The sequence below is a fragment of the Melanerpes formicivorus genome, unplaced genomic scaffold, assembly GCF_026170545.1.
Source record: "Melanerpes formicivorus ecotype bairdi unplaced genomic scaffold, bMelFor1.0.p_v2 SCAF_61, whole genome shotgun sequence".
In the NCBI taxonomy this organism is placed as follows: domain Eukaryota; kingdom Metazoa; phylum Chordata; class Aves; order Piciformes; family Picidae; genus Melanerpes; species Melanerpes formicivorus.
This window is the reverse complement of record NW_027142413.1, coordinates 1458153-1583230: the sequence shown is the minus strand read 5'-3', so window position 1 is coordinate 1583230 and position 125078 is coordinate 1458153. Positions and strand designations below refer to the sequence as shown.

At 41.9% G+C, this 125078-nt stretch overlaps 1 protein-coding gene across 1 annotated transcript; it reads right to left on the bottom strand.

The window, feature by feature from the left end:
- Positions 1-18826: 18826 nt before the first annotated feature.
- On the bottom strand, positions 18827-110513 carry ANKH (ANKH inorganic pyrophosphate transport regulator). Its single transcript, XM_068161981.1, has 12 exons — positions 109894-110513; positions 54311-54527; positions 45357-45475; positions 44195-44278; positions 40737-40907; positions 39977-40111; positions 36236-36328; positions 30576-30671; positions 23146-23275; positions 22038-22161; positions 21363-21462; positions 18827-19212 (listed from the first exon to the last, which is right to left on the bottom strand). Exons 1-12 carry the CDS (start codon positions 109987-109989, stop codon positions 19096-19098), a joined length of 1482 nt encoding a protein of 493 aa, XP_068018082.1. The 5' UTR covers positions 109990-110513; the 3' UTR covers positions 18827-19095.
- Between the last annotated feature and the right edge of the window lie 14565 nt (positions 110514-125078).

Below are 125078 nucleotides of genomic sequence, written 5' to 3'. Positions count from 1 at the left end.
CTGGCTTATTGAAAAAAAAACACCTGTCATACAAATATTATGAAGGAAATGACATGCAAAACTTCTGGCACATAGAACTTCTGGTTTTGTTCTGTTTTGTTCTACTTAAAATTTAACCTTTCTGCCATGATGAAAGGTAATTACACAACGACAGCGTGTATTCACTATGTTCTAGACTGTGGTTTAGACATGTCTGAATGAGGTCTGCCATGTACTCTCTTCTGCTTATCATGTTGGTGTTGCCTTTTAAAACTAGTTAGATGTGTTACTGAGAGTTTCTGGGAGCTGCAGGGCAAGAAAAACAAACCAATTCTTTCAGCAGTATTTTGTTGCCTGTTTTCTCTCTAGCTTTATCATTTTGAGGTTTTACTTTTGAAACTTTTGTTCAAGTTAGTTATTTCTTGAAAGCTGAAAAGCATAGTGACCTGCATAAAACAAATAATTATTGGCTTGGTGCTTGCATGTGGATAGCAAAAAAACCAAACCAAAGCACCAAAACAAACAAAACCCACCAAATCCCCGCAAAACCCAACCAAACCAACACCCCCATACCCCCCCCAAAAAAAACACAACAAACCCCAAAACAAGCAAAAAAATCTCCACAGTCCTGACTACCATTATCCAAGTAATACTGAAGGGGAAAGAAAAGTAAATTAGCAAAGGCCTCTGATAGAAAAGTTGTACTTGTTTGAATAGCTGAAATTGAAATTTTGATGGCTTGTGATTGCAATATATTCTTGAGATTAAAATTGAACACCTCACTGAAAAAGATGTCTTTGTCATAGGTTTAGAGTGGTGGCTCTGAATGTATGACAGAAGTCTCTAAAGCAGATGGCATTTTAGAGGCTGAGTTTGCAGCCATTTATAGGTAAACGATTGATATAACTGGTTGAACTTGGGCAGGGCTGAGCACACGGTAGGTGTACAACTTGCTCATGTATTGCTCCTGCAGAAATGGAGTAGCAAACATTGGTAAAACCAGTGTTACTTTGTATTTTCCATGTGGTTTTTTTTGGAGGTAAGCAATGAGTCTGTATGTGGTGTGCAGCATATAGATTTAACTTACATTATAAAATTGACAGCTGACAGTTTTTAAGCTAGAGTAACACAATGGATAAATACTGCTTTTCTCTTAGGTCCCCACTCTCAATCTACTGAATAAACTGAGAGTCAATACATTAAATGAAGTGGAAGTGAGGGATGGAAAAGAAGTGGGATAGAAGTCAACTCATAGACATGCCCCTGTGTCTGTGAGTTTTACATGTGAATAAATTTATAATATCTCCTTTACTTGGGTGTACTAAAGGAAGCAGGTGCTTTACTCAACCCATGGCATACTTTGTTAGGTTCAGTCCAGGTTCTTAATATGGTAATATGTAATCTCCTAGGAGTTAGTAGAAAGAAGAAGTAGTGAAGAAAGTTTTCTTTTTATCCTTATTTTTGTATCATTGTTACTTCTCCCTCCTGTATGATTTTTGGAGGAGGCATGAGTTCATTGTGTTCTTCAGAACCATTTTAGCATACTTTCAGGTATTAAATAGAACCAGCGTGCTTTCTTAGTGTTTGATTGGGGCTGATGGCTTTCTACAAAGCATGTAAGTGTGTACGCTTCACTAAAATCAGTTGCGGTCCACAAAACACTTGTACTTTGCCTTTTTTTGGTCTCCTAATAAGAAAGACGTTATGGAGTTAATGGATGCTTGCCACCAGCTTCTTTTTTGTTGGTGGAAATGTACAGCAGAAATTGTGTGTGTGGAGGTCAGGTGATCTTGCTGGGCTGGGAGAAGGGGAACAAAATGGCATTGTGTCATCTGGGAGTAGTTGGCTGTGGGTAGAGAGATGTGCTGAGCTGGTGCTGGAGTAGGCAAGGTGGCAAAGCTTAGGCTGGGTATGGCTCTGAGAAGCTTGTACTGGAACAGGCCTGATGGTGCCCTGTGGGAACTGACCCTGAGACCTGGCTGTCTGGGGAGATGTAGATTGAAGATCAAGTCAGTACCAACAAAATCTTTTTTCAGGGCTGTTGAGTGAGTGTTGTGGCATGCTGAGGCAGGAGTGCCACATCATATGTGACCACCACTCAATGACTCCAGGAGATTGCTGGCACAGTTTGCCCCTTTTTGGAGTTGTGGGTATTGTGGTGGTGTTTGGGTTTTTTTTCTTTGTGTGTATGTGGTTTTGGTTTATTGCTTTTTTCCTCTAGACTTGCCCACTAGCTCTTTGAGGTGGTATGTATTCCCTGCAGACAGCTGCCCCAGGGACTCTTAATAGGTAGCCTCTGCACAGTGTTAAACTTTGAGCAAAAAATTAAACTCCTCTCACCTATTTAGAATCCAGTAATTTGTGGCTTGTTGTGATGGGACTTGGTCTTTAAATCTGTTGTGCAGCCACACATCTTTTAACTAGGAAAAAAACCAGCCACGCAAACAAACAAAACCACTAAATAAATGTATATATATATTTATAAAGCTGCAATTCTTATGAATCTGGTATCGCCCTTTTCAAACAGGCTTGTGCAGTCACAGAGCGTTCACTGGAATCCCCGGTACTGACTCTTGGTGCTCAGGAGGCTTTGCAGAGGGACCTGCCGATTTCCCTCCACGGAGCTCCCGCCGGGCTTCAGGGCGAGTGCTGCCGGCAGGTGTCACTGCAGGCCTGGGGACAACCCGGGCAGGCGCCCTTACTCACCCTCTGCCACCTGGTGGCACTTGGGGACCTTCCGCCGCAAGTCCCAGAGCGGGGATCTGCTGACTTGCCTCTTTACCTTGGCACTCCAGCAAAAGCATTACGCCACAGCAATACCACTTATGCTTGGTTATATATAGTATGACCAAAATACTTTCCCTTCTGATCTGGTGATCTCAAAAGGTCACTGTTCAGCAGCATCATCTCACTGTTACAGACTCATGTTAGTTAAAAGCAATAGCACATAGGAAGAGGAAATACACTATGAAGATGTGTGGAACACTGTGAAGTGGTAAGAGGCTTGAGATTTTTTATTTCTTTAAGCGTTTAATCTTTCTGAAGATGATGTGGTTTAACCCCAGCTGGCAACGAAGCACCACGCAAACCTGGTGGGATAGTGAGTAGGATAATAAAAATGCAAAGAAGAAGAAACAAACAAACAAACCCAAAAATCACCTCATAGGTTGATACAAGAGTAGTTTAATAACTATAATAAAATTGTTATGATAACAGTATTGAAAAGGAATATAATGGAAAGAGAGAGAAATAAAACCTGAGAATAGACAAGTGCTGCACAATACAGTTGCTCATCACCTGCTGATCAATGCTCCAGCAGCAATCTGCACCTCCTGGCCAACTGCCCCCAGTTTGTATACTGAGTGTGACGTTATGTGGTATGGCTAGTTCAAGCCAGCTCTGATGGTCTTGGTCTCTCCCAGCTTCTTGCGCACCTGCTTGCTGGCAGATCATGGGAAGCTGAAAAATCCTTGACTTAGCCCAAGCCCTACTTAGCAACCACTAGACCAGCCATGTATTATCAGTCTTGTACTCGTACTAATTCTAAGCCACAACATTATACTATCTACTGGGAGGAAAACTAAGTCTTAGCCAAAACCAGAGCAGACTATCAAATAGTTAATCTGTTTATATCTTGAATAACAATCAGCTATTAAGCATTGACATTTGTAGCAAGTTCTCTCTTTGGTTTCTGAAGTATCTGGTTTTATTTATGTATTCCACTCAAACCTTCAGATGAGGTATTCATGCATTTGAGTCTTCACAGCCAGAGTAATTTCTGTAAGAATTAGAAGCTTAGCTGAAACATGCTGTGTGAATCCTGAGCAGTGTGTCTGGGATACCTTACTCTCTTTACACAAACATGAGGCTATAGTGTCAAGAATTATGTGTGTTGAGAAATGTTGAGGTTGGATTCTCATATTGTCTGTGATCCAATCATATAATCACAGAAAGGTTTGGGTTGGAAAGGACCTTAAAGATCATCTAGTTCCAACAACCCTGCCATGGGCAGGGGCACATTCCACTAGATCGAGTAGATTAAAGCAAACAATTTCAAAAACATGTAAACCTGTTAGTTTCCAATTACACTTGCAGGTGCACAAAACATACTCTATTTTTACTGTCCTTATTATAGAGGGGAAAAACCACTTGTTCTAGCCATAGATATTTTATAAAGGTTTAAAGTGCTTAGAAAAACAGAGCAAACATGATAATAATCTTCTACCAAGTGATCAGGCCCAGTCAGCATGGGCATATGAAAGGCAGGTCCTGTCTGACTAATCTGGGGTCCTTCTATGACAAGCTGACCTGCCTAGTGGATGAGGGAAGTGCCATGCACATTATCTACCTGGACTTTAGTAAAGCCTTTGACACTGTCTCCCACAGCATTCTCCTTCAGAAACTCAAGGCATAAGGCTTGGATAAGTGCACTCTGCACTGGATTAAAAACTGGCTGGATGGCCAGGCCTAAAGAGTGGTGGTGGAGTTAAGTCTGGCTGGTGTCCAGTTACTAGTGGTGTCCCCCAGGGTTCAGTACTGGGACCTTCTCTTTAATATCTTTATTGATGATCTAGATGAGTGCACCTTCAGTAAATTTGCAGATGACACCCAGCTGGGTGGCTGTGTTGATCTGCTAGAGGGTAGGGAGTCTTTGCAGTGGGACCTAGACAGATTAGACCAATGGGCCAAAGCTAACTGAAGTTTAACAAAGCCAAGTTCCACATCCTGCACCTGGATCACAACAACCCCATGGTAAGCTACAGACTTGGGGTGTGTGGTTGGAAAGCTGCAGCTCAGAGAGGGACCTGGGGGAATGGGTTTGACAGTCAATTAAATATGAGTCAGCAGTATGCCCAGGTGGCCAAGAAAGCCAATGGCATCCTGGCATGTGTTAGAAACATGGTGGCCAGCAGGAAAAGGCAGGTGATCTCACCCCCCTGTACTCAGCACTGGTGAGGCCACACATTGAGTTCTCTCTTCAGTTCTGGGCCTCTCACTCCAAGAAGGACATTGAGGTTCTGGAACATATCCAGAGAAGGGCAATGAGGCTGGTGAAGTGCTTGGACCCCATGGCTATGAGGAGTGTTTGAGGGAGCTGGGATTGTTCAGTCTGGAGAAGAGGAGGCTGAGGGGACACCTCATTGCACTCTACAACTACCTGAAGGGAGGTTGAAGCAAGGAAGGGGCCAGCCACCTTCTGACCTTCCACCTTCTGACCTTGATGTCAAGTGAGAGGACTAGAGGAAATGGTTTCAGACTGTGTCAGGGAAGGCCAGGCTGGATACTAGGAAATACTTCTGCACAGAGAAGGTTATCAAACACTGAAATGGTCTGCCCAGGGAAGTGGTGGAGTTGCCATGCCTGGAGATGTTTAAGCAACGTGTGGACCTGGTGCTTAGGGACGTGGTTTAAGATTGACTCTAAACTGGGCCGAGGGTTGGACTGCATGATTTGTGAGATCTCTTCCAACTGAGTAATTTTGCTGATTGTGTGATTCTATTACTGCCTATACTGTTTTGGAATTGCTGGGATGACAAAAATTATTTCCAGCTGAAAGAAAAGTATTCAGTGTAAAACACCCTACACACAGACTGATGGAGCACTTGCTGGACTGCCATTCTCTTTGTGTTTCTGAGTATTTTCTGTATCATAAGATTTTTAAGTCATCTTGCATGAAAAGCTAAGAGGAGAAATATATTGAACATGGAAGATGTACAGAGTTGGCCATAAACTGCAAACTTCAGCCATTTCACTCAGCCTCTTCCCAGAGTTTCCTTCTTTGAGTAGATTTTTAAATGGTGCAGGGTTGCTTTTGGTGTGTGTGGTTGGTTGGTTCTTTTTAAAGCATCATGTAACATTTTGGCTTCTGTTTTACAGCAGGAGATCTGTGGGTTTTCCTCAGAGACTGTTCTACAGAGCTGGAAGAGCTTTGTAGCAAACTGTACTGTGAGTCCATTGTCATTTTAGAAGATTGTATTGCTTCAGGAAGCCAGGAAGCAGGAGTTAACAGCAGTTTCTGTTCTCTCACCTGACTGTGCCTTCTGAATTTGTACCATTCTAGGAGGCAGAAGAACAACATTTCTTCTCCAAGGGTTTTGTTGAGCTGCTTGTCTAATAGGGTTGAAAAGAAAGAGGGAAGGGGATTTTAACAAGTAAACAAACATGAAACCATCCTAGGGAGATAACAGTTACGTTCCCTTGCATTAAATAGCACTTGCCTAATATTAGGCTTTGCTGTTTCCTGTTGTGTGCCTCAGATTCTCCTGTTCAGCCCCCCTAAGGCTGTTCCCAGAAAACACCTAACTGGAGCAGCACTGGACCCCTGCACCTCCTGCAGGTATTACCACAGGGGGCTGGCACACAGTACTTATGTACTAGCTTTTATTATCTAATATTAATGCTTCTTGTAGATTATCAAGTGGTTCCATGGTGTTCATTTACTGATGAGCCCACTGTAGAGCTCTCTTCATTCAGACATACTGGGTTTTGTCTCATCAAACCGTGGTGCAAACAAAGTTCTTTTAACTCAAAAAAACAAAAAAACCAACAAACTAATGCTTTTAAAAGGTAGTAGGCAATTGGAAACATTACTTTGAAAAAAAGTATTTAAGGTCGAGCAATGCTTAGGGCTGTTTAAGGCAAATCTGTGATGGCTTCCACAATCAACTGGTTTGCAAGACAACCTCATGAAAGGTCCATGTGTTACTATGTCCATCACCCCACCACATGAAAGCCCTCTTCTAATGTGTCTGCCTTCCCAGTGAAAGGACACAAAATAACAATATAGAAATTTCAAAGGCAATCATGGTGTGAAATTTCCTTTGAAGACCTAAGAGAGCAGGTATAAGAGCTGTGGTTGTGAAGGCACCTCGTTTGTGTTGCACCATGGGGTTGGGGGGCTTGCCACTGAAACACATGATTCTTCAAAGATGTGCTGAATTGGATGATACATGAGTTAACTACCCACTTGTGGAAGGGGGTGTTGGCATGAAGCAGTTCATTTTGGCTGTATGTTTGGGAGCACTAGCTCCAGTTGCTGGGAAAATGCTGCTCTGCTCATGAAAGACAGGAAGACGCTGCACCTTTTAACTGACCTAGAGGAAGGCGGCTTGCCTTTCACAGCTACAGAACAGCCTGTGTAGAGAGTTATTTACTGCTTGACTCTTTTTCTGGGAAATATCTTCCTCAGAAGCCACTCCTAGGCTTTGGTTTTCCTCCTTGTGGGTGTCTCTGCTGTGTTCCAGGGACTGTGGTGAGCATTTGGCAAGATCATCTGACCCCTCACTTGGAAGTGCTGTATCAGAGAAGCCTAGCTGAAAGATGACATCAGTGCTTCTGCTCTCTTTGTGTTGTACCTTGTTTGTTTCAGGACTTCTTTGCCTGTCTGTGGTAATGAACCTTTTCCTGTTCCTTGGTGCAGAGCACATCTACCCCCAGCAATATGTACACTATAAACATCTATTAGAACCACCTTCTCCTACCCCTTCCCTCCCCTCCCTCCCCACCTATTCCTCCCTTTTTTTACAATTATTAGACGCAAAAGCAAGAGCAGTGCCATTGAGAGCTTCTGTCTGTGATTGATCACCCTCTGGTTTGAGCTCTGTGTGTGCCCTTTGGGAAAATCAAATAGATTACATTTCAGTGTGCCTCATTGAAGGAAGAGCTAAATGTTCTTATTACTGATGGAAGAAGAGACAGGAGGATCTGCTGGTGTGAGGGAGGGAGAAGAGACTTTCAAGACTGCAAGCAAAGATGAATTAATAATACTATTTGCAGTCATACTGCCTGTCTTTTTACTTGCTTCCACCCTGTCCCTTTCTTGCTGAAGAAGAGAAAAACAAAGTCTATGTGGGCCATGAAAGAAAGCTTAGTTTGAGAAAGTCAAACTCTGCACACATGACTCTGTTTACGCTTTCTGGCCTGGCTCAATCTCCTCACAGTGAAGCAGCATGGCAGGAATCCTCCCATCTGCCTTCAGACAGGCTCTGGCCTTCCAAGCCATGGGGATGTTAGCTCACTTGCCTCTGCCACCATGAGCAGGCAGAGAGGACTACAGGGTGCAAAGGCAGTATCTTTTTATAAGCCTCCTGCCAGACCAGTGCCCTCAGCAGGAAGAGCTGGACAAGGCCAAGGCAGGCTCTTTGCAAGCAGCCATAGGAAGGCAGTGGTGGGTGCCAATAACTAACAAGCATGCACCTATGGGCAAATACGGGAGTTACTCTTTGCTGACAGAGACACCCTGTTTATATTGGCCTCACTTGGCAACCCCTGCTTTCAGGCAGGAGCATAACCAGAGACAACCAGAGATAAGCCAGTATTTTCTTCAGCCACGGCTGGAGTGCAGGAAGCAGGGAGCCATATGTGGCAAGGACCACAACCAGTTCAGGGGCTTCAAAGGCCCCCTGAACAACTCTGCACCAAGGGCCAGGAGAAACATAGCTGCTGTTCTCAGCCCTTTTACAGGGAAAACAGAACATGGGGTGGTCATTTTGTGGGCTGGGGCATCTGGACTTCTCATGAAAGCATCCTAAGGATCTCTGCTGTGGGCCAGTGTGAGGAGAGATGAAGCAACAGAGTTGGGGAGGCAGGGTGGGCAGTAGGGCTGTGTGTGTGTGTGTCAGGGACAGGTATGAGCAAACCTCTATCATACCTATCCGAAATTTTCTTAAAGAGAATGGCTACTCAAGTGTCAAATCAGGAGAATCACTTAAGGCTGTGATCAGTCTTGCTGGCATTCGGTGGCTCAGATTTGCTCATTTGGGAGTACACCAAGGGATATGTTGTTAAAAAATCAAACACTAAGTGCTTTTACTGAAGGAATATTTTCACAGGTTCATATGAGCCATTTTGGTGTCTTGCCAGATGGACAGATAAAGTCTGAGTTTGTCCTGGTCTGATGACAATAATGCTTTTCTTTTAAATACTAAATGTCTATTTAACAGGAATAATAAAAGTGGGTTGTTGGTTGTTGTTTTAGATTTGGTGCAGAAAAAGCATTCTGACCATGGTATTTCCATATCAACAATAGTTGGAGGCTTTGTAGAAATAAGGAGCTTGTCTTGCATCATTTCATGGTACCCTTGGATTTCATTACCTTCAAGTTAAGGCCTTGCAATTGGCAGCACCATGCTCATACTTCAAAAGCAATTTGTGTGTTGGATTATTTTCTCACCAGGAGCTGTATTTTGCTGTTCCAAGTGAGAAGAGTACTTTAGACCACGTCAGATTATCATAATTATAAAACAGAAGCAATCAAAACACACACAAAAAAAAATGGAATCATATGCAAACTGTTAGAACTTTACTTAAAGTACGTAGAGTATGAAAGCTATTAGATAATATTGCAGCACAGATTCCCCCCCACCCCGAGAAAGCATAGGTCAATTTTGTTTAACAATGCAAAAACATAGGTCTTTGTTAAATACATAAACAGCAATCAACTCTAATGCAAGATGTACTTTCAGAGTTTTGACCTTAGCAGTCATTTTAAAAAATCTACAAACTTTTTGCCTTCATTGGTTTATTTAGAGTTTAAAGGAAACTCATGTTTAAAGCAAAGCAAAATGGTCATTAAACCCGCCCCCCCCAACTGGTATCTTTAGCACATGTACAACTTCCAGAAAGCAACATTTATTTTGAGAGAAAACAACTGGAATTCTACAAGTATGACAGAAAAAGATGCATGAGGTAATATTTAATTTAAAATCTGGAATCCCTGTACTGTAGTTCCAAATGGTGCTCTGGCTCGACACCTACAGTCCTTGCAAAACTGACTTGCTTAAGTAGTTGGGGGTGGCTGTCAGGCACACTGCTTTGCATAAAGACAGCTTTCTCTGGAAAGAAAGAATAGGAAACTGATACTGAAGTATATTCTGAAAGAAATTAAAAACAAGTGATACCTCTTAGGTGAAATATACGTTTGCCTAGTTCTCAGCTTTACCTTCAAATTACAGAAACAAACGGAAAAAAATGAGGGTTTTTCTCTCCAGAAATGTATTTAGATAATTGACCTTACCCCAAATGCAACTGCAGCATGCCATAAGTATGGCCAACTACTACTCTAGCCTCTTCTAGTGTTGTAAGCCAGTGTTGTAACCCTGCTGAGAACAAAACAAGACATTGTCCTGCAGAATAATTGACAGAGGGCCAGGTTGGGAAATGACAAGGTCTTCAAACATCTTTACCTCTCCTTTCAGAGCAAGAGTCTTCATACTTTGGGCTACCCTTTTTTAGGATGCTGCTTCCAGACAGTACTCTGAGCTCACAGTTTAAAAGTATTTCCATGAAACTCAAACCAAGGCAGTTTTAGAGAATATAAAGGCACAATTAGAACAGGCAAATAAGAGTTCAGTATTTTTTATGCATTTCTCTGGTGCGGTTCCCTGCAGTATCCAAGTATCTTTTACCAGCATTAGGGAATTTTATCCTTGTAGCATTCCTCTGAGATTGAAGAACCTGCTATCCTTGTAGTATTACCCCACAGATGGTACAGTGGACCTCACATAAAGCAATCCTGCACCTCTGTTTAGAAACTGCATCTCTTCTGAGAGACTTTCTTTGGGCTACCTCTATACAATTTGATTCTCCTCCATGGTGATTTGCTCCTGTGGAGGCAAAATAGCTCTTGTCTTCTGCTCTGCCCTAGGTTTTGCTCAGCCTTTGCAGTTTATTTCTAGTGACCTTTGTGATTAGCCCTGTTCAAGTATGTAAAGACAGAGAGCAGGATGTGTAAGACTTGCTACTTCCTCCATTTTATGTCAGTTTGCTGTCTTTTGTGCTCCTAGCACTATAAAGATTGGCTTTACCAAGTAACTAGCATCCAGTAACACTTCCCAATAACCTTTAAAGGACAATGAACTTTTCATGAAAGAGGATAAATGAAGGGGTTATGGTTCTCTCTGCCCCAATATGATTCTTGCAGGGTAATGAGGTGCAGGGTGCTTGCAAAAGACACTTCAGCTGACTCGTTTGCAGCCATCTCTCCCCTCTCTCTCCACATACACACACTGACTCCTCCAACGCTCCCTTGCTCACATGTGGGCAGTCCCAGAGACTTTCTGTCTCATGTAGATGAAGCAAGGCTTTCTCAAAGCTTGAGAATGCTGCTAGGTTTTGCTGCCCAAGCACCATTAAACACATTTCAGTAATTCCACCAGAGTCAAGTCCTTGGTCTCCAGTTTGGACTTCTGTGGCTTGTGGTAGTAACATGCCCTGCCAGTGTAGCAGAACAAATAACACAAGCAGCACAGGGGGCTCCTACATTGCCTGCAAATGCAACTTCCAAGTCCACCAGCAACTGGAGGCATCTATTTCTCTCACCTGCTCTGAACAGGCAGCTTTTGAAGGGTCACTGATGCCAGCCCACACCCAACAATGAAGTAAGAGGCTATCAACCCCCATCTTTCTAAAAACGAAGCTCTGTGTGTCCTGCTTCAAGCCATTTTCTCTCTCAGCAGATGAGCTCTGGGGTCCTCTAGCCATGCCTGTGTCTCATATCACAAAACATCCACAAGCTCCTAACTTCAAGAAAGGTAGAGGCATCAACACCAAAAGATGATCTAAAATAATGGAGCAGTGAGAGCAATATTCTGAAAGATCAAAACCTGACGTGATCTAAGCCTGATTGCCTTTATGATGGTGTGGGAAGTTTCTGCCCAGTTTAAAAACACACGTTTGATGTGAAATCTTGTGCACTTGCTTTTTAAAAGCACACAAGACAGCACAGGTAGATTTTTATCAAGCCTGAAGTAAGTGGCATGGACTTTGAACTACATTTCTTAAAGAGTTAATACATTTATATTACAAAGCTTGTTACTGTTAGTAGTAAGGATGTGTCATTTATAAAGTGCCTTCAACTTTTTCTTGAGGTTTTGCTTTTGCAATTTTCTGGTGCTTGCACATGCTGCTTACAAAATCAGCTGAGCTAAGTAAACAGTAAATATTGCCTGTAGCCTTCCAATTGTTTCATTATAGCTTAGGAAGGATCTTTGTTTATCATAATGGGACACACAAGCAGAGTTACGTTAGTGATGCTCTGGAGGGCAAATTACTAAGTTGAGGAACGCATGTTAGTCCCAGGCTCTGCTGTTTTCTGTGTGTGTGTGTGTGTGTGTATATATATATATATGTACATAAATTATTTTCCACCCAGGCAGTATTCTCATTAAAAGTGAATGTAATTATTTCTTTCAGTTCTGCAAGTTGTTGTTGTTGTTTTTTCCTTTTTTTTAACTTTTCTGTTGCACTTCTGCCAGATTATGGATAAAGCTCTTGTTCCAGTTTTGCAACAGGTCCTTTCCTAAGAGGGGATTTGTATGCTCGTTTGTATATAGGCCAAGCTCTTCTATTATGTAAATACAAGCATTTACTATGTATTAGCTTGATTTTAAAAGGGACTTATCAGAAAGGGAAGCTTTTTTTAATGCTGAAAGGTATGCATGACGAGGGCTGGGAGGAAGCAGGTAATAAGTGGTACTGCTTGCTGCCTTCAGGCGTTTTTGCTTATAGAGTTAATTGAAAAAAATGCAGTACAGTACTCAAATATGTGATCTGCAGACACAATAGCTTGTTTTTGCTTTGCCCTCCTTGTGGGCTCCCAAAGGGTGGGAGGGTACTTTACAGCTGGCTCTGGAAGTTTTGTCACCAGTACAAGAATCTGTGCAGCTGTCAGATGTGTCAGATTTTTGCCCAAATGTTTACACTGAAGAGTCCTAATAGGCACTGTCTCTTCAATCCTGAACTGAAAGCCTAATAAAAGGCAAGCAGTCTCCTGTCTCTTAAGCTGATGGGACCCCTCCAGACTGCTGACTCAGAGGACTTAGGTCAGAAAGGGATTTCAGGACACACACACACTCCCCCATCCCCAAAGGAAGGCCACCTTAGACATTGGATCAGGCTGCTCAAGTACACTTGAATTTTAAACCTAATGACTTGTCCCTGTTAATGAGGCTGACTCATTAAATTGTGAAATACACAAAGTCCTGTGTTTCCCAGTGCTTCAAACTATTCTGCACTGCTGAAGTGCAGTGCTAACTTTGCTGGAAAAGTTTTGAATTGTGGTCTTATGGATCATTAGAAAATCAAAAAGTGGCTGGAGTTGAATTAATTCTTGTAATTCTTGATTTTAAATCTAGATATTCCCCAAGACCTTCTGATTTTTGACTCTCCTTTACAGCTAAGCAAATGAAGAGTAAAAAAACACTGTCAAGTGTTTGGTTGTAAGCTACTTTTTAATCGCAGCATTACTTGACATTCAGTCAGCATGATGATTACATTTTCCTTCTCAAAATGCCAACAGACAAAGTAAGCCTAGCAGGAGCCTTCAGAAGAAAATGGGGCAAGTCTAGAGATGCTGAATTAGGAATGACGGAAAATAACAATGAGGTAAAACTAATAAACTGATTTGAGCAGTGACAAGGCTTGGTAATACTAAGAAAAACTTTCCCTTCAGCATTACAAACAGAAAAGATCACCTGAAAACATAGCACAAATTATTCTGTTTTACTGAGACAGAGTGGACACTTTGGTTGCAAAATACCAGGACTGAAGCTCACTCTCTAACGATACAATTAACTTGCACAAGCTGCAGCCAAAATGCCCTTCTGTGCGAGTACATGCTACAAGCTGAGCTTCAAGCTTGATCTCTCTGCCCCTGTATTTTGTCTTTGGCCTTTTTGTTCAAAAAGTGCCAGTTACTCAGAAGTCTGGCAATGGTTTTGCTGAGGAGTGCATCTGTGCACTGACAAATGAACTTAGCTCTCCAAAGCAAACCTATGCAAACTGTGGAAAGCCAGAGGTGCCCCTGTGCCCTCCCACAGCTCTGCAGTGCTGCTGCAGGGTGGGACACACTTGGACTGAGTTTGCTGCTAGGCTGGCAGTTTTGCCTCGTTTCACAATGCTGTCAAGCTGCAGTTGAATACAGTGTGTTGCAGGGTACGGAATAAATCTGGAGCTCCTCTTCCTGCCAGGGCTTTGCCACAACCCCCCACAACTTGCTCTACACTGCACACCTACCCCTGCTTCCCCCCCACCCCTTCCCCCAGGGAGATTTTTCCTTTCAGAAAGTATGGTATTCTATGATTGAATTCTAGTAGAGAAGCAAAGATGAATGAGAGAAGGGAATCCAAACATTTTATCGTTAAGCTGGTGGTATTTGGGAATCCCAATTTGATACCAAAACGGTGAAAATTTTGTCTTAAGGATGTTTATGTGACCTTTCCCTGATGCAGGCCTGCCATCTACTCAGAAACAGCAAGCTATGTAATCCCCTGCCTCTGCATGGCTCAGTTGGTAGTGCACAAGACCCTTAATGGGAAGGTCGTGAGTTCAAGCCTGCAGTGGGCAGTGGTGTCCTCCCTACTCTAGTCAGGAGGTCTGTGGTGACAGGTTGGACTCGATGATCTTTGAGGTCCCTTCCAACCTTAGGAGTACTGAATACTTAGGAGTACTGAAAACTTGCATACTGGTTCATTTCTGCCTGAATCTCTTCTAAGATGTTTCATACTCCTCTCTCTGATGGCTCCTGCACTCAGAAAACAAAATACTTAGAAGTAGTGATTTATGGATGTGCTGCTCCTCACCCTTCAGTCCTTCTCCTCAAGCAAATGGCAGCAGCCATACATAGCTCTGGTATTTTCTGCCCTCTGAATCATTAATCTCCTGACCATATTTTTGTCTTTAGGATGGATATACAACAGCCACAAGCTTTTCAACATGTCTAGTCTCTGTAAGTCCAGTTTAGTGATCTAACTCTTGCTTTAGCTTACAGGTATAAGGTCTGAAGGGCTATTTTATTTGATTTTTAAATGCTTTAAATTCCATTTATAAAAAAATCTCCTAGTTCCACGTTAACATCATGTTTAGACCTGAATGTCCATTCCAATGAATTCTATAAAGGCTGTAATTAAAAACACCTGTGCAGTACTCTCATGTATGTACCCATATATACATATGTATGGCTTTCCAGCACACTAATGGCTGCTGCAGCTATGCTCAGGTAACACCCAGCTGTACTAAACTCTGTGTTGATTGTGCTGGCAGTGAGGCTGGGATGTGGAACTGCAAAATGCCCCGTTCTCATTGCCACCTTGCAATGCAATGCAACAATGCAAAATTATGCCCAGTGACCCTGGACTCCTGGGTCTGAAAGCATCCTTTCTCCTTCCTTTTGAAGCATGAGGCGCCATTCCCACAAAAGAAGCCACTCTCGCCTTCAAAAGGTTTCCATTCATGCGTCATGGCCTGCTCTGAATCAGCTGCATTCATAACTCACCCTCCTCCTTGGGCTGCTCCCTCTCTGGCTACAGATTAGGCAAAACACTGAGGAGGAACGAGATATAAATCTCTCCTCCTCAAAGGGAATTATTTAGCAGCAAAATGAGTAAAAAAAAAAAGGTTTCTCTGTTACTCACCCAATCCTCTCACTCAGGATCGCTCTATCTAACAAGAAGCAACTGAATGTCCTGCCTGGGATGTCTGTGCCAGGAACATGGGGAATGGGGGCTGCCCCATGCCTGGGAACCCACTGCTGCTCCCTGGCCTCAAGCACCAGCTGGGAAATGCAGAGATTTTTCCATCAAGTCCACTGCTTGTTAAGCATCAGAGGCTTGCTTAACACAGTGATGGGGGAAGAAAAAAGCCAATGCCTGCTGTTAATTCTGCAAAAGGAAAACTCAAAGAGAAGTTGACACAAATTTACATACAAATAATAAGATGAGGCACGTTAATCCACAACTTGTTGGTGTTCTGCTCTTATTTCCTGAAATTTAAGATATAGGATGCAGATCAACCTTATTCCTTTTTATTGTAACTTTGATTGTATAACACACCAATTCTCAAGACAGTCTGGAAATGCCAAGTATCCATATGAATTAGTTGAGATGACTGCATTTGGAGAGAGAAATTTCTGAAGCAGTAACACAAGAGAGACAGCTAAGCTATTTCACCATACCTCAGGAAAAAAGAGGTGCAGGGTGGGATGTGCACCATCACCTGCCTGATGAGTGACACTGGAACCAACAATGCTATGGCCAGGGCTTAAGCCAAGATCCGTTACCTGCTCCAAGGCCACAGCCCACCAGAATGGCTGCTTCACCAGTCCATTTGAGGAGTTGGTGGAGTGGGGTATCAAGTGGTCACTGAAGCTCCTAACATTACCCAGCACACTGCCTGCCCATGCAATGAGTACCTGCATCAGCACCGGGGCCTGGCTTGGATTCACTTGTTGCAGAAACGTCAGTGCAGGGCAATGTAAAGAAATACATGGCTTGCAGGAAGCATAAAGAAATACAATGCATCCTTCCTTACATCACTGCTTCATTTTTTTCCACAAACCCACTACTTCTGTGTTCATTTGGTATCTTGCAAAGTAAAGAGTTATAAAGTATTACACAATGAAAAATGTACCATCTTTTACAACACCATTAGTTTAGCTCTGTAGGACCAATAATTTCTTTAAAGTATCTGTGTATCTTCCATCTAAAGGAAAAACCCTTCAGAGTTTCATTTGTCTTCAACTTTTTACTTTTTGATTCAATTATTACTTTGAAACCTACACTGGTTATGCTCAAAATTCTTCAAAAATACTGCTATTTGAATTTTAGTCATGTGCCAAAAGAAGTATTACACAAAAACATTTTCTTGCTTTTTATCTACAGTTCCTGAAAAACTGCACCTTGTAGACTTGGATTCAAATGTATGGGAGGAACCAAAACTGCATGAACAGAGAAGACCTCCAACGGCCACTATGACCTGTGACAGTCTACATACACATTATATACATGACTGACTGAGAGCCTGTATTAATGTGTAGTCTACACATTGCACAAAGTTAATTTGTCTAAGGGTTTTGTTTGTTTGTTTGTTTAAATACTTTTTAAAACAAGGAGAACCTTGTGGTAGTACACAAAACATATGCTTACTGGATTTAATCTTGCCCTCCTAATGCCACTGCTCATTAACCATGAGCTGATTTTGCAAACCTGGCATTCCACACAGTAATTTCTACATTATTTTCTTATTGCATTTGTACATGTAACAAATTGGTACAAATGTTTACAACAAAATGTGAAGTTCCTTGATACAATGCCTGTGATGGCCATAACTGGTAACCAGCCGACTCTGTAGTACTTTAGAGACATTTTTAGCTGAACTTGGAAAAATAGGAAATGTATTGTAGTTTAAAATAAATGTACATAATATACAATATATATATTTATACACATGTGTATGCCTACATACACATACATTGATATGACATTTAAAGCAATGTTTAGTTTTGATCAGTTCTCTGGGTGTTGGGACTACCTGGCAAATAAATCTAGAAATACAATTTGTCCACAGTTAAATAAGAATTTCCACAACTTAGAAAAATATACTTTTACTGAATAAGGTTTAAATTAATTGATTTATGGAAAAAGCATGGAGGATAGTAGGTTCCAGACTGGCATAATTAAATCTGAAAGAACACAAGCTACTACAAACCAGTAATGCATGCTGCCCCACAGCCAAACACTGAAGACCACAAAAATATTTGCTGCTGCTGCTGCAGCCACTATTGGTGGCACCCACACTCTCCCTGGTTTGATCACCCATTTTAGATAAGCTTCAATTCCACCCAATACAAGTCACCCACTTGACCTCTTGTCCTGTTATTTAAGGCCCATTTCAACTATGACCATACAGTGCCTGCTGCCTTCTTCAAGTACATCACTCGCTGGCTGATGTGAGCAGCTCCCCACTTCCACGCGGCTTTTGCCTGGAGAGCTAACATATGATCAAGGTCTCTGATTTACAACTTGGAGGACCACCAGTACTTCACCATACAGATTCTGGATCTACTGCATAGGTAAATCTATCATAGCAAAACATAGATGTGTGTATCTGTGTTGTGTATCTGTATATATATGTATAAAAAAGTACATATATACAGATACACACGTGCGTGCGTGTGAGCATGTGTACGTTTCTATAGAAAAGATTTCCTGGCGCTATGTGTGGTAATGCGATACACCACGGTATCCTGGTATCCTGCATGCATTAGCTGATCCTTTCTTTAGAAAAATAGAGGCACCAGAAATCAGGAGAGAGTGCAAATCAACCATGAAAAATGAAAGTTAAATCAGCGGACAAGAACTTTGGTAAAGCTTGTTGATGCACCTATTTTTCAATTCAAATCCAGTCCAAGTCTACCAGCTGCCATCCCCCTTTTCACAAGGGCAAAGTGCATGGATTTTTTTCCTCCCAAAGAAAATTATGCATAAGGAAGGTGGGGCTTAAAGATTCAAGAACATTCTGAATTAAATGTTTACATTTTTTTAAAAGATTACTTTTTTCTGGTGGAATGAAAGCCATACAGAGTTCTTGTCCTGTATTTGATTTATTGTATGCATATATATATAAATATATATGTCTCTTTTTATGTACCTGTGTGTGTATATACACATTCACACATTATTAATCTAGAGGGGAACCCATTTTTCTCCACTTTGTATGTGAAGACTTACATGTTCCTCCCTGTCTTGTACCCTGTGCAGTATAAGCTCTTGTGATGAGGCCAAACAAAAAGTTGTGTTAGTTTATGTAGCAAAGTCATTTTCAAGCAAGTAAAATAAAGCTCCGTATTCCAAACTTCTTTTCCTTTACATTTCTCATAAAGAAAAGAAAGGAAAAGGAAAGAGGGGAGGGAATAGAATTATGGCAGTAGCACTGAGCCAGTGGCATGTGAGTGTGTGTAAGTGTGCACGTGCACGCAGGTGCGCACACACACACGTGCACAAAGAGCAGGGCTTTGGCTGACAAATGCAGATTGTCCAGAGAAAGTGGATGAGTAAGGAAGGAAGACTCTACAGTGATGCAATTGTATCTTTTATGTTTGCATGGAGTGAGAAAACAAATTCAATTGAGAAGAAAAGAAAAAAAAAAAGAAAGCAAAGACCTCTTTTTAGGTCCCTCATCAGCGAGAGCATACTCAGTATGCTAGAGAATTTATCTGAAACCTCTTAAATCAAGGCCTCTTTATTACAAAAATAAAAACAAACAAACAAAAGGTATGAGAGAAGACAAGATGCTGAAGTGTCACTCCAATCATCCCTGCAGAGAACAATTGCATCTCCTTTCTTATTCATTCTCTTCTCTCATTTCTACGATGTCTGTCATTTCTTCTGTGTGAGGCATGTCGGTCATTGCAGAGTCTTCACCTTCTGTAGCTGTTTCGTTCTCGTTCCGCTTCTTTTTCTGGATTGGAACAAGCATTCGGAAATCTATCAGTAAGCTGTGCACGAACACAGTCTTGCAAAATTTGGGCACTTGGAGAAGTGAGGTGGGAATCATTCTTCTTTTAGAGAGTGTTATTAAAATCTAGAATATTTGTAGTCTATTTGTAGTGTGGCACTAATAAGCTAGTTTAACTTAGAAGGTTTCTGTAACCTTCCTGGGGCTCAGCTTTCTCCTCTGTAATACAAATGCAACAACAGAGGAATTTCCTATGCTAAGCAATATCCAAAACTGGCTTCAGCATGACTGGAGGGAAGAGAGCATCTGGAATCTTTTACATCACAGACTATTATTTACAAAAAAAAAAAGGAAAGCAAACATAACATGAGAGAAGAAGAGAAGATAAGCTGCTCCAGCAGGGGAGACAGAGGTGGCAACCTACCTAATTTCTCAAATGTCAAACTTCAGGAATTTTACAAAATGTGAGCATTCTGTTTTTTCTTGGTATTGCTGATCCACCATGATCCCCCACCACATCAAGGCACCAAGGTCACACAATAAAAGTATTTTTGGCTAGCAGGGGCAGGAGGACATTCAAGAGTCCTATGATTCATCCAGGATGTCCTGGATTAGTAAAGCTAAGAAGCATTCAGCCCCACTACAAAACAAGTTGAAGCATCTGTTCCTTATTATCCATTTCTCAGCAGGCTGACTAGTTTTACAGAAAGCACTTGTACAGCTGACAAAAAGTCCCCCACAGGTATTAATGATTCAGCTGAGTTGGGCATCTCAGAGGTTTGAAATTTCAGAGACATCCACATACTTGATTTGCAGCTCTCAAACGTCACCCACTTATTACCACTATGGGTGAAAACAAGTTAAGGTATACAGGTACTGGTTGGCTCTGCCACTGCCACAATGGTTGTTGAGACAATGTTGCCATCTACATATAATTCTGGTACGGGAATAAATCAGATGGGCAGAGTTATTATTACTCCTACCTGCAAAAAAATTAAGCACCAGGTCCCTGGCCAGAAATACTGTAAGACCTACTACTGTAACAAACAAGCGATGAGGAGGTTAGTCCAAGCAGATATGTGTTGTGAAACCACAGGCCAAGAACAGCTTGTGCTTCTCAAGAAAAATATGACAGACTAATCATGTCAGAGATCAAGATTTCTGTTTCCTTATGAACCTTGCACACTTTGTTCTATTGCTGTGGCCTGCACTGTTAACCATATCAAAATTCAGTTCAGTGTGTTCCAATATATGGCTTTTAGGCATCCCATCTTCCATCTCTTTTTGTTAAACACAGAAGTGGCACTTTGTAACTAGTCTCATTCAAAAAGAACATACAGATCATATTTTTTGCTCCCATTCACAAAGTCTGTCTGTACTATCTAACCACATCTTTCCTGCTTGGAGTTGGACCTGGCGTCCTACGCAGTGCCTTGGACACATAACTAAAGGACTCAGCATGCAGGTACTGTGATACACCCAGTCACCCAGCCAATATTTATCCTGTGTTTGACTTAATTTAGTGGAATATTCTTTGAAATGCACGTCTCACATACCAGCAGGACTGTAGTGTGTCAAACATGTAAAAGTATGCCTATGAGAAGCCATTGGTTGTTTAAGTATTTGTAAATTCTTATCCTCTGCTGCTGCAGGAGTATAGTTTGGTTTAAGTCACTTCTGCAGAGGGCAAAATCAGGAAGTGACTGTACATTTTGTCCATTTTTGGCAGGGCTGGTTTCACAAAGAAATAGAAATTTACATGTAGATCTCTATATACATGTACATATAAATAAACTTGGGTGAATAGAGCTTATGTCTACATAAAGAAGCTATGTTGTACTGTAGCACCAGGTCTACAGTGCAAAACAGATGGTGGTAATGACACAACATCCATGTTCTGAGGAGCAAGAGGCTTAATTTAGACCAGTGTGTCCCATGGCCTGAATGCCTACTAGCAGGTGGAGGGCACCTTCTGGTTTTATTTCAACCCAAAGAATTCCAAAGTTGCACACTCTTGAGACTGCACAGAGAAGAAAATTCACTAAGTGGGAATGCTGGGGAGTTATATTTCAAAAGCGTACTCTTTGATTTGAACAAAAATCCATTGTATTTGTCAACGGCTTTCACCAGGTTCTACAGAGCCTAATTCTTACCTGTTTCTGATAGACATAACAGGCTGCTATTGCAACCATGGTAGATTCTCCTAGAAAACCAGCTAGAAGGGATCCTACTCCAAGAGTGGCTCCATGAACTCTGTGGGTGGCACAAAAAGAAGACAGTCATGGTTGTGCGAGAATGCATGATTTGTGATTACATTTTCACTGGCATATAGAACCAGTCTGTTGTTAGAAACATTTCCTTCAAAGACATAATATATTGGCAAAGACACTAACTGGTATTTTAAAGGACCTTTTTTGTTTGTTTCTTAATGGCTTCATGCCCAGTGAAAGAAACATATTCTGCATCAAATCATGGACTAGGAATTTAAAGCTCTGTACGGAATGTTGCAGAACAGAAAATGTAATTTACAAGCAAGATATTCTTCCACTAGTACATTTAATGAAATGGAAAGGAAACTAATTCCCCTGAGGACACATTTTTGCCTCTTTAGCATTTGTGTACTTTTTCAAAATCGTGCCTGCCTCTGGAACAACCACACTTGTACACTTGTCAATGTGCCTTTTCCAGATACATTATTCAGGCTTTTTATTAGGGTTAGTGTATTTGGGGAAATTGTTCTGAGCTATGCAAATTCAACCACAAAGTGGCAAGAAACAGAAATGCAGAGGACAGCAAACCTATCAGTTCTGTGGAGAATAATAATTTACCCCAAGTAAGGCAGCACAATGAGACTAGTGATGAGGACGATAATTCGCAGCACGGAGCTGGGTGCCAACACAAATGTCTTCTTCAGAGTCATCAGCCAACCAGTCAAGTGTGCTCTGACAGTCACTGTTCACAAACAGGGGAAGATGATGGGGAGAAAGGGAGGCAAGAGTATTAGTAAAAAGTCAGTCATCTCATAGGAAGCTTTTTCATGCAGAGCACTGTTCAAAAATAACCACGGCAAAGCTTGTTTCTGGTAATTTTGCACACTGGGAAACCCTACTATAAACAAAGATCTTGACTTCAAATTCCTTTAATATACTGATTAAACACCAAAAAAAGGGAAAAAAAAGAAGACCTTTATGGACAGTAAGCCTTCCTGCAAGCTACCAGTTTATTGGATTCCATTTCCTTCAGTAAAAAAACCCACCCAAACAATCCCCTTCTGTAAAGCGTAATCACATCAAGGAAAATGTTCCACCTTGCTCCTGTATGGTCTACACTGTAGCTGCTCAGTGCATGTACCTATTCTTGTATGTGTAGTTTATCTTTATTGCAAAACTGTCTTGCCACAGAAGCAGAAAACACTATATGATGTAGCATTTCATGATGGAAGTTATAAATGTTTTGAGTGAAAACATTTTGATTATTGCTGACAAACTTGTCTCTCTTTTGAATGGTGGCATTAAGTTCTATTCTATAAAAAGTTACTGAGTCTGGCAGCAACAGAGACTAACGGAGGTGATGACACCATGGAGGTGGTTCTAGATGCTACTCTAAATAGGTTATTTCAGAATTTCAGTCTTGGCACACAATTATTTCTACTGCCATCCACATGTGTGTGTTCTTGGTTAACTACAGCAGACAGAATTCAGGCGTGATTTTTGACAGTCAGAGATCTGCTTAATGACAGACTGCTCCTACTGTAACGTTTGTAACTTGTCTACTGATCTAAATAGTCTTGCTCTACACCACCTTCAGTAAAGTGTTGCTTATGCTAGGTGTGCATATAGCCACTTGTGTATATGCAGCCATGCCAGACTCTATGACCATGACTCACAGTTGGTTTGGTTTTGAGAATACAGATATTTAATTTTCTTATTTTTTTACCTGGAACTGGGAAGAAGGAGAAGATGCGCAATGGAACAACACACAGCTCTGCAAAAGCAAAGTCTACTCCAATTATGTCAACTAAAATCTTCTCTGACACATTTGGCGTCCAAAACATCACAAAACAGAGCTAGAAAGAACAAAATTAAGAAGTGGTTTTATTTCAGAAGGGAAGCACAACAAGGGGTACACCCTTTTGGTCTAAAACATTTGTTTAATGATGGGGCAGATTACTGATGGTAAATATACATACAGTGTAAGATAAATATCTTGCATTCAAATACAGAGTACACAGGTGTACATAAGAGGTATGTTAGCTTCAGAAGCAACTCCTGCTCTTTATGGTCCTCATACCAAGACTGATGCATATGGAAAGAGTTTTTATGGTGCAAACAAATGGCTGGCAAAGCTGTTCAGCATAGTCCTGCAGACATGGCACCCTCAGGCCACAAATCCATTAAGTCTTGATCTTTTTATTAAAAAATATGCTCTTTAGTCCATGCATGATAGGAAAACTTACACAGAAACCCTGCAATAAATGGGACAGCAGTAGTACATGCTGCATAATTTTTTGATCAATACCGAGGCAATGCTTCAGTTTGAGATGAGAGGACCGTTGGCAGCTGGCAGGTCCAGCTTTGTTTCAAGGCACAGTGCTGACAAGGAACAGTGCTGACAGTCCTTACAGGACTTTTCCTGTAATAAGGGGGATCTGACATCCTTTCAAGTATTTTGTTATTTAACAGTAAAGCAGATGTTTAGGAAGAGAGCTGACTTGGGACCTTAAATCCTTTGGCACTTCTCTTAGCAGTTAACAAACCAGTGTACCGGGTAAATCATGTACAGTGGCTTTACAATCTGATGGCTCTGTGAGATCACTGTAAGACTCTCTACAACCACTCTCTTTTAAGTCTAGTAAACAAAAAGAGAGGCAAAATTGCCCACTCCTCAATTATAATTTGTTGTTTTCATGAAAGCAAAGACCTTTGTGCTGCTTGTATTGTACAATGCCATTAGCATCCTACAGTGCAGTATAGTTACTGCTGCTACCAGATTCCACAAATTTATGCTAACAGCGGAGTCTGCCCACTGCTAGCAAAAGGCAAACAGAACAGCCTTTCCTTCTTCAACAGCAGTCTGAAAGATTGTTCTTTCTGGTTAGATAGGCAAGCAAGTAAGTGACCAAAAGCACTGTTCTCAATCCTCTTCTCTTTGAAGGTAAAGTGTGTTTCTGGCCTTAACATGAACACAATCAGTCTCCATCCAGCTCCTATGTGAGGCAGGTCAGTTTGCAAATTAAACATAATTATTTACACCCAGGTGGCATTGCAGTCACTCCCCCTCAGCCTCTGCAAACTGAAGCCCTTCCACTCTCCAGCCCCTGATCAGCAGAGTGTGCTCATAAATACTTTTAAAGAACACTTCTTAGTGGGTGGGAAACGATAGCAGTGGCTGTTAAGAGTAAAACATTGAGAAAGCGAGGCATGTCAACATAGTATTTCTGTCTCAGTGTGTTTCCATCTTTTGGGCTGCAATGTTGATAACTAGTTTCATTTTGTGAAGAGATTCCTCTCAGTCATCTTATAAGCAGACGACCTCCTTACTGCCGAGAGGGAACAAAGCCACAGGAAAAAGAATTAACCTTTTGCATCACGCAAGCCCTCTGCTATTTAACTTCTACAGCACTTGCAACTTAAGAAATTTCCCTTTATTGTAAGACAAACTCAAAACTCAGACTCTACTTCAGGAAAACAGTAACATTAAACATGCAAAGGAGGGAAGGTGTTGTGGCTACTGGTTTTATTACAAACAAGGAATATTGAAGATAGAATGTCTTAGCTTCTGGTAAATGGTGAAGGCTGATCAAAAAGGAAACTGCAGGAAATATTAACATAGAATGATGCAAGTAGTCCAGAGAAACAGCAAGCATGGCACATGCAATTAGAGATGGGACCTACTGAAGTAAGTGGTGCTAACTTCCACCAAGGAAGATTTTAGGAAACAGGAGACATGCCACAGGTAAATCTATCATTCTTTTAGATAAGCACTCTTTCCCCCTCCTCCTTAAGTCTTTCTACATGTCTGCAAGGTTAAAAATATAAGAAATAGGCTTGGGCAGCGTTACAGTTGTATCTTCATTCAGTCTAATCAAGAAGTAAAGACAAAATAGTAAAATCCTCCCCACAGGCTAGCAATATGTCTTCAGCTTCAGGCTGAAGATGCAGTTGTCTGCAATGGCTTTATACAGTAGCCAATATTACACCTGGAATTTGGGACTAAAGGATTTTGCTTGTGGAATTCTAGCAACAGAACTGATTTGATTTTCTGTTATCTTATGGTATGGGTGTAGAATAATATTAAAGGATATTTTTGTTGAAGCCTTTGATCATTTAACTGGATCTACAACTGATCAGTGGTGAGTGCTTTAAAAATACAAGAAAAAAAAGGACAATATAAACAGCTACTACTACTACAGAAACTGTAGTATCGATTATGGTGATATTATCTCTGTATAATCAACAGTAGCCTAAGCATTTCTGGAAGTGTTTTAATCATTTGAACTGATATGAAAAGTTGTGCTAATCTGAAATCTGAAAGACATCACTAAATATGTCAACAATTTACAGCACCATATGAAAATCAGTACAGCTATACTAGATCAGATCAGTCAGATTAGTACCATCTCCTTGTGTAAAGGTCACTGGGGGTTGCCTAAGAGAAAGGCACAAAGAGCAGGACAAGTGCAGAGTAAGAGATGCCCTTCCCTGGCTGCGTGTTTAGAGCTGATGGCAGTTATGGTTCAGGAGTTCAAGAACTGTGATGCACCTTCAGCCCATGCAGTATTACATTGTGCTTACAACATATTTAATATTAGTGATTTTATCTTATTTTTTTCCAATCCACTTGTGCGTTAAAGAAAGTCAAAACCCCTCTCACTTGTGGCTCAGGCACTCTCCATAAGTAGGTGTTCTGACTTTCATGCAGAACCTTGCTATTCTCAGCCAGCAAATTCCCTGTTTAGGCATTTTAAATGGTTACACATCAAAACCCAAAAGACTGTTCAGGAGATCATTTGGGATGCTGCACGATTCACAGAATCACAGAATGTTAAGGCCTGGAAAGGATCTCGAAATATCTAGTCCAATCCCCCTGCCAGAGCAGGATTCTATGTGTGAGTTTGGATGCTAGTGATTCTTGAATTACTTCTTGAAAACTAACAATCATTTAATAGGTCTTGCAACTCCTGGAAGCTATTTCCATTTATTCTGGTTGCTGACAAGGGATTACAGAGACCTGCTACATAATGCATTATAATAAATTATGTTAACAGAGGCCATTGCCATGCAGATAATAATCTGCAAGATGCCAGACCGATTTGCTTTTTGGCATTTGCAGAAAGATGCCTGTCTTTTGTGACATTGATAAATACAAGGCACAAAAGTGTGTTTCAGTGACCTATGAACAGCATTTTTAGACTTCAGTACAATCTCCAGGTAGAAGGAACACTGCCTGATGACAAAGACACAACATGGCTCTATGCTCCTCAGAAAGAAGCTATGAAATCCAAAATGGGTGGTTTTAAAACACAGATTAGACATAGACTAGCCTGAAGTAAGACTGGGATTTGACCAGGAGGAAGAACACTGTTAACCTCTTAAAGGTTCCTCTGATGAAATACTCCTATTTTTCTCCTGAAAAGCAACTCTCAGCAGATATGTCCTACCATTTGCTATACTGGCAGAAATATGGCTGTCCAAGAGAGGTGCTTCACCCTCAAAATATCGTTCTATATATTAAGGATTTAATCTTAACTAATTTAACACATGCCTTTTTCATGACCTCTCTATTCCCATTTGTGATATGTGGTACCCAGCAAGGGCAGAGAAAATCTACTTTACAGCTTAATAAACATCTCAGCTTTGAATTGTACCTCAGGTCTTCTGGAATATTATCAGTTATCACTTCTATTAAAAGTCATGAATGTAAGTCATATGATTTTGCCTTTTGAAGATGTAATAAATCAAAAAGCAGCCTGTCTTACATAGTCTGATCTCATTTGCCAAACATCTCCATGGCCTCCTCTTTCTCACATAAACATAATTATGGCTCCTTTCACAGCCTGTATCACACTTACAAGATGATCTGATCTTGCAGATATGATTGCAAGTCGAAATAATATCTCATTTTAACTTGCATCAGTGTGAAAAAATGAATTTGACTCTGTTCAACACCCTATTTGGCAAGATACTGGGGAAAAAAGTTGGATTTGTTAGTACTGTTCTTATGGCTACTCCACTTCACTTGAAAATTTAGTTGTCCAAATGACCCTGGATCTGTGTGCCATAAAAATGTCAGTTGCATTTGAAAGTCGTTTATCATAATGCTGAAGACTTGAATCACAAGGACATTCTCTCACAACTATTATCCCTCAGACGTGTGCAAATCACTACAGATTTCTGTGAACTCTGTGTTTTGCAGAGGGTGGTGCAAAGCTGAGAATAGTCAACATAAAATCCGTGAAGCAGCAGGGGGTGCACATGAAACCAGAAAACTCCCTAAGTTCACATCCTTTCCTCATATAATTTGTTTCCATACATCTCAGTCTCCTCCCACCTCCCCCACCTTTCCTTATCGTTTAGAGTAACACAGTGCAACATTGTTCAGAAACGAAGCTAGGTCCAGCAGCTGCACAATATATTCACTCTCTGACAGCATTAACATGATGCCGTATCTGCTTTCCCCTTAGGTGCTGTTGACAGTACTTTGGTGGTATTTTTCAGGCAGGGTTGGGTCACTAAACAGTTAAAGACAGTCCTTGTATCTCACCATTGAATTAAGCTGTTGTATTTCTCACAGAAAACAGGATATTGTACTGGGTACAGATTCACTTTTAAAAAGCTTGGCTAAATCAAAGCTGGCAGATTTCTAGGCTCTCTGAAAACTGTTAACTTCACAACTTAGTAATTTTCTTCTGAGTTTTCTGCAGCCCTCACTGCTTCCTATTGTGATTACAGAGTTTGAGCAGAAACAATTTTTGACCTTTCTTTTTCTCCTTGCTCCAGTCACTTATGCAGAATAGACTCTGTGCAAAACCTGAACAATCACAAAGGAGATGTTAGCCTCCACCTCACTGGGGCAAATAGAAATCCTTTTTCCAGGACAAAGGCTCAGTGCAGTACTATGGATGAGACAGGGACATCATGAGCATTTCATAAAGTCAGTCTTTGGTGGTCCAGCATCTTTCTGAGCAGGTAAGAATGCTTCCATTCATGTTTGAAATAATGTTTTACTGAAGCAGGAACTAAACTTGACCTTGCAAAGGTAAAAAGCTTCTTGAGCAACTGTCCACCAATATGTCATTTTCCAGTTGTTATTTTTGTGTCAGCAGACTGAAGATAAAAAAAGCAATGGGCTCTCTCTTTGGCATTAAATCTCTCATATTTCACCACACTCCCCGACAGTCCTTCCCCCTTTCCCAATTCCCAGAATGGCCCTGGTGGGCCATCTTCAGAATGTCTGCTACTAGTCATGAGCACTGAGATGGGCAAGTGGGATGGTTTCAGCACTGCATGAAGGTTAGTTATAAAACACAGGGAAGAACACTTAAATTAAGGACCTCAGAAACCACCACTTTGTTCTGAAAATGCTTCTTTCAGAGCTCATGACCTAAACCCCAGCACTGGCACCCCATTATTACAACGTGGATAGCTCTGATTTTCTCTGGTAGCAGCCCTCACTCAATACACAGCGGAAAACTGTGGCATCAGTTCCCCTCTCCAGCATCTCAATCACTTGATACTTTGCTAAAGGTCTTTTAAGTGAGAGTGGTGCCATGGTCTAGTCATGAGGTCTGTGGTTACAGGTTGGACTCGATGATCTTTGAGGTGTCTTCCAACCTGAGTGATTCTGTGATTTGGTTGCACCTCAGGGAGAAAAGGAGAGTCTCTGGTCATTGAATGAAGGGGTAGGAAAAAGTGGTCAGGCATTGGACTAGGGTGTCCAGGGAAGTGGTGGAGTCACCCTCCCTGGAGGTATTCAAGAAACATGTGGACATGTCACTTCAGGACATGGTTTAACAGCCATGGTGGCGCTAGGTTGATGGTTGTACTCACAGTTCTATAATAGCTTGAGCCACAACAATGTCTACTGAACTTGTATGCTGAAGCATTTGTAGACTCAAGCCCGCAAACCAAACCGAGTCTTTAGAACTTTGTGCTCTGTCTGTTGACAAAGCAATACTAAGAATCTGTGACCAGTAAGCAAAAATAGCAACAGGAAAAGCGATGAACCTCAACACTGTTTATAGTACTTCAGTGCAGACAAGTCTCTCATGATGAGCTTATGAAAGCAGTGCCCTTGAAAGTACTATGGAGACAGTTTGGAAAAAAACTCCTGTGAAGTTACCAAACAAAAGCTTTGCAGTAATTAAAAATTACAGAGGATGGTGATGGTAGTGAGGATTTCATGATCCATCTGAACTCAAGTAAGCTGACAAATGCCCAGAAGGGTTAAGAAAATTGTCAGTTCAGGGAAAACTTTGAGTCTGAAATTATTCTCAGAACAATTTATAATGGAAAGCTTTCCCCTTTGTGGGTCTCTAACAACACTGGTAGACCTCAAGTGAGGCACAGCACACAGGAAAAATCTCAGGGTGTGTGATGGTAGGTAACATGAGAGTCACAGAAAGTCTCCAGACAATGACCAACTCAGTGGCCAATCTCCTATGTGCTGTAGGAGATACAAGTTAGAGCAAAACCTAACAGTCCCTAAGCCATGCAAAGAAAATGTAAATCTTAAATCTAGTAAATGAATAGACAGAAGAGATGTCACCTTGGCTCATGCAATCCTGTCTTTGATAGTGGCCAGTTGTAGCTGGAAAAAGTATAGGAAAAAAAGAGTAGAAGTCTCCAGATTCAGCTACTGACAGATTGAGTTGCTGCATTTTCAACTATGAAATGAAACAGACGTATCACACTTTCTAAGATTAGGACAAGGGAGTGGGGATGGTTACAAACACTGCAAGCTCATGTACTGTAAGGCTTCCTTTGATGTAAATTAGTTTTCCTTCATGCATAGGCCATTTTTCATTTTCCTGATATGCTGGTTACCAGAAGTTTTATTCAATTAAAATAAATAAATAAATAAAAGGCAATCAGATCTCTGACAGCTCCTTGCACGTGGAGACTGACTTGAAACACAGTGAGAATTCAATAAGTCTAGCCCTTAAGGTGTCTAGCATGAGCTAATAAGAACTGATCTTCTTAGTACTCCAGTACTATGACCACACTCCCTACTCCAGATAAAAGCAACAGAGCTTCATAAGAAAAGGCAACTCACCTTTCTTAAACTGCTAGTGCTTTTAGCATTAGGTAGAGGAGATAATTCGCTGGTTGAAATGAAAGCCAGAGAGTTGGACAAAGGTTTCTTACCGTTAAAGACAAGGCCATGCAAACAAAAGTGAACTTCTTGATATGTGTTGCTGTGACGGTGCTGTTGGTGTTCACCAATTTATTGCTGGGGTTATTCTAGGGTAAGAGAAAGAGATAATGAACATTAGCTTGGCTCCAGACTACCGGGAGGCTGATGACATCAGGGTCACGCGTTGGCCCTGACTGTGCCTGTGCATATCTGTGTTTGCTTTTTTGCTTTTTAACCTAGAGTGTTTTGAGTATTTTGTACCACCACAGAATATTTTCTGCTTAAACTGACAGCAACTGTTTCTGTGGTCACTGAGGGCTGCATAATCTCTCTATGTTTCTAAGGAGTAAGCCCTATTTGACAAATTCAGCTTTGAAAAAGTGTTCTATCTCTTTCTAAGGAAACTCCACATATTTTTAATCTCAGTTTAAATTATTTAACACATTTTCACAGGGAAGAAAAAAAAATATTTAATTGCCTTTTACCACTTGGCAAGCACCAATGCAAGGACCCTTACTGATCCAATTAGATAAACAGGTAATATAAACAAAGCTCCTGGAACAGCTGGCTCCATTAATGCAGTTTAATGAACAGAACATAATTAGGACTATTAGATGTTGTACCTTTAACGTGGGCTCTGTACTCACACAGCAGCAAAGTTTTACTTAAAACAACAATAAAACCCCACTTCCAAATGAAGCAGAAGACTTGAAATTGCCCTCAGGGAACACATAAAACAAATTAAATGGTCTGTGGGAGGCTGGGGTATCAAAAGCAGAGCACCATTAGGAGCCCTATAGCAATAGGTTGTCGGGTCATCTACTGTATTTGCCCTATGGCTATTTGAGATACACAAGTATGTGCCCACACTGATAAAACCTGTACCATAGGGCGTAGAATGATATTTATTCATCTGCAATGTAACTCACCTAGGTATCTGTCACATGGTCAGCATCCTTTACTGAAGTTACTTGTAAGGGAAGTTATGCAAACACATCTTGGGAATGCCAATTCTGTGAAGGGCACACTATTTCACACACATTCAAGAAGCTGATGGAATTTCAGAGTTTTAAGCTTTTGTGGTGGTTGGTGCAATGACATTCACTTGGACAGCCCCAAGCTCCTGCCTAAATATCTGCTTCGAAGTTTGGGTGCATGAAGATGCATGTAGGCAACCCAGAGCCTAAAGCAAGAAGCTACTTCCACACCTACCCAATATTCGGAACAGGTTTTAAAAACTCTGTAAACATTTTTTGCACACATCTATTCTTACTTTTTGTGTTTCTGAAGAAATGCTGTGTTACTGTTAGCTTTTATATATGTTAGGCTAGGCCTTGCTTACATCGCTCACCAGTGTTTAAACAAACTCTGCTGCATGGCTCAACTAACAAGGCTAAAACTCAAGGAGGAAAGAAGGCACACTCAAATCCAAAGCCATTCAAAGGGGCTGTGAAGGGTCTCTTGTGTGTTCCTGCCTCACTGCTGTTAACTCTACCTTTGCTCTATTCTACCCTCTGCTCTGGCTCTTGACAACATACTCTTTATTCCTGTCTCTTCCGCACTGTTTAGTTCTTGGATCAAAACACTATGCGGATTATGGGGCAAAAAGAATATCCATTCCCATCCATCAATCAGCTGTTCACAAGTTACCTCACAGACGGTGTTGCTTGGAATAAGATGGCACAGTCCATTAAGAATAACAGCATTATCATCATATAAACCAGCAGAGCACAGAACTTGCATATGGCCACTAGGACTCCAAGGCCTTTCTGCATGGAACTGCTTTCCAGTAGGATGACCCCTAGTCCATACTGGTCGTTCTGCTGGACAGCAGCTCCGAGGAGAAAGACATTGGAGTCCCAGTGGATAGCAGGTTATCCGTGGGACAGCAATGTACCCTTGTGGCCAAGAAAGCCAACGGTATCCTGGGGTGCATTAAGAAGAGTGTGTCCAGCAGGTCTGCAGAGGTTCTCCCACCTCTACTCTGCCCTGGTGAGACCACATCTGCAATACTGTATTCAGTTTTGGGCTCCCCAATTCAAGAGAGACAGAGACCTGCTGCAGACAGACCAATGGAGAGCTATGAGGATGATTGTGGGACTTGAACATCTGTGAAGAGAGACTGAGAGAACTGGGACTGTTAATCTGGAGAAGAGAAGGCTGAGAGGGGATCTTATTAATGTCTTTATTTAGAATAAACCTTTATTTAGAATAAACCAAACCAGGTTGGAAGAGACCTTCAAGATCATCGTGTCCAACCCATCAACCAATCCAACCCACTTAAACAGCTAACCCATGGCACCAAGCACCCCATCAAGCCTCCTCCTGAACACCTCCAATGACAGCGACTCCACCACCTCCCCGGGCAGCCCATTCCAATGGGCAATCACTCTCTCTGTATAGAACTTCTTCCTAACATCCAACCTAAACCTCCCCTGGCGCAGCCTGAGACTGTGTCCTCTTGTTCTGGTACTGGCTGCCTGGGAGAAGAGACCAACATCCGCCTGTCTACAACCTCCCTTCAGGTAGTTGTAGAGAGTGATAAGGTCACCCCTGAGTCTCCTCTTCTCCAGGCTGAGCAACCCCAGCTCCCTCAGTCTTTCCTCATAGGGCTTGTGTTCCAAACCCCTCACCAACTTTGTTGCTCTTCTCTGGACTCGTTCCAGCAAGTCAACCTCCTTCCTAAACTGAGGGGCCCAGAACTGGACACAGGACTCGAGGTGTGGCCTAACCAGTGCAGTGTACAGGGGCAGAATGACCTCCCTGCTCCTGCTGGCCACACTGTTCTTGATGCAGGCCAGGATGCCATTGGCCCTCTTGGCTGCCTGGGCACACTGCAGGCTCATGTTCAGCCTACCATCAACCAGCACCCCCAGGTCCCTCTCTGCCTGGCTGCTCTCCAGCCACTCTGACCCCAGCCTGTAGCACTGCATGGGGTTGTTGTGGCCAATGTGCAGAACCCGGCACTTGGATGTGTTCAATCTCATGCCGTTGGACTCTGCCCATCTGTCCAGCCTGTCAAGGTCCCTCTGCAGAGCCTCTCTACCCTCCAGCAGATCAGATCAACTCCTGCCCCCAGCTTGGTGTCGTCAGCAAATTTACTGATGATGGACTCAATGCCCTCATCCAGATCATCAATAAAGATGTTAAAGAGCACAGGGCCCAGCACTGATCCTTGGGGCACACCACTGGTGCCTGATTGCCAGCTGGCTGTGGCACCATTCACCACCACTCTCTGGGCTTGGCCATCCAGCCAGTTCCTAACCCATGGCAGTGTGCTCCTGTCCAAGCCATGGGCTGACAGCTTGGCCAGCAGTTTGCTATGGGGGACGGTGTCAAAGGCCTTGCTGAGGTCCAGGTAGACTACATCCACAGTCACTAAATATCTGAGGGGTGGGTGTCAAGATGAAGGTGATAGTCCTTTTTTCATGGTGCCCAGTGATAAGACAGGGAACAATGGGTACAAGCTAGAACACAGAAGGCTCCATTTCAACACAATGAGACACTTCTTTACAGTGAAGGTGATGGAGCACTGGAACAGGCTGTCCAGAGAGGTTGTGGAGTCTCCTTCTCTTGAGACTTTCAAAATCCTGCTGGATGCATTCCAGCACGGCCTGCCCTAGGTGATCCTGCTGTGGCAAAGGGGTTGGACTTGATCTCTGGAGGTCCCTTCCAACCCACCATTCTGTGATTCTGTGATATGCCTGTTTTCTTGCAAGAAAATCAGCAGTAACCCTTAACCTGAGTTAGGGTAATTGCTAGTCCATGAAGTTGCTCTATACACAGTCTAATGAAAGACTGAAGCAGAACCCTGCATGTCTCTTACAAACGTGAGCAAAAGCAATGATTTGTCTGTGGAAAAAAAAGCATCTGACTTCTCCAGCAGAGCCACTGAATAGGGGCATACTATCTGGATGCCAAATTCCATCAGTCAGTTAAGGCAATGCAGTATGCTTCTGCTAGCCACCAGCACTCCCAGCTTTCTGAGTAACTGACAAAGCAAAATGGAAATGGAAGCTGTTTCACTATCTGAAAATCACAATGGAGGCTTTACAGAGTCTGTAAATAAAAAATGCTTCTATCCAAATTCTTCTGAGAAATCCTTAGCTTAAGGAAAGACACAGAGACATGCAAAAGGTGGGTGACCCAGGGTAAAACAATTCTCACAGCAATCTAAAAAAACCCAGTGTGTGTTTCTGGTTTGGTATTCATTGTCTAAAACATGCAGCTAACATCCCCATTATACACTTGTCCAGCAAATAGATAAACTGTACCTATCCTGTGCTTTATGCTAGCTTTTTCTTCCTCACATTTGTTCCACAAGAGCTCCATGAGAAGCTTTTAAACTGAAATAAACAGAGAAATCGTGGTCTAATCACGTCATCACTAAAATTGTCAGCACATTTTCCACCAGCTAAATGAGACTTGAATTTAGGAGTCTTAATTGCTATTAATTTTGCTTGGCAATACTGCATTTGATTGTAGCTCATCACAAATGAGGTTAGCAGCATCTGTGTTTCCTGTCCCAAACCATTTTTAATTTGCAGTTTACTGGTTTTGCATCTCCAGTTCTTTTTCAGCAGCGTGACCTCTGAGAAACCCCAGATGTTGTATTTTATCTGACAAGTCAGTTTAACTGCACACAGACATGTTAAGAAGTTATGGCCAACTGTATTTTTCTTTGTTTTGTCTTTACATTCCCTTTGAAAATATAGTGGATTATATTAAACAGGGCTTGCTTCAGTTAAGTACATCCAGAGCACCCAAACATTTTTTTTTCATCAGTATTTGGAACCAGAAAGTTCAGTTACTAATTGGTAAATAAAAGGCAAGAGAGGATTTGGCATTTGAATATGCGTGCCAAGGGACATGACTGTTCTTCATACAACACAGGAGCTAGTGAGTCCCAGTTCTAAAACTGATGAAAAAATGTTTAAATACAAATTACTTTCAGTTATATATTTACTCTGTGCTCAGTTCCAGGAGCAGCCCTTGCATTCTCATCTAATTACATGATTTTCCAGCCAAAATCTTAATCATCTTGGTTAGCTAAGTCAGTACCACTAAAATAATGCATGTTATTTGTATTACTAGCACTCTGTAAAAGGTATTAAGATAAGCAAATGAACCTAAACCCACTTGAGAGAGAATGCAGAATCTGGAACAGAGATGTGAGCTTGCTCATTGACTGCTGGACACTTCATGAGAAATCACTACATCATACTGAGAATTGGAGGTCTTTCCTTAATCCTTAAAAATACAGCACGTATCTAGTCAAAAGGTAGCTTACTGCCTTACAACACAGAGCCAAGGTTAAAATAATAAATCAGATAACAGCTTGAAGCTACCAGAATAAATTCATTTTAACTAGGATTTAAAGAAAACCTTATCAATGGAACAAGGAACAATGAGCATCTGAAGCAAAAGTAAAGAGAGGCAAGACAATGGATTATCACTAATACAGCCCTATTTAATCTTCAGTTGGTTTATTTTTTAAAGACTCTCTTATACATGATTATGAAACCATGAACTATCTTCCTATTTGTTTGATAGAAATTCCTCTGACATCATTGAAAGTCACGCCTAAATTAAAATGCTGTAATAGAGAGAAAGAGGAGGATGGGATGTGAAACCACATGGTATTTATTTCACCCTTAACATGAGCACTCACCTTGTCAAAAGCAGGGTATACTGCTCTTATTTCTGTCAGCCAGCCATATGGCATGTGTCCCACAGGATATGTAGCTGTCAGAATCGCCACTGCCTATGAAAAGAGACAGGGAAGCATGAACTTCAAACCTCCAAACAGAACGATTAAACTTTCACAGGGTGCCACTTCCCACCAGTATCACCACACTGGCATTGACGCAGTGAGAAACCAGGCTGGTGACTCTTTCTTTCAGGAAGAACTTCTGAGTGGCCATCATCTGGTTCAATGTTTTAAGCTTACAAAATCTTTCGTGCCATGAAGCTATACTACTAAGCTTTGTTGTTTCACCATCACTCTGATACCTTGGGATAATAATTACTTGACCTGGTGTGCCTCTCAGTCAGCCAAATACCTCTCTCCCACATTACTCTGGAGATGTTTTACCTAGATACCTGAGTATCAGAATGCCTTACAGCTTACAGTAGCTTTGACTTGTATTTAATGATTTTAATTTATGTACATTTTACTTTGGTTGTTTGCAAGTAAAACAGTTTTAAGTAAGACAGACTACAAAACAGTAGGCTTCAGTGGCTGACTGACTTTAGATATGAGTGGCAACTCTGAGGCAGGAGGTATTTATGAGCCCCTTTCCCCTCTTTGGTGGTCATCAATGAAAATCAAACAAAACCAATTCCAGATGACTATTTTTACCATGACAAATATCTCACTGCCTGCAACTTAAGACTAGGCCCTTTTACACTTTCACAAGTACAGTCCAAAAGGTACCTCAAAGGCATAAACTCTCCCTAATGCGTGAAAGTCGCAAGGAAAACTTCCTGGGACTGAATGAGCTTTCACTCCCTTCCCTTGGTGAGCGGATGTACATATATCTGAATATATACATCTCCTTGAGTAAGCCTTGCCCTTTTTTGGGTGAGTGATTCCCTTTGGGTACTCCTGAATGGGAGGTTTCCCATTTTTGAATGTGTGTACACATTTTGAATCCACTTTCTAAAAAGGAATATTTGAAACTTAAGAAGTAGTTGTGTGGTATTATCTTGCCTGACATCTGCATTTCTAAATAACTTCGGTCCATCAGAGTGTGAGCAACTTCTGATTGGAAGAAATCTGTATTTTTGGTAGCTACTGTTTTGAGGGAGACTCCTTGACAAGTGGTGGATGAAAAACTGGATAGGAGCCCACAATGTGTGTTTGCAGCCCAGCAGACCAATCGGCTCTTGGGCTGCAGGGCCTATTGTGACAGAAAATGGGTAATGGTTTTAAATTAAAAGAGGTAGATTTAGCCTAGATATAAGAAAGAAACAGTAAGGGTGTGAAACACTGGAACGGGTTGGGGTGCCCAGAGAGGTGATAGACGACCTATCCCTGAAAACATTCAAGGTCAGTTTGGATGGGAGTTTGAGCAATCTGACCTTTGAAGGTCCCTTCCAACCTGAAACATTCTATGACTATGATTTTGCTGATGTTTCTAATTTCTGAAGAAAATGTACTTCTTGTCTTTCAGGTAGGAAGGGTGTTTAGGTAGTTCTTGCAGCTGCTTGCAAATTTACTGTCACCTCACGTTTTCCTCAGAGCCGAAGTGTGCATCAGTACAGAGAACTGCCTCTTAATTCTAGAAATCCAAGTGTTTGCCTTTTGTCTGCTGTTTCAAAACTGTGACAATCTACCTAAATTCAGATTAATTTTACATCTAGCAACAGTAGCATTAACAAAAACCTTTTATAGCTACTTCTGACTCTGTCTTACTCCTAAATGTTCTCTTGGTTATCTGAGCTCATTTTCCCATTACATATGTAACTGCTGTCCTTGCTTGGTTAAAAGATTTATATAAACCATGTACAGAACATGTAGCAAGCTAAATTATACTCTATGCTGTTTAAAGAGGGGGAAAAGTAGTGCTGTCCACAAAGAGGGAGACAGTGGGATAGAATCCCTCCTGCTAATAAGAGTTTTAATAATGTTTAATGTACCTTGAAAAAGGAATTGGTTCAATGAAAACAAATAGGAATTTTATGACAATACCCTTTTTAACTGCAACCCCCTTCCCTATTACTGTATTTTCAGCAGAATTTCCATCTGTATGAAACTTAACTAGGTTAAATTAAATAAGAATTATAAAAGCTATTTTGTTTATTTTCACAAATGCCAAAAAGACTGTAACTGTTAAAGAAAACATTATCTCACTACCAAAGATAGTATGCTAGATTCCACTTAGATTAAATTATTGAAGCTTTTAGCAGTGATTTTTCTTTCAGTATTTTTCCTACATTGGTGGGATCTCAAAATATGTGCATATAAGCGTTTCTAAACACCTAGAATTTGTATTTCACAACTGAAAGCTCCATCAAAATCAACACCAAAGAAGCTACCTCAATCAACACAACTGCGCTGGCAGTCCAAACAAAAGCAGTGGGAATTGGCCAATTGTAGAATGGTAGGGGCTGGAAGGGCCCTCTGGAGATCAACAAGACTGATGCAAATGGACTTGCTGTGCTCATGAATGTGCTACAGTCTAACCCTTCAGAGGGACATCCTGCTCACAGTGGTAGTTTCTGGTATTATTGGACAGGAGGCCTATAAAACTCCTGTATAGAATGATCCTTGAGACACCGAAGTTATCCCTGTCTCCAGCACCTCCATTTTCAGAAGCACTTTTTTTTGGAAAACAGAGAAAGTTGAAACATGCCCATCACCATTAGTGTAAAAAGGCCAACAAACCACCAGCTATGATATGTATTGGGAATCATCCTAATAGCAACAAAACATAAATGGCCAGGCATGAAATGTGATGTATCTAAAATCAAGTCACCAAGAAATGCAAAATGATCTCTGCTAAGCTGGTCTAGCTCCCCTTGTTCTGAGCCTGCTATCAATGCATAGACAGATCCCTGATACACACATGTAAGAGCTTTATGTTTCCTAAATTCTCTCTCCACAGCTCTTTATTTGCAGTCACTGGCAACTCCCGAGGGAGTGAAATACACAGTGTCACTTATGACAAATTAGTCATGATGAGAAAACGTTCACTGGGTATCAGCTGTTTGAATTTTCCTATGTTTTTAGAGTATTAACAGCTTTGGTTTTCCTATAGAAAGAACATGTGAGATTTTCTAATGACTACATGGATTAAGACAACCTCCTGCTGGCAGCAGAAGTCCCCTAGACTTCTTGAGAGAATAGGTCAGCTCGTGGTGAGCATTGGTGAAGACTGCATTACAGTCAGAAGTCCAGGTCCCATCAGCCCCTCCAGACTACTGGTGTGATCTGAAATTTTCAAGAGAAACAGGGTTCATTTCATATCCCAAACCAGATTTTTTTAACATTCTTCCTGATGCTTTCACCCTATTCTGTGTGAGGCACTGACTGCTAATAGTAATTTCACTTGAGTTTCCACGGCCGCAGATACACACAACAGGAAAGAGCGGAGCGTGGGACTACTGACAACTGTCCTAAAATCTCTGGGATCTGAATGCTCCAAAGCCTGTGTGTCTACATGTAGAGCATGAAAACCTGAACATAGAACTGTTTAAGGAAAAAAAATTTACTGATCTTGTTGTGAGTGAGGTTTCACTAGGTTTGGCAGAATATGAGTCAAAGTAGCCTTCTTTTGGATGGATAGAGAGAGCACTAAACAGAAATGTACTTAAGACAACAGTTTTCTTGTCAGCACAGCTAAGAGAAACAAAGAAGTAACTCCATGTAAATGAGAATCTGCAGTAATGGAAGCACTGACTTTCCTACCTCTGTGGCTGCAGAGCTGCCACCTAGGTCCCGGGAGACAAAAAGGTTGACAATGGGCCTACTTATTCGCTGAGTTGCCAAAATCAACGCCAAAGGCCACCAGAAACTCAGCATCTTCCTTATTGTAGCCTCTCCCTGTAACACATGGGAAAAATTATTTTTTAAAAGTGTATTTGGAAAGAAAAAAAGCTTCAGAACTGAACCAAAAGAACTGAGAATTTTTTCTCTTCCCACCCATAGTCAGTTTGGTACATTCATTTAAATTGTTTTCAGTACATTCATTTAAATAGTTTTCAGAGCCTACAATATTTTTACTCATGTCAGTAATACTGATTCAGAAGATGCTATGTCATGGATCTCAACAAACAATGCATAAGGTATCTATCTGCCTAATTTGCTCTGGTTACCAGATGAAAACACGTGAAAACCAGTATGACATTTGAAGAAAAAGAGGAATTTTGAGAGCTTCTTCCTTGTTAAATAAGGTGTGCACTTAGTTCACGTTGTGCTGTCTTACAAATTAGTACAGAGCTCAGCACGGAAGAGTTTAGTAGACAGCACATCCATACCATGGGAAGCACTGTCTGTTGTGCACTATTGGTGGAATAGTTACTACCATGCCTCCTTAAGTGAAAATGTTTTTTTCCTGCAGAATGGGGAGAGAAGACCCTTCAAGCACAGTGGTTTAATACAGTATTATAACAGAAAAACCAAGTTCAAAATTATTGAGTTTTCAAAGGTGCAAAGCATTAAGACATACCCCCATTTCAGGCCCACTTCTATCAGGAATGACATCATGTATGTTCCTGTAGTATCCGAGGCATAGTGTGGTACATCGGACAAGTGCTCCCATGTATAAGGACAGGATTGGGATCAGGAGTGGCTCCCTGCACTCCAAGTGACTGTGAAGCAAAATGGCTACAAAAACAACCTGCAGGGCAAACAAATAAATAATTAGTAATTTGTCTATGTTCAGCTCTGGGACTCTGTACATAAAAAGGACATGGACCTGTTAGAGCAAGTCCAGAGGAGGAGTTGTTCAGCCTGGAGAAGAGAAAGCTCTAAGAGAGATGTTATAGCAGCCTTTCAGTATTTAGATGGGTCCTACAGAAAAAGTAGAAAGGAACTTTTTACAAGGGCATGTAGTGACAAGATAAGGGGTAATGGCTTTAAACTGAAAGGCAGTAGATTTAGATTAGATATAAGAAATTCTTCACTGTGAGGATGGTGAGGCATTGGAATGGTTGCCCAGACAAGTTGTAGATGCCTCTCCCTGGAAGAGTTCAAGACTAGGCTGAAAGGGGCTTTGAGCAGCCTAATCTAGAGGAAGTAGGCCATGCTCATGTCAGGGGTCTGGAACTAAATGATCTTTAAGGTCCCTTCCAACTCACACCATGCTATGATTCTTTAGGGTCAATGTATCTTCTGTCTGACTCCATGCTAGTACATCTGAACCAACAACTGGGTGTGACTGCAGTATCTACTTGTCTTTGAGCCTGTGGCATTTGGAACCCCCTTGTGTTCAGTCACAGAAATGAGAACAACGAGTTAACATCATACAAAAGCTCTATTAAACAGTAATTAAGGTATGGGCAGATGCCAAACTAGCAGACATAAATAGGAGACTTATCATTAAAGTCTGGCACGGTCTGCCAACAGGCATGTGGCTGTCACCCTTCCCAGGAGAATGTACTGTTCTGGTAATCACTGAGGTTGGAGAGAAGCTTCTAGGGTCAGCTTCTAAGCCCTCCTTTTTGTGGGGTGGGGATAGGGGAGAGGGGAAAGCAGCCATTAAAAAGCCAGATATTTTAAAGCATTCACTTATGCATTTAAGCAGGAAGTCTTATGTCATTCTAATTTTCTACTTTTTTGAGTGAAATGTCAGTATTTCATCATTCCCTCTTCAGCTGAATGCTGCAGTGATGTAAACGAAATGGAAAAATTCTGGGCTAATGAACAGCTCATATTTCAGTTTTGTAAGATTAAATACTCAATGCAGAAAATGCAGATGAATTAATTAATATGGTATTATCTTTCATTAAATACAGAGCTGATGGCATGCCTACTAAATTCCAAATGTCTCTGGGTGGGGGGCACAACTGAAAGGCCAACTGTGTTTGGTGCAGTGAACAGCAAAATCAAGGACAACATGGCCGGGACATGTTGCCATTCAAGTCAGTTACAAGAAATATAAAACACATTGTTCAGGGGCTGGTTTTCTCCTTCAGTGCTATCAATTTCTTGCTAGCTCAAGAAATACTTATGAAATGCCACACTGTGTCCTGGTTTCAACTCAGCTGGCAGCTGAACTCTAGCAGGTTCACCTTCCCAGCCACTGCTGCAATACTTCCCCCCAGCCCAAGTGGGCAGGGACAAAAAGGACCAGAGAAGCAGTCAAGAGAAGGAAGATTTACTGCTGTAGGGGTATCAAATAACACAATGCAAAACACCAGTGTATTTAGCAGCAGGGGAATAGACAAAACACGATAAACAGAACAGGAAACTTGACAAGCTATAGAACACACTCCAAATCCCCATAAATCCCTTTTGGCCCCTGCAGCCCTTTCCTTTTGCAGTGAGTATGAAGCCAGCATGGTGTTGAATAACAGACAGCCCTCCTATCTTTCACTCTGCCACTATGGGGCCAGTGGGAGGAAATGCTGAGGGGCAGGTTCACCCATCCCCTGTCCCCCCATCCATTCTAGTGGGGCCAACCAGCTAAAACCAATATGCTGTGAAAATGTTTATTAGGCAGGCCACACTGTTTATGGGAGTTTGTAAAACTGCTCTTTTGAACCCCATGGAATAATTGATTTCCTGTAAACAGCAGCAAAGTCAGTTACAAAGTCAGTTACGTGGAGAGTTCTGGGGTATGGAGAGCCACAAATGTCTGTCTTCCAGATTTGCACTTGCTCTGTGCATTATTTTGCTGAAACAAGATGACAGGTGTCATATTTTTCACAACCCTGGCACCCCACTCACCAGCCACTGTGGAAAGGGCACGTGCATCACAGCCAAAATGAAGATTTGTTTCTGTATTTAGCTGTATATAACCCGACATACATCTAGAGTCATGAAACTTTGTAGGTCACATCACACCAAGAGCAGATCCTGAGTGTTAAGATCATTTACTGTAATTAGTATTATCTTCAGGGATTTAGTCCAGTACTGTAGAGGGGCAGATCTGCCAAACATAGAATAGCAGCTGGCTGAATGGTTCAGTCTTGCTTATGGCTTCCTCCCTCATATTTAGGGGGAGGAAAATGCTGTAAAAATTTGAACTAAGTGCTGTTGACTTTGTATTTCCTTTGATGCTGTACTGTTATTATCCCCTTCCTTACCCAGTCATTACATCATGGGGCAATATAGCAACTGTTTTACAGGTGCTAAGACTCCATTTCATAGTATTTTTACATATGTTTTAAAAAGAAGGCTGTATATTGTTTCTCATGTGCTACAATACTGGCCATCAGCACTGTGTATGAATCTTGGTTTTTAAGTGTGTCTTGTATAAAGCACAGGACAGTTAACAACACTCTCACAAATTAAGTTCAAGCAGTATTTGGTCTTCTCTGCATCACCCAGGGGTTATCAGCACAGATCCCTTCTGTTACACTTCTGAGCCTTCATCTTTTGATCCACTAACAGTGCCATACTGGCACTCAGAAGATGACTGACACTACTGCATTTCACTGGATTAGACAGCATGTGCAAAATTAACAGGTGAATGGGAGAATCAAGCATTCACTTCTCCACCTACAAGGCCCACTGGGGATTTCTTAGTGCAATCATGTGAAGAGTGGGGGAGAATGCACAGGGAAAAGAAAGGTTTTTTTCAAAGTATTCTGTCAGCCTTAGGATTGGTAGCAGGCATGAGTCTTTTTGCCTGACCTTTATTTTTCCCAGAAGTACCCATGTGTATGTATATATATATATCTATATAATTTGTCTTACAACCATTCTGAAACAAATTCATGGAGATGCTGGAAGACATGGCCCCAGCCTCAACAATTCTGGTTCCCTTCTCTTGGTTTGTGAATGACCTGATGCAGTCAATTGAGACCAACCTATACTACAACTGTGAGCAATCAGCCTCCACATGGTGGGGAAACCACCAGATAACACACAATAACTTCCTCTGGTGTATTGCTCATGGTAGAGAGAGAAGACAGTCTCTGTGCATCTGGTCTGTAACACAATGGAAAGAGGGACCATTACCTGAGCTATGACGTCTGAGATGGAGGCACATCCCACAAGGAAACTGTACTTGTGTTTTAGCAAAATCCCAGCATGGGTCCATGCCTAAAAAAAGTCAGAGAAGAGTTTAAGAAGTGATTATGATATTTGTGAATGATTTTAGATCCCAGAATACTGTGTTCTGGTTTTCACATTATATAAAAACAACTTATAAAGCTCTTTTCCATCAGCAGTACCTGCTGTGAACCTGGGAAAATGTTAAGCCAGTAAAGCAGAGAAAGCACTGATGCATTTAGTTCCTCACTACCGAGGCTTACAGGCAAAACAGGAATAATTTTATAGACTGTATAGAAATTTCTGAGCAGATCTGGTAAGAAACCACCCCTTCTTCACAAAACAGCTGCTGTACAGGATGGGTTAAAATGTTTATTCTCATCACCAGCTGGATGCACCTCTCAAGTGTATTGTTCACAGACCCACCAAGTTACAGTGAGTTTGTCTGGAAAAGAGAACTTACTGATCCAACTTTTTTTATTGTCAACTACTGTTTCAAGCAAAGCAGTAGATAAAGTGGTGGAAGCATGCCATGAGGTCACCCTTTACACAGAAGTAGAGGCATTAAAAAGAGAGCTGCCACCTTCTTGTGTTGTGCGGGCCACAAGCAGCAAGCCTGGTGATATGGGAAGCAGTAGCCCACCCCACGTGTAGTGCTCTTGTCCAAGCATTTGAGATACACTGCTTACAAAAACTGATGGCAAGAAATATCTTTTCAACAGATCTGCTTTGAAAAAATACTGAGCTTCTTCCTTGTGAGCTCTGCAAGTGATCTGGGAATGTATAGCAAATCCAACTCTTCTACTACAGACTGGAATGAGAAGACGCAAAGTGACAACTGGTGTGACTCATCACAACATGGCCACACAACACACAGTAACTCTAGCAAGGCAGCTGAGATATTTTACATTTGTCATGATCTCTGGATGTTCAAAGTCCACCCAGATGTTTTTCTCCAGGTAGCAGGAGATGGTAAGCCCAGGTGTATTCACAGCTACTGCTTGCAACAGCCACACCTTCCTTCTGTACATCTGCAGTTTCCCATCAGGTAACAGATTTTGTGAACAAAGGTCACCAAAGGAAAAACCACACATTAATATTCAAATTCAGCTTTGAATCAGACACTCACCATGGCATCCATGAAAGGGAAGGCAGCAAGATAAAGAAAGGCCCTCCGAGTTTTACTTCCCACTGATTCATCCACATGGTGCAGCTTATTAATAATGTAATACCCCAAATCGCTATATGCTGTAGAGATACAATGGGAATGGATAATAAAGGTTACACATGGACTTTGGGTAAGATACTCAGAAGTACCTGAAAGACTGTGATGCCTAGGACCCAAGACATGCATCCACTCAGCAAACAGCTGCAGGGGCTTCAGGGTATTACAGCCTCACCAGCTGCTGTTTATGACTAAAGAGTGCTCTCCTGGCTCTTTTTCATGTAACTTTTGACTTGAGTGATCACAAACAGCTGGGTTGGGAGATGGGCAGTTTAAGTGCCACATCTATTTGCTAAAATAAAACACTGGTACTCAAGAAAATATACTGCTCTTTCATTAACTCAAGGCTCTTTGTTAGAAAAGCTGTTTTCACCAGATATTGTGTATTTCACAGGATAGAGAAACTTACAAATGTTGAAACCATCTATTGTCACTTCCTTCTCATGGTACCACCTGCCCAAAGCTGTAAAAAGATACTATGAATTGCAAAGGCATGCAACAAATCACTCATTATGCTTCTCCCTTACTCTGCCTAATGATCACCTGTACTGGGACCTGTCAGGGTACTGTTCCCTTCACTACACAGTCTCTGGTTAGCCTCAACCAGTCTTAGTTTTCTTCCTTTATCTAGAGCCAGCATCTCACACGCCACTGTAATATTGCCCCTTCTATCACCAGTATATTATTTCGCCATCCTATTTCAACCCAAGATGAGCATGTTAGGCAACACACCTCTTGCCAAGTCTCTCTTCCCAAGGCACTGGCTTGAAAGACAGCACAGATGCATGGACACACCACACAGCTCTTTAGAGAACTGCTTACACCTCTGCCAGTACCCATGTTATCCAGCTCTTTTAATAACAATCCCAGAATCTTCCCCATGACCAGGAATAACCAAGAGTTAGCTATCACTGGTGTCTCTGCACTATAAGAATTCACATACCAATTCAGTCTTTGTAGCCTAAATCTCTCTCTCATAACTCAGAAACAGTGAAAGCAATTAGAGAGTTAAGTTGTCACTGTCTTCTGATTGCTTAGAGATACAGCAATTAAACGATTAACAGGACTGAAAAGACTTTTTCAGACCCAAGAAGACAGTGTAAACAAGGTAGTAAAATAAGGTGTGGCATGACAGCACTAGGAACAGGCATGAATGTCATTCCAGACAACCAGGACTAACCAAAAGATAGGATAGGATAGAATAGAATAGACCAGGTTGGAAGACACCTTCAAGATCATCGCGTCCAACCCACCTAATCAACTAACCCATGCAACCAAGCACCCTGTCAAGTCTCCTCCTGAATACCTCCAATGATGGTGACTCCAGATGCTACATTAAAAACTCCCCCTTTCCCTGTGCTAGTCCCTATCTGTATGTCTTTTGCCTGAAGTACAACTACAGAGACCCAAAGTCTCCCAGTTATCCCTAAACTGTGTAGTCATTCTCCTGAGAAAATCCCAGACTTGTTTCCTTCTGAAGGGGACAGGGGAAGAACTAGTAATGGGTTGAGTTGAATCTGCTGCTGCTACTCAATCCCATACTGCTGTCATGCCAGCTTCAAAATGAAAGTGCTGTCAGAGCAAAGTATTATGAAGCATGAAGTTCAGATTGTAACATGAGAGACTTCTTGCTGTGATTGCAGCTTTCAATCTCCAGGTTTGGGGTGCTGGTCTTTCCTGCTGGGCTGGCATGGGTTTGGGAGGGTGGGGGACAGGTCACTGGCTTCTGCTGCTGCTTCTGCATTTTGCTGTGGTTTTCTGCAAATAGGCTAAGCTAACTGTGCATTTTATTACCTCATTTATATTAAACCCTTTTTATCTCAACTCTGAGATTTTTTTTTGTGTGTTACTTCCCCTCACTTCTGTGTTGGAGGGAAGTGGGCTGTGTTGAACTTGCACAGTCTACATATCTGGTGCCCAATGTGGGGCTCAAAAGCCTCTGTCTTAATTAAGACAGCTAATCTTGGCAGAAGACAGAAGGATTGAGATAATGAGAAGCAAAGTAACAAGAGGATTCAATTAAGGCTTGAGGCTTGTTAGGAGAGTTTTAGGTTACTTTTTTTTTTCCTGTGCTGTGCTCACTATGTTGATGCATTGGCTTTCTGGGGCAGCTGGGGCTAATGTGCTGGTGTCCTCTATATGAATGTTACCTTAGGGGAATGGCTTAGAGCTGTGCTCTTGCTGTGCTGGTTACTGGTGGGCCCAACTGAGAGAGTTTGGGCTGTTCAGTATGGAGAAGAGAAGGCTCCAAGAAGACCCATTTCTATTTTTATTCCATTCCCCCTAGTCCTATCATTACCTGACACTCTAAAAAGTCCCTCTCCAGACTGAATAGTCCCAACCCTCTCTCAGCCTGTCTCCATGGAAGAGGTGCTCCAGCACTCTAATCATCCACATGTCCCTTCTCTGGACAAGTTCCAGCATGTCCAGATCCTTCCTGTAACAGGGGCTTCAGAACTGGATGCAGTACTCCAAGTGGGGTCTCACCAGAGTGGTAGATAGGGAGAATCACCTCCCTTGACCTGTTGGCTATGCTTCTCTTGATGCAGCCCAGGATGCGATTGGCTTTCTGGGCTGCAAGTGTGCACTGGTGGCTCCTGTTGAGCTTCTCATCCACCAGCACCCCCAAGTCCTTTTCTTCAGGGCTGCTTTCAAGCAGTCGCTGCCCAGCCTACATTGGTGCTTGGGATTGCCCCAACCTAGATGCAGAACCTTGCATTTGGTCTTGTTGAACCTCATGAGGTTGTCATGGGCCCACCTCTCCAGCCTGTCAAGGTCCCTCTGGATGGATCCCTTCCCTCCAGCATGTCTGCCACACCACACAAGTTGGTGTTGTCAGCAAACCTGCTGAGGCTGCCTCATCCACCAGGCAGGTCACCTTGTCATAGAATGAGATAAGGTTCATTAAGCAGGATCTGCCCTTTGTGAACCTGTGCTGAGTGGGCCTGATTGCTTGATTGTCCCGTAAATGGTATGTTATACCATCAAGATGATTTTTTCCATGACCTTCCCTGGCACTGAGGTCAGACTGATGGGTCTGTAGTTCCCCAGATCCTCCTTCCGGCCCTTCTTGTAGACAGGCATCACTTTTGCTAATTTCCAGTCTGTTGGGACCTCCCCATTTAGCCAAGACTGCTGATAAATCACAAGAAGTGGCTTGGTAAGCACATCCACCTCTCTTGGGTGTAACTCACCTGGCCCCACAGACTTGTGTAGATCGTGGTGGTTCAGCAGGTCACTCACCATTTCCCCTTGGATTATGGAGGTCTGTTCCCCATTCCTGTCTTCCAGCTTGAGAGGATGGCTACCCAGCAAATAACTAGTCCTGATATTAGAGACTGAGTCAAAGAAGCCATGACTACCTCAGTCTTTTCCTCAACCTTAGTCAGTATGCTTCCCCCTGCATGCAATAAAGGATTTTTTACAGCAATAGCTAGACTCAGTTCTAGTTGGGTTTTGGCCATTCTAAGTTGCTCCCTGCATAGCTTCACTGCATCTTTGTAGTCCTCCTGAGTGGCCCATGCCCTTTTCTAAAGGCTATAAACTCTCCTTTTTCTCCTGAGTGCCAGACAAAGCTGCTCATTCATCCACGCTGGCCTTCTTCCCTGTTGGCCAGTCTTTTGTGACATGGGCATGGCCTGCTCCTGCTCTTTTAAGATTTCCTTCTTATTCAAGAATGCCCAGCTTTCCTTGACTCCTTTGTCCTTCAGGACTGCCTCCCAAGGGACACTACCAATCAGTCTCCTGAACAGGCCAAAGTCTGCCCTACAGAAGTCCAAGGTGGCAGTTCTGCTAACCACCCTCCTCACTTCTCAGAGAATCAAAAACTTGATCATTTCATGATCACTAAGCCCAAGAAGGACTCTGACTATCTCCCACAAATTCTTCTCTGTTAACAAACAGCAGGTCCAGGCAGGCACCCTCTGTAGTTGGTTCCTTCAGCAGCTGCATCAGGATGTTACCTTCCCTCCACTACAAGAACATCTGGGGCTATCCCCCTCTCTGCTGCATTGCATTCCCAGCACACATCTGGAAAGTTGTCCCCAACGAGAACAGGAGGCAACAAATGCAAAATCTCTCCCAACTGCTTACATAGTATTTCATCAGTCTTATCATCCTGATTGGGTGGTCTGTAACAAAATCCCATCACGATACCTGTCTCCTTGGCCTTCCACTTGATTCTTACCTATAAACACTCAACACTGTCATCTCCATCATTAAGCAGTAGACATTTATACCCCTCTGTGACATAAAGGGTCACCCCATCACCTCACATTCCTTGCCTGTCTGTTCTGAAAAGTTTGTAGCCATGAATTGCAGCACTCCAGTCGTGTGAGTCATTCCACCACATTTCCATGATGGCAGCTATACCAGTTTTCTTACTGCACAATGGCCTCCAATTACTCCTGATTGTTGCCCATGCTGCAGGCACCAGTATAGATATACTTCAGCTCGTCTAATGGTCAGGCCACCTTCATGGCAAGAGAAGCCCCCATTCCCTCCAGACAGTTCTCACATACTTCAGTAGTTACCAGCCTATCAACTTTTGTATCTTTACTGCCCAACAGATCATGACCCCCCACTCCCACTGACACAGATAACTACAAGACTACTACCACATTGTCCCATGGATGCTGGCATACTGCTCCCAGGCACCTCTCTAACAATCCAGTTCCCCATCCTCCCTTTGAGTTTGTTTAAAGACTTTTCACTGAGCCCTGCTAGCTCTTGCCCCAGGATCCTTTTCCCACTTTGAGTAGGTGTTCCCCTTTTGTTGCCAGCAGGCTTGGTGTCTCATAAAGTAGCCTGTGGTCAGAAACCCCAAAATTCCACTGGTTGCACCAGCTCCTGAGTCATGTGTTAATCACATATGTTTTCCACTCCCTTTTAGTATTCTTCCCTACCATTGAAGGGATTGAGGAAAACACCACCTGTGCTCCAGATCCTTCAACCAATTGTGCTAGTGTCCTAAAGTCTCTTTTAATTGCTTTAGGACTTCTGGCCAGACCTCATCACAGCCAACCTGCATTACCAGTAGCAGGCAACAATTGGAAGGCTGTACCAGACCAGGGAGTTTCCTGGTGATGTCTCTAACCCAGGCCCCAGGGAGGTAGCAGACTTCCCTGCAGGATGGATCTAGTCAGTATATGGGGCCCCCTGTGCCCCTCAGAAGGGAATTGCCTGCTACAATTTCCATCCCTTTTTTCTTAATACAAGCATTCCTAGTGTGTGGGCCTGGTTGATTCACCCCAGGCGAACCCCTGAATGGACCATCATCTATATTCTCATTTGCCTGGCCTTTGAGTTCCAGAGCCTCATACCTGTTATGTAAGGGCAACTGGGAAGGTAAGGGAAGCTGGGAGAGGATTGGCTTGCTTCCACAAATAGGGTCCTGTTTCCTTTCCACCTCATCTCTTAAGTCCCCTCCTTCTGCCTGTGGCCAGAGGGTAGGGCAACCTCTGCTTCTGCTTCTTGTGATGCCTCAGGGTGTGGCTCCATCAAGCTATCTCCCTCTCACATTCCCTCAAACTCCTTAACCTTTCCAATTTCTAATCCAACTCTGCCACCTAGCTGAGCAGATCATTCATGTGGTCACACAGGTACTGTCCCTGCATTCTTAGTAAACTAGTGAAAGGTTAAACAACTCTGTTTTATTGGAGGGCTTACCAGCAACACCATGAAATGCATTATGTTAGCATACCGTTATATAAATGATTTCTCTCCTCTGTCAGGCTGGCAACTTAGTATAATATCAAAAATACATACAGGCAGGCATCTTGAATCTTTGCTCTTACAGCCCAGTATTTCCACCACAAGACAATTTCTGAAATAACAAGATGCTTCTGACCCCGGTTACAGAGTGAACTTCCTACCGGGAAACCCCGAACGGTATCAATAGCTGTAAACAGTATGAGGGAAGAAAGGCAGAACATTATCTTCTATTTCCCTATCACACCTGAATCCAGGACTACTGTACTGACCAAGGTTTGCAGCAGGATTATAAGACAAATGAGTGTGTGGTTTCAAATCCTTTTGGTCAGGGTAAACCTGATTCTTGGTTCTTGTACAGGGGAGTGACAGAACTGCTGACGAGGACCTTGACGATGTTAATGGGAATGTGGTGGAGTAGTGACTTAGGGACCCAAAGCTTGCAAGTGTGAATTTGTGTGGTTTGGCTCAGCCAGTCATTCCCACAGAGGATTGCGTTAGCCCCAGTGGGGAAGCCATAGTGGGGAGCTGGTGCTGAAGCAATGATGTATGAGTCAGGTGGATAAAACAGTCTGCTTTGGTATTTTGAATACGCAGAGGATGCTGATTCTGAGGAGGTGAGTGCAGGCTGCAAATAATCTCTATCACAGCTGGAAATACGGTGATTCATTTGTGGTCACTGTGTTTCTACCGCCACTTGTTTTTCTTTGTGACTTTGGTACTCCTTATTTCATTGGACTTTTTGTTCCCTTGTTCCTTCCAGGGCTTTGACAGTCATGTCATCTTCCTTAGCCCCATACAAATAGAAAGTGGAAGAAATTCAGTCCCCTGAGTTCTATTTGTTTCTCTTTTCATCTGCCGAGTGTCAGTAACCTGTATTTGTATTTCCTGTAGACAGCCTATGACAGGCTTGCAGCTGCTGCAGGAACAGTCACAGGTCCTAGGAGGCTGCTTGTCTGTCACTGGATACCTCCTCTTCCTCCTGCTAGGCAGGCTGTGTATCTGTGGGTTAGAGAAGAATCATCAGTATTTGAAACAGGTTCAAAGGGAACTTGGAACATAAAACTTGGCACCATCACCCAGGCAATTGGTGCTAGAATCTGACTAAATCCATTCTCTTGGGCAATCTGCCAGTCCCTCCTGTGCCTTTGCATATTTTCAGGCAGAAGCAAGTTAAATACCAAAAACTACTTTGCAGTATGCCACTATAGGCAGATGAAAGGTTTATGTGAAGCCCTTTAATTCAGGACTTTAATGCATGTTAAATACAGCCTTTTTTTTTTTTAAATCAATAGCTGCAGAGGGCATTTCAGAGTTTCTGGACTCACTCAGCAGGGTTCTACTTCCAGACAAAAGCAAGAAACTTATCAGGCATACTTTCCAGCAGTTGCCCCAAACACCTCATGTCAACAAGTCCCACATACAAAATCCAACTATGTCTTTCACCTGAAAATTTGACAGTTATGCTTTAAATTTTCTTTAAGTCTATCATAGCTTAAAAAAATGCTGGACAACTAGAAGATATTTCTTTATCCAGCTGGCAAAGGAAAAAACACTTTGACCAGCACTGGCAGGAAAAGAAGTGAGCAACTGGAATAGCAGCTCTGAGAGCTAAAGAAAAATCCCAATCAAAGAAATGTGAGACCCAAATGTACAAATGGCCCAGAGTTTATAACAGTGACTCAGTAAAGCAGCCTCAGCTGTAAACATATTGAACATATGAGCAACAGCTCATCCTTGCCACAGAGTTGCCATGGCTAGTGCACCATTCCTGCAAGCATTTATTATGACCGTAACATGGGATAAAGGTAAACAACACAGCACTGCAGTATCAGTGATGGAATAAGAGACACAATGATCAAACAAACTGGAGTGCTTGGGAAGCACACAAAGCTGGTGAACATAGCTGCCAGTCTGCTAAACAATAAGAGCAGGTGGCATCCATATTTACCAGGAAGCTCTTGTACCTACTTGGGCAGGTAGTGAAATAGTGTATGCTATTCCATATGCTGACCAGCAGCATGTGCTGCTCTCCAGATACTAACAGCTTGATAATAGTGCCTTACTTCTAGGCCACTCTGTAATTTCACAGCAACTCTGGATATTGCCATCACACACATTTCTCATCTTTCTGTGATGGAATGACCCCTACTACTGGTGATCCAACTCCACTCTGCTGCCTGTCAACTATCATGTGCTTCCAAGGGTTGTTGCATTACCACCCTCCTCCCACCCATTTAGAGCTCCCAGCTTTTAGGATTTTACCTGTTGAATGTAATGGCCTCTCTGCTTCTTCTCCCAGTGTCTCTTGCTCATTGTTGCTGAGGTCCAGAAGTTTCAAGCCAGAAGGTGCAGAGAATCTGGTGCATTTCTTGAAAATGATGAAGTTAAATGTCTTCCACGTCACACACGGCTTTTTACTGCTGTGGCTGATGCTGGGGTCGACATCCCATTTCTCTGGGCTCTCAGAAACTGGCAAATCCTCTGTCCACATTGCTTTTTGTATTCCGTTTGTATCTGCTTGTGTATTTTCTATGTTTCAGAGTACACTGAGAGAGATGGTCTCACTTTGGCATGAACTGTTCTTAGTAATTCCTTCTTCTCTTACAGACAAGTTATTCAACAGTACTGGATGATGACTAGCACTACCAGAGAGTAATACCTGGTATTTTAATGAGGAAGCTGGCACCTACTTTGAGTTTTGCACTGTGAGGTAAGAATTGAAGTGATAGCTACAGAAGGAGTACAATGACAAACGGCCCTACCAAGCACAACTTCAAATACTGCTACACCCATTAGGGCAGACACTGATAGTTGACCACTGCCCAAGAGCAAGACTGAGCTATCAGTTTCACAAAACTGTCAAACTTGACACGGTTTTGCTCATACGTCTGACTGCAAGAGATCAACAGCATGTGTTCATGCCAGGCAGCAGAGCTATGGGGGTGGGATCTGCCACTTTACAACCTATTTAAAAAGCAGTAAAAATTGCATGGATGGGCATGATGCCAGCCCAAGAGATTTTAATCTCTTTTGTATCATCTGTTTCACTTATAAATGAAATCTTAAGACTACAGATTAATCAGTCTGAAGAAGATGAGAGGGAAGAAAATTAGAAGACATACTAATTAGATGTGAAGTGACCTTACCTATTAAGGTATGAAATACAGCAGCTACAGCGCCAGCTACAACCATGCATGAAACTGCTTTGGTCCTGTCTCGCTTGCTGTTCACAAACACCAGACCTACGTTTTTGAAGTCACTCATGGGACCCGTGAAGAACTTCATCAGGGAATATGCCAGTCCATAGCTGGCCAGCATTTCCACAGCATCTTCCTTGACAGCGGCGATACCCCTATTCAAGGCCTGTTGAGACACAGAAAAAGCAAATAATGTAGAACATTTGGAAGTGTACACAAACCAATCTTCTGCCAGCCAGTTTCTGAAGCAATAAGCAAGTTCTGCTGTCACTGTTTTCACCCTGAGTTGGACTTTATTTCTCTGGGTCTGGTTCAGTTCAGTAGCAGTAACTTGTGACTCGTAAAACAGGCAACTTCATAATTTCATAGAATCATAGAATCAGTAAGGTTGGAAAAGACCTCAAGGATCATCAAGTCCAACCTGTCACCCAAGACCTCATGACTACTAAACCATGGCTGCAAGTACCACGTCCCATCCCTTTTGGAACACCTCCAGGGATGGTGACTCTACCACCTCCCTGGGCAGCCCATTCCAATGGCTAACATATGGATGGTAAATTTACGTCAAGTATACTTGAAAATATGGTAAATATCTATTACTGAAGTATATAATGGAGCTCCTGCTATACCAGAAGTCAGTCTCTTTTCCTTCTAGAGGCATTTCATAACCTGCTAATAATTCTGGATGACACAAGACCATATAAATTCTGCTTTGAGGCCTCAACCCTGAACTGAGCAAAGCATAATGCTCACAGGCCACCTTTACAGATAAAAACTCTGACATTATTATGTGCTGAAATCTTAGGAGCTCAAACATTTTTCAGTGTAATGTGGTCTTCACTATATCCCATGTAATTGTTGTGAACATCAAATGTTATCCTATGACATTTATTATTAAACCAGGTTAAATATGCATGTGGCTAAATACAAATATTTTCCTTTCATGTATTTCAGGGGGTTCAGATCCTACATTCATTTCTATCTCCTGGTAGCCTATTTTAAAAGAAATAGATCATATGTATTTCAAGACATATTCAGGTTCAACTAACCTACTAGTTCATCCTAGGTCCATGTTTAGAAAATGTTTGCCAATGAATCACCGAGAAGTAAATAGATTATTTCTAGAATTAAGATGAACCATAGGGGGAAAAAAAAGTGTAAATTGCTTCAGTTTCTATCTTGCACCAAAATGATTCTAAAATATTGCACAAAGATGACAAGAATAATAAATTTTATCTGCAGTGTGACAGCATCAATCATCTGTTACACCCAGTGAACTGTTAAAACAAGATTAGATTCAAAAAACATGAAGGATGAAATATGACTTGTTTTCAGATGTATTTAGTTCCTATAGGTTACAGCTGATGTGTTCTGACAAGGCCAATGCAATGAGGCTAACCAGGAACATCTCACCAACCCACTCCACTTACACAGCAGTTCTAAAATTGCTTTTTCTGAATGAACAAACCAGGCAGAACATCCTCAGATAATCACAGTGGAGTCCTTCAATTTCAAAGGAACATTTTGCTGAAGTCTTTTGACTTTTTTTTCCCCTTTCTAAAGAACATGTAAGCAAGCAACTCCTACTGACTTCAAAAGAAACTGCATCCCCACAGCAGAAATGAGCATTTTTCCTACTGTTCTTTTCCACTATTTCTGTGAGATACGATTAATTTTTTGAAACTACAGCAGCACTGTCACCATTGCAAAAAGACTAGAAAATAACTTCTCCATCATTGGCATCTGCCAAATCTCTTTCCTGAAATGTGCTCTGATCTGAACATTTGAGGGTCTAGATGTTTTCACTTGTGCTCCAGCTTGGCCCTTCCTGAAAATACCACGTGTTAGATATGGAATATCTGCAGCTGCTATATGTAACTGGGGTTACAGATATGTTTCGGGGGTACAGATAATTCTGTCTACTGCACCAGTAAGAGTTCAAAAGAAATTTAATCTTCAGATGCTAACACCACTAGTGGGTGCATAAAACAGCACTCAATTTGTGGAAAAGACTGTGGCCTCTGAAATGAATAGTCAAGTTTAGCTGTCTTTTGTGGTGATGCTTGTGATGATGTAAGTGATATCAAGGTGTATATAGCATCAAGGTGTATATAGCATTATACTCTTCTTATTTAAACTTCCTATAGATGTTGAATATCCCTGTTGCTGTTGCCAGTAATAGGCAAATAGCCTTAGATTATGCCACACAGAGGGCTCCTTAAACACGGCTTTCCCCTCTTGCTTTTTGTCAACAGTGAAATATTTCTGGCAGCTTCAATTTAAAGAGAAACTGCTAACTAATTTCAGGTAGTCTGCTTTAAAAGCTTCTCATCACATATAAACAACTGAATTATTTCCAGCACAAGTACATATTTCCTGGTTTGGACAACTATGGGCCTGTGGAGGATGTTAATGCAGTCCTGACAAGGTATCTGGGATAAATGTGGCTTTAAGAAATCACATTTTGCCAAGAGGTATGGTGCTATGACCCCTTTGCAGACAGACAAATCTGTGCTGCGCACAGTCCTCAAGCCAGTGAAACTAGTTCTGATAACTAATTTTTCTCACATAAGGAGGGCAGACATAAAGTCTCGAACACTCTTCTGTCTCTCATTTTTTGATTTTACAGGCTGAACAAAGATCTCTTTTGTGTGAACAAATGACAAGTAGCTACATACTTCTGGGTAATTTTTCCCAGAGTTACACTGTGTACCAGGTAAGGTAAATTGTCAGAACTCTAACAGGGCTTTTGTAAGGGGTACATTGCCATTGATTTATATTCCTGTGGAATGGTTGGCTGACATGACAAAATACTCCAGAGGCTAACCAGGAAAAAGCAATCCTCTGAAATGCTTCTTTAGAAAGAAATTTAGAAAATAAACAGTCAATATAGGGCTGTGTACAGATGGTTTAACTTCTGTGGCTTTTTCTGTTGGGTTTTTTGTTGTTTTTTACTTTAAGATGATGGTACGGTCAATAAGGTTCTTCATCCCCAAATTCCAAACACTGTTTGAGTATTTGTATAGCATTTCTGTCCCATGTATCTCAGAATATTTTTGCTACTGAAGCTCTTGATGTCATACTTGATATCCTTAAATCCAGGAGAAATCCCAGATACTTGATAAAGCTGCTTTGTGGTGCAATAGGAAAGACACAGGCACTTGATCTTTGGCATGCCAGCCATGCAGTTGATAATCTTCCAGTCTAATTTCCTGTTACATTTCCAATTAAATCTCTCATAAAGGAAGAAAAAATATAAACCAGGACAAGGTCTCATTATTTTACACGGCAATGTTGTGCATTTTTTGTGTGGACAGAAGTCAGCAGGAAAATTTCAGCAGCAGCATCTGTATTCCATATTTGTATCACACACAACAGAGCATGCATACCCCTACAAAGATCTGTGTAGCTTGTCAGTAAAAATCACACAGAACTATGTAATAGCAATAACAATAATGACAATATTTAATACAGAAGCAACCTTGATCATACATATGTCAGGTGTCATCATACTTTTACCTGACTTAATCATAGGGATAACTAGGAAATACAGATGCTGGAAGAAAGTTATTGATGATGGCACCTTCTCCTGAGTTTTTAATGCACATATAACCTAATATAGAAGTAGATGAAAATGTCACAGAGAATTGCTATTCTTAAAACATGATTAAATCAATGTCACCAGCATCAGTGACATTTGTTTTAGAAATGAAAGAAAAAAGAAATACTTCCAGGCTGAGCACAATCTGGTAGGTTCACGAACAGGTTAGCTAAGGTAAGTCATAATCCTAAAACACTTCTCAGAATGGCAGGCACCAAGATCTACAGCTGTTCACTGTCTTCTGTAACACATTATGTTCTCACTAGAAAAATGAAATCTTTACTAGATGACCCAGTAAAAAACTCTTGAGCCTTTTAAAAATAAATGCATGCTACCTCTAATGTTGAAATCAGAGAGGACTAGCCTTTTAAAATTCCAGTCCAAAAGGCTCAGGTGTTCAAGTTGGAGGAATGCCAAACAACAAATTCAATGACATTTCAAGCCACGAACCACATCTTTACAATTGGGTACTGCAGCTGCCTTCATCCCCTTAGAATGAACGGATGAGAACTCTATCAAATTTCTAACACATGCGTAATGATGGATCCAACAAACAATTGCATGCAAAGGCAAAGTTTTAAAAATCAGCAATTCTGAGAGAAATATCAAGGGCCTAGCTTGCCCTATTTGTCATGAGCTTTCTGCACTACTCCCCAATATTGGTAGAGAAAGCTTGTTAGAGAAAGTTTGGTTCCAATCTACAGCTACCCAACTCTGTGGCCAAAAATTCCAAGTAACAATTTGTAACATTTTCCCCCTCCTCCTGCATATTTTTTCCTACCTGTCCTCCTCTAAGAAAATAGAAGAATGCCAAAATATGTAGTTAAAGAGCAAGCTGACACAGGGGTCAGCCTTTCTCCTGTGTCACATAATCTTTCTCCTGATGATTGCTGCCTGAGTTTTCATTTAGTAAATCCTGTATCAAATGTACCGGCCAGCTCAGGCTTTTCTGCCTCCTGTCACCACTGTAGGAACTGAACTGCCAGAAGGACACCTGACAGATAAAACGCTCTGCATGCATGGCATAATTGGACCATTGTATCATTGCTACCTGAGCATTATCACATCTGCATCTCTGTTTCTAACTGTCTTGTAAAGGCAGAAGCCACTGGTAGGTAGTTTGAGGGAAAGAGCTAGCCCTATGACTTAGGTCTGTGTAAGACCTGTGGATATCTGTGTAAGACCATGGACACAGAGAAGTGGGAGAAAATGGGCTAAAAGCCATTTAGCTTGAAAATGATGACTGGGGAGTGTTTGTTGTTTGGGGCCTTTTTTTTTTTTCCTTTTTATTTAGTTTTCTGGGGTTTGGTTTGCAATACTTCTACTCCAATGTCTAATTCTGGGTCGGATCTATTACAGATCATGCGTCAGATGACTGAAATGCCATTTGAAGTCAATTCCTATTAGACTACTATTAAAATACTTGACTTCCCTCCTGTTCTCTTATTAAAACTGGGTGTAGGAGAACAGCTAGTCATGCCCATCCTGAGAGAGGAACATCTAGACAATTCTGTAGTGTGTGGCCTGTCTCTGGTGAGGCCACCTTTGAAAGAACATTAGGACTGCCCTGGAAATGGCAGATGAAATTCTTCCATCCCCTGCTGCTTTGTAATTCAAAACAAACTGCAAATGCAAGGTGTCAGGTTTGTTTTTTAAAAAAAGTGTTTGCATGCAAAAATTTTAATCAACTTTGCCTGCTTAAGTTACAAGAATATGGCTTTCACATCACCTGAGATACATCTGGGAACAGCAGTTTTTAACAAGCAGAGCCAGGAGGCACAGGAATAACCAGGGCAGCAGCTGGCAACAATGAAGTCATCAAAAATGGGAAATCCTTCCCACCTCAAGAACCAAGGTAGAGGAGGAAGCATTGGTGAGCTGGAAGAGTAGCTACAGCACACTATCCTAGGGCAGTGTGAATCTACTGCGTGTAGATTCAGAACAACAACCAGCAAAAGGCAGAGAGTAATACAAAAAGCACAGGAGACTGCAGAAGGTAATGGCATGATATCACATGAAAGAAACCCGACTCAGTGAAGCCAATACATGCTTAACTTAAAATTATATTTGACAAAATGGCCGCACCTCAAGTCCTGTGTCCAGTTCTGGGCCCCTCAGTTTAGGAAGGAGGTTGACTTGCTGGAACGACTCCAGAGAAGGGCAACAAAGTTGGTGAGGGGTTTGGAACACAAGCCCTATGAGGAAAGACTGAGGGAGCTGGGGTTGCTCAGCCTGGAGAAGAGGAGACTCAGGGGTGACCTTATCACTCTACAACTACCTGAAGGGAGGTTGTAGACAGGCTGATGATGGTCTCTTCTCCCAGGCAGCCAGTACCAGAACAAGAGGACACAGTCTCAGGCTGCGCCAGGGGAGGTTTAGGTTGGATGTTAGGAAGAAGTTCTATACAGAGAAAGTGATTGCCCATTGGAATGGGCTGCCCAAGGAGGTGGTGGAGTCGCCGTCATTGGAGGTGTTCAGGAGGAGACTTGATGGGGTGCTTGGTGCCATGGGTTAGCTGTTTGGGTGGGTTGGATTGGTTGATGGGTTGGACACGATGATCTTGAAGGTCTCTTCCAACCTGGTTTGGTTTATTCTAAATAAAGGTTTATTTTATTCTAAATATCTATGACAAAGAGCAATCTTGGAGAGGTGAGTTAGTTGCTTCAGATGATTGACTTCCCATGGGACAGTATCTATTGAATGGGGATGGCAACCTAAACCACTACCACTTGCATTGACATTTGTGAAGAAACCCTTAGGTGAGACTATTAACTTTTCCTGGCTTTTAAGGCAAGCAGTGCTTGTAGAGGCACATGACAGAAGCAAAATCAACATGCCAGGGATACTGCCCTGAACTACAATTACCTTGGTACCCTCTGGCTGATGCTAATCTATTGTCCAAAATGTATTCAAGGTAAAAATTGCAAGGGAATGCCTTGCTCTCAAAGCATGCTGTATGAGAGCTTCTCATTTAGGTTTCCCTTGAGCTCATCCACAAAAATAAGAAGAACTTGTGATTACATTACAGAAGTATAGCAAACTCTAGGATGAAGGCATTTCTGTTTCTATGTCTATGATTACAAATAAAACTGAGACATAAACTGAGATACATAAAACTAGGAGGTCTTCAAAATGCCCTGTGGAATAGCTAACGATTCTTCACCAAATTGCATTTTGATTATTTCTGAGTGCTAGAAAACACTGAGGGGGATACAAGTGCATATCAAATGTCTCCACATAGAGAGAATATCAGATACAAGTGATACAGTATCTGCAGCAGTGCTCCTTCTTTTGGTTTTAATTTCTCACAAAAGCAGGCTCTTCTCCCTTCCTCACATTATACTCCCAAAGCAAAAAGCAAGCTGATTTACTATCAGCTGCATATTTCATAAACCCCTATTTTCTCATGTTTATAAATTAAATCTCTGCAAGGACTGCTCTAAGACTTGTTTGTATGCACACAGCAAATTTAATCTACAAAGGTCCCACACCTGTCAGTCTCTCACAACTCTGGCATATTGCCTTTTTACTTGTATTAACTCAGTCACTGATGAAATATCCCTTGTGGCTTTCTGCTGAAATGGAGATTGCTATTTTCTCCTTGACTACACTTTCTTACTAGACTCCAAAGCACATAGGTTGGGGTTGGAAGGGGCCCTTGGGGGGCATCTTAGAGAGCTGCCCCACTTTGAACATCTGGGAATTGTTGTGGAGGACATCCTGCATGTCCTCTGGGCAACTACCCTGAGAGGCCACCCTCATTCTGAACTAATGTAACCAGAACTGGAATCTGAAGATCTATGCCCCTTGCCCATTAAAACACTCTCCTACCAGCAAAGGCTATGCTTCTAGCATTGACATTTCCCCTTCCTTTCCTGAACAGTTTGCTTCACTGCTCTGTACCATGTTTCCTTGCTGTTCCAAAGACCTGCTCTATACCACTTACTCTTTCACCTTGCCAATAACTCACCTGTATTTTCACTTCATAGCAAGAAATTACTTAGCTCCAATTTTAACCTTTCCTTTTGTTGTTACTGGCTTTTTCATAGATTTAACTTACCAGAGAACAGAATTTTTCACTAATTTAGATGTTGTATTTGGTTCATTTGTATTTCTAAATTCATTTGTTGCATATGAAGCTAGGCTTTTGCTTTCTCTTTTATTCACACACTGAAAGTAGTTCTCTTAAGTGGTATTTTTTCATGTAAGGTCACCTGACACTCCAAATTACAAGATTCTAGTATAAATCCATTTATTCCCCTTAAAAAAATTAGCCCAGGCAAAGACCCATATTTTTACAAAGTAGCTAAAAACAATCCAAGCAAACACTTCAACCTGTCTGCAAAAATACTTCCTCCAGCTGCAAGAATGGGGGAAATTAATGAGGTTTTTCCCTTGCTTTGTGGATTTCTTAACCATCTCCTTTAGACCTTTCATGTTAAAAAAAACATCATAATGCAGCAGAGGTAGATGTTCAGGCTATTTTGATTGCAGAATATGGTGAAGTTTGGCACCAGCGACAACTTACAGGATGGGGCCAAAACTGGTTCAGATAATGGTAAGAATCACTATGAAGAACAGTTGGGTGTGGTTTTTTTGTTCCTTAAGTCACATTCAGACATGCCTAAAGTGCTAGTTACTGAAAAGTTGAAAATGTCAGAATTAGAGGGGACTATGTTTTGTTGCCTGCCCCTTGCTCCCTCCCGCTCTCATTGTAGTTCAAATTCGTCAGCGGCCAACAGCAGACCAAAGTAAACGTAGCTCGCAAACTGCAACCCCTCTGTTATCACTGGACCTTCCCCAGTCATTCATAACTCCGTGAAAGTGCCACCACATACGTCTGCTGGGCAAAAATATGTGAAATGATTGAGCCTCTGCCATTTAATGAGCCTTTCTTGTACATGATGAAAGGCTAAAACAAACCCAAGCAAATGTCTGCAGATTTTGTCAATCTGGGTTGGGTAAATGTTCTCCCTCTCACTGCAGACAGGAGAGGTAAAGAGCCTGCTGAGCAAACACACAAAATTTTTGACTTGTCATGTGGCTTGGCTTAGGAGGAAGAATGGCAAAGAATTGCAGTTTGGTCTTTCATTCACCTCAGTACTGTTCTATGTTACAAAAAACCCCCAAACAGCAGTATCTATAAAGTACATGCCACAGCTACTACAATTGAAAAAAAACCCAAACACACACAAAAAAAACAAAACAAAAAACCCAACACAGCCATCAAATAAGGCCTCAGTGCCTGACTTCAGCAGTGGGAGTTTGCCCAACTGTCTCTGAATGTGTAGTACAGGCCTACCTTTATGTACACTTAGGGCACCATGCCATTATCTGCTGTCCATTAGCTTACTCTTTAAAGTACTTACCTCCCCATGTGGCCCAGCACAAACTTTTGTATGTTCTAGGGCTTTGCCTAACTTCAGTGGAGCAGAACATATTTGAGCTTTGTGATTTTCAACAGCTGTTGTATCAGGAGCAAGGAGCATGGCTGGTTAAGGTCCATCATTAAGCAGCTGTTCCCTCCAGCATGCTGCTGAGCAAAGCACAGTTCGGGCTACACAAAGCAGACTTTGTTAGGCATGAGTGCTTGCAACTGCAAACATAGAGCTGCCAGATTACTCACATCTTAATTGCTTAGAAGTGACAAATAGAGGGCACCTAGATCACCAGCCTAAATACAAACTTGGCGTTTCCACTGCTGTAGACACCCATCATAAATAATGTCCATAACATCAGTAAGAAAACCTTTAATTTGTAACTCTTTCTTTTCCTTCCATTCTTATTCTTTGTACCAGCTTTATCAGGATGAGACTAAAGTTATTGGAAACAAACTGGGGAGTGGAAGAAGACAGAAAGGAGAATAGATAGACTATCTCCAAAGTAAATTTTTTCCTCCTGAAAATCTAATCTTCTATACCCATAGCTTAAGTCAGAGAACCTTGAACTTCTCTCCTGGGTCTTGCAGGTGGTGTTGACGGGATCAGCTAACATTTCCTTTTAAAAATAGCTCAACTGGTTGTCCTGGTATCGAATGACATGCAGCCATCAAGTCAACTTGTTGAAACCATTGCACATGGTTTTTACCAGGCAGTGGGTGTATGGGGCACAGATAACTAAGATGTTTCTCTTGAATCATACACTCTTTTTGAAAGCCCTGATCTTTCACAAGGGGAAACACAATAACTTTTCTTCACAAGGAAGGTTGAAAATACCCTCCCTGACCTAGAAGAGCAAGATGCCCCAGGGGAACCTGGGGTTATGTGATCTCGTGGCAGCTGGAGCCCTGCTTTTGTAACGAACGGCTTTCCGTGATAATGGAAATACAGGTGAAATGCCAATTAATATGAAATGCAACCAGGCTAGATAGACTCTGTCCTTACTGGATTCGATAATAAAGGGGAGAACTTGACAGCATCACATTCCTTTAATCCTATCAATGCTTCAAACCTTCCCTCTGTACCTCTTGATAACACATGAGTTATGGAGGGAGACAAAAAAAGCATTATTTTCGAATAATCTAGGACACACAAACCTCAGAGCCAGGGCTTCATTGGAGTAACCTCTAAATGCTTGGCAATGATTAATCCTGTTACATCTTCATGAAATCCCTGGCTAATGCTTCACTCAGAATTCCTTAAGCAGTATCTTGGCAGCCTCCTCAGGGAAGGAGAGACTTGCAAGCACCTGTGGAGTTGTAGCAAGCCTTGTAACTTTTATTTCTATGTGTCTGGCAGGGGTGTCTTAACCAGAAGTGCAACCACAAGTCACTTTGTGAGTGTTCCTGATTATGTCACTATGTGGCATAATTTGAAGCTTAATCTAATTTCAGAGATATCTATCCCCTGGATTCACAAAATCCAGCTGAAGAAGTGATCAGTACATGGGCTCCTCCACTAATTGAGGAACTGTAGAAGATGCTTCAGACACTTCAGTAATTCTTAAATGGGTTCTGCTGTCTAACAGCATCTCTACGGACACCTTTAGTAACAGAGAGCCCATCGTCACAAGATACTTGATATATTGAGTGATTCTTTCAGTAGCAAAGAACATTTTTTCTGCTAATCCACTCCATCTAATTCCTCAATTTGAATTACATAGTTAAAATTTTCTAGCTCATTTTCATTTGTTTTAAGCAACCACAAGACCCTGAATTGTTAAGTTCAGTAAAACCACAGAGGGATTCCCAGAAGCTTAAGTTAAACTGATGCAGAAACATCACAGTGAAATAGGTAATTTTGACTGAGTCACTGGTTTTTAATAATGGATCTCCTTACTCCTGGATTTCAAGTGATAAGACGTGTGATGAAGATAGACTACCTACCACTCCTTCACAGTAATCCTCTGCATTGTGCAGAGGTTTTGCTGTAAGAACAGCTTCCCATCATAGTTCCCCCACCCCTAGACCAGTCTTTGTTCTGCATTCTGAGTCATTTGGCACTCTATTTCTACAAGTCAAAAGAGGTGCAATCTCTTTTCAATCTTCTCCATACCTGGGCTTTTTGTTCTTTTGCAAGTACACAGGATGTAAGACATTAATTCAGCTAAATTTTATCCCTGAACCACTTTAATGTCAAATACAAAATTGGGCATCCTGCCAAGATTCTTATCCAGGGGGAGAGCATCCAGTGTTGCACTACTGACGTTGTGGGGTTTGAAAAACTAAGCCAGTTCACTTTGACAGCGTGGTGTGGCTATCTATGTAATTCTTTGCTACACTTCTCTGTCTAGAAGAACAATACATAATGATTATACTATGCTGAGGATTAACAAAATACAATACAAGATACAAGGCTAAAAAAAGAACCCAAGAAAAAACTGCAAAGCCCTGGATGCAAAGGACTGACATTACTATAGGCAGTTTGATGGTCTCTGTATCTAGGTGTATTTTGTCTTTAACAAAACATGAAAGCTGGAGAGGGTGGGGAATGGCACAAACCCAAACACAATATTTTTCTAAGACAATCCACTCAGATTTCCTAACTACCAAAGGACCTATCAATAAAGCAGGAAACAAAGGACACATTTCAGTTCAAAGTCAGTTTCTGAAGCTGTGGGTGCAAAGATGTTGTATTTGTAGGTCCTCAGTAAAGAAACTCTGATGGCTCCATCCTTGGGGCTTAACAACAGGTTTTAAAACACTTCTTGCACACGTATTCTGTACTCATCCATCTGCTTATGCAGAAGCAGTGTTTTTCTACGGAAAATATTATCCACTGTGGATACTTCCTTTTTAAGCATGATGAAATGGACTGATAGAAAGCAGTAGGTACTTTACTCATCATTATACTTCCATAGACTCCAGTTTCTGCACTGGTAAAACTCTAGTCCTTGAGGCTGCTGGGCTTTCTTTAAAGATGCAGGCTTGAAGGGCAGTCCAGCAAAAGCATTTAGTGCTCTCGAACCAGCCTCTGAAACATCATGTAGATTAGTCTGCCACAGGCATATCTTTGGTAAATATAATCACAGAATTATTTGGTTAGAAGGGGCCTTTAAAGTTCATCTAGTTTAAACTCTTCTGTGAACCCCACTGTTTAGAGCCCCATTCCACTTGGCCTTGAATGTTTCCAGGAATGGGGCTCTATCACCACCAGGAATGGGTCAGTGTTTCACCACCCTCACTGTAAAATATTTCTTCCTTATATCTAGTCTAAATCTATGATCTTTTTGTTTAAAACCATAATGCTGAAGCTTTTGTAGAGGTGGTGTGTAGTACTAGAATACAGGCATTGCAGATGTGTGCATGAAGCCAACAGCACACAGTGACTGAACTCTGCTGTTGTACTTCATGGTAAAAAAACTGAAACGAGGATATCCACAGTCACTGTGGAACACTTCAGGGAATTAAGTGCCAAGAAGGCACAAAGACTACTGAAGTAGTCTCCAGATGCAGGTCAGGAACAAATTAATCTATGCTAATCTTGACAAATACATTCTTTCAGACATCAGAGAAATGAAGTCCTGGAACAGACCTTGTGAAGTGGTACTGAGAGTAAAAAACTGAAATACTTTGAAGCAGCTAGCACTGACTGATGTCTCACAACAAAAGCTGGAAGGTATGCTTGCAAAGAAAATGGAAATTTCTTTGAGACAATGCTGTGTGATGGTTTTAATCACTACTCCCTCTCTCTGTGTTCCTGATGATAATCTAGTATGTTTGTTCTCAGCAGGCTAAAATAAGAAACTTGTTCATGCTAGTCACAGGTTTCAGAAGTAAATTTGTAATTGGAACTAAAGCCAGATTATATTTTGCTGGAGTGGAAGAACTGCTCTACCTTAGGTACTGCAGTTAAAGAGCTGTAGTATCACAGGACAATCCTCCAAAGCACTGTCATTTGGAAGTGGTGATCCCAAAGAGATAGACATTCAAAACCAGCTTGCTAGAACTGTGAAAGCATAGTTGTCTACTGCAGGTTTTTAAAGACTTTAGCAATGCTACACACCACATATCTTTTATAAACTCTCTACTTGAAACTCTGTCCCAAAAGAGTCAAAAACATGTCTGTGATACAAGCTAGAAGAGGTGTCATGACACCTTTCTTCAACAGTCTAGCCTGAAATTTAGATGATCCAAAAAGAGCCTTTCCCTCAGGTCACTCCAAATGTATTGTAGACAGTGAATTTTGCCAAACTGGTTACTCTACCATAATAATAACATAGGGCTAGACCCTTAACTCCTAGTGAGCCCTGCATCCTTATGCTCAGGAAAATATGCCTCTATGCCTGTTGCTAGTGGGTATCATATGAACACCAATGGCTTTGTCCCTGGAAGGTTAATCTGACAGCAAGAGTTTCAGCTTTCTTTAACTCATCATGTACTCAGAATGAGAGATGGTGTCACAGGAAATAGATTCTCACCACTGTCCAATCTCAATACACATTAGGTCTTCCTCAATCTTTCCTCCTCTCGCCCTCTCTGTCCATGACTGCATTGGTGGCAGCTCTGGCTCAGGCATGGAGCAGGTACAAACACATTCCAGGGCTCTGGCCATTTTTCCACCTTGGGGCTCATCACAGATAGCTGAATGAGTTTTTAAAGCACTGCAGATCTCTTCCTTCCCTGCCATGGGATAAAATTAGAACTGTCTTAAACATAAGATAGGAATGGTATTTTCACAAACGTGAAAGTAGAGGAAATAAGTTTCTTCATGCATGTTTCATTACCTATGATGTAATGCCCTTACTGCTTCTGCTTTCTTTTTGGAAGACCTGACTTTTTTTCAACTTCATTTTAGTGTTTGATAATAGAGGAAATCCTTTGTTGAAGTTATAGTGGAGGAAAACTGTTGCTGCCATTACTGCAAATTTAAGCTACCAGTGTGACAAATTTGTCAACTCCAGGCAAGAGTGCCAAAATCTTATTTTACCATAGGAACAGAGCTGCAGTAATTCTTTAACTTAACAGTATCTGAAACAAATGCAGTTAAAATCTGTGTGAAGATTTTAATTTCTTTTTTTAGCTATACATGTCCACTCAATTACATATTAGCATAGAATAGAATGGAATAGACTAGACTAGACTAGAATTAACCAGGTTGGAAAAGACCTTCGAGATCATGAAGTCCAACCTATCATCCAACACTATCTAATCAACTAAACCATGGCACCAAGCACCCCATCCAGTCTGTTCTTAAACATTTCCAGTGATGGTGACTCCGCCACCTCCCTGGGCAGCCCATTCCAATGGCCAATCTCTCTTTCTGTGAAGAACTTCTTCCTAACATCCAGTCTAAACCTCCCCTGGTGCAGCTTGAGACTGTATCCTCTTGTTCTACTGGTGGCTGCCTGGAAGACCAACCCCTATCTGGCTACAACCTCCCTTCAGGATAGTTGTAGAGAGCAAAAAGGTCTCCCCTGAGCATCCTCTTCTCTAGTCTGAACACCTCCAGCTCCCTCAATCTACTGACTTACTGCAGTCAGCATTCATTTCTCAGGAATGGGAAGCAATAGGGTGGGCACTCAGCCAGGACCATCTTTGCTGCCTGCAGTGGGAAAGCTCTTGCCCTTGTAAACAGCAGAGGAGCAGGTGCCAGCTGCTGGACAGAAAAAATTCTGGAGGAGTCAATGGCGCTGCATTAAATATCAAGCCATGTTGTCAGAAGCATCTCTGGGTAAGAAACAAGATCTATAAATTAAAAAACAAAGGAGAAAAAAAATAAAACAAGAATAAAACAAAAGTAAAATCCAGGTCAGTGAAAGAACAGATAATCTGGTTTGAAGCTGTACACACAGTCTCAGACCTTATGCATCATGGTATTAAAATAATTTTTGGATCCTAAAGTTCATTGACTTGGTAACAAGTCAGCAAATTCTTTGGGATGTTTGGCATACTGACCAAGCTAGCCTGCTCACCTGGAAGACTGTGATAGGAAAGCAAGTGGGTGCTAGCAGCCATACAGCAAACCATCTAGAATCATACAGGCACTGGTGCCTGCATTGATAGATGTGGAAGACAGGGAGAGGGCAGGTTTGCAAGATGCCATCAGAAAAGGCTTATCGTGCCTGCAGAGCAAGAGACTTGAAGATTTCAGAACACAAAATACTTGCAAGGTATGGCTTTGGCAGAGAGTAACTATGTGTTTGTCATGAATGGAGTGATAATTACAGTATCACAGTATCACAGAATTGACAATTCATGTCAATTAGATGATTTTGATTAAAGCAGAAACTCTAAAACAGAAGTATGGATGGGCTAAATAAGAATATGGAACTAAAAGTGAGACAGGGATGCTTTCTCTTATTATAAAATATTCTTTGCCTTTGTTATTATTGTTTATATTTTGTTTGCTTTATTATATTTATGTAGAAGCCTGAATAGTAGAGTGAAATACTAGGGAAGCTAACAGCTTGTGTGAAAAATAGCCTATGCAACAATAATAAGTTGCTCAAGGATGAGAAAGGAGGAGAGTTTGCTGCAGAAGATGTGAGAGTGAATACACAAGAAACGGTTGTAAGCACTGGCAAAGCACCCTCAAGGACTCTGCATGTAACCCACCCTTGGGAAAGGTACTGATTGTAACAACAGAGATAAAATAGTTACAACCACAAGGACTCTGCATGCAGCCCACCAGCAGGTGCTGACCAGAGGATTACATCATTGACAGACCACCAGAAGGATGAACTAATTCAAATAAACCCACCTTTATATGCATATGTATTAGGAATAGAATATTTAAAGGGGAACTAGATTGTGTTTAGTGTGCGTGTTGGTGGAGCCCAGACTGCCCGTGCACCCAGCACTGTTTGCTTGTCTCTTATTGCCTTAAAATTACTCTTTTCAAATTAAAAATAGTATTTAATCGACTTTAATTTGCTTTGTAATTAATAACATGTCCCTTCTCCACTGTGGCAGACATCTCTATCTCTACACCTCTAGCAACAGCAGTAACAATGGAGGAGACCATTAAGTCAACTTGGAGAAACAAAACTGCACACCTATGGTGAATGCTCTTTTGACAAGCCCATTTAGTTGTACATGTACATTTAATTTTTGAGCCAATGGCAGATCTCATGGTGGAACACTACTACCAAGTCAACGGGAAGCAGGACTGCTGTTTTCAGCTCACAAAGAATCCCAGTCTGCTGTAGATTCCTTTGCACAGGTCTGTAGGAGTACCACTGGTACTCCAGTGCATTCTGACCATATTACATACTTTACCCACATCAAGTAAACAACTAACCTTGCATATGGCAGCATTGAAAACAAAACAAAGAAAAATGTGAGAAAAGCTATGATAAATGCTTCAGAAAAAGGCCAGTGAAGCATTTAAATGCTTCATTTCCAACTAAAATAAACATAATTCCAAAATCAAAAGACATTCTCAACACTATTTTTGGCAAATACAGTGATGTTGAACACAGGCAAAGGTGAGGATTGAAGCTGTACTCAATAAGCTTAATGCAGGGCCCAGACAACAAAAGCTAGACAGTCTATGCTGCAAACCTCTGAAAGAAACAGTGCATGAAATTGCAGGGGGTTTAATTAATTTCATGCTGCTGTTTGTACAATCTGATTACATAACAGCATCTGATATGATATCACATAGGAGAGGATTCATCAGAGTGAACAGTTACATATATTAGAAGACCTCTGAAATACTTAGAGGGCTGGCTCAGAGAGAAACGCAATCAGCAATGCTTAAAGGAGACTAAGAATTTACTGGTGGGGCTCCTGAAGATCAAGCTGATATTCCCTATCATTTTCATTAATTTCCATTTGCCACACCCCAAAGACTGTGAATATGCAGATTGCATAAGCTAAGGATGCAAATCTAGTAAGCACCTCTGGCACAGATGACTTTGAGACTTAGGTAACAAAAATGGGATGAGAAAGTAGAAAATGCCAAGCCAAATACTGAGGACTAACAGCAACAATTTCTGGCATGAGCCAGCAACTCACCAGTTAGACTGGGAATTTGACACGGCCAAATGACTGCTCAGGAGTGTGATGCAGCCATGGAAAAAGGTAAATGTAACTGGAGAATGGATCTGGTGAGGCATTTCTGGTAGAGACTGAGAAATACTTTTGCTGTTTTAAGGCCTTGTTAAGGTGACAGTAGGACTAAGTTTGCACTGGATCAACAAAGTTTTCAGAGCCTCCCCAGTTTAGTAGAAGATGACTACACTGATTCAGGGTACAGGGAAAATTGATCAAGTGAGAGGAAACCAGAAGAGCCTATTTTCCATAGCAAAGGGAAGGCTGAGAGGCTGCTCTGTTTCAACATAACCATGATGGGAAAAAAAAACAGGTAAGAGGAGCTGTTTAATTCAGAAGGCAATACTGGCATTTGAACAAATGGATATGAACAAGACTTGCATACATTTTTGCTGTACTTTGGAAAGTGGCTCTCTAGACGTAGAAACAGAACACAATTTTTCCTCCAGAGGTAACAAAGGCATAATCCCACTCAGCAATATGTAACTTGTGCACTCAAAGGTAGGGAAAATGCCCTGGAAAACTAAAGTAGTATCTGTATCTTATTTTTAAATTATTTCCACAGGTACTAGTGTCGCTCAGATCTCTCGTCCTATTTCACTCCTTCTTTCAGTACAACATGCAGTGTGAGGACAAGAAAACACCTCTAACAGCCAGATTTTGACTAAGGGGGCACTGCCTCCTTTTGTGGAGAATGCTCTCAATGACAACTTCAGCAGAGGGCTCTGGATTAGGTGCTCCAGATCCCACCTCAGAGGTGTTTTCCTCTCCTTTGCCACCTGTTTTCTAGCAGACAACAGCTGAACCAGCTTCTCAGGCAACAAGTTTCAATACAGCTCTGTTAGGTAGTGTGAGATCATTGCTTTGGGTTCTTTAAGTATTTTTTCCCCCTCTGTTACCCCACATTATTGCTACAGCTTCCTCTTTGCCTCCCTATTTTTCTCTTCAACAAGTAACAGGGCAAATTTATAGTCTTTCAAAGTGAGCCTGTAAGAGAAGGATGGGTCACAACCATATCACTCCTAATTTCCTATGCTCTTAATCACCATAGCACCCAGTCTTCTCTGTAAACTGAATTCACATTGCACCAGCCTGCCAGTACCATTCAATACTGTTAAAATACTTATAGCTATCACCTTTCTTTTATCATGCTGTCTTCAACTTTTATTAGCCTTGCCCCAAGTTATCTCCTTCAGCATCAGCTAACCCAGTATTTTATCAGCATCACATTTTTAACTTGACATGTGCAAACATAACAGATGAATATATATTAAAAGATCTAATGGAGATAACTATGTGCACTGCAAGCCAAGATAACAAGAAATTCCATTATGGACATTTTGTTGTATTTTACAGAAGTGCAATATCTATCATAAGGACTCTGCACTCAGTAAGGAGCTCAGGCTTGGAAGGGTAGTAACAGTATAACACGGTATGGGTTCTTCTCCTGCTTAAAACCTCACAAAGACTTCAAGCACACACAAGACAGGGAAAGAAGCAAGATCACCTACACCAGCTAGGTCTAGGAGCCAGCTCCTATGCCTCAAAATAGCTTGAGGCTTGCTCAAAATCACTCTTTAGGCTAGGAATTAAACCCACCTTTGTTAGTTTGGTTCCTCAATTTGCTGGGAGAAAAACATCTCCTTTTCCTTAACATGATCCCACCAACCTTTTTTTCCCCCTTCACTATTCATTTTTTTCTTCACTATTCATTTTTTGTTTGCATGATACTTTTTGATCTTCAAGGACTACAGAGCCTGCCCACGTTAAACATTAGTCCCTTCCAATACATTTATGTGCTCTGAAGTATTACTTTTAGAAAACATATACTAAGAGAAACTTGGCCGAAATGCATGATCATAAAAGTGACTGCATTTGTTTTCTGGGGCACCAGCAGAGGCTTCACAAGTGAATCCTGAGCATCCTCCCTGACTTCCAGCAAGCTTCTGCAGGAAGAATAAAGCAGGAGGAAGTTTCAGAGAGGAATCTTCATTGCCTTCTACTTTCTATAGGTATTTGTATCTGGATTAACTGAAAAGAAGGAATCTTTTCCTCCTGAGGTTATAAGATGGAGGAGAATTGCCATGGAAGATGAAATAAATCTTTCTGTTTTGACTTGTGAGTAATAAATGCTGAAGCAAACCTTTCCACACAAAATGCTCCATTGGTTTGTGCGGCCAGGATGTTTTGCCACCAAAATCTAGGTGGAGTCAACTGAAATCTGTCCTGTGGGTTTTGCGGTGTGTTAATGTGTCTTCTAAATTTAATATACTTCAGGGCAGAAGGCTTCAATTCCTGAAGATAGCAACTTCTGTATTTTTTTTTCCTTTTTCTTTCTTGCCAAACAGACCTACATGGAAAGGTTTGTTACAGTTTTCTTCCTACCACAGGCCAGTCAATGAAACAAAGTTTATTCACTTTCTCCCTGCAGGAGTGGTGTTCATCTGCATGTCTGAGAGAAAGAGTAACTGCTAAAGCATGGATAAATACTCTGCAGATGTCTGGAGAAAGGAGAAATGAACTTTGACATCTTTTGAGTAACTAAAAACTGACTGTATCTATCTACTCCATTATTTCAGTCCTTTGAAAAAATATGATGAGTGGTGAGCAGCTCACTGGGGTATCATGAACTTCATTCCCCTGCATTCACTGCTGAAAAACTCATCAGCACATGAATAGTTCAAAGACTGGTACTTAAGAGTGACAACAGGAAAGGCAGAGCTATGATTTGTCTGGCAGCATACTTCCTGATGACTAAGTACTCACAACACAGAGTGGAAAAGTTTGATACTACACTTGAAGGCCAGAGGCCATAGTCCAAAAAAACAATCTCCTGTATGAAGGAAAAGGTCATCAGGACTAAACTTTCATTTAGCTTATGAAAGTGTCTTCAGTTTTTCATGGGCATGAGGGCAGGCATGACTTCAAATGCCAAACCTAAAATTTTGATACAGCCCATTTGGCAAAGGATGAATGAAAAACTTACCACTTCTACTTCTCAGAGATGCAAAGCCTAAATAGATTTACAAGATATCTGATATAGAAAAGAGAGTATTCACTTTTAAGTGAAGACAATATAATGATCTAAGCAGTCACACGGCTTCTACAGAAAGAAATTGGTTCCCCCTTTGGCTAGAGAAGTTCAGTGTTGATTGTTTTCTCCTCAGAGGTAGCACTGTAATGTATTAACAGCTAAGACAAAGGATTACATTAATTAGAAAGAAAAGTTCACATTTAAGTTAAAACTCACAAATAGAATTATATTATGGATTCTAACAATACTTTCAAGGTCCTAACCTGGAAACAAAAACAAACAGTGGGGCTTAAACCACCACTGAAGTTTTGTTTAACTGAGGCTGAAATTCAGCTGAACAACTTGTGACCTGAAATGCAAAATGAGGTGGTTTTCCTCACTCCCTAGCGAACAGTCATACCTTTACAAACCTTTCTGTTAGAGGTTAACCTCTCAAACCCATCTGCCTTACTTGCCAAAGAAGAGTGAGGATACAAGGAATTCCCTGGAAAGCTAGTACCTTTTTCCAGGATGGTGAACAGAAAATAATGCACATACACCATGTAACTCTAAGGAACTGGCCACCAGACCACAGCCCTATTTACAAATGTTGTAGTTTTCCTCTAATCTCCTTGCTCTTCAAGGATCCAAGACCTATTAGGACAGGGAGTGCCTCCTTCAGATTTGAACACCACTTAGCATCACTGCATGTATTTATTTCTAATGAAGACATGATAATTGAAAGTTCTGTTACCAGTCTTTTCCAATAATGGAAAGAAGAGAATATAAACTAAATGCTGAAGTGCACTGACCAAAATTTCAATTTGTGACATTGATGATCCCATACCCAGAGTTGCATCTGAATAGTTTTGTGTGCATCAGAAGTCTTTCTTAACTGCTGTATTTGAAGTACTTGTAGTCTCAACCCCATTCATGGCTTTTTCAGCACTTATATTTCTCTCACCTTGAAACAGGAACAAAAAGGCCTCAGTTAAAAAAAGTAGGCCACTCTAGCTTTGGAAGGTATCTCCATGTGCTTTTTCAAGGAAAAAAAAAAGTCAATTGTCTAGTATCCTGTTCTAGTGTAATAGATAACCTGTTGCTTCCTTAAGCCAGCAGAGACCAACTGAGCTAATTTAATTTCTTTCCCACAGTGTGGTTAAAACGGCACAAATAGGTAGAATGTTTGAAGTTTAGCACACTGTGATGAAGTAGACATCAAGCCCCCCCATGTAAAGTGCCTTTACTGAATTACCAAGTGTTCTTTGCCCAATGAAAATGAGAGGGTACTTGCCAATGAAATGACCCTGTGATTCACTCATCGCTGCTGTCCTATCCAGCTCTGGTAAGAAGCTGGACACAGAAAAAAGGGAAATGAGGGTACTTTTATTGCTGAGCTCAGACACACTTGGAGGAAATGCTTTTGCCAACTTTTTTTTGTGTGTGTCTTCTCACAAGTGCAGTAAATTATTTCAACCAGCACCACCTAAATAATTGTCATACATGAGTTAAAAGTAAAAAAAAAACCAAAACATACCAGCCCTAGTCCTCTAGAAGCACTGAGAAAAAAATTCAACATCTGATATAAAAATATCTCTTGATTAGGCTAAAAAATGAGAGTTGATATCTTTTTAACCCTTTGAAAAGTATGTTTTAAATTCCTAAGTCTAGGTGCTGTCAACTTTGAAAAGCTTGACTATTGCTAAAATCACAAAATTAATGAATTACCATTTTAGGAAATACCAAATGTAACAAACTAATTCGTTGTAAAGAAAAACAATGTCATAAACTGATTATGGTGAATGTTTAGGCCATGTTTTGCTAAAATGAAAAAGAATGTGCTCTGGTGCTGCTACTTCATCAACTGAACATACAGGTTTGGAAAAGCACTTTTCTTCTTCATAGGCTTCTCATTAGAATGGCCTATTACAGAGGTCCTCAGCCATCCAGCTGATTCCAAAGATGTCCAGCAGTGTTCATGAAATCTTACTTAGTGTGTTTAAAGCTGACTCTTTGGATGTGTTTCTTAGCATGTGCTCAGCTGGGATTTCCTAGTTAGAAAATAATGACTTCTTTTTTTCCTGCTTGTAGCTTAGACGCTTGCTTGAAGCAGATCATCAGTGTCACTTATTTCTGCTGCTGGCTCACTAGTTGATTCACCTACCTTACTAGAAGACAAATCCTTACCAGACAATGACAAACCCAACGATGTAATTACGTGAGACAGGTAAAATTAAGAGGTTGAAGTGAAGTAGCCTTGGGACGTGGCAGCTGCCCGAACAGCTACCATGGCTGCCTTTCTCAGACTTCAGTACAACTACAGTTCAGGCAGATTGCTCAGTTCAGGCCCTGAGCAATCCCTCCAAAGTCATTGTATGTGCTCCACAAGGTATTGTGCAGCCCCTATCTGTAAGGTGGATATAAATTTTCCTTCTGAAAGGAATATATCTTTCACAAGTAAGGGAAAGAGGCGATACGGTTTCTAAATGAATGACTCATTGTTGGAGAGTGTTGTCTTGATTTGCTGGAGTTGCTATGATACTGTAGCAGCAATGCCAACTTGTCATAACCCTTAACACTCTGGAAACTGAACAAGCCAAAAAGGCATTGCTGAGAGAAATTATTTATTTTGAAACAGGATGAACAGTATTTACCATGAAACTACTTTCAATTCCCCAACTTTCTCTACAGGATGGCTTGAAATTAGTTGTAGCCTTTTTTTATCCCCTGTGGGTTGTGAGGGAGTGAAGGGTATAAACAGGAAGACGGTGTACACTGAGAAAAATGGCAGAATGCCCCAAAACACTAATTTAAAAAAACCTCTCTTGCCAAAACTTGGGTTTGGGCATTATTTTTCTTTTTCTTGATAAAAAAAGGGAAAAGTACTGTCAACAACTTTCTGTCACATTGAAAGCACATGTGGCTTTGCTGATTCATACTTATTTAGAAAAAGTATGAAAGCATGCAGTGTATAATCTTTGTGAAAAAGCACAGCAGTGTTATAGAAAAATAAAGTCATCATTTCTTTTGGAAATTCTTGCATTTGAAACAGTAACTGTAATAACACCAAATCTATCTCTCAGCAGCACAAAAACTGCGCCTCGGGCAAGCAGATACCTGAAATAGGGCTCCTGCAGCAAGTCTGTTGTCCAGCTGAAACTGAGTAAATGCTTAAGTTACACAGACACTGTTTAAGTTAGGTTTAAATACACTGTATTGGTCCTCGAAGGAGCACCACTGATCACGGAGCTTTATGGTATAAAGATATTCACTTTGAATAACCAATGCATGCCCTGCTACCAGCTATGTCCTTCAAGAGTAGCTAACAGATTGATGCTGCCTAGCCTGTACTGGAAGGTCCCATCAAAGTAAAGAACTGTAAAACACCAAACACATCAAGATATAAAGAAACAAGAACTTGTCAACAGAAGAAACTTTTATGAGCAACTGTGAAGATGCAAAACTGTTGCAACCTGTGTTCACGATGAGTGAACTTCACTCATTTAACATATTGCTACAATACTAAAACACATAGCCCCTTGAGCTGAGAAGCCCCTTGCCTACAAGACCATCTGTCACAGAGCATGTGCTATTAATTGTTTGGATGCTCTTGCTTTAATTGAAGGTGAAGAAGCTGCAAACCAATTGGGTAGTCTGGTGATAAGACATTGCATTGAATGTGCATGGAATTTCTGGGAGGTGTGGTAGCCTTACACTGCTGAGTATTCAAATTTGCTTAACTGTGTTAGTAAATCAGTGTATCTTGGCTGGTACACACCAGGTGAAAGAATCAGTTTTTCAGACAACAAACTGACAGCAGTAAAAGGGAACTGGCACTAACTGCACATTGGAGCATCTTACTAACAGAAATGGCTAGCAGAGACAGGACTGAGGTTACAGGCAGGAAGAAAGAAATTAAGTACTGGCACACAAATTTGTGATGCAGCAAACTTTGGGGAAAATGCAGAACTGAATTGTTACTTTTGCTAAAAGAAACTTGGCTCCTATTGCAGAAGAGCCTGCAACTGTCCTAGGAAAAGGAAAGCTCTGGAAGAGGAAAGACATGTCACATTGTTCCCACAGGCTGCAGACTTTCAGAGGAAGTGAAATGACAAAATTAATAGTTAAAGAATGCCAGCGAGTCATGTCATAAGGATCATAGTGATGAAAATACAACCTGATCTACTGGGAGGTATACCTACCCAGGGGGGGTGGAACTAGATGATCTTTAAGAACCCTTCCAACCCAAACCACTCTATAATAGCCTCTAGGGAAAGATTCCCTAAGCACAGGTCTCTCCTGTTGCAAAATCACCTCGATTTTCTGCAAAGAGTTACAGTGCATGCTGCTGCCTCCTTTCTTTCAAAGTTCTTATTAGTCATCTTAAATTCAGAAAACAGAGAGTACTACAAAAGTGCAGAGAAGACTAGTGTTAAAAGGTCTTCTGCTCCTATACATTGCCACTATGAATTCACAAAGTACAAACAAAACAAGCAGGATGGAAACCAAAGTAGGAAAATTGCTTGTAGAGAGCAGACTAGATCAAGGAATGGTCACCGAGCCTATACTACTGTAAGAAACTGAAGTGATTTTTAGCTGAAGTGATTTTTTTTTTAAAGTTAGAAAACCTAAACTTTTTAATTTATTTTTAAAGAAAGGACAGATCTCTTTCTGGATTCATGACTAAATTGGCATGAGAACCACCTCTAGGTGGTTCTTCACCAAACCTAGTACTGTCTTGTTTAGATGCCTAAAAGCATTACTCTTTCCTGATGAAGTTTGCTAAGTGGTGTCTACTTTTAAAGACGCTGTGCTCATTGACAGCTCAATCATATTTCACTTGCAGTACATGCTAGGAAGTGACCCAGATTGGTTTTGTAGGAGGATAAGGCTTCCTTTTAGTCAATTTTTAAAAAAATTAATAGGTACATCACCGCTCCCTACAACTACGTAGAGCAGGTTATAGTAAGGTGGGGGTCAGTCTCTTCTCCCTAGTGAGATGAAGCGGCCTAAAACTGTACAATGGGAGGTTTAGATTGGATACTAGGAAAAATAGGAGACTTTTCTTGCTTTATCACTGTTCCACACCAGTGACTCTCCAAAAATATGTTGTTAAAATTGTGCAAAATTATTTCACTGTAAAGTACCACTGGCATTAAAATGAACATGTATGCTCCAAAAGATACAGCTTGAATCTAAATATACAGAACAATGGCTTGTCATTTTGAAGACTGTTTCTAAAGCTGAATGGGCAGATGTTTCATCCTTGGGCTGAAGGAGGATTCTTTGTAAGTCCTCTTATTTCTCTGTCCTTCCCTCTTAGTATGACAATTTCTGAAAAAACTGCTGAGACTTCCTTTTCTTTTGCTGCTTGATAGTAGCAGGAAAACAGGGTGGTTAAGACAGCAATATTACTTGAAAAGGGCTTTAAAGGATACTTAAAAGGACTTGAAAGGAAGTACCAGCAGTGTCAGAAGGAACGTGGCTCTCTGAATGAACACACTGCTTCCCTATGGCATCTCCAGCTTTTGATAGGCTCAGCCCTGTGGAGACTCCTTGAAAGATACTAAGGGCTAATTAGAAAAATTACATGAAATGATGAGAGTCTTCCCAGGTAGTCTGTAACATCTGCTTTCCTTTTTTTGGGGGGAGGGGGGGGAACAAAAGGAAGGAATACTGTATATACCAGTAACAGCAGGAATCGAGCTATGCTTATGGTTGTTATTCTGTCCAATTTGTGTTGCAGTTGTAGGGACTAAGCTGCGTAAAAGGAGGTCACAGTATTGAAAAAGGGTCACTCTTAAGAAGCACATATGAAAGGCTATGAGACCAAAGCAACTCTCAGGCAAGGCTGTGCTATTGCTACATTTTTTCTAATACAGCCTGGGGTAGGAAACAGCATGAATAATTCACTCAGGAGACTTTCTATATTCATGTGGGAGAAAAAGTGGATTTCCTTCCTTCTGCCAATATTCACAGACTGTATCTTGCACTGGCCTCCCTTCTTGGTAATTCTGCTCTCCTCTGACAGTGGAATAATGTCTGAAAGAGAGAGAACAGCGCAGTGACACAGCAAAAGCAAAAAAAAAGGAAAATCAGCCAAAAAGCCAAAATCAATCTGCCTGCATCAGCACCTGGAATACAAATTATCATAGTAAAAAACAACAGCATCTTCCATGAAAGCTGCTCAGACTCTGGAGTTTATACCAAAAGACAGCTTCACCGAGAAACAGCTACTGCTGTAAGTTACTATGGCACATTTAGCTTAACATGAATATCCTTTGACAACAGGGGAGGTAAGAATCAGTTTTTCCCAGTCTGGCATTTCTGTGCAGTCAGATTGTGGGTGTGGGATAACTACGCCTTGTAAGTGGGTACATGGCAATGAAAAAGAGAAAATAAACTATAACAACTGTGATAGCTCTCCTGGTGGAAAGAGAATACAGAATACAAAATACAGAATACAAAATTAACCAGGTTGGAAAAGAGCTTCGAGATCATCAAGTCCAACCTATCACCCAACACCATCCAATCAACTAAACCATGGCATCAAGGGCCTCATCCAGTCTCCTCTTAAGCACCTTTCAGTCAACTATCTTAAATCACTTATGCATACTCCACAATGGCCTTAGAAGCATAATGTTGTATGAAATGCACAGACTAAGATGCTGATGGTATTTGTAACAACTAAAAGCCTTAGCATGGTATGTGCCCAAATTACTGATCCTGAGTATGACAAGGGAAACCAGCCTATCAACCGAATTGAGCCCCACAGGCAATAGAAGAGCTCTGTATCTACGGGCTGTTCTCCAACAGAAAGTGACATCATCTTTTCTTAAATTTAAGTTAAGTACTATTTTGATAGGTGAAGGACTCTGTAGTCCTCTTTCAGTGCTGACAAAAATATCTCAAACAGAGGCTCACAGATAACAGAGGTGCAGTAGACAAAGACATGCCTATTTGTAGGGATGCACACATCCCTGTGGCAGTGGGAAGAAGCAAAGAATATTATAAAGAAAGATCAACAAGTCACAATAGCTTGCTGAAGAATAAACAGTTTAACAGAAAGAAAACATGTCCTGGAATTTGTTAAGGCTGTGTTCCAAAGTGAAAAAGGTTTCCTGTCCAGCCACGGACTTACTGACCTTCATTCTAATAGTGTCTTTGCAAAGTGCTTTCAGAATTTACATATGTAGAAACCACTGAGTGGAAAATGCAATAGTAGTATAAATAGTAGTATAATGAAGAACACTCCATGATGACCTTTACTGTGTGGATTTGGATATCTGATTTCTATATGCAAAAGCTGTGATATTCAGAGAATGGCAGGAGGCTTTGCACTCTGGCAGGAGGCATAAGTGACCTTCATGACAAGACAACTGAGCAAAGTCTTTCCTGTACAAGCCTCTGCATAATAAAAGTTTAACTGGAGTTCACCAAATCTGAATCCCAAAAATCATCATCTTTTCCACCCCACCCCCCCAGTATACATCACAGAACAAAAGGAAACTGATGCTAAGCATTATGAGAGCTTTTACACAAATAGGTTTGCCCTCCTCATCAGTATGGGGTGTGTGTGAGGCCTTATATCCACTGCACTACATGTCACTGCTTAGGACAGACAAAACCTCACCAATGGACAAGTTATTTCACAAATGTCCCTCCAGCTTGCACCAGATGTTAGCAACTGTCAGAAGCATTCGCTGGACTAGATGGACAACAGAGTGGATGTGGATGGACAACTAGAGGCACAGTAGCTGCTCCACTGTTAGTAACACAAATTTATTCCTTATTCATACCATTTGAAATACTAGTAACATACCTCAGGGAATACTTTTAATTGATATTTGAAGCGTGCTCTGAGATAAAAGTCCTGTGCACAAAACATGCACCTAAGTTTATAGAACATAATCTGCCTTCTATGAAGGCATTTAAATGACAAAAAGCAAATACACATTGCTGATCGGCTTAAAAACAATTGTGACAATAAAAACGATAAGCCCAGATCACTCAGCATTTGGAGGGTTAATATTCTTTTGGGGAAGTGTAAAAATGACAGCAAGTCATGGTCTTCCAACTGTAAATCTTCAAATACTTTCTGAGGTGGTCAACCAAATAGTTTGTAAGATATACATATAAAAATTAATGAACTGACATCAAGTAAATCACACTAATTAACCTATTTTTTTTAATGTACATTTAAGCTAACACTTTGGTTGGTGTTTTGCCTCACTGTAATTAGGGGAGAGATTTTCTCCCCAAAATCCCCCAGAGAATGAGGCACCCAGCTGCTATGGGCTCTCAGCAGCAGTAGGAGGCAGCCTAAATCCCTCAGCTGATGTCAGCTCAGGATATTTATTACCTTCCCAACCTTCCCCTTATTGCTGTGCTGTTAAACCCAAACACAGTGGCCTATACTCTCCTTCATCAGAGGCAATCCACAGTCTCTGTGTCCCAGGAGTGAGGTCTTTACCAGCGGATTATGTGTACTCTGTTGGGATAGCATGTGACAAAAAGTCTCACAGTGAATTAATGTCATGTTTTGTTCAAAAGCATTTTTGGCAATATCATATATAAAGCACCCATGCTATTTTCTTTAAAATGCAGATAAGCCTCCCAGTGCTGTCTGCAGAGATGCTGGAGGCTGCCTTTGAGCAGGCTGGCTAATGGGCCACACAGCCAAAGACAAGGCAGCTACCTGACACAGCCTCCACCATGTCAGCCTCCCTGGCGCTCCTCCTCCCACCCAGACTCCACTTACGTCAATAGAAACATTTCTTTGGCTTCAGTCGATACTGGACCAAGTACTCTACCACTGAGAGATCATGTTTGTTTTCTTCTGGAGTGGCTTTTGCATTTGCAGAAAAAGTGATTACAATAAACTTAAATTCCAGTGGAAAAAATAATAAGAATCATGCGTGGTGCTCATCCCCTATCAGGCCATGGGGCTGCAGGAAGCTGCCACCTCTGGCAGCACCAGCCCAAAAAAGGAGGGTAGATGCACCTCCTGGTCCATGCAAAAGGCAGTCGAGCACAATAACACAGCCAGGGCAGAGGAGGGAGGGAAGTGGTCTGAGATGAAATCCTGTAACACCAATGCTGCCACTGATTTTGGCCCAAGTGAGTCATGCGTATGGTGGTAGAAGAGCAAGACTGGGAAGACGTTACAGAGCTGTGCTGTACAGAATTTGTACTAAATCAATCCTAACACACTCCCTAAAAACAGTAACTGAGGAGGACTAAATCTGAGAAGCCTACATAATACATATCTGAATGGAAAAGTGAAAAATGCTCTCAAAGACATCCCAACAAGCTCTCTTTAAATTTCCTCATCTTCTCCTGAGCTAAGTGGACATGTAGTTAACCTATCAGCATGGTTGTGTGCTCCTATGGTACATCATTAAAACTTGTTTTAAGTCTTTTGGAAGTCTTTTCATTAACAGGAATGTCATAATGTTCTCCAGGGGGAATTTATGACTTGTTATTATGCAGCTTTTATAACTTCAATGCCAATGAAACAATCCAGGAATGGAAACAGTATGTTCCAGGAATGTTGCAGTGAATTAATAATCATGATGTGCTTGTAATTGCAGATTATTGCCATGACTTTTACCCACACTAGTAGAGTGAGTGTTTTTTTACTGATGAAAAGAAAGTTGAACATAGCATTAAAAAATTAAAATCAACAGTTTCCAACAAGGTTTTGACTATCCCTGTGTACCAAAAAAATAGTTGGCAGGGAAGGCATCTGGCCTGGCTGAATAGGGACCTTTGGCTGGACCTCAAGAACAAAAGGAGAGTCTATGGCCTTTGAAAGAGTAGACAGGTCTCTCATGAGGATTATAAAGAGGTAGTGAAGCTATGCAGGGAGAAAATTTTAGAGAGCCAAAGCACAGCTAGAGCTCAACCTAGCTACAGCCATTAAGGATAATAAAAAATGTTTCTATAAATTCATTAGCAACAAAAGGAGGAATAGGGAAAATTTCTATCCTTTGTTGGATGCAGAGGGAAACAGAGTGACTAAGGATGAGGAGAAGGCTGAGGTACACAATGCCTATTTTGCCTCGGTCTTTAGCGCTGGAACTAGCAGCTGCCTGGACACCCAGCCTCATGAGCTCGCCTGACATGGAGAGCTGTCTGGCGGAAAGGGACCTGAGGGTCCTAATTGACAAGCAACTGAATATGAGCAAGCAGTATACCCAGGCGGCCAAGAAAGCCAACAGCATCCTGGCTTGTATCAGAAATGCTATGTCCAGCAGGAGTAGAGAAGTGATTGTCCCCTTGTTCTCAGCTCCGGTGAGGCCACATCTCCAGTATTGTGTTCAGTTTTGGGCACCTCAATACAAGAGAGATTCTGAGGTGCTGGAGCAAGTGCAGAGGAGGGCAACAAAGCTGGTGAAGGGCCTGGAGAACAAATCTTATGAAGAGCAACTGAAAGAGCTGGGGCTGTTCAGTTTGAAAGAGGAGGCCAAGGGGATACCTCATTGCTCTCTACAACTACCTGAAAGGACATTGTGGAGATGCTGATGATGGTCTCCTCTCACAGGTAATTACAGTATCACAGTATCACTTAGGTTGGAAAGGACCTCGGGGATCATCGAGTCCAACCTATCAACACAGACCCCATGACTAGACCATGGCACAAGAAGGAATGGCCTCAAGCTGCGATTGGGTAGGTTTAGACTGGACATTAGGAAAAACTTTTTCACAGAAAGTGTTCAAGCATTGGAATGTGCTGCCCAGGGAGGTCATTGAGTTGCCAACCCTGGATGTATTTAAAGGTCATTTGGATGTGTTGTTTGGGGATATAGTTTAGAGGTGAACCTTGTAAAGTAGGGTTATCAGTTGGACTTGGTGACTCTGAGGGTCTTTTCCAACCTGAATATTTCTGTGATCATATACAAATGCAGAGGTTCAGCATATGGCACAAGAGACCCTACTCCTAGAGCAGGGCCAGGGAAAGAGCCATGGGCCACTGCACATGGAAGTACAGAATCCTGTTACCAGGCACTGCCACTGCAATGTCAACACAAATACTGTCACTACAGGAAGGAGAACAGCCTTCAGGGCTAGAGAGGCAGGCAGGCAGCTGGACAGAAGACAGGGTGGCAGAGCCATCTGTCTTGGGCAGATTTTGCAAATGCCAAAAAGTATTTGAATGATATACAGGGTGTGATGAAAAATTAAATATGTTCATTTGCATGTGTTTTTTCCTACAAACTGTCCCACTCAGTCCCACTTCTTTGACAGTACTTGTTTCAACAAAATAATCTGTGTTTTGAAGATAATAAATACATCATGGGCATGGATTCAAACAAGCAGATTTTAAGTTTCTTGCATAGCAGGGTGAGAGGTCAGTTGCAGTCAGTACCAATACGAAAGCATGTGAAACCAGATACAATTATAAAGGAAAGCATAAAAATTGGAGTCTGAGACAATAGATAGTTACAATAAAACTGTCTAAGCTGTCTAAGCTGTCAGCCCGTGGATTGGACCACTACACTCTGTGCTGGGTTAGGAACTGGCTGGAGGGCCGAGCCCAGAGAGTGGTGGTGAATGGTGCCACATCCAGCTGGAGGCCAGTCACCAGTGGCGCCCCCCAGGGATCAGTGCTGGGCCCTGTCCTCTTTAACATATTCATTGATGATCTGGATGAGGGGGTCGAGTCAGGCATCAGCAAATTTGCAGGTGACACCAAGTTAGGGGCAGATGTTGGTCAGTTAGAGGGTAGAAAGGCTCTGCAGAGGGACCTCGACCGACTGGACAGATGGGCAGAGTCCAATGGGATGGCATTCAACAAGTCCAAGTGCCGGGTGCTGCACTTTGGCTACAGCAATCCCATGCAGAGCTACAGGCTGGGGTCAGAGTGGCTGGAGAGCTCCCAAACAGAGAGGGACCTGGGGGTGCTGATCGACAGCCACCTGAATATGAGCCAGCAGTGTGCCCAGGTGGCCAGGAGGGCCAATAGCATCCTGGCCTGCATTAGGAATAGTGTGGCCAGCAGGAGCAGGGAGGTCACTGTGCCCCTGTACTCTGCTTTGGTTAGGCTGCACCTTGAGTACTGTGTCCAGTTCTGGGCCCCTCAGTTTAAGAAGGACATCGAGACACTTGAGCGTGTCCAGAGAAGGGCAACAAGGCTGGGGAGAGGCCTTGAACACAGCCCTATGAGGAGAGGCTGAGGGAGCTGGGATTGTTTAGCCTGGAGAAGAGGAGGCTCAGGGGTGACCTCATTGCCCTCTACAGCTACCTGAAAGGTGGTTGTAGCTGGGAAGGGGTTGGTCTCTTCTCCCAGGCAACCAGCACCAGAACAAGGGGACACAGTCTCAAGCTGCGCCAGGGGAGGTTTAGACTCGAGGTGAGGAGGAAGTTCTTCACCGAGCGAGTCATTCGTCATTGGAACGGGTTGCCCAGGGAGGTGGTTGAGTCATCGACCCTGGAGGCGTTCAAGGGGAGATTGGACGTGGCACTTGGTGCCATGGTCTAGTCATGGGGTCTGTGTTGACAGGTTGGACTCGATGATCCTCGAGGTCTCTTCCAACCTTAGTTATACTGTGATACTGTGAAAACAGTAAATGAATAAAAGCTGAGAAAGAAACTAACAAGGGACAGGGTATGCAGTGAACTGTGATATACATTAAAGGACAGAAAAATGCTTTAAACTTTGCCAGTGAGTAGTCACTGTAGAGGAAATTAATTTCACGGAAATGAAATGGATGTAAATAGTTAATTCAAGAGATTATTCATGAATTGAAGACATTAGACAAATCTGATGTTGCAAAGGAGTAGTTCAGAGCACTGGCATGCTAGCAGCTTCTCAAACAGCTGGCACCCAAGGGCCTTCAGAAAAATGGGAGAGAGGTAGGTGAAGACGCTCAAGACAGGTGCACAGAATCATAGACGAATAGAAATACTATGGGAAAGGCTGCATGATTACTGTAGTAAACATCATTCCACATCACATTGGGCAAAATATGTATTTTGGCATCCCTGGCTGTGACATAAGAACATGGTCATCTAAAGCTAGATCTGTAAACCACGCTAAATGCCTTTTGCTATTCCACATCTGAGCCACATTCAATCACACTTGATTGGTACCACGTGTCTTCGAGACTAACCACAAAATAATCCCTTGAGGCATGCATAAAGATGCTTCTAAGCCAGTAGAACACCATAAGCATCTGCTCATATGCATCATGTGCCAGGACCAGACTGACACTGGCCATGACAGTATTAGTTTGCAGACTGGCAAATCTAAATAATTGATGAAGTTTATGGTTATTGCATTGTGTGGAGAAAGTTGTGAACTTGATGCTCTCTTAAAAAGTACTTGTTATCATTTTCATTTCATGGCTGCTGCTGAAATCAACAGTGGGTAGATGGGGTAAAAGAGAAAATGGGCTCTGTAGGTGTTTTTTAACAAATAACAACACAATTAAGATTGTAGAGAGTGCTTATTCCTGCATTGTGAAATTATGCATTTTGCTTTTCTCTTTTCCTCCATTGGAGAAGCAGTAACACCAAGTGAAGTTATGTCCATGCCTTTCCAAACTACTGTGGAAGTGAAAAAGTTAACTGTAAAACATCAATGCTTCTAAACGACAAAGTCCAAAGTTTAACCCAACTTGTGCTGTCACTCACAATCAGTTTGGCAATCATATAACAAGGGAAAGACAAAGATCTTTTGCTTGTGTTAGATAACTCCACATGTCTGCCTAACCTACTGTTCATTTAAATAGCTGAAGAGGTACAAAATGTTTGGTAGGACTAGAAATCCGTTTTTATCCTGGTGCATACTTCCAAGTGTGCTGGGCATACAATAATTTCTACACACACTTCCCTTACAGCACCAATAATGGGAACTTGGTGTCCTCTAAAAAGAATAACCATGTCTGCCTTGCTCCAGAACTGTAGTGAGGTGCAGACCATATTCTTTCTTTACCACTTTTCCTGTTTTTCTCAGAGCTTTAGCTGGCAATGTAGTATATGACAAGGTCTACAAATTTAGCTACTATGAATTAGGAACTAAAGGAGCTTTCTTCTGCTTGTAAATGTACAATCTGTAAGTCCTTCTGAAGGGAGGGACAGAATGGTCAAAAAACAGGTGAGACCACAGGAAACTGTCCCACAAGGAAGGCAGCAAAAAACACTCCAGAAGGAAGCATGAAGCAGGATGGACTTGATACTTGAGAATTAAAGGGAGAAATATAATATAATTTATTGGATTATACTTTCTTGGCAATATTGGAAGGTTTTATCTGAATATTATTGTATTCCTAGTGATTGCAAGTCTTTTCACTGACTTCAACGGAGATGCCCAATGGTATTAAATCTACTGGTGGCTTTTAGCCAGGAATCCAAACATCTCCCAAATGAGGAAGTTTCCAGATTCTTGAAGCTGAAACTCTTACAAGTTTTCAGAGTCCTAAGAAAATATGTAAAATTGCATAACCTTGCCTTACAAACAAGGTTATGCAATTTTACATTCAGCTGCAGACTGTCCGAAGAGACAAAGAGAAACCAGGGTCTTTAAGCCAAGATAGAAGAGGAATTAAGGTGAAATGCTGTAGATAACAACTCTATCTCCTGAAATGAAATTTCACAAGAAGGACTAAAGGAGATCATCTTTATGCACAGATCATGTCATGCTAATAAGCAGTTTGCTAACTCTTGAAAATTACTTGTTATTTGAACATACAAACCAACAAATACTAACCTGAAACCTGACTGTGAAGTAGCAACCATCACTGATAACATCAGCACGTGAAAGAGAGAACAAATGGACGAACAAGCTTTTAAGTCTAGATCTGACTGCTGTTACTCTGGAGCTCCTGTGGGTCCAGTCAACTTTAGCATATCAAAATTGCTTACTGGCACAGACAGTGGCAGTGACAGCATAGACTTACAAAATTCTCAGAGTTTTACGCTCATAGAAAACTCAGTTTGGATTTGGACCTGGTATGTATTTTGCCTTGGCATGGGGTAGCTCTAGGGATGAACCTTTTCCCTCTCCCCAGTAACCCTGAGACATACTTCCTTCACACAGTCTGTTAACATCTAAGAAAGTGGAACTTCATGGTCCAAGTGCCCAGTCAGAGCTACTCCTGTCCCTGTACAATCACACATGCACAACCATCCTCATTTGCTGAAGCACTAGATTTCCACTTTCTGTGCATTTGCCAGCTGGGGGTTTGTAAATGCAGAAGTAGATATGGCTAAGATATGGCACAGAGATTTTGCTTAAGTTTCTATTACAGCTGCACAAAAAATAAACACAATTAGACAAAACAAAACCCTGCTGTTTTTATTTCCCAGCTTTGGAAATCTTTCCCTTTGATCACTGTTTGCTAAGGAATTTGGGGGCCTTCAAAGTATTCAGGGACCTTGGCTGACACAGCTTTACTTTCTGCACCTCTTCTTGTCTCAGAAAAAGCTGGCATGGCAAGTTCTTCCTGATAACTAAGGAAAGGTCATTGAGGTTAATGACTTTCTATGGACACCCTTGCAACATCATGACTTGCAACTGCAGCCACATGTGGATTATGGAGGTAATTAAGATTGCAGAAGGAGAGACTGGGCTTATAAACACAATGGAGCTTGCTGTACGATAAAGGTTCTTACAGAGAGCTCAGTCTCTGAAATACAGCTCACAAGCTGCACTGTCCCCTAATAGTCACAAGTGAGAAATCCTTTCTCCTGTCCACACCAGCCAGCACTCACACTCCCCATGAGGAAATCACAGAAGAAGCAATGGTGCAACATCATCTTTATCTGCCGCAGTCAGCCTCAATAACACAAATACCAATCTTCCTTCTGGTTGTGGTGAGGAAATGGGGAAGGTATTTTAACTTCACACAGTACTTTGTGAGTTTTCTCTAGAATCTGAATAAGCCCCTCAACAATATCACCAGGTATTAGGCAAAAATTACTTCCAATGGAGACATTGCAGAAAACACTTTTTAGGTACCCAGTTGTGCTAGTTTTGACTGGGGTAGAGTTAATATTCTTCATAGTAGCTAGCACAGGGCTATGCTTTGGATTTGTGTTGGAAACAGAGTTGATACAGGGATATCACCACTATTGCTGAGCAGTGCTTACACAAAGTCAAGGCCTTTTCTGCTTCCTTCCCCACCAGCAGGTAGGCTGGGGGTACACAAGAAGCTGGGAGGGGACACATCTGGGATAGCTGTCCCCAGCTGACTGAAGGAATATTCCATATGATATGACATCATGTTCAGCAATATAAAAAGCTGGGGGAAGAAGATTGAAGGAGGGGACTTCCAAGTGATGACATTTGCCTTCCTAAATAACCATTAAAGTAATGGAGCCCTGGAGATAGCTGAACACCCACCTGCCAATGGGAAGTGGTGAACCAATTCCTTGTTTTACTTGTGCATGCAGCTTTTCTTCTACCTATTAAACTGTATTTATCTCAACCTGTATGTCTTCTCACTTTTACCCTTCCAGTTCTCTCCTCCATTCCATCAGGGGGCAAAAGAAAGTGACTACATGGGGCTTGCTTTCTGGCTGGCCTTAAACCACAGCAGTCCTTTTAGGCACCCAATCAAGGGCTCAAGATAACAAAAGATTTCACTGGAATGTGCAGTATTGAATTTAAAGCTGCCATTGCTGTTCAGCAATTAACTGTCAGGCTTCTGTGCTTGCCATGGGGCTTGCTTGCCTTACTGTGTATTAGATTCCAGTGATCATTAGCTTTTTCCTTTAGCTGTGTGCTGTGCTGCTGCACTGCTTATCTTACTCTGTTGTGCCTGAGAACATTCTGGTAACAGCAATGGTGAAGTGCTTGGGCTGGCAGATGGCCAAGGCATAGGCTGCTGTTTCTGTACTGCTATACTGAACAGGCTGGAAAACTCGTGTGAACTTGAGTCAAAGGGACTGTGACCTGTGGATGAATCCATGTGGAACCAAGACAGAGCATCTGTGGCTGTGAGTATGTCCTCACCACAGCAGGTACATCTTAAAGCATCTGTGGTGGTAGTTAAGTCTGTGCCACAGAAGGTGTATCTCTGAAGGGACTTTGGCTTAAGGGTAAGTCCCTGCTGAAGAAGGTATACCTCAAAGCAACTATGGCTGTGTGTAAGTCCATGATGCAGTAGATACGCCTTCAAACGCCTATGTGTGAGGTCATGCTGGAGCACTGCAAAGCATGTGGCCATGAATAAGCCCACAACAGAGCAGGTACTCCCCTGGAGAGACTCTAATCATGGGCAAGGTCATGCTGGAGCAGGTTTATTTTTGAAGCGACTGTAAGGCCACACTAGGGAGGTGTATTTCTGAAGGCATTGTGGCCCACTGATAAGGCCATGCTGGAAGAGGTGCATCTCAAAGTGACTGTGGCTGTAGATTAAGTCTACACTGCAGCAGTGATCAGCTGTATAACCAGAACTCATTACCATAGACTAAAAAGTTAGCAATGAAAGAGAAAGTAGTTGGCATTCATCATTTGCAGAAAAAGAGATAGCAACACCATCAGCAATGATGAAAACATCTCTGTTATCAACACTGTTTTCAGCACAAATCCAAAATATAATGCCATATTAGACACTATGAAGAAAATTAACTCTATCACAGTCAATACAAGCACATTCTCCACCCTTTTTATCATACTATCTATGTCATGTTCAGGGACCACATTATTCAATATATAACCAGCACCTCACTTCCCATCCGGTAATATCACAGAAATCATTCCCTTAGTCTATGGACTACCCCTATAACATGTCCATAAAATGTCCCATCATGTCTGCAGATGTCCACTGAGTTGATTTAGTCTGTGACTTTGGGCTCCATCTGAGTTCTGGTTATACAGTCAATACAAAACAAAGGTATGTTCAATGCAGTAACACAATAAAGCATTTCAACTAACATTTCTATTCTTCCCTCTCTTTGTCTTCTCATACACCACTAGTACACAAAAAGCACTCAGTGGAAGAAAAAGAAGCTGAATCATGTTATATAAACAAACAGATATCACTCACTATTACAACAGCACTAACTTTTGACATAAACTGTGGAACTGTCAGAACCACCACCTTTGATGTTACAAAAGTAACTGCAAGGGCACAGGCAGTGTTACTCCCTGGAAGTGAAAAACTTGCGGAACTTCATCTCAAATCCACACTGGTCTGAAGAATTAGCAGACTGTCGTTTGAAGCCTTGCATTTGTTTCTCTCTCCTGATCTCTTCTTTAATTGTTCGAGTAAAGGGAGATTTGCTTGTTGGCATATCCCAGGATCTTGAATTTTATTTTGCTGTTTACATAATAAGTTCTTTGTCCAGGAAGCAAAGAAATGTGATGACTATAGGTTTTGTTCCAAGGCCTGGACTGAATTTTGGACCATTAAGAATCTTTCCAATTGTAAGATCTCATTCCCTCAGGCTTTTTATGTAATGGGTGATAAAGGACTTTGAAAGTAAATTTATTGCCTCTTTTCTTAAAGGCTTTCCTTTTCATCCTTGGCAGGAGCAATGGGACCTTTACCACTGATGCTATTGAGTTTCTCTTGAGTGTCTTATTTCTCAGTGTCATTAACAAGATAAGTTATCCTTTCCTAAATCTCCTCCTCCTGTTCACTTTCAAGGGTCATGTTTTTGCATGGCTTCAATGTTAACGTGCAGAAAGTTCCCACTGAGCGTATGGAAACTCTACAGACCATCTTGGATTAGGAGTACACTTACTGGTCATGGATATTCATGTATCTTTTCTGTGGATATCAGCCATTAAAGACAGCCAAAAACATCCAGTGAGCCAAAAAGAACTGAAGCTGCTTTTATGTCATGTGATATTCCTTTTCTTTCTTTTTCCCAGACTTCTGTGTCTCTATTTTCAGTCTGCTAACCCACCATTGTGTCTGACATTCACATGAGGATGATTTCTGATGACTTCAAAGTTTCATAATGACTTTGAGCAACAGCTGACATTTCCCTGCACAGGCTGCAGCAATTTCTATTTCCAGACTGTCTTTATTCTGCTTAGTTAACAATGATAGTGCAAATTTGCTAATTCACTACCAACAGTGAATGAAAAAGATCAGCCTTTCAAAAAGACTGGGGAAGAAAAAAATCAGTTTTCCACTTTCTAAGGACATTGCTATCTATCTATGGCAATGGGAAGCATAATGAATATTCAAAGACTGAACACATTCAGGGAAATGCCAGATCATAACTCATCTTCCTTTGCATTAGTCAGCAATGAAAAGTGATCATTACAGATGAAAAGGAAATAGCCTCACCACAGAAAGAGTTCAACCTTTAGGAGTCTAGCATGCAAATATAAAGTAAATAGGTCTGCTACTTTATTTGTCAAAGACTGACCTCTGCCCTGGCTAATAAAACATGTAGAGGTCAACAGACTTTTATAAAGGCCAGTGGACTCACCTATCTGCACGTATGGCAGTGGCAGAGTGAGACAAACTTGTATGGCCAGATGATGGTCACATGTCAAAGCAGGTATGACACACCTCATGGTCTGGCCATTTGCTTCCATCCTCTGTCAGTAGAGTAATTAGACCATACTCAGTGTTTGGACACCGGCATGTACATCATGTAACCAGAAAGAATACAGAAGCCTCCAAGTCAACTAAAACTCCCTTCTCCCTCCATCTCAACTCAGATAGGTGAAAACGCTTGATCTCCCAGAAACAGAAGTAAGCCTCTCGTGTTTCAGCATTTACACTCCTTACAGTTCTAGCCACATAATGAAAACATTTTAACAAATGTTTTTAACGAACTAGAGGAACACAAATATGGCTTCTTAGTTGCTGCATTTATGCAGAGGCTAACAAATTTAATGCCCACACTTCTACAATGCCACGTTTCTGAAGGTACTGTGTCTTATAAAACTGGTGAGAGATGTTTTAATAGCTCATTACTGTAATAATGGTCACTTTGCTTCCTGATGGACCAGAACAGCCTAATTCAAATGGATGGAAATACACAGACTGGTATTTTCAAAGTGGCCAACAAGAGTTAAGCATTTCTCTCCTGTTGCTCTCGGTGCAGACTGGATGCTTCCCTCTCTGGTGTACTTTTGGCACTTGTCTTTTTACTAAGACTACAGTACAGAAGCAATGTTTTAAAGGATTTTCGCATTGCAATGAGAGCCTGCTACTTGAAATGCTACAAATAGACACAAGCAGCAAAAAAAATGGGAAACTATTTCATGTTTTGAGATTGTCCTAAATCAGGCTCAATGGCAATAACAAAGCAAACCCTGACACGTGGCTTCAATTTGTCATTAACATGTGAAACAGAAAAAATGAACAGATAAACTATGCTGTGAACAGCAAAAAGATGTAATTGCCAAAGCCCTCAAAGTTTTGTTTAACATGCCAACACTGAAAGCATTTCTTTATGAACCTTAATATAGTCTTTTCTTCTTATATTTTTCTCATTTAACTGAGCAGTTTCCATCCACAAGCTCATCCTTCTTCTGTCCCATTCCCCACCCCCTGCTCATGAACAGAGCAGAATGAACAGAGCTTTGTTTGTTTGTCAGCAGCAGCAATGTCAACCCTGCATAAGCAACTGCCCTGCCTACATGCCCTGGGTAAGGGCACACTTCGCGTTTTGGGGAATTGTGCGTCCCAATGAACCCTCTGAGAGAACAATGATTTGAAAGGCCTCAAGTAAGCTATGGTATTTTATTTAAAAGGAAGAGAGGACCAAACCCAAGTATTTCATAACAACAACATATTCAGAGAGATTAAAAAAATAACTTAGAGAAAAGCATTCAAAATTAGGGTTTTACCAACAATAACAAGTTCTCTCAGTTTTTCACTGGACAGCATAAGCTGAAGCCTGAGCATTTGCTTTCCTGCATCTCTACTCAGGGCTTCTCATTTCTTTTTGTGTATATCTGGATCCTATATCATATCTCTATGTATACAAAACAACAAAGTACCAAGTTCTGTTTTCTCTTTTTCTTCCCATCACACAGGGAATGGAAAGAACTTCTCGGGGTCTAGGCTTTGGTCCTCTCCTGTGCTCAAAGCACATGACAATCTTAAAAACAAGTAGTTTGGCTTACCTACCCGTACTCTTTCCAGAGCCTCATTCTTCTGGTAGCCTGAAGCCTTCCTCAGTTATAGCTTAGAAACACTCCCTATTTACCGTCAGATGTCACTACCCAATTTGCTTTTGTTTGCAGGTAGGCTAACATCTTCCCTTATCTACTTACAGAGAACAACCTTATTCATGCTCTACCTATCTCTGCTAGGATACAGAAATCAAAGAATCACAGAATGTTTCAGTCCACAAAATATTCCAGTTTCTCCTTCTCAGATATGATGAGGGACAAAACCACAAAGCTAATAGCTGGAGTTTCTCTTGCCTGATCTTTTGAACAAGCTTAAACTGATGTGTCTTAAGCATGTCCAGCCAGGAATGTACCAAGTATCCCAGGTGAAATCTCACCTGAAGTACATATTAACTCTACTGGGAGACAGGTCATCAGAAAAATGCTCCAGGGTCTCCTATCTTCTCATCTTTATGTTATCCTCATGTATTTCATATTCCTCTTTCCTTCCCCAGAAAACACAAGGCTTTTGTGGTAATACTTCAGCCAGCTTGCAGTATCTAGGTAGGGAAACATGCCTTTGGATTCATTAGGAGAGGACCTTGTTTCAGTAAACTTAGAAGAGATTTGCAATCTAAACACCAGAGAGTGCTAGGCAAGCCAAAAGCTATCTGCTACTGAAGATGTTATTTCACTAACTTGTTTATTCAAAATACTTTCTTCTGGTTGTGTGCTTTGTTTCTTTCCATTATACAGTCAGCTTGCTGCTTTGTTGCTCTCCTCAACGCTTCTGTTAATTTTTTCCTTCACTATCAATCTCTGTAAAAATGCATTTTCTGTCTAAAGATCTTAATATCTGATAAAAGTCTTAGATCTATTTAAATCCTTAAGATCAATGTTGGTTCAGCACAATTTAATTTAGAACACATGATGGATCTGACTCATGCAGTGCTATTTGTGCTATCCATCCTTGATTTGGAACAAGCCTAGTAGTTAAATTATGACCTGGAAATGTCTGAAGCCAAATTATATATAGCATGCAAAAAAGCACTTTTAATGTAAAGAATGGTTATAAACATCTCCAAAGTCCTTCAAGTGATGCACAGGTTCACAGTGGACACATTGTGTCCACTCTGAAGACCTGCTTGACAATACCTGGACATCTCCATGCAATGCTTTTGTGCCCACATAAAAATGACTGAGCTTGACTTGCTTCTCCCAAGTTTCCTCAAAGGATTGCCTTTGAAAAAATGGATGAAAGAGCAGAAATACTCCCTGACCCAAAAGAGGTTTTGCTGAGATTGGATTCTCTCAACACTCCAAAACCTTTATCTCTATGACCTGGCAGGTAAGAAAACATCCCTGGTCAGCTACAGCAAGGAGACCTATCTGGTGGGGTGAACAGGCATGTGAGGAATGCAGGCAGTGTTATTCATACCTGTGGTCCAGAAACTGGGTTTAATACAGTGAGAGAACAATCACTCTGACCTTTGTTTGCAATGTCTTAAAAAACCCACTAGTGAGGACAGCAGACCTTTACCAGGGGCTGTGAGACACCAGAATGCATGGAGAAATTTTTCATTGCTTCTGCTACACAGAACTGTGCTGAGCAGGAATTCAAAACAAGGCACTGAGGTGAGGGTCAGAGGACCCACAGGTGACTGTCAGTGGTAGGCAGTCACAGCCACATCCCACCAGCACTGCAACATGCCTGCTCCTAGAGCAAAAGCATCTGGGCCAGACTGACCCAAACCTGGGCCTGACACAGTGGGATGTGAAAGAAGGAATACTGGTAGTTCAGTAATATGTTCCCTGGTACTGCAACTGCATGTCTGTAGGAAGAAGAAGAGGCAAACAAGAATTCTTTGCTAGATAAAGTCTTGTAGCTTTACAAAGGTCACATTCTTCACTTAAAGCTTGGATGCCTCATATGAGATAAATACCTGTGTATGTGCTTAACTCAGACCTAAATTTAAAGCTCATGAACATCAAAAAGATTTCAAGATTTCAAGTATTTCTCTTGCTGAACCAGGCCTCTAGTAGACAAGGAAGGAATTTCTTGGGGGGCAGGCAGTGGGCACCTTGCTGACATGATTACAATGAACCATTTGCCTGCAAACAGCAAAGGGACATACTATGGAGGCAGTCTTTGGACAGGAACAGAAAAGGAAAAGCAGAGAGGACAGAAGGGAAGCACATAATTGAAGACTACAGACTACTCTAAAAGAGGGCAGTAAATGGGTAGCAGTGTGAGAAGGAGGAGTCAGAAGAGGAGGGGTCAGGAGCTGTCTAGGACTGTAAACTACCAGAGCACAGGGGAGGCCCTAACCCAGGGCTGAAAGAAAAAAATCCCTAGTTTTAAATAAATACATGTAAACAAAGACCCAAAAAACATCAACAAAAGATGAGAGTGATGACTCTCAACTCTTCTTGATTCAGCTTAGGAGGCTGCAGATACCAAACTCCTGTTTATGGTGCTGCTCCAGTGTGATGCTATACAGACATTTAGTGGAAGGGAAGAAAGGAATCGAATTCTGCACTAGTCCCTATTTCTATATCCTGACTCTCTCTTTCTCAAAGGGTTGTTTTCTTTCTTTCACCAAACAAAGGGATATACACAGAAAATTTGAGCTTATAGAAATTTATCTGTCCAAAACAGAAAGAAAAGTGTAGAGGAATTTGATGCTCAGTGTCATTAGACTACAGAAGCAATATTCTTCACAGAGAACAAATAAGAGACACTCATGCTTTTAGGTGTCTTTGAAACCAGCACCTAGAAACTGCACCAGTAACTTCTTACAAAATGGTTACTAATCCTTTTCTGTAACTGTTTCAAGCTGTCTGTGCATCCCTCACTCCTACACCATGCCAACAACTAAGGAAAATGGTGCTTAGGGTCCCTAATGCTGCAAGTGTGCCTAAGAGGGAAAAAAAATATTCAAAATAGCCTTTGTTCCTCGGGCTGCAGACAAAACCAGAACCTTGTCCAACTGATTTGCTTATTCCTTGCCATAGTATTCCATACTCAGAGTTCTCAAAATGTAACTCAAAGTCATCTAGAAATCACTGTATTCACATCTAGTGGTTTCAGGCGCTGATACTATTCTTAGGTACTCCTGAAAAAAGGTCAAGGATATTTGTGAGTCATGGCTTTTCCTCCAATTATTTCTACAGTTCAGCACAGGTCATCCTTTATTGCCAGCTGGATGAGTACTGCTTTAACATTCTTCTTCATGCTGGTCATAGAAAACAGTATCACAGCATCGCCAAGGCTGGAAGAGACCTCAAGGATCATCGAGTCCAACCTGTCACCACAAAAAACCTGATTGCCTTTTCACTGAGCTAAATTTACAACAGCATGCCTTCTTTGTCTACCTTACACTTCCAGCAGGAAGAGGGAAGAGAAAACATGTAGTTTGTTATTCAGCGAGATATCAGTGAAGCTTTTGGAACTCAAGACAGGCATTTGCTGGACATTGGGACTTCAGGACGTGCCAGTACTTCCAAAGCCAAAGTTGCCAGGCTTTGCCCTTTTAGGCAGCTTCCCTCTTGATCTAAACCCCTCTCATTTCCCATTTCAAACCAGTGGATGCACACAGAATACAACAGACTCCACCTCTGCAGATGGCTGTGAGCACAACCAAACCCTTGGAAGTCAAGTCACAAATTGCTTGATGAAGTACTGAGGCTATGATTGTGCCTTTGCTAGGTATTTTCTCCTCAGTGATGCAACCACCCACAATGTGGTAGGAGTTTGCAGATGACAAAAAAGGCATGTCATGATTTGGAAAAGCTAGCCCACAACTGTACTGGCCTTCTTTTGGACAGCGATTCAAAGCTCACCAAGTCACACCTACAACAAGAAAATGCTTTGATTTCTCACAGCCTCTGCACAGCGCTAAGAGAACCCCCCCACACACACTACTTATATATTAGATCTAGAAGGCATTGCTGACAAAAGCTCTTCCCAAGACTATTACAGTGCTGGAGCATGTCCTAACCAGTAGACCGTTGACTGCATCGCAGAAATCTCATATAAGAACAAGACGGTGAATGCTGAAAGGTCGTCATGCTTTCATGCTTTGAAATAAAACACTCTGAAGCAAAAAGAATACCCACAAGTGTATAAAGAACAGCCACACAGTGATCAGGAGTACTCTCAAGGTCACATTTGGAGAGGATTAAATTAATGTACAAAGCCACTGATTAAAAAATAAACCAGCATTTGCACATGCAAACACCATAACACATGTAAACAGAGGCGGCTGAAACTGTAAGGGACACAAGTTCTATGTGCTCCACGTACAACTCCAGTCCTTATTTTCTTAACCATTTTGCCAGTAACTAATCAAGACAGTACTTAAGGACCACTCAGTGTACAATTCTTCTGAAAAGGCAGTCCCCTGCTCATGGCACACTACATACACGAGTATGTGTATGGGTGCATCACTTGAAAAACGTATTTACCTATAGCAAACAGAAAGTGTTTTGAGGATGGCTACCTTCAGAAAAATGTTTTGTGGTTTGGACTTCCTCTCTCTTTTAAAGCAAATGCTTAAGATTGCAAAACCATTATGCCTCAACATAAACATGAGAGAAGTTGCTGCCAGATTACATTCAGTCTCACACTACCAATTGCTTTGTACTACTGAAGTACAGAGAAAAATGACCAGAGATGCCCTTTGTAACTGCATAAAACTGTGGACATCTGGGGTTATTTTCACAAGCTTCAAAAAGCTATGAGCAAGAGAGGGCAAAAGTTAAAATTTAATGAAGAGGATGATCCAAATACTCAGATAAGAAGATTTATTTCCCACCACCATAGGCCATGCAAATGGCAAAAGCCAGCTACTCCTCCAAGTACATTACTTGATACTTTCACTTCTGCCAGGACTCTTAGCTTCAGTGGGTTGCACATAATCCTAAGGTTTAAAGTTATCTCCAGAATGCCATGGTGGGGGAGGAAGGGCATGGGCTGATGGAATATATTACCAAAGCAAATAACAGAATGAAAGTGAAGTGGATGGACTCCTTCACAGCAGTTAGGGTGAGGAGATGCACTGGAGGCTCCAGCCAGGTGACAAAGCCACACAGATGCCTGTGTAACTAAACTGCTCCAGCACCCATGGGACAACCAAGCAAAGAAAAGTACTCTCACCAAACTGGAAAGACAGCAAGGGTGCAGGGCTCACTCTATGTTACAGCAGAACTTGAAATGTCCCCTGTGCTTGCCAAGTCTTGTCTAATGGCAACCATGCCTTAAAGCCCTTTAAAAAAATTAATCAAGACCCCAGTTTAAAAGTAGTTAAGATCTTTACTTCCACACTGAGGACATCTCACCACTCCACTTTGCTCATAATGAAAGGTCCCCTTATTTTGATAAGATCATTTTATTTGGACTTTTTCCCCCTGAGCTCTGCTGGGGGGACTGCAGGGCTGTCTATTGTTCACTCAGGCAGCAAAGGGCATGCCACTTTCACAACATTCTTCTAAAAGGAACAAGACAGGGGTTTCACAGTCAATACTTCCATTAGCTAGGGAACTCCAGGTTCTCTGCTCAGCAAGTGCTCTTGTGAAAAACAGAGCACTGTTACGAAGACTGTATCACAATCATTAGTCATTAATAACAGAAACTCTGCACCTCTGAGTTGCAAGTTTTGGAGACTTTATCTTAGTGTGTACAATTTAATAGGAAAATGCCATGCTAATAGCCCATACATTATCCTTCTAGACTGCACTGAGTGCATTTGAGGAGTATGTGGCTCCAAAGCTGCTTGTTTCCTTCAACAAGAAGACATAGTCTTCAGGTTTGACCTACTACATGCAACACTTTTTAGAGCGATCACAACACTCTGATTTTGGTGACTGTTTACAGAGATCACAACACTTTGTCTTTGGTGACTCAATTAATTTGAGCCTACATAAAATGCCATCATCACCACCCAATGACATCTAAAGCACAGCACTCTTCACGCCACATATTGTGAGGAAGCATGTGTGAGAGGGAACGACTCCAGCTTTCTACTCAGAAAATCACCTGGAAACCTTTTCGGTCTAAACTGTCTTTAACTGCCCCAATCTCTCTCATTGCTCCTGGCCATGTTCTCCAGGGCAGTGACCTAACTAACCCTGTTTTCTTTCCTTCATGACCACACTGCAGTTCATACAACTGCAGATGGTTATCAAATCTCTTTCTTATCCAACTACAAATGCTCCATTTCTATAATCCTTCCTCTTAGGTAATTGACTTTTTTCCCCCCCTCTCACCAGCATAAAAAATGTGAAGTGTCTTCCTGCCCTGTAATGCCACTAACTATTCATTTTCTTTTCAAACAAGTTAAATTATTTTTAATTGGTAAGATGCTGACAGAGGAAATGGTAATGATGGACTTGTGCAAGAGTCTGTCTTTCCTCTGCAGGACAGCAGATTTGAGATCAAAGCCTGCCAAGTTCTTGGAGCATGTTGGTATGCTGTGGCAGGAAAAGTCTTTGCAATGAGGAGGGAGCTGATGGAGGTGGATCAGAGGTACCCCAGCCTAGCTAGCTGTCACTGCAGAAGCAGCTGCTGCTCCTCACTGACTGAGGTTTTAAAAATAAGATACTGGTTGCTGATATGCAGCAGAATGAAGAAAGGGTAACATGGTCTGTGTAGGAAGTGAGCAGGAAAAAGAGCCCAGTAAAATCTAAACATCAACATGTATTTTCAGGGAAGTAGAAGTCAAACACCCATTATTAAAAAAAATGGAGGAGGAACAGCTGGTGCCATGTGGTTGTAGCCCTTATACCTACACACGCTGCCTACCCGACTTGATGAGGGGTAACAAATCAGTTCTGGCTAGCATGTGTCAATGATTTCTTTGGCCAGGATAGGTGAAAACCATGCAGCTACACAGATCAAAGGTCAGCATATAAAAGCTCAGGTACAGGCTACATATAACTTCATTCCAAAATTTAAGTACAGAACATAGATAAGAAGGCCAGAAGACAGACTACCTCCAAGCCAAAAGGCTTTCAAAGGTTATTTGTCAGCAAACATACTAGTATGTGCTTTGCTGTAGTAAACTTTCAGCCACATAGAAACCTGTACCACTGGGAGTATTTAAAAGGAATCAGAGACAGGTGACACCCACCCCCTGTCAAAAAAAAAAACAAAAAAAAAAGTAAACACAAAGCTTGCATGGAAGCATCTCCACTGGAAAAATTTCTGGACTCTGAAAATTGGAAAAATTGGAAAATTGGAAAAAGTTGGAAACAATTGCCTTAGCAATCCTATAGGAATGCAAAAAGGGTACACAAAGCAAGTAACCGCAGTTTAAGTTGCATCCTGCAGTTTATTTGCTTCCTATGCTAAAAGATGACCTCTCACTGAACCATCTTATAACTAAATGAAGCAGATTGAGCAGACTGGGCAACAGGCACCACCCTTTCTCCAACAGTAACACTTCTGCTACATCAATTTTTTGCATCATCTTGGGTGAGTTTTGTTGCATCATCTGGCACTTCAGATTTCATGCCATTGAAGCACACTTATTTTTAACAAACTTCTCCTAATTCTCCGGTATTTTTCCTTTGTCCTTGTTTAGAATGCCCTTGAAAATGCTATAGAAATAAATCATGGTTTTGCAAATAACAGTGCTGTATTTCAGCCCTCTTTGGAACCAAATGCATGTTTACACCTGGAAATATTCTTAGTTAATGTTTCATGCAGACGCTTTTATTCTGCACTACCTCAGAACAGAACTATGAAGAAAAACTGAATGTGGAGACAAAACTCTGCAGCAAGGTAAGTAACGTTCTTTGGAAAATCTGAAAGGGACATGGGATCACAGAGATTATAAAAGATGAGGGAACTGCAGAGTTGTGCTGTTTCAGACAGTGAAGTTCTTTTAATTCTCTGGCTAATTGTTACCTGAAAAGGCAGCAGTGGTGTTTAAGACCATAGATACCGCAACATCATGTGGGTACAAACTCAAGCAAGCAGAAGAAAGCGTGATCTGATGATCTAATTGCATATTAACACTCCTATTTCTTTCTCCCCCAAATCCACAGGTTTCTGTGAAAAATAGCATGAGGTACCAATAACTAGGTTAGATTAGCTTGTTAAAATCTAAGGTCAATACAAACTAAAAAAATAAGTAAATTAAGAAACACATGTTCTGATATGCCATTTAAACTGGAATAGAGCTCAGCAGTAATATATGTTATTTAAAGACATCACAGATTTCTGAAAGTAGCTGCAAGCAAAATCTGTTTGGAACTGCTCAGTTTTATGCATGGAGGTTTCTGGATGAGCTGGCAGATATATTTAAATGTTCTATTTATACAGCAACTTACATCCATTTAGCAACATGAAGGAATGAACTTCATGCCCTGTGAAACATCACTATTTTAGAACTAACAATAGCCACACAGACACAAATGCCTTATCTCAGACCAAGATAGGAATAGCTAGAATCTGCATGTTCTGAGCTGCAGCCTTGTGTTATATGCATACAAAAAGCTACTTCAGTCGTAAGATTGGTCATGCTATATAAGCTTTTGTATACAACCAAGTTGTGAAAGAATAGAATAGAATAGAATAGAATAGAATAGAATAGAATAGAATAGAATAGAATAGAATAGAATAGAATAGAATAGAATAGAATAGAATAGAATAGAATTAACCAGGTTGGAAGAGACCTTCAAGATCATCAAGTCCAACCTATCATGTTCTTCATGTAGAAGCAAAATGAGTGAAAAATAAAAATCAGTTCAGACCAAATCAAATGGGAATTAAAATCAGCTTTCTTGGTTTCATGAAAACTGAACCAAAAGTAACAAACAAGGAAACCCCTGGAACAATCCCAGTGGTCAGTTCAACTCAAAATTCAAAGTTTTCCTTTGGCGGTTTCTCTCCACGATGCAGAATACGACAGTTCAAGCCCCCTTCAAAATTTCAGTTCTGGATCCGTGTTTTAAATTTAGTTCTCAACAGTGAAGTGTAAGAAAGTCCAGAGAAATCCTTACAGCTCAGCTGACACAGCCACAGGGAGTGGGAGGCAACAGGAGCAGGAAATAAGGAACTGGACGGTTTTATGAAGGAAGGATAGAATAAGAAAAGAAAGAGATGGTACTGACAAATGAGGCATAGCACAGACTGTAGTTCTAGATTACGTATTTTACACTACGTGGAACACTGCAGGAGATAGGGCTCCTCATTTGTAGGCTCATTCTCATAATTTCTAGTATAATAGGAAATCTTCAGCAACAATGGCTCCATTGCTCTTCTTAACCTGTTTATTTTGTGCCTATGTGCTATAAAATACATGTATGTATTGGTTTAGCTGTTGGGAATATGTTTCTTTGTTACCTTTAAGAATATCAGCAGGTTTTTTGAGATTTGCAAATGTTTTAGGAGACTTTTGGCTTCTTCACAGGTCTCAGCATGCACTGCTTGCTGTGAAACTCCCGCTAAGGCTCTGCACAACTGGTGAATGCAATGTCTAGTATCTAATGCCCAACACAACTAAAATAGACATAGAAGGCTAATTAATCATTTGTGTAGTCTCAAGTCTTGCCCGCGTGGTCTACAGCCCACCTAGGACTGGCTTGAAAACCTTTGATGGACGGCATAGGAGCTCAGGCTGCAGGGCTCGTGTTGGCACGAAAAGGAAGTAAAGCTGCTCTGCTTAGAATAAAGTCTGTGGAGTCAGTACTGAAGTACAAATTCTGAAAACTACTACTTCAAGTGTGTGTGGTTTGGTGTCTGCTCCTTCATGTAATGTCTGGCTTGGATTTTCTCACTCCCACCAGGGAAGTTAGATGTATTTCACCTACCTTTACTAGACACTTCCCTACTTGGCTTGTGAATCCTGCAGGACAAATTAATTCATCCAAGACATGTGCATGGAAATTAAAAAATATAAATAAATAATCTGTTGATAATATACTCTGTAGAGCTTTGCTTCTCCAACATGATTTTATTTTAAATGATGTGCATTTCACATTATTTTAAAAAATAAACAGGGTACTTCCATCAGCATACCCACTAATAATGTGGCTGTGATAATAATACACAGTCATGCTCTACACCAATTATATGACCTTGTTAGCTTTCTTCTTTATATGGCACTAAAGTCCTGTACAGCTTAAATGAATCCCTAAACTCTTACAGTAGCAATAACAGGAGTCCTTTGCACTCATACAGCACCTTTCATCTTGGAGCACTTCTGACACGTGAATTTTCATTGCATCCCTGTGACACACAGGCATACATCAAAGGCAGGGGAACTGTGCCACAGAAAGGTTACACAACTTGGCCCAAATCCCTGTGGAACAGCTGGAAATGTGAACTCTCCCATTGCCTGTTTTGAACGTCCAGACAATAACACTTACCCAAAAAATAGTTTCATAAAGCATTAATCAAAATGTTTAACCCCCTACTAAGTTTGCAAATGGCATGGGCAGGAGATAAGCTCGCTAATTCTTTTTGATACATTATTCATGACTTGTTCTCTTTTTCTGGCAACACGTTTTTGCTTAGGGAAAAAAACAACATAAAAAAAAATCTACTGAAATACAAGGGAAAAACAGGAATGTTCTTCCAGCAATTACTGCAAAATAATTTGGAATCAAAAACATTTAGCATTTATTTTACAGCTCACCTGTTTGATCTCAGCCACTACACTGTTCAATTTATCTGCAGGACCAGAGCACCTAAGTGACCTCAGGAGAAGGCTTGCTTGTTTTGAGTTTCCAAGGACTCACAAGCCACTGAACAAAGTTGTGTCTGCATACCTACCAGTTGTGTTAGCAAACAAAACTGCCCAACCAAGCAATTTCAAGCAACTGAAACGAATGATTCAGGGCTTGTCTATATGATGGCATGAAAGGAAAAGTTCAATTGTTTCCACTGATAATTAAGGGACTACTGCAGACAGGTCCTGAGCTCAAGCAAAATGTTGCTCTCCACCTAGTCTTTGCCATCCTGCAAGCATCAGAGAGCTATCAGCCACATCAGCAAATTGTATTTAAGGACCAATTCTGTACTTCTGAGAAAGTTAGTGACCTAATGCACACCTCAGTTTCCCTCCTTTATAATAATGGCAATGTAAATATTCCCATGTATTGCAAATCACACCACTGTAATAAATGCAGGCAGCTCTGAATCTGTATTAAAAGAAAACTGGTCTAGGTGGTGATGGATTTTTGAGTGCATGGGGTAACGGTAGTACTATTTGCTAGGTGAGCTGTTTGAGGTTGTGTTGTGTGTTGTTATCCTAGTCATAGGGTCTGTGGTGACAGGTTGGACTCTATGATCCTCGAGGTCTCTTCCAACCTTAGTGATACTGTGATACTGTGATTCATCACATGGATACAGTTTATTTATTTATTTCCAAGCAAGCCCATCCAACATTTTTCACCAAAGCTGGGATTTTTAATGCAAACTCTGCTCTCCCAAACCTGAGCTCTAAATAAAATACTAATTACCGTGCATCTTGGAGTAAGATTTTGAGAGCCAAATGCTGTCACCCGCAAGACTGAAAAGGAGAATCTCTCTCTGGTGTTAAGTATTAAGCTCTTGGTATGAAAGCACTCTATTGTGTGTATTTCTCTGTGTGTGTGTGTGTGTATACCTACAGAAAGAAGTAAATTCATGGGCACACACATACACATTCACACAGATTTGTGTGGAGCCCACATAGTGAGGGTCTGTTTTCCCCAAGGCCTTACTCTAGGAAGAAAATTATGTTGCATTTTATTCCATGCAAGTTACACAGTACTATAAATCATTTGTAAGGAAAATAAGTTGCTGAAGGAAATAATGGAAACAGGTTAGGAATTATCAGTTTCCCTAACCTTCTGATAATTTACCTGGTCATGAAACAGCACAATCTTTTTGTGGGAGGGGGTGGGGGGGAAGTCAGATGTCAGTTCAAGAAGATTTTATGAGGTGAACAGACGAGGTTAGCTCATTAGATCTGAGTAACTCTGTAATGTAGCTTTTACCTAACAGGTTACTGAGGTTGGGTCCAAGGGTCAACATGGGGCCCTTCAACTGGTTATAGTAGTTCTGGAATGACTGCAGGAGCTGAGCTTTCTAGTTGTCATGAGCACTGATCCACCATTTTTTAGTTCCTACATACTAAACAGACTTGCAGCAGAAAACATCTCATACGAGCAATGGCAATGGTGAGAGTCATAAGCTATGTTCTACAAATATTATCTAGTCTTACTGTAAATTTCCCTTGAAGTAGCAAGAAATCTAGAGACAGCCACATACAAAAGATCTGCCAGTTTCCCAGTGATGTTTCCTATTGAATAAAACTACTCAGCACACCTAAGAGTCTCTCAAGGTAAAAAACAAGGTGAGATTCTCATTGTTTCTCACTTTTCACACTCGCGTACACAGAAGTACTAGGTTTTGTTAAAAAGGCCTCTCCTTTGAACACTGCTTCCAAATACTCTCCCTACTTGAGAGAGCAATCTATGAGCAAGGGGCACCAAAAGGGTTTATGACCTACACAATTTCTTAAACACCTCCTCTTCCCTGGTCAGGCAAGGTCCACTCTGTCTCTAATTTTTACAGTCATCTCTTATTTCTGATCTATTGTCCTCCTGTCTTTTTATGGTCATGTTCAAAGTGGGTAACACTACTTCAAGCATATGTGAACATCGCTCCTGTGTCACTGGTACTCAACCAGACAGAAGGCCCCTCACTTATAAAATGCAATGTCTCGCTTGCTGATCTTTGAAATCCTTTGAAAGTCAGGAGTACACTGAAGCCAAGGGGATGTTTTTTATCGGCTCACACGGATTTTGAATCAAGCTGACCTTGTATGAAGCAAACTGTACATGCACCTGTCATACTCAGTTTGCTGAGTGAACTTCCAATTTAATGTCTGCTATATGTTAATAAAGTGCCACAGATAGTAGCATTTAAAACACTTTTCCCCTTGTCACTTCTATCTTTAGTTTTCCCTTGTTTTCTCCCTGAGTGTACGATTTATAGAAGTTTGACTTAGTAGGAAAGTATGTAGTTGTTAGACAAAGATGGAATTGTACTCTTTAGTGTCATGACTTATTTAAGGAAGCAAAAAGCAATGAACACAGCCATGACAAACTTGTGATTAATGTTAGCTACATTTTCCCACTGTAATATTTTTCCTTTCACTTTCTTTACAAACAGATGAAGGCACCCACTAAGTTTCTGGTATCTTTGCTCAAGGAGCACAGAACACATTTAAGAAAACAAAAGCTTCCCATCAAAACTGACTTCGGGCAAGGATAAAAGCTATTTGAGGTGCAGTATTTACTGTGCCTGCCCATCTTAACATCCATGAATAACTATTAGTGCACACTATCCTACCAAAATGTAATGATAGGCCCTATATAGTGCAGCCTAACACATGACCAGGGCCTTACCAGTCACGTACTGAAACCAGAGATTTCCTCACACCACAGTGCTATGGGAAAGCAGCAACCTGCGTAGAAAGCTTGGTCAAAGAAGCGGGTACGTCAAGCACAAAACACATTTTCAGAGAAAACGCAGCAAATGAGGATCAGGAGGATGAAGCAGGAGAGCTGCACATAACAGAGACTGACAACCTATCAGGGGACATTGGGGTATTTTCCTGGTGCCTTAGGTCACGAGTATCACTACAGAATTTCACCAAGGTTGAAGTGCATTGATGTTCACGGCTGAAGAAATCTGGTGGCAACAGCTCCTCTCGCTGTGCCCGTCACTTTAGGTTTCTGTCCTGTGCCCATCACCTCGGACACCTGGCTCACAAAACACCGGGGGAGGAACGGACGAAGCCTGAGACTCACTCATCGGGGTCCCAGCCGGGAAGCCGCCTTCTTGCCGAGATGCCGCGGCGGAGGCTGCCGGCTGCGGGGCGGCGAGGGCCAAGCCGATGCAGCAGGGGCAGCGCCGCTGGGGGAGCGGGGGCGGGGAGGCGGCGGCTGCCGACCCTACCTCCCGCGCCCCGCTCCAGTATGCCGGGTCCCCGGGCTGAGCCAGTTGCCACCTCCACCGGGCTTGCCGTCTTGGCCGCCGAGCCGCGCTGCACTGCGCTAAGGCTGCTGCACCTGAGCAGCCTTGTCAGCGGGCAGATAAACCAAAACCACCCCCCGAAGAACGCATTATGTAATTTCATCTTATATAATCCTGAGATACAAGGGAGTGAACCGAAGTAAAACAAACAAACAAAAAAACCCCATCAAACCAACCACCTGAAACCCCCGTCCTTCCCCATGCATCAGGCGGGGGTGCGCAGCAGCCCGTGGGTTTGGGCATGCACGTCGCACCGGCCGCCGGCCGCCTCCAAGGGCGCAAGGGCCACCGTGCCCGACCGCGGTGAAAGAACGGCCGGGCCGGGCCCAGCTAAGGCTCGGCAGAGCCCGGCCCGCTTCTCCTTCCTCGTCCCGCAGGAGGGCGGGGGTCGCCTCGGGGGAGGCGCTGCCTTACCTGCTCCCCAAAGTCGATGGCGATGTTAGTGATGCCGAGAGGGACCAGGAACCGGATCAGGGGCCAGTAGTTAGTGAGCGCTGGAAATTTCACCATAGTCCCAGCTGCGCGGTGACCCCCAGCGCATCTGCCACGGCAAGAGACGGCGCGGGAGGACGGCGGCGGGGGGGGGGGGGGGGAAGAATGAAAGGGCAACGGAGGAGGGTGCGTGCGTGTCCCTGTGCGTGTGTGCGAGCAGGAGGGGAGGGGGTAAAAGGGCGAGGAACAGCAGATCCCCCTTAAAAATAAAGCAGCCGGGGAGCGGGCGGGAGGCCGGTCCTTCCCTGCCCGGCGCAGCGCAGCGCGGCTCGGCCCTGGCGGGTGCTGGCTGGTCGATGGGGCGCGCTCTGCTGCCGCCTTAACAGGAGACCTGAGAGATCAAGTCCATCCCCGCCGCCCTCCTCCCACACAACAGTGATCCGCCGCCGCCGCCGCTGCCGGAAAAAAAAAGAGGAGGGACACCGCCGCTAGCCACTCGTGCGGGCAGCGCTGCCATCCTCGGGGCGCGGGGGCCAAGGGAAGGGCTGGGTCGGGGCCTCCTCCCTGCCTGACGCTCGCCGGTGGCGGGGCGACGGCCACGGCGCTGCGCAGAAAACGCCGCCCTCCTGCCCGTCGCCGCTCCGGGGCCGGCACAGGCCGCGGGGGCCGCTGCGCGGATCCCGCTGCCGGCTGTCCCTGTGCGGGTGGGCGAAGCGCAGTGCGGGGCCGGCGGCGGTGCTGAAGGGCCCAGCCGCTGGGCGCCGCTCCCCAGTGCAAGCTGTCGGAGCACGTGGGTTTGACACAGGCTCGGAAGACAGGGCGGCGGCAGGGGAAAGAGCGGCACCGAGCGGCTCCTCCAGACGCCGGAGCGGCCGCGCTGCGCCCCCCGCCCGCTGCTTGTCTTCTAGTCCAACACCTGACATTAAAAAAATCACAAACGGTGAACTTTTGCCATTACAGCGTCTCTATATTCTAAAGCCGTTGCCCGAGGCCTGAACAAAGGAATGCGTTTGTGGCCCCAAGGCAGCTTGCACCGTGGTCCTCACTAGCTTTGCTTTTTAAACCCCAGAGGAAGGTTTGTTGGTTTTTCTATCCCATGGCCTTCACAAACAGCAAGGTTCTGTCACACTGAAGGATGAAGGAAAGAAGAGAAAGCAACCCCCTTCTGCATGTGCTGTGGAAGTTTCTTGGTGTTTTCCAACTCAGAGCACAGTTTCAGGAGGTTTTCTGTAATTGCATTTCTCGGGGACATTTAGGTTTGTGGTGTCACCTTCACCATGCCATCTTCGGGGAGGGTTGGCAAATATGTCAGGAAGGTGGAAGCCCTGTGGGCAATCCCATACCTGTACCTGATCCTCAGAGGAACAGTGGGCAGCAAAGGAGTGGTGGACAACCTTCCTCACCCAAAGACTCCTGAAATAAAATAATTCCTGGGACCATGAGGCATTCCACATATTTTTGAATCAATGGGATGTAAGCTGTGAAAACCTGACAGAAAGGTGGCAGGCTGTTGGGTGGGGTTGGAATGGGAGAGCCCCTGGCTCCTGAAGTGTCTCAGCAAAGTCAGCCCCACCTGTTGATGAAGGGTTTTTCTGTCCTACAGCTGGAGTTTGTCTCACCTAACAGCCATTAAGCTGATGCATCCTTCCTTGTGGGCACACAGGAGCAAACTCAAACCCTCAAGAGAGTGCAAACCTGATTTTGTCCTTAGACCTGTTAAAATGCCTGGGTGTCCTGGGAATGTCCGGGGGATGATGGATCAGAGCAGTGCAAAGCAGGAGAGGACAATAAACTGAGAAGAGACAAGCAGGAGTTGTTTGTGATTGCCTAAGTGAGTCATGTGTTTGAATTAGCAGCATTAAACAATCATCCTAAGGAAGAATCTAATCTCCAGAGGGACCAGTGGCTGGTCCATCAGAGAGCTTCAAACCGTATCTGTAATGGGCAACATTTGGTCTCCAACTAACCGTACTAAAGTTGGACTAGAGTATAAACTCTCATGTAGATGCAGGGCCCTTATGGCAGCTGCCTTGTTTTACTTGCTTGCTTGCACTGAGCTGAATTACCTGCCAATGTAGACACAGCCTGTGTGTATGCTTATGTGTAAGTTGTAGATCTGCATAGTAGGTCCCTTTCTTTGAAGCAAGTCTTACGGCAAAGCTGGATATATTTCAAAGTGTTATTTCAAGATTAAATTCTGTCTTCCAGAGATTTTATTTGGGTTTAGATAACTGTATTGCCAGTAACTAATTTCACCCTTACAAGACAAGTTTTTATTGGGAGTAAGGTCATACCTCCTTGCCAGAGGTCTGAGAAAACCTTATAGCTGAAATTACAGAAGAATATTTCTTACAGTTCAGTACTTTTATGTACTTTCCAAGGATAAGAAAGCTTTAGTGCCATTCTTGAGTCAGAGAAATGGAAGTCCCAAGGGCCCTTGTAAATGTATGATTTTAACTTGCTATTTGAAATTTTCAGATGAGCTGATATTTGAGGACTACCTCCTCTGAGAATTCCTGGCAAAAACAGGCCACCACAAAATTATAGCTTCTTGAATCAAAACATTTGAACACCAAGCATGTGGCTCACGGTGCTAACTATAAAGCATGAGTGATGATTAATTACTTTGTCAGAAAACTATATTCAGCCCTGGCAATACTGAGACATTCAAGCAGTTTGAGTGTAAGAGGAGCATATCCATTTGAGGGTTTGCTACCTGTTCATAAGGTATTTGGATACTTTTAAACTCCAGGAGATAATGAATCAGTCCTCTTACATCTGTAATTAATTTCCAGTCTGAATGGTCACTTGAGAGCTCTGATTAACTTTTTTTCTTCTTGCTGTCCAAAGCTATAGTACAGTTTTGTTTTAAGAGCAGTTTACCTTTTAATTCCTAACATGTACTGGAATGTCCTGGGCAAATGCTAACCTAGCTTCTTAAGTCCTGTATATTAAAAATATTAAACTTATTTAATAAACTCTAGATTATGTTTTGTATTTGTCTGATTCCCATTCATGTTTTCTGCTTTTGGAATGAATGTAGTTCTTTCATGCTTCTCTTTCAGCCCAGGTCCTGTTTGCTTCTTGAATTCATTACAGAAGTGAAATTGTGTTTGGAGCCAAAGCACAAAGATGATTTCTCACATCTTGAAGTTTGCTCAGCTGATGAGCTGAGGAAATAGGTCATTTTAGCTGTGTTGGGCAAAAGTCAGTGATTAGTAATAATTTCCTTTCTAGCATATTTTCTGTTACACTACATTTCTTAGTCATATACCAAACACTGTCTGTTTAATGGAATAAAAAAGGCAGAGAGAGGACAGCAGGAAATAGTTAGCCAGAAAGCTCTACTTTTGATAGTAAAATTGTCTAGTCCAAGAGTATCCCAAATGGAGGCATCTCACTGGAGAGTTCCATAGGAATAAAGCACAGTGCTGTAATGCGTAACAGTGTAAATGATGAAACATATCAGAAAGTTTCCCTATGCCTGGTAACAAAATGAGTCTGTAGTTGCTGCTTAAGCAACAGGGTCAAAGTCTGAAGGTGTTCCCAGTAGCAGATTGTATCAGGGCAGTACACATTAGCTTTACTCGTGCAGTCAGAAATCCAATAGGCAGATCAGTGCATATGCTTTAATGTGTGTTAGAGTTCCAGTCCATTCATGAACATTCATGAAAGGTGGCTCCTCACCACAACTACATGATGGGAATTTCGAGAGGACCCTGCTGTGATGTTGCCTTGCTTCCGAAAGATGTCTGTATTTCCTTATTGAGGCTATTGCTAATTACTTACTAGAGGAAACATGTTTTGGGGTTGTCATTTGGTGTTTTTTTGGTGGTTTTTTTTTTTGTTTGTTTTGTTTTTTGTTTGTTTGGTTGATTTTTAATAGTGCATTTGGTCTTGTAATTCCCAGTTGGCTATTTAGCTGTCACCGCTGCTTTTTGGACCTACTGTCTGTCTTTCAAACCTTATCTTCTACCTAGGTTTTGTTTGTTTGTTCATTTGTTTTGCTTTGTTTTAATGTTGTAGCGACCGAAAAGTACAAGGAATTCAAACTAGTGGCTGCCAAAATTTGTGACCCAGTCATTCCTTAAGAGGACAGATGAACTGGACTTCCCAGCGTACAGAATGGCCAATGATTCTGGCCCTTGAATGGCCTTGGGCTGAGAGAGAGCAAATTAAGACTCTTGTTGTCTGACAAAGTGAAAGGATATCTCCACAGCCATATTATCTTCCTATCTTGAATTATTTCTCTCCATGCAGTTGCCTCTTGCAGACATAACTTTTAAGTTGGAACTGAATCTGATGCATATTTCTAGTTCTTTACACAGTGATGAACACAATAAGATTGTCATCTTAGCCTAGAAATGAAAAGACTGAAAGGAGATCTTATTAATGTTTTTAAATATCTGAAGGATGTCAAGAAGAAGGTGCTAGTCACTTTTTAGTGGTGCATTGTGATAGGACCAGGGGTAATGGATACAAGCTAGAACGCAGGAAGTTCCACCTCAACATGAACAACTTCTTTAAGGGTGATGGAACCATGGAATGGTTTGGGTTGGAAGGGACCTTGAAGATCATCTAGTTCCAACCCCCCTCAGGCATGGGCAGGGACACCTTCCACTAGACCAGGTTGCTCAAGGTCTCATCCAACCTGCCCTTGAATATGTGGAGGGAGGGGACATCCACAACCTCCCTGGGCAACCCTTACTGTAAAGAATTCTTTCTAATATCCAATCTAAATCTACCCTCCTCAAGCTTCAATCCATTTCCTCCTCATCCTATCACAACAAAGCCATATAAAAAGTCCCAACTCTCATAGCCTGTCCCCATAATGGAGGTTTTCCAGCCCTCTGGTCATCTTTGTTGCCCTCCTCTGGACTCTATCAGTTAGCTGCCCTTCTTATGTGGAGGGAACCAGAACTGGATGCAGTACTCCAGGTGGGTCTCACGAGAGCAAAGTAGAGGGGGAGAGTAATTTTCCTCATTGTGGTGGTCACACTTCATAGAACCATAGAATGGCCTAGGTTGGAAGGGCCTGCCTGTAGGGTCCCTTCAGGTATTGGAAGGCAGCTATAAGGTCTCCCCAAAGTCTTCTCTTTTCTAGGCTGAACAACCTCAGCTCCCTCAGCCTATCCTCACAGCAGAGGTGTTCCAGCCCTTGGATCATCTTTGTGGCCCTCCTCTGGACTTGCTTCAACAGCTCTGTGTGCTTCTCGTAAGGGGGACACCAGAACTGGACACAGCATTCGAGGTGGGGTCTCACAAGAGCAGAGTAAAAGGGCAGAATCACCTCTCTTGACACCTTTTGATGCAGCATAGGATATCATCTGCCTTCTGGGATGTATGAATGCACTGCTGGCTCATGTTGTTGAGTTTCTCATCAATCAATACACCCAAGTCTCTTTCTTCAGAGCTACTCTCAACCCACTCTGAACCCAGTCTGTATTTGTGCCTGGGATTGGCCTGACCCAGATGCAGGACCTTGCACTTTGACCTGTTGAACCTCATGCAGTTTTCACTGGCCCACTTCTCAAGCCAGTGAAGATCCTTCTGGATGGCATCCCTTTCCTCAAGTGAGTTCACCACACCACATGGGTTGATGTTGTCAGCAAGCTTGCTGAGGGTGCTCTTGATTCCACTGTCCATGTTGCTGACAAAGATGTTAAACAGCACTGGACCCAGTACAGATCCCTGAGGAACCCCATTTGTGGGTGTTCTGCACCTGGATATTGAGTCAATCATCACAACCCTTTGAGTCTGTTTGTCTAGCCAGTTCCTTATCCATCAGGTGGTCCATTCATCAAGTCCATGACTCTCCATCTTAGAGACAAGGATGTCATACAGGATGGTGTCAAATGTCTTGCACAAGTTCATGTTGGTGACCTCAGTTGCTCTTCCCATATCCACCAGAGCTGTAACTGTTGTAGAAGGCCACCAAATTCATCAGGGAGATTTGCCCTTTGTGAAGCCATGTTGGCTGTCACAGATCACCTTGTTGTTTTCCATGCGCCTCAGCACAGTTACCAGAAGGATCTGCTCCATGATCTTACCTGGCACAGAGGTGAGACTGGCTGGTCTGTAGTTCTCTAGGTTTTTTTTGCTCACCTTTTTTTATAATGGAGATTATGCTTCCTCTTTTCCAATCTGTGGGAACTTCACCAGCTGCCACAACTTCTCAAATATGATGGCTAGTGGTCTAGTGACCTTGGCTGCAAGTTCTTTCAGGATCTGTGGATAGATCTTGTCAGATCTCATGGACTTGTGCACCTCCAGGTTCTTTAGGTGTTCCTGGATCTGCACTTACTGTGAGTGGTTCTTCATTTTTCTAGACCCAGCCATTGCCCTTCGTGACTTGAGTGATGTGGCTTAAGTGGTTATCAGTGAACACCTCAGCAAAGAAATCATTGAGTACTTCAGCTTTTTCCATATTGTCCGTAACCAGGTCACCTGATTCCCTGCAGGGGGGCTCTACATTCTCTCTTGCCTTCCTTTTCTCCCTGACATACCTGTAAAATCCTTTTCTCTTATCTTTAATGTCCCTGGCCAGATTTAATTCTGTCAGGGCTTCAGCTTTCCTAACCCAGTTTCTGGTTTCCCAAACAATTTCCCTGTATTTGACCCGGGTTACCTGTCCTTGCTTCCACCCTTTGTGGGCTCCCCACTTATATTTGATTTTGACCAGGAGGTCTGTCTTCATAAGCCTCCTAGCATTTTTGCCTGGTTTCTTCCATTTAGGGATGCCTTATCTTTCAGCTTGGAGGAAATGATCCTTGAAAATTGACCAGCTTTCCTGGGCTCCAAGTCCCTCCAGGGCTTAGTCACATGGTGCTCTACCAAGGAAGCTCCTGAGGAAATCAAAGTCAGCTCTTCTGAAGTCATGGGTTTCAAGCTTGCTGAGCACCCTCTTCTTCACCACCCTGAGGATCTCGAACTCCACTGTCTCATGGTTACTGCAGCCAAGGCTGTCCATGTGCTTCACATTCCCCACCAGCCCTTCCGTGTTGGTGAGGACAAGGTCCAGCATGTCACCTCTCCTCATTAGTTCCTCTGTGGTTGCTTGGAGGAGGAATTTATCATCAATGCATTCCAGGAATCTGCTAGATTGCTTATGCCCTGCAGCACTGTCTCTCCAGATGATGTTGGGGTGATTGAAGTCACCGACAAGGACCAGGGCTTGTGAACAAGCAGCAAGAGGTGGTCTGAGGGGAATTTCATGAGCAGTAAGGCAATGTACAAGGTCCTGCACCTAGGTTGAGGCAATCCTCAATATCAATACAGGCTGGGGGATGATGAAATGAAGAGCAGCCCTGCAGAAAAGGACATGAGGGTACTGGTGGACAAAGGCAAATAGCATCCTGGGCTGCATCAAAAGAAACATGGCCAGCAGGTCAAGAGGGGTGATTCTGCCACTCTCCTCTGGTAAGACCTCAACTGGAGTACTGTGTTCAGCTCTGGGGCCCCCAACACAAGAGAAGCATGGACCTGCTGAATTTGGTCCAGAGGAGGACCACAAAGATGGTCACAGGGCTGGAGCACCTGTCTTATTAAGACAGGCTGAAAGAATTGGGGTTGTTCAGCCTGGCGAAGAGAAAGCTCTGGGGAGACCTTATAGCTACATTTCAATACCTGAAGGGGGCCTACAGGAAGGCAGGGGAAGGAATGTTTAGAAGGGCTTTTAGTGATGAGGGACAATGGTTTGAAGCTGGAGTAGGGTAGATTTCAGCTGATGATAAGGAGGATTTTCTTTACAGTGAGAGTGATAAAATACTAGAACATATTGGCCAGGGTTGTGGTTGAGGCCCTATCCCTGGAGACATTTAAGATCCAACTCAATGTGGCCCTGGGCAGACTGATCTAGTTGGAGGTGTCCATGCTTAGTACATGGGGGTTGGACAAGATGACCTTTGAAGGTCCTTTCCAACCTGATGCAATCTGTGAATCTGTACATCTAAGGATCCAAAATCAGCCAAAGGATTGTCAGTTAGACAACTATCCAACTAACCCAATTTCAATTTAGCTTCACCTCTCTGTGAAGAATAAAAACATTCTTTGCACTCAACCTATGTGCCCTCCGTGAGGACAGTCTGGTTCAGCCACAGCTGGCATGTCAAGTTAAATGTTAAGGACAAAGCCCCTGCAGGAAGCTCATGTCTGTCTTTTTTTGGCTAGCTCAAGTGCACCAGTGACTTCAAGAAAAACTGTTTCCCAGCTGATGAATCAGAAAAAGCTCCTTATTAATGCTTAATAGACCAAGATAAAAATAATGTTTGCTTTCAGTGGCACAAGGAAGTGTGTGACACATTTTTCAGATGAGAATCAAAGTGCCATCTCTGGTCATTAGCAGCAGGGGACCAGTTGAGACCATGCCTTCCCTGACAAGTCATCCAGGAGTGTTGGCATTTTAACCCTTCTTCTTCGCAGCAGTGTTTGCTTCACTAATGATTTGACTTAGCCTTATTTGTTTTCTGAGATGATGTTCTAAGTCCAAAAGTGTATTTTTGTGACCGTTTGAGGCTGTGCCTTTAAGAAAAGAGACAGTGCTGGGACACTCTGGCTGAATGTTTTGGAATGTGAACGAAAACAACCAGATATTCTAAACTAATTTCATTGGTGGATTGGTAAAAATGCAGTTTTAAGTTTAGGTGCAGGTGGTACTTTCCTCAGTTCGCTCCTTCCCTTCTCCCTTTCCAGCTTGTCTGCTTCTGGGCTCCCTGCCAGACTGACCTTGGACAGATAAGCAACTAAGGCCTACTAACATTTGCTTTAATTAATAACTGCTCTTTTTCTCTCTTTCTAACCCTCTTTGGGGAGAAAGGGGAGTGAAAGGGGTACAGGGGGGGAACCCTCCTCTAGAGGAGGGAATTTCGTTCCTATATTATTGTTTCTTTTTTTACCTTGCTGTATATTTCTGTGTATATATTGTAAATACTGTAAATTGTGTGTATATATCCTTCATTCCCTAAAAATTGCTTGTAAATATAGCATTTCCCTTTTGCTTCTCCGGCTGGCTAGCTGTGGTTTCTTTTGTCCTCTTTATGATCTTGAGCTCCATCATTATGTCAATTGTTGAAAGTATGTTTAAATGTTTTAGAAATATGTGTGTATGAGCCTGCAATACTTCACCCTCTTCAGTTTTTAAATGGGGGTCAGTCTATCTTAAATGAGTCTTGCCAAATATGGCTTGTGTGTAATTGCAGCAATCATCAAAATAGTTTCCTTATAGTGCTTCTAGTAAAGTAAGGAGTAGCTTATTTGTGAAAAGATGGTAACGTGGAGATGCATACATGTTACTTATTAGCACTTGTTTGACTGAAAATGGTAAAGTATGCCTAATGCCACTGTTCCCAGAGTACTCTAGAACTTAAAAGTAGCAGACATTTTTATCTTTAAAATGGACGGTCCTGTTTTTTGATGTCTTAAGACATTGCTATTATCTGGCCATTTAAATGATAATATTTGATAAAATTTGCCTATTTTAGAGAAGAGTGATTTTGTTCCTAACTTCTTTGTACCCACTGGGAGATTGTAAGAAATACTTGCTTTTTGGAATGAGCGAGTCCAGAGAAGGGCAGCGAAGTTAGTGAGGGGCTTGGAACACAAGCCCTATGAGGAGAGACTGAGGGAGCTGGGATTGCTTAGCCTGGAGAGGAGGAGACTCAGGGGTGACCTTATTGCTCTCTACAACTACCTGAAGGGGAGCTGTAAACAGGCAGAGGTTGGTCTCTTCTCCCAGGCAGCCAGCACCAGAACAAGAGGACACAGTCTCAGGCTGCGCCAGGGGAAGTTCAGGCTGGAGGTCAGGAGGAAGTTTTACACAGAGAGAGTGATTGCCCATTGGAATGGACTGCCCGGGGAGGTGGTGGAGTCGCCGTCACTGGAGGTGTTCAGGAGGAGACTTGACAGGGTGCTTGGTTACATGGGTTAGTTGATTAGGTGGTGTTGGGTGATAGGTTGGACGCGATGATCTTGAAGGTCTCTTCCAACTTGATCTATTCTATTCTATTCTATTCTATTCTATTCTATTCTATTCTATTCTATTCTATTCTATTCTATTCTATTCTATTCTATTCTATTCTATTCTATTCTATTCTATTCTACTTTTATGCTAAGGATTTTATTCAAGAGGATACAGGGAAACTTTAAGATGCCAGGACAGCCAATTTATGAAACTAGGCAAACCCACTTTTTAGAACTTTTGTTGCCCTTGCTGCCTGCCACACCCAAAGTGCTTTAGAAATCTAAGTTGTCCTCATGATAAATGCTGCAATGCCAGAAGTATCAAAGATAGAAAATGCCCCTATTTTACCGATGGGCAAAACTGGGGGTAACAAATGGTTTGTGCAGGTTAAGCAGTAGGGCTTGTGTCCTCGGCCTGTAACTGATACTTCTGCATCTTCTGATTTATTCAAGGTTTTCTGCTAGAATTAAACAAAGTAAAAAAAGAAAAAGAGAAAGAAGTGGTTCACAGACAGGGAATCTAATCTGTCTAGTTAGTTTGTAAGTGTTTAGAGAATGAGCAGAACTTTAAAGCATAGTCTGTTATTTGTGTGTGGCTACTGTCCTTATCCAAGGTCTTAGACATTTATTGTTCATTTATAATCATTGTATTCTCTTACAAAGAACCGCTGTTGAGCAACAAAGAGAAAAAAGAATACATTATTTACTGAAAGACTGGTCAGGCATTGGAACAGGCTGCCCCATGGTAGTCACTATTCCTAGAGGTGTTAAAGAAACATGTGGACATGGTTCTTGGGGATATAGTTTAATGGTCATGGTAGTGTTGGGTTGACAGTTGGATTTGATGGTCTTCGAAGTCTTTTCCAATCTTACTGAATCTATGATTCTAAAGGAAGGAAAAAAGTTGAATATACTTCCTCAAAGTTGAATATATTTCCTCCAAGGCTTGGATATTTTTTATGCTTAAAAAAAGTTCCCAGGTTAGAGAGACAGTGTCAGTATTGGCCTATCAAAAAAAAGCAGTTCGTGGAATGGTGAAAAACAAACGATAAAAATCTAAAAGCAGGATGTTTAGTTGCTCTGAAAAAAAGAAATCAGTGATGGAAAGATGAAAGGTAATTCAGTTTGCATAACTCTTTATTAATGGAATTGTCTAGTGAGTGATAAATTTCAGCAGAAGGTCTCTCAGTGATACATGTTATCATTTTGATCAAATACATTCCCAGCTATAAAGACGAGCTTGAATTAATAAAAAAAACCCCTCATGTACTTTCTTGTACTTACATTCAAATCTGACAGGAGCCGACTTGTAAACCTATTAAAGGAGTAGAGAAACCTGCTTTTATTTCCTGAAGGATGCTGAAAAACTTAACTACTGGAAATTTTTCTCTAGTTTCAAAAGAGTATTCAGAAGGGACAGAAGACACTGTTTTCATGTGGGTTTGCAAATCAGTAGAGATTTCATTAAAAAGATTCACGTTCTTCCTAGGACGTGGAAAACTAATTCTTTTCAGCTAGGTTTTCAAAGTTTTCAACTGCTTGCTTATTTTTGTGTGCAGTGCAATCAGTTTTCTAATCTACTCAGACTCCACATTTATGCCTATTGTCTGAAACAGGTGCATTCATATCTTGATATAATCAAATAATTGTTTCGTGCGTACAGGTGGAATGAGATTTTTAATTGCTAAAACACATTGTGCTAAGACAAGCATCTTAAAAAGCACTATGGCTCTTTATGACTTCAGATTAATATTTTTTTCTCTCAAAGTGAAAGAAACATATGTCATATACAATGGAATAGAACAGAATTGAGCTGCTCAGCTACTGCTAAAAGTTGTGTGCTGAACAGATTCCTTACTAAAACTTTCTAAAAAGCATGTTGTCTCAGTTGGTGATGAACCTCAAACAACTGGGCAAGCTCCAGACCCACCAATGTATTGAGCAGTTACCACATTTCCTTTCTTTTCTAGACAAGAGTCTTTTAGCAATAAATAAGTACTTTGAGAAGAACTTCATTAGACCTGGAGCAGTCTTTCTACTTGTTGCTGGAAAAGTGTCAGAAAGGACTGTATTTTTCCATCCACTTTCGCAGTAAAGCAGGCAAAACTTTGTGTTTAAAGGTAGTGGCGTCCAGTGGATATGATGAAGAGATGCTCCCTTAAGGCAAGCCCCTCTCTAGTTTCTGAGAAAGTGGGTCCTTCTTCATGGTCACAAAAGTGGAAATGTGGTCTGAGGTCTGTAACCATTTTCTATTGTACAAAGAGAGCCATCAGTTCAGTTGCTCACCCTTACTCTGGACAAGCCTGTCATGCTTCCAGAGCAAAGGGGATGGGATCTGGGGAAGAATATGCAATACCCATCTCAGGTTTAGTGTAGATATATGCAACACAACCTCAGGTATATGGAGAAGGGACTGAAGCAAATAAATTCAGCTCATAAGTGGATGACTGCAGCCACATACATTGCTGACAGTTTTATTGCAGCCTGATATCCATCCTGCACCCAGGGGGCTTCAGCTGGTCAGACATAATGTTTCTCTGCTGGCTGCAGTTTCAGCAGCAGCATTTTAGGTTTCCTATTTGACCTGCAAGGATATTAGGCTGCCCGAGAAATTTTTCAGAGGGGCACCCCTGTGGGGGCAGGTGGCTGGGCAGCCCACCCCCAGTAGCCTGTCACACACAGGGGCACTTGGTTGTAGTTTGGCATGTGCCCAAAAGCACGGTGTCTTCCAAGAGTAATTTGTTTATTTCACATTTCAGAATAAGTGAAAATACTATTTTTTCTGGGTGCAATTTGAAGTGTAATGTATTCTTTAGTGATGAACAGCCTGTGGCTGCACTGGCCCTGAGTCTGGGGAGCCAGCCCCCCAAGAGACACCCTAGCACAGAGCTCTCCCCTTCACACTGTTATCAAAGGTGAATAATCTCCAATTCACTGCACATGCTTTGTGGATATCAATTAACTGAATAGTGATTTAAATGTGATAGTAATTTTTAATCTTTTGCATGTTACTATTAATTCATCCTGTTTACACTTCCACACTCTAAGCAGAGATAGTTCTTACTAATCAGTACACTCATTTGCTGATGTACCTAGGAAGGAAGCAAGGATTTGCTGCCTGCATGGTTTATGCGTAGGGTTATCACTGCTGGGGTCCCACAGGCCTGCGTCAGAAGGCTTCTGGGAGCTCGAGAATCCTTGCAGTTAAGCAGATTAGCAGTGACTTCTTTTCTACAGTCTGGCAGTAGGTGTCTGTAACTGACTCTGTGCTTTGCAAGCTCATACTTCATCGAATAAACATGCTGTCAAAGTTAATTAGTCACATTTTGCTTTGCAGCTCACCTCCATGGTAACATCCTGCCAGTAATAAAAAGTGGCCACAAAAAAAAAACCTTAATAAATGTGTTCTTGTGGATGGATTTTATGAAAACATGAAAATGAACTTTAAGAAAAGATGCATGAAGGCTTTATGTTTGATTTTGCTTTATTGGTTGGTGATGACAATATAAATGCTGTTTAAAGCTTTTAGAGATTTCGACCAAGTTGGCAAGTTTCAGGAGGCTGTCAGCTGTCTATACTGTATACTATATGTAATGTCTCCCACTTGTTCTTCAAACTCAGTGAAGCATGCCAGAGTTCTTATCTATTATTCTGTGAAATTATAGTAAAAATTTTGACTGAAGCAATGTCATTGAATGAAGTTAAGGTGCTCTTCTATCTCTCAGATACCATTTCTAACACAAAGAGCATGTTGGTCATTTATTTAATAGAATCATAGGATCATTGAACTGTTGAGAATGGAAGAGACCTTTGAGATCACCAAGTTCAACCACTCACGTAGAGTTCAGAATCCCACCACTACTGCTAAGATGCTATCACTAAACCCTGAACCTAAGCACTACATCCACATATCTTTCAAACACCTCCAGGAATGGTGACAATGGGCAGCCCCTTACAATGCTTGAGAACCCTTTCTGTGAAGGGAATCTCCCTTGGCAAAACACGGGGCCATTTCCTCTTGTCCTGCCACTTCTTGCACGTGAGAAGAGTGACCTCCATCTCAATCCAGCCTCCTCTGAGGTAGTTGTAGAGGGTGATGAAGACTCTCCTCAGCCTTTTCTGAAGCCTAAACAATCCCAGTTCTCTCACAGAACTTGTGTTCAAAGCCCTTCACTGGCTTAGTTGTTTTTCTTTGTACATGCTTCAGCACTGCTTGGCAAGGGGCTCAAGAGAAACACCTGCATAACACTTTGGGCCATTTTTCTAGAGATGGGGACCCTATCACTCAATGAATGAGATGGAGGGATGTCTGTAGGAAAATAATTATCAATGCACTTTCTACCTCAGATACTGACTCAACACACCGTTCACTGAAGTACTCGAGAGCAATGCAAAAGATGGCAAATACATGACAGTAATTATAAAAACAAGAGGTTATTCCCTGACAAAACAGCATCATGTTGGTTGAAGTAATATCAAAAGATAATACATTTTAGGATCTCTTGTATGTTTTAGCTTCTCTCCCTTTACTCTGGTGGGGGGAAACAGCTAGGTGAATAAATGACTTGTTAGCATAATGGGAATTCATTGAAACCTGAGACCGTAGCTGTCTCAGGATCCTTCACATATTCTGGTCAGAAAATGTCAGCATTATTGAGGTGTTTTTTGAAACAGCACTGTTCCAGAAGACATCTGTGCCAAAATATCTTGTGTATCACTGGCACTCACATTTAAAAGCTCTGGTGTCAGTATGGTAGATCAGCTCCCATCCTCCTAACTGAGAGGACTATGTTCTAATGAAAATTATTCCACTTTTCTCTTCAGACAGTGGAAAGTGATGAGCATTTCCAAGATATGGCTGAATCACCTTTTTGATGTTCATGCTTCACCCTGATGATTATCTAGAGATAAGGGAGTCTAGCCATGTTAATCATAAGGATGCAGTCATACCTTTGTTTGAAGTGGGGCATTACACCTGCATTAAAAATTTGGACTTTCTTTTTACTTCTATTCTTAATCATCAAAGTCCTGCTTTACCATGGGAGGCAAATTCACTGGGGAGAGGGTCATGAAGGCATTGCATAACTGCCAGTTTGTTGAGGGAAATTAACTGGGCTTTATGGTGGATCTCAGCGGTATGTCCTTGCCTCGGAGGACTATCCTTAGTCAAGCAGATGGCTTCACAGTACTATGTTTTACAATGGGGTGGC

Coding starts and splice junctions, on each gene's coding strand:
- ANKH (XM_068161981.1), bottom strand. CDS start 109,989: ATGGTGAAATTTCCAGCGCTCACTAACTACTGGCCCCTGATCCGGTTC. Junction 40,112..40,736: donor GAAGTGGGCCTGAAATGGGG/GTATGTCTTAAT, acceptor CATGTGTTACAG/GGAGAGGCTACAATAAGGAA. Junction 23,276..30,575: donor GCATGGCCTTGTCTTTAACG/GTAAGAAACCTT, acceptor TGTTCTTTCTAG/CTCTGTTTTGTGATGTTTTG.